The sequence below is a fragment of the Mesoplodon mirus genome (assembly GCF_964341445.2).
Source record: "Mesoplodon mirus genome assembly, chromosome: 7".
Taxonomy (NCBI): domain Eukaryota; kingdom Metazoa; phylum Chordata; class Mammalia; order Artiodactyla; family Ziphiidae; genus Mesoplodon; species Mesoplodon mirus.
Genome location: NC_138983.1, coordinates 50,526,411 through 50,670,589, shown reverse-complemented (window position 1 = coordinate 50,670,589; position 144,179 = coordinate 50,526,411). Strand labels below are relative to the sequence as shown.

Sequence of the window (144,179 nt, the reverse complement as noted above, 5' to 3'; positions counted from 1 at the left end):
GAAGTTTGACTCCAACACTATACTCTGAACTACTACCCTAAACCATAATAAACAAACTAATGAAAGAGCTGTTTCACCAAAAACGTTGTAAGTGGTTTGAGGGCACACAGAAGCATTCCTGTTTCAGGCTCTTGATTCTAGAAGGGAACCCAAAGAAAAAGAGAATGTCAAGTTCCCTCATTCTGCTAGGTACCCCTGTGCAGTTTTGGACATCAGCAGCAATACTAAGTAAAGAATAGCAATGACCGGCTAGATCAGAATTGCTAAACAGCACACGGGGGTACAGCCTAGAAATTTCCAGAAATATTTGTAAGGTTTTTGTGGGAAACGGGAGGTTCTAGGACAGCAGATTGGGACAAACACCGGTGGCACTTAAGCTACTGCATTTACGGCAACCTCACCTGTACCCCTGAGTAGATGGTCTGGCTTGCTTCAGGCTTCCTGGTTCTGTGGACACCATCTTGATTTGTTAGTGAGTCTTCCTGGGGTGAGTGCTCCAAGGGAAACAGCCGGGGTGGATCCTTTCACTTGCCCCCTCATGTCCTACTGCTTTTGGTCCTAACCAAAGGGGCTCTTCAATAATTGCATTTTAAATTAAATTATATTGAAAAACCAAAAATAAGTCCAAGTTTATAACTGAAATGTTTATAATAATTGGCCACCTGATACCATGGGGATCTTATTTGATCTTATAAAAACCAGTCATGGAATAATATACTTCGCTTCCAAAATAATTTTATGCAGTTTGGAAGCGACAAAAGCCAACTTGCAAAGTACAAGTGGTTTGAAATAATGTTCATATTTCAGCCTTTTATTAAGTTGGCTAAAAACCAATGTAATTGCAAAATTTTTTTTTTTAATACAATGCTTCTTCTCTTTAAAGCTAAGAGAAATGGTGAAATCGCTGGATCTCTTTGAAAGTGGCAAAAGCCAAGTACTGGGCCTTATAGGCTTGGAGAGAAATGAAATAACGACTCTGTTTTGGACAAGTTTGGGTCTAAATATCTTTGCTCCTGCTAAGTTCTCTCTGATTTATGACTTGGTTTTGGCTAACTAACAAAGCAGTCTGGGCAGGGAAGACCCTCCCTCTGCTAATGGGATTTGAACGCCACCTTCTAGCTATTCACCTCTTACCAGTGGGGTGATCTTGTTGGAATGAGCCATCAAGAACATCCTGTGCCCCGACTATGTGCAAACACCACATTCTAGGCACTGTGGATACGGCCATGAACACAGCTGGCCTGGTTTGGTCCCTGCCCTCCTGGAGTTCATTCTTTAGTGGACTATGGCTCACCAGTTGACCTCTCTTAAGTCTCACTCTACTTTTCAGGAAAATGAGTACAACTCTAATATTTGAGTAAGTGGAAGGAACCTAGCAGAGCACACATCACGATATATGTGAACTCCCTTTCTTTTTTTATTTTTTACCTTTTTATTTTATATTGGGGTATAGCTGATTTACAATGCTGTGTTAGTTTCAGGTGCACAGCAAAGTGGTTCAGTTATACATATACGTGTATCTATTCTTTCCCTTTCCATCTTCCTTTCCTTTCCATTCTTCCCATTCCATTCTCCCATCCATTTGGCCTTATGTCTGGGACCCTGGTCCTTCCTCTTCAGTCTCTTAGGCCCTGGTTCATCTCCACACATGATTCCCTATGCACATCTGGATCCAGATTTTTAGTCTATCCCTAGGCCTACATTTCTCCTGACCAAAGTGTCTCCCTGGAGCCAGCCTCCCTCAGTGGTCCAGTCTGCTCACAAGTTATCCTTTACTGACTCGCTTTGGGCTCCTGGCTTTTCTTCCAAGACAAATCCCAGCTTCTCTCACCCAGCTTGGGCCCACACTTTCCCTGGATCTCTCTCCCCCATGCCCCATGAAAAATCCTGACACAAGGGCTGCAACAGAAAGTTTCTTTCTAAAAGCCTAAAACGGAACAACTTCTTCTTCCTCCTTTTATCTGTGGCTGGGATGACTTGCTCCTCAGGTGTCTCACTTTTACACTTGAGTCTCAGAGGGCCCTCAATTCCTCAAGGCTCCAAAATTTTCAGACCATAAGGAGAGAAGCGCCTGTAGATAGAAGTATTTTGTGCTGAATCATGAAGGACGGGAATCCTAGGAAGGAGTTCAGTGGTTAGTTAGGAAAACCACAGAGTGGCATTGAGGCTCAATGAAACTATTTGGATCTATAAAATTGCCCAGCAAATTTCAGAGAATAAAGGATTCCAGATTAAATGTGTGGTGTTTAATGGCCTGGAGCCGGGGCAGGCTCTCAAAGTCCAAAGCACACTTCGTAGGAAAGGGGGAGAATTGGGGTCTCTGTGTTCAGTTACAAGAGTAGAAGTGACTTGTATTAATACTCTATGCTATGGTCATTCATTCATTCATTCATTCACTGTCAGCAAATATTTATTCAGTTTCTACTCTACTTGCTGTGGCCTCGATAGAACTCTGGGCAGGCAGACCTATCCCTAACCCTCATGGATCTCACATCCAAGTCAGGGAAACAGACAACACCCATGTGAACAAACATATAGGATACAGTTAGTGAGACATAATGGAATAGTGACCAGGGGGTGCTGTTTTAACCAGGATGAGCAGGAAAACATTGCTTACTTATTTCCTGCCAGGCACCTGGCATTAGGCTAGAGGAAGATTTTTCAGTCTCCACACTACTGACATTTGGGCTAGACAATTCCTTGTTGTGGGAGACTGTTCTCCGCATGGTGGAATGCTTATCAACACTCTAGATGCCAGTAGTCCCCTCCACCCACAACTGTGACAATCAAAAAGTCTCCATACATTGACAAATGTTCCCTGAGCACTGTGGATACTAACGGATTTTTGGCTAATTTCTTTCCTCACATCATTCCAAACAGGAAGCGCCAAATGCAGAAGGAGGATGTCCTTTTGGCTTAATCATCATAATGAGATTCCATCATATCTGGTCCCAGGGGAGGAGAAAAAAAGCCTAAGCTGGAAGAACTCAGGTATAAATCACACAGATAAAGGGTGCTCCCACCCTTTGATCAGAAGGAAGTCAGAACAAAATAATGGAATGACAATGGGTTTCCCATGGTGAGAGAGCAGGAACTCCACATACTACCTGTGTGACTATTGGCAGGTTACTAAGCCTTGCTGCTCCGCAATTTCCTTATTTTAATGGTCTTATATTGTCCTTCTCACAGGTCATGATTGCAGAAGCCTTTGCTGTGAGGCTTAAATGAGGTGACATCTGTAAAGGACCCAGATCTTAGTAGGTGCTCAATAAATCATAGTTTTTATGATGGTTACTGTCATCTTGTCAGTAACTTGGGGTCTATATTTAAATCTGTTCTCTAGTTTGAGCTCAGTCTGAGAGCTGTTGTGTTTCAGGATTAACAAAATGAAGTTGTTTAATTGTTTTCATTTATACATTTGACATTTTTTTCTCAACTAGCTTAAAATCTCCAGTAATACTTAGCACCCCCAGCTTTTGAGAAGAGGCCCTGATTTTCCCCTACCTCTGGGCACTGCGAATCCTAATGGCTTTTTGGAGTCTGTGGCTCGGGGAAAACCACAGGTTCAAGTCACAAGCTGAGGTGGGTGGATTCCAGTGTAGTCAACAGACCTTAGGTGAGCTGTCTGAAGTTTTGGGCTCTCAGCTTATGTAGAGCAGAGTGAAATTCAAGTTTGGCCTCGTGGAGTAGATCCTGGATTTAGTTCAGGAAGCCCTGAGCTCAAATCCTAACACTGCTGTTTACTCTCCAAGTTGCCCTGTGCAAGTTACTCTACTCCCAGGGCTCAGTGTCCTTGTCAGGAAAATGGGCATGATGATGATGACTCTCATTGTATGCTTTGGACTTGGCAAAATCCAATAACTGATACACTGGTCCCCCTAGAATACTGTGTGCCTTCATTTGCTGTTTTAGTGCCATCGAGACTTTGTAGTACAAAAGTGTTTTATAAAACAAGACGGGAGCAAAAGGAAATGTTACAAAACACCAGAAACTGTTTGTTGAATTCCGATGACCACAACTGCATTCTGAGAATTCAGCTGACTCTTAAGAAGGGGCCTCCCAGAGGAACAGTAACCCAGCTGACAGAGGGAACATCAATGCTTGATAAAATCACTCCTTACAGAGCCTTCATAAATGGTAAGAATTTCTATGTTAGAATCCTAGACAGATAAACCTCAAGTACTCTTAGACATCACCCATTCCTTTGATGTGCAAATGCTTTTAGCAGTAGAGCCTTGAACGCTCCATAAATAAAGTTGAGACTGAAGCAAAGAGGTGGAGGGTGGAGATGCCAATCAGGTGAAGAGAGTAAGACCCAGGTAGTTTACACATTAAGTCAAAGGCAAAGCACAGGATAAGACCTGCTTTAATTTTGATGGGCCAGGCTCTCTCCCATGGTCTTCAAATGGGTGATTTTGCATCTCAGCGGGGGGATTAATCCTCACTGAAAAACTCTAGCAAGTAGCAACTACCACCACCACTATTCTTGCAGAAGGATGGAGATTGGGGAGAATAGTAAGTGAATTCCTTTTGCATGCCTCACTTAACTTCAGTATATCTCACTCTGTAAATAGGAGAAAGCCTTCTCAATTTCCTTCAAGTAGCCTCTCCATGTACAAATATCCCTCCTTTTCACCAGGGCACTTGAGCTTTGAGAAAAGGGAAAAAATCTATTGAATTCAGTTTTCACACCCATCGTCTTCTTGAGCCATCTTTCCTCCCTTAAGAATTTGTCTGGGAGACCCAGAGATGTCTTTCTGAATAAAGTGCTCAGCAATGGTCCCTCAAACAAAGAGTGAGCATTTGCTAATGCCCATCACCCCACAAGTGTCTCCTCTTCTCTGAATTCTGAGTACTGCTGCAAAATGCTTGCTAAATAAGTGCGAATAAGATAATTACCTACTTCTATTTCCCAAAAGGCTTGATGGCAGGTGGAGTTAGTAAGACAGAGCTCTTGCATTTAATAATAACTTTGTAAACATAGTTTTCTCCTGTTTAGATGCAGTAACAAATAATTTCCAGTTCTCATACAAATGTTATCAAGAGGATGTTAATTGACAAGAGACCGTCTTATCATTTACAGTACTGGTAGCAAAATTTTAAAGTAACCAGTTGAAGCAAGCATTATTTCAAGAAGAAAAGAATACCACTAAGGGTGTCATTCTGAATTGGGGGTTCCCGGGAACTGAGATGTCGTCCAAATACTCACAGACAAGGTGAGACATCACCTTTGTGAAGATAACGATGCTGTCTGATCCTCATCTAGCTGCCTCCTTCTTGGAATCAAGGTGCCATCTCTATGTCACCTTGCTAACCCTGCCGCAGCAGAGACTGTCAGCTGAGCTGTAATTCAGAAATGTCCCCGGGGTGAGGGTGAAAGGAAGACCTGCTTATCCGACTGAAGAATCATGGGATTTCATTCTTTTCTTTTTTTTTTGAATTTTTGGTCTTTTGTCAAAGTAAGGGATTTAGAATAATTTTCTGAATCTTTCCCCGGAGTCTTTCTCCCCTGATCTCTGGGTCTAATCTGTATTTCAGAGCATCATAATGTCACAACCAAATCTAATTCATCTCCTCATTTTAAAGGCAGGAGAACTGAGGTCAAGCCCAGGTGAGTGTCTTGAACCTGGTCAAACTACAAGTTAATGGTTACTTAAACCTGGAATAAGAACTGGTCTCGCTGTTGTCTTTCCAATGCTCCTTTAGCAAGACTGCATTTCACCCTGTATTCTAGAATGCATGGCTTCTCTGTGATCTCTTCATTCTCTGGGGTGCTCATATATATCCACTGATAGTGTCTGGCTTAATACAGAGAAGTGAGTCTTGTGGTGGGGATAGGGTGCCGGGCCATTACCTATATACCTTAAAACAAAGGCTGATGTGAGTGAGATAGAGGAGAATCCAGCAGGCTAGTCGTAGCGATTGCTTTAGAAGATTACCCCACATTTTTAATTTTTGTTTTAATATTATGGGTTCCAGCAATAAGATACATTCATACTCTTTTATCAGCTGAATTATTTAGAAACAACCATACGTTTCTCATCTAATACACTGGATGACTCACGTGGTCCCTACGCTAAAATGATATATATTACGCAGCACTTTTGCTCTACCCCAGATCTGAAATGCAGTCAATTTTTCTACTTGTTTTGTTCTCGTTATTGGTGTTGCTGTTATTGTTGTTGTTAGCTTTCTTTATTTTGTTTTATCCATGATGTTCCTGATGGGAACATAGCAGGGCTCAGTGAATATCTGTGGAATCAATCAATCAATGGAAGACATACTTGACAATCTTTGCAATGGGCGTGAGCCTGAGATGGCAAAGTAAATAGATAAGGGGAGGAGAAGTCAATTGAAATTGTAAGTGGAAGGTGGGGAGGAGACATTTGATGATGGAAAGGCAATAGAGTTGGAAGTTGAGGGCTGTGGCTCTAGACTCCAGCTGCACTGTCTCAAATCCTTGTCTAACTCATAGCCATGTGACCCTGGACAAGTCAGTTATTACCACTGAGCTTGTTTATACAGCTCCAAAAAGCAGAGAATATAATACTAACTCCATAGAGATGTATGAGGATTTTACCAAACACTTAAACGTGCAAAACACTTATTACAGTGCCAGGCACAGAGTAAGAGGTCAAGTAAATATTATTATTTATTAATCATTAGTAATCAAAATATGCAGAAAATACCTCAATTCATTTATTTCTCCCCTTGCCAGATAAACAAAACATTAAACTAGTGACTTTGCTTAGACCAAGACCCAACTAACATAATTTTGGAAGATTTGAGTAAATTACACATAGATTAAGGACACATGAATATGTGTGTATGTATGGAAGGATAGTTAGAATGGCTGTTAATTTTAATAACTAGAGTCCAACGGGCTGATGTATATTATGCTGTTTGAGAAAAATAGAGTAGGCTATTTAAACTCCCCACTTTACAGATGAAAACACTGAGGCTCAATTTTGCATGAATCTGCAGGTATCCATGACCCTGTACTTCCCCATGGGGCCCCTCGCTCTACCATGCTGCCTCCTCTCAGACAGAATATGGGAGGAGGAGAGATGAGGACCAGGTGAGATGCAGCTTAAAGATGGAGATGAAGGACACTGAGGGGACAGGATTCAAATAGCCCCATCTCCTCAGAAGTGAGAGGAAGACATCTGCTCAGAGTAGATGCTCAAAATAAGGGATTGGCTGGTCAGGAGTGGGACAGAAGAAAGGAGTGGAATTTATAACAGAGAATATGTGAGGAAGTTAAAATGAGGGATGGCCAGTCTTATCTGGAACTTTCTTTGTGGTCTCTTCAGAGGCTGTTTTTTAAATTATTTTAAAATTTTATTTACTTACTTATTTATTTATTTATTTATTTATTTATGCTGAAATAGCACCACTTCTCATGAGAAGGGCACTTTTTTCCAGGGTTCTCCCAAGAGGAGTCACTCTAATGTGAGTAAGTGAAAGGTCCTGGCTTAGTAATGGGTGAGCTCCCTAAATTCTAAGAACCAGAGAGGCAGATACCTCGCAGGCTTGACCTCTTAGCAGGGGGAAGACTGCAAGCCTGTGGGTGGACTTCCCCAGCAGGCCTCACCCATATCCTGAACTGTCACCCTTGCCTGGTCAAAATCCTTTGCTGAAGTTATCTTTGCTCTGCATATGCATCTTTCTCTCCTTGAGTTTTGAAAGTTGGAAGAAAATCATTTTGATGTCCATCCACATATTCCTTCATTCATGTATTCAAGCATTTATTTGGTATTGATTCTTTGTTTTTTCGTAGAGATCATTTATTTATTCATTCATTTTTTCTATCATCATCATCATCTATTTATTTATTTATTTTTATTAAAGTAACATTGGCATAATATTACAGGAAATTTCATGTGCACATTATATTTCTACTTCAGTATATCCTACAGCATGCTCACCACCAAAAATTTAGTTTCTATCCATCACAATTGATCCCCTTTACCTATTTCACCCTACTCCCCATCCCTCTGGTAACCACTACTTTGTTCTCTTATATGTGTTTGTATTTGTTTGGTTTGGTTTGGTCATTTATTTTGGTCGTATTGATTCTTTACTCAATGTTTTTGATACACCATCTCTTTTTCATCTCAAACCAGTACTATAGGATGGATTTTCTTCTCTCATCTTACAGGTTAGGCAGTAGGTTCCGAGAAGTGAAGTGATGTGGTCACACAGGTGCCATGCCTGTAAAGCAATCTGACTTGTCTGCTTCTCTTCCGGGATTCTCTTCTGGGTTTGCTTGGACTTTAGGACCCAAGGGACTTAGGTGGACTGGTACTACTTGTTTTTGGAAGGCAGAGAACCACACCACAGATTCTACAGGACTGGGGGCACCAGACATATCCCCTTGCAACTTCGGCCTCCATTTCAGTTTTGCCTCAAGGCGAAGGCACTTCTGCATTCTGAGCCCTGTGGGAACCTCCAAGGCACAGACTTGAGTGGTTTCCAACCTTGAGAATTATTATGGTAATTAATTAATTACTACCCCATTAATTTGGCATGCATTTACCCCTGCATCACTTGAGCCTTGCTGTGGGGACTTTGGGTGAGCTTTAACATTAGGGTATGTGACTTCTATCCACAAGGTAGTGTTGCTTTTCTGCTGGATCAGAAATACTACATGCTTGAGAAATAAGGAGGCAAGACTGAAAAAAATACCCTCCTTTAATTCTTCTTTTCTGATTGTATTATTTTTTCCTCTACTAAGTTTACAGCTGCCTCAGAAACTCCAGCTGTCAAAGTTTTGGCTACTTCTAAAATGAGGGCCTCAGAATTACTTAATAAGAGAGAATTTAGACTGACCTTTTCAGGTCACCTGGACCCCTTTCCAGGTAAACCCTAATTATGAGGGAGGGTGTGTGTGTGTGTGTGTGTGTGTGTGTGTGTGTGTGTGTGTGTGTGTGTGTGTGTGTGTGTGTGTGTGTGTGAGAGAGAGAGAGAGAGAGAGAGAGAGAGAGAGAGAGAGAGAGGGTGGGTGGGATATGGGACAAAAAGAGGGAGGGACTAGTAAGAGAGAAAGAGAGAGATGGAGAGACTCTTCCATTTTCTACACTACTCTGTGCTCCAGAGTGATCTTCTTGAAAATAAATATGATTAGTCGTGTTCCTCTCCTACTTCACGGTTCTCCACTGCCCATTAGTAAAAGTCCAGACTCCTGGACACAGGGAAGGCTCTTCCAAATCTGACACGTCTACCTCTTACCCCTCCTGCCCACCTTTGGCACTCTCTCCCTCCCACCCTATACATCAACCAGTCTCTCTGTGAAGCCCTCCATTGATTTCTTCAGTCAGACTTTGGCCTTCTTTTTCTACAAAATCTTTACAATGTATATATATCTTCATTCTGGCCAGACCGTCATGTACCATCACACATGTCTGTTTGCCTTTCTGTTTCTCATACTAGTTGTAAACCACAGAAGGTAGGATCATGATTCTATTTATTCTGTGCCACCAAACTTAGAATAGTATCCAGAGTAAAAAGGGTATTCACGAGCTCTTCAAATATGGGTGGAAGGAAAGACAGAACGAAGGGAAGGAGGGAGGGAGGGAGAGAGAAAGGAAAGGCTGGCATATGAGTGAGAGTCAGTTTTCCACAAGCTGCCCCAGGCCTGTGTCAGGCACTGAGCAGGTGCATTAGAGATGGTACCTTCCTCAGTCCTCACAAGAGCCCTGCAATGTGTTTGCTGTTCCTCTCCATCTCAGATGAAGAAATGGATGCTTACATAGGTGGAGCACTTTGCCCATGATCACCATTGCGGATTTCAGAGCTGGGATTAAAACCCAGATTGGTCTGGATTCAAAGCATGATTTAGTCCCATTGATACACCTTCCCTTTCAGATGCATTCTCCTACAAGTTTCACTCCTCAGTCTCTATTTGATGAGAAGTTTTTTTCTTACAATCCTGAAACCAACAGAATCATTCATCTACAGCTCTGTTACCACTATAACTTGAATATTTTGGGGTGGAATTAAAAGCTTGGGAAAATCAGGCTTTACTCCCCTCCATACCCATTTAAAAGTAACTAAAAGGGCTAATATTTATTGGACACTGTGATGGCTAATTTTATTTGTCAGCTTGGCTGGGTCACAGTGTCCACTCAAATGTTATTCTGGTTGTCTCTGTGTAAGTGTTTTTTGGATGAGATTAACCTTTAAATCAGTGGACTTTGAGTCAAACCCAATCAGTTGAAGGCCATAACTGAATAAAGACTGACCTCTCCCAAGCAAGAAGGTATTCTGCCAGCAGACAATCTTTGGGCTCAAACTTCAACTCTTCTCTGGATCTCCACCTTGCTGGCCTACCCTGCAAATTTTGGGTTTGTATTTCCACAATCATGTGAGTTACTTCCTTATAATCTCTATCCCTCTCTCTCACTCTCTCTATACACATACACACACACATATACACACACACCCTGTCGTTTCTGCTTCTTTGGAGAACCCTGACTGATACAGCTCCTACCCGTTCAAGAAATTGGGCTATGTTCTTTTTAGCAGCACTTCTAGAACTCTGATATGCATGTGAATCATTGAGATCTTTTTAAAATGAAGGTTCTGATTCAGTCTGTCTAGGATGGGGCTTGAGATTCTTCATCTTCTGCAAGCTCCCCGGTGACGCTGTTACTGCTGTTCAGGGAAAGCCACTCTGTGTGGACTGGTTTAGAGCACTGGCTGTGGGATTGAGTAGCCTGAGTTCAACTCTGACACTGGTAAAGTTAACCTCTTTTTATTCAGTATCTACTTCTACCCAACCAAGACAACAAGAATACCCACCTTATCATATCTTAGCATAAGGTTGTTGTGAGGATGAAATGATAGTGTTGTATAAAGCCCTTAGAACAGCATCTGGCACACCATACATATACAGTAGGAAAAACATGTAATTATTTTATATTGTTGTTGTCTTTAAAACAACCTACTGGTTCTCAATGGTTGTCTGAGGGTAGAAGGGGACCATGATTTTGTCCCCTAGGGGATATTTTGCAATACCTGGAGTCATTTTTGGTTGCTATGAGTGGGTGGATAAGGAGTGCTGTTGGCATCCAGTGAGTGGAGGCCAGGGATACTGCTAGGTATCCTACAATGCACAGAACAGCCCTCACATAATTATCTAGACCAAAGTATCAGCAGTGCTAAGGCTGAGAAATTCTGAAATAACCCTGCAAGCTAGGGATTATCACTCCCAGTTTTCAGGTGAAGGCACAGAGATCCAGGGATATGGCTAAATGCATACATTTAGTAACAGAATTTTTTTTTATAAAACTGCAGACCTGGAGTGGATGCTTTTGGAGCTTCCTAAGTCAATATGTATGACAGCAACACACCTGTATCTTCACATGGTTGGACTCCCTTTTTAACTTCTAGGGCTATAAATGAGCTTTGAGCCAGTATTGTTCTTGAATTTCAATCAGAAGTGGTGTCCCAGAGGAGGTCATTCAGTCATGAACTATTCTTTGCAGAACCAGTGGAGTCACACACCAATTGTGCAATTCAAAGCCCCTCAGACAAAGGCAGGGTGATTATTTTTTCTTGAGAAAATAAAAATCCATATGGATTAGAGCGAGGGCTTCAATGCATGTTTCAAACCTTGCACAAATGAACAACAGGAGTTTATTATTATTTATTTTCCAATCACAGCATGGCATATGTAACACCCTCTGCAACATACTTCTCTTTTCTCTTCTGATTCTACAAATACTTCTAAACTGTTGCTGTCCCTCTAAAAAAGTCAGGTGATTAGAAAATTTGTAGAAATAAAATCCAAAACTTCTCAGACTGGTTCATTCAATTCAAACTAACCAGCTAACCGACTAAATAAATAAAACAGTAGATAAAAAGCAATCTGTAACAAAACAAAACTCTATGAATTTTTTTTATCATGATGAAAGAGGCTGGGCTTTTGTTAAGATGGGGTTGGCTTTAGCGCTAATTAATCATATGACTTTGTCTTCAGATCTGAACATTGGTTTATATAAAACATAGATGCTACAGGTCCATGGCAAACTGTGGAGGAAGGGCTCAAAAGAGAAGTAGGCATGCTAGAATGTGTTCACTGTGTAAGACTGGAAAACCTACCATCAGTTATGTTATTCATGAGAGCCCAAAGGACACTTTATTTACCAAAGTAAAAATGAATGCTCTGGTTATGGGGATACCAGTATTATTGAGAAGCTCAGCAATAGATGTTCTCTGAAGTCTTGGGTTAATGGTAATAGATGCAGTTACAGAAATGAATTTCCCAGTAAGAACTGAGATAGTAAAATCACAGAATAGCAAAAGCTAAGTGGTAGCATTTGACTTCCAGGACCAAGTGAGTGCATTCTTTTTTTTTTTTTTTTTTTTTTTTTTTTTTTTGATTTAGATTCTGTCATTTTATTCACATAGTACCCAAAAAACTCTTTCCATGATTAAGCAGTAATTCACAATACATGTATCTTTTGAGGCATTTGCTGCTTTAATAGATGGCTTGTTCCTCTCTTTGATTACAAAAAGAATGAGACACAAATAAAAAGACTCCTACATTTTTAATAAATGAAAATGTATAAAACTCAATGCTTATTCATATTTACTAGAGCTACAAAGTATAATCACTATCAGAAATTCTATAATTAAAATTTGTATTCTCCTCTCCCCTTACTAATCTAATATTTATCAATATTCTAACTAAGCAGAGCATGTAATCCCACATTTGTCTCAGGAGTTACTCCAAGCACTAGATAAGACTGGATTTTCTGATAATGAAACATTTACACTTCATGAGGAACAAAGAAGTTCACCATGAGGCCTATCTTCCCTTCTCCTTCTAAGGACTTTCATTTCTCATGGTTGCCTCCATATTGGGTAACGGTGGCACCATGGGAGACACGACAATCCATGTATTCTTGTAATACATACAGAATTTTATTAAGAATCCCTGGAAAGGGGGACATTATGTTATATATTGTCAGAATACTTTAAAAAAATACTAGTCATTTACTTTTTAAACAAGAGAATCTGATTGAATTAAATGTGGGTTAAACTCAATGGACTCTTTAAATTGAACTTTAGTGATTTTCTCATTTGTACAAGAGTATCAAAATCCAAGGTCTTAACATCATGATAAATTGTCTAGAAACTCACTTACTAAGAATGCATAAGACCCTGAAAAGGTTGTCCTGTGATGCCTGAAACATGTTCACAGCTGATTTATGCCAGAACAGAGGCCATGAAGAACTCTGAAGGATAGTCATCAGCTGTTAAGGGTTCCCATTTCCAGGTAAGTACGCTTCTCCATTATGTGCTGCACTTACCAGGTAACATCAGTCTTGTTTGGACAGTCTTTTCTTCATCTTCCTTATTTCTTTATGTTAAAGTGATCATCAACTTTATATAAACACCCACAGATAACTGTTCATTATTAGAACACTCATCATATTTAGGCCACTTCCTGAAGACATGTAGAGCAAATCTTAATGCTTTCACTGAGATATTTCCAATATAAATTGTAAAGGAGATAATTTTTTTTCCTACACAGGAAATTACTTAGTATCATCAACAGTATGTATAGATGATATTATACATCAACTATACCTCAATTTTAAAAATTGAAACAAAACAGTATGTAGGTTCTCAGGTTTTCGTAAGAGATGAGTAAAGTCCCTTTACTCACCTGCTTCCTAACAATGACCCTGGACATTTCAGCTTAGGTCTTGAGGTATATACTCTTTTGGGTCTCCTCAATCCTATTCTCATATTTTGAATCTGGTAACAGAAAATAAAACGGGAAATTTATTTTATTTTATTATTATTGTTTTTGGCCTCACCACATGACTTGGAGGATATCAGTTCCCTGATCAGGGACTGAACCCAGGCCTGCAGCAGTGAAAGCATGGAGTCCTAACCACTGGACTGCCAGAGAATTCCCAGGAAATTAAAAAAAAAAAAACTGATTTAATCTTTGGTCTAATAACTCCAATGTGCAAGTAATGAAATGGAGAATACCCACTTATATACTAACTCACACACTCCTTCTCAACAGGGAAAATGGACTTGTCTAAAAAGGAACACACTAGTTCATTATTTGTGTTAATAATGGAAACAGTAGAACATGTCTGAGAGTATCTTTTAAAGAGTTGCACTAGGGATAGAAATCCGATTTAAGCTTTAGAATCTCAATCATATGAACTGACACTGTACTGAAAAGCAGAAAAGCAAACAATGCTGACAGAAAATATTCTACATTCTCTCCTGTGGCTTTTACAACCTTTGAAAGGAAATTGGTGCCCACTGAAACTACCGATTTATACTAAAGGAGTATTGGTGCCTTGTGTCTGCTCCCCTGTTGAAAACGTTCTCAGTAAATGCTTTGACTCCCTCACATCACTGATGGGACTTTTTCTCCAACATGTTTTTTCCTATGTCTGAGAAGATTCGAGCTCTGACTAAAGGCTTTCCCACATTCATGACATTTGAAGGGTTTCTCCCCAGTGTGGGTTCTTCGATGTTGAATCAGGATTGCACTTCGGTTGAAAGCCTTTGCACACACGTCACATGTATAAGGTCTCTCTCCACTGTGGATCCTCTGATGTAGATTAAGGGCTGAGCTCTGACTAAAGACTTTCCCACATTCATCACACTTGTGTTGTTTTTTTCGAGGACGGTTTCCCTGTCTTCTTTCAAACTTTCTATCTTGTTCACAGGTTCCACTAAATGTGAGACTCTGGGAAGCATTCATTTGAAGAGTGTTAGAAACTTTGTAATGCAGCTCTTTGCCTGAAGAAGTCTTTTGCCTTGAAGCTGATTTCACATTTATAGTTCCGGTGTCTCTATCATTTTGTCTTAAGGTGTGAAGCTCCTTCGAGGCCGACTGCAGTTGCTTTTTTGTGGGCTTAAGCTGGCTACATGGTGTCTCCTGAGTGACTTCACAAGTTGGTAGCTTCTCTGCAAGCATGTCCTCATTTCGTCCAAGAAAGACCTGTTCAGCCGCCCTGTCATGCTCTTTCTCCAGCTCCTCCAGCATCACCACGGCTTCCTCTCCACTCTCTGGTCGGTTCTCTTGAAACCAGGCCTGCAGCTCCTCCGGCAACATGGCCAGGAATTGCTCCAGCACCAGCAGCTCCAGGATCTGCTCCTTGCTGTGCACCTCTGGCCTCAGCCACTGACAGCACAGCTCGCGGAGCCGGCTCAGAGCCTCCCGGGGCCCAGGTGACTCCTGGTAGTCAAACTGCCTGAACCGCTGGCGGTAGGTCTCTGAGCTGTAGTAGCTGCTCCAGTGGCGGCTGGAGGTCATATTACAGGCCTGCCCTCCCTCTTCCACCTTCATTACCAGAATGCAGTCAGTGTCCCCTGAAGTTTGTGGAAGGAGTTTTGATGTCTCTCTCAATTTTGCAGACATTTGGACTGGGAATAGCTCAGAACTGCTAGGCTTTAATCTTCAAGAAGGTGAAACTCTCCTTATGGACACTCCTCCTCTGCTGAGCCTGCTCCCGACGGTCCCGGAACACCTTCCTCCACCACACGGCGCCGCTCCCGGACTGGGACCCAACTCCGCGAGACCACACGAGGAGAATGGGCGCCGAGTGCATTCTTTTTAAGGGAAAGCAAGATCAGAAAGGCTACCAGGGGAGCCATGCATGCAGAGACCTATGGAGCTGACTAATAGAGCATGATGTTCCTAGGGGTAAGACAGATGGGCAGCCAACAAGAGTGTTGCTTAATATATACAACTAAGAGTTCAGGAATGAATGAGCAGAAAACAGGTCAGCTGAATTGATGGAAAGCCATGATGTCTTGCCAAGTTTCTAGACGTGCTCTAGTTCTTGTATCCAGATTCCATCAATGGAATGAGAGGTAGGCTCCTCATATATTTGTACCATAGCAAATATATAAAATAGTGACTTTCCAGTCTTTCCACAAAGAAACCTGTAGCTATATGTTGGGTAACTTTAAACTGAGGAATATGAATATCCAGATCTTTTGAATAATGTTGAATACAGGGTCCAAGTTGATGCTGACATCTGTGGACTCAAAGTGCTTTCATGGCCCCTATTAGAGAAGGGGCACAGTGGAATCGAGTGATAAATGGAATCCTGCTGCAGGTTTGTTTTGCAGTGTGTTCATCTATCCTGTAATCACTTTGGTTCTCTGAATGTCTACTGAAAAGGACATCCTTGGAAGCTGGCAGAATACTCATTGATATTGGACTTGTAGAGTAAAAGCAAGGGTAGTAGGAAAGAGCAAGTAAAAGCTCCTAAAATCATTATACCTACCCCCATCCTGGCCAAGATAGTAAGTAAAAAAACAATACTGTAGTTACTTTGCTTGAGCCCAAGTATCTGCAGGAACTGTTGGAAGTAGCTGCTGTCTGATCAGGAAGACTCCTCCCTACAGTTAAAAGGAGCCATGGCCTGAGGCTTAAAGGTACATCAGACCAAACTCATCATATGAATGCCCTGCCAAGTCAGGGCTAGACTTTGGTAATTTTGGAAGAGAGAATGGTCAGGTGAAACCCTACAGATAACAACCATAAAATACTGGATACAGTTTTAAAAAAGATATTGGAAAATATGTAAAAACAGACAGACTGGAGAGTTTAATTTACAATAAATGCAATTAAAAGGGGCAAGAATTGAAATTTGTGGCTCTCTGGCTCAAGGGCTGTCTAACACATGCAGCTCTAGTTGTAGAAAACCATGGTAGGGAAAACTGCAGTTCAGAAATGGAAAAGCAGTTGAAATTTTCAAGGAAATTTCTGGCAGGAAAAGAATTTCAGAAGGGGTGAGACCCAATTTCAATTAATAAATTGTCTAATTTGCTAGTTGGCAACCAAAATATGCACATGTGGAAGAAAATGCAGGTATCTCTGTGGTAAAGGAGAAAATTTCTGAAAGATATCTACTCATGGAATATAGAGGAATGCGGAACCAGGTATGTGAATTTTCTGGTTTTTTTACTAAGTGTTTTCTTCACTAAGTGTTTTCTTCAACCATGAGCATCTCAAGTGGCAGAAATCTGAAATTTGACATTGTTGAAATATCAGAATACAAAGCACAAAGATGGCAGAACATCTGAAAATTATGGGGAATCTCTAGAGGCAAGGAAACCATAGAGAGGGTAAACACTATTTTTGCCCAAATCTTTGCCTGATCTCCAAATTTCTCAAGCACAAGGAAGGTACACAGGGGGCCAGACTAAAAGATCAGCAGTGGGATGCCATAGAAACTGCTATCAGTAGCTTCATGCTTGGGGAAAAATAAGTTTGCAACTTGAATGTAAGCAAGTTAGCCACCTAATATAACCCCAATAATATTCAGGAGAATGTGAAAAAGTTCCGAGCCAATAGTGTATTGTCTATAATGTCCTGTTTTCAGTAAAAAATTACCAAACCAGCAAATAGAAAAGTATGACCCTATTTAGAAAAAAATCAAGAGGGTAGTCAATAGAAACTGAATCTGTGCAGGATAAGATGCTGACTTTAGCAGAAAGAGTCTTCAAAGAATATATTATACATACATTTAAGGAAATAAAAGACAAAAATGTTGAAGGAACTGAAAGAAAATACACTAAAATGAATGAATAGATAGGAAATCTCAACAGCAAAATGTAAACTATTTAAAATGGAAAACCTAGAGCAGGAAAATAAAATAGCTAAAATTTTCTGGATGTGTTCAACAATAGATTAGAGATAGAAGAAGAAAGAAGCAGTAAATCTTAAAGTATAACTAAAGAAATTTCCCAATTCAAAGAACAGGGGGAGGGCTTCCCTGGTGGCGCAGTGGTTGAGAGTCCGCCTGCCGATACAGGGGACACGGGTTCATGCCTTGGTCTGGGAAGATCCCACATGCTGCGGAGCGGCTAGGCCCGTGAGCCATGGTCGCTGAGCCTGCGCATCTGGAGCCTGTGCTCCACAACAGGAGAGGCCACAACAGTGAGAGGCCCACGTACCGCAAAAAAAAAAAAAAAAAAAAAAAAAGAATGGGGAAAATGTTGAAAGAAAATTAAATAGACTCTAAGAGATGTGTAAAACAACATGGAGCAGTTTGACATATATTAGTAGAAATTCCAAAATGAAATGAAGGAAAGAAAATGTCATAAAGAAAAATATATAAAACTAAATTTAAAACTAGATTCCTAAATTTGGTTGAAAATACTAATTAGTATTAATAATACTAAATAATATTAAAATATATAATTATTAAGAAATCTCAACCTAAGTGTCCATCATCGGATGAATGGATAAAGAAGATGTGGCACATATATACAATGGAATATTACTCAGCCATTAAAAGAAACGAAACTGAGCTATTTGTAATGAGGTGGATAGACCTAGAGTCTGTCATACAGAGTGAAGTAAGTCAGAAAGAGAAAGACAAATACCGTATGCTAACACATATATATGGAATTAAAAAAAAATGTCATGAAGAACCTAGGGGTAAAACAGGAATAAAGACACAGACCTACTTGAGAATGGACTTGAGGATATGGGGAGGGGGAAGGGTAAGCTGTGACAAAGCGAAAGTGAGGCATGGACATATATACACTACCAAACGTAAGGTAGATAGATAGTGGGAAGCAGCCGCAGAGCACAGGGAGATCAGCTCGGTGCTTTGTGACCGCCTGGAGGGGTGGGATGGGGAGGGTGGGAGGGAGGGAGATGCATGAGGGAAGGGATGTGGGAACAGATGTATATGTATGACTGATTCACTTTGTTATAAAGCAGAAACTAATAAAAAAAAATAAAATTAAAAAAAAAAAAAGAAATCTCAATGAATCCCAAGTAGGATAAACACAAGAAAGTCATCTTTAGAGATATCAAAGTCAAACCACTAAAAGATAACAGTAAAAAGAAAATCTTAAAAGTCACCCCTAAACAAACAAACAAACAAGCCCAAACCAACAACAACAAAAAAATGTGATAAAGAGGGAAGGATGATAAGATGGCTGACTTCTTATAAGAAATTGTGGAAACTATATGATATTGGAAGACTATTTTAAAATGCTAGGGGGAGTGGAGTTGGCCAAACTAATCACAAGACAACAAAAATAACAAAACAAAACAAAACTAAAAAAGCCCTGTTACTAAAAATTCTACATCTGGCAAATTTATCCTTCTAAATGAAAGTAAAGAAAATTTTAGATACCCAAAAGCTGACATAATTTATTGAGAGCAGATACATACTATAAGAAATACTAACACACAGACACATCACTCTTGCTTATAATTTCTTTCAAGTATACATGACTATATAAAGAAAAAATAATTGCACTAAGAAAGGAGAAGTTAAAGAGAAATACACTGATGCAGATTCTTATATTTTAACTTATGTAATTAAATATTAACTAATTATATTGGTATAAACTTAAGATTTGTATGTAATCCCTAGAGTAAACCTGAAAATTATGAAAGAGATATAGCTAGAAAGCCAAAAGAGCAACTAAAATGGAATACTAAAATATATTGAATTAATACAAAAAAGGCAGAAAGGAGAAACAGAGAACAAAAAACTAGATTAGACAAGTTAAAAAAAAAGAAAAATAGCTGGTCTACATATAACACATTAAAACCACATTTTACGTAAACAGACTAAACCCTCATTCAAAAGATAGAGATTGTCAGATGGTATAAAAAGGCAATAATCTACTATCTCATTTCTGTAAGAAACAGACTTTAAATACAAAGGCACCAGTAGACTGGAAGTAAAATAAAAATATGTATTAAGCAAATAGTAAGCATAAGATAGCCAGAATGACTATATTTGTATCAGACAAAATATACTCCAAGTCAAAGAGTTTCACTAGAGACAACCAGAAACACCTCACAATGATAGAAAAGTCAATACACCAGAAAAGTGTTAAATTATATATATAAGTGTATATAAAACAGAACTTCAAAATATATGACAGAAAAACTTATATACCTAAAGAAATGTTTGGAGTTTTTTGTTTATTATTTGTTTTTTTTACTTTTCCTCTCAGTAACTGATAGAACAATTAGACAAAATATGGAAGATCAATCCTCTTACCCAAACTGTCCATATGTTATAGAACATATGGACAACTGCAGGATATACCTTCAAGTACACACAGAATTTTCACAAATATAGACCATACTCTGGGACATAAAACAACTACCACTCAATTTTGAAAGACTGAAATCTTAGAGAGAATGTCCTGTGGTCCCAATTGAATTAAATTTAAAAAGTAAAATAAAACATCTAGAAAAGCTCCCAAATCTGGAAATTACAAGTCACTTATGCAAGAGGAGACTGTCTGTATGGGGACATGAAGAAACACCAGAATTGTGGTTAAATGGCCATATATATTTGTCAAAACTCATCAATTTGTACACTTAAAATTGGTGAATTTTACTGTATGTAAACTACAACTCAATTTAATAAAAAACAAAACAATATTGTGTATCGGGTAAATGGCAGTTGAAGGATGCAATAAAGGGTTGCTATCCCTTCTCCTTTCTCCCACTGTATTTCCCATTCAATTTAACCCATGCACACAATCCAATGGAATCCCGTAGGCTAGTAATAGACTACTACAAACTTAACTAAGATTTAGCAGCATTTTAGCTGCTATGCAAATATTTATCTTTACTAGAGAAACAAGGCCTTTGTTCATGGTATACAGCTATTGATCCTGTGAACCCATTTTCAATAGCTATCATGAAGGATGATCAGAAATAGTTCACATTCATAGAACAACAGTGTACATTCAAGATCTTGTCCTAATGCTATGCTGATTCTCTGGCTTTCTTAAACAACGTAGTTTGAAACTACCATTTAGACATTCTGAGGAATATCACATTGGTCTACCATACTTTTGATTTTTAAGTGTATCTGATGGGAAAGTACTCTGGATGCCCTGGTAAGACACATGTGCTCCAGAGGGAGGGAGATAAAACCTGCAGAGAATCATGGCCTGATACGTCAATAAAGATTTTAAGGGTCCACTTTGGTACTTTGTTCCAGAGGACAGAAGATTCCATGTTGCTCCTACCATCAAGAAAGAAGGCTGGTGCTTGGTAGGCCTCTTTGGATTTTAAAGGTTTCATATTCTGCAATTGGGAATACTGTTTTAACTCATTTGTTGGGTGACACAGCAGATGTAAGTTTGAGTGGGGCCCACAGCAACAAAGGCTGTATTTGAAGCACGTGTGTAGCATGGACCATGTGATTCAGCAAATTCTGTGGTATTACTAGAGGTAGCTATTGTGGGTAAAAATGCTGTAAGAAGCCTCTGTGAAGCCTCAACAGAAGAGTTGCAACATAGTTTCTTACAGTTCTGTTCTAAGGCCATGCCATCAGCAGCAAACAGAATTATACATCATTTGAAAACCAGCTGCTAGGATGCTATTGAACTCCCTTATAGACTGAATATCTGTCTATAGACTATCAAGAGACCATGTGACCAGAACCACTCATCATGGTCTGACTACTGTAAGACTGGTGGGTCAGGCTGGGTTGAAAAGCAATAGGACCAGGACCATCAAAAGTTTTGAGTAGATTTTGGTTTAGATGCAAGAAGAAACCCCTTTGGAGATGCTCATCAGGGCAGTGAAGAAAGCCAGGGAAAAGACTAAAGAGAGGGAGCTGGCAATTGCAGACATAGCCAAGGATGTCTACAACAAGGCAGCAGCATCTCATGTAGCAAGCCAAGCCCAGCCCTTGGTACAACCTGAACTTTCCATCCCACTGTCATAGTATGTCAGTCCAGCCTGAATTTTCCTGCCCTGTGCTGCAGTTGGATTTGATCACTAAAAATCTATTTCCAGTCTTATTTACTGCATGTGGGGTGTCTGCTCATAGGATTGCTTCTATTTGTTCAACCACAGCACACCAGGAAACTCTAAACAGGGCTTGCTGTGCCACATGAAATAATTAAGGAAAATGAGGAAGAGAGAGGCAAGGTGACTTGCCTAGCGTCACAGACAGTATGTTATGGAGCCAGGGCTGTGAGGTCTATTGCTCAAACCAATGAATATTCTGGATTAGCTAGTAGTTAAAATGGTAGTAAGCAAAAGACTATGAACTCCTCAAGGGCAGAGATTTTTGTATTTGGGGTTAATGATGTTATTCCAAGGGCCTCCAAAAGTGCTAGTCATATGGTAGGTATTCAATAAATACTCACTGATTTTGAATTTATCTTTCATAATATTGTATTAGAGCCATACATAATACTCACTGCTGCCTTTGATAGATGTCACCTAAGAAACTGGCGTGAGATCTGGTTCCATAACCTACATATTTTAGTACCCTTAAGGGTCTTTTAATAATCTATAAAAAGGAAACAATAAACTCTTTTATCCAGAGTAATGTGAAGTTAAGTTGAAGTAGATGAACGTGGTACCATGCAAATGACATGTGATGGGGCTTCCCTGGTGGTGCAGTGGTTGGGAGTCTGCCTGCCAATGAAGGGGACACGGGTTCGCGCCTTGGTCTGGGAGGATCCCACGTGCCGCGGGGCAACTGGGCCCGTGAGCCACAATTACTGAGCCTGCGCGTCTGGAGCCTGTGCTCCGCAGCGGGAGAGGGCACGATAGTGAGAGGCCCGCGCACTGCGATGAAGAGTGGCCCCCGCTTGCCGCAACTGGAGAAAGCCCTCACGCAGAAACGAAGACCCAACACAGCCATAAATAAATAAAATTAATTAATTTTAAAAAAATGACATGTGATAAAAATTACGTTCATTCTTTTCCAAACCCATTTCTAGCAGCTTCTAGTCAGGACTGTCATGTATAAGTATGAAGGTTGTACAGACATGACTCTAGGAGGTGTCGTTTATAACTTAGTCTCTGTAAATAGTGACCCTGATGTTTTGGGGAACAACTTCTATAGCTTTCCAAAGCAGTTCTGAATCTAGAACAGTAAATGGAGCATAATGAGAATTCAGTAAATAGCTTTCAAGTGAATCAACCATCATTCAATGATTAATGACATATATAGCAAGAAGATCTATTTTACCCTAAAATGCATCCACTCCAGACATTTTCAAATGTAACAAGTACTAAGAACCCCTTCAATCAATCCTCAATCAAATATATGCCCAGCCCTGTGCTAGGAATCAAAGGAAGGAAACAACAAAGTTAAAAACATGATTCCCATTCACCGCTCCATAGAAACTTCCACTGATGTCATCAGAAACTTCCACGTCACTACACCCATTAATCATGTCTCTCAACAGCATTGAACAGCCTTTCTTATTGAAGCCCATTTTTTTCCTCTTGAATTCTGTGCATTTTTTTGTCCTGTTTCAAAGACAAAGTCTGCTCCTTCTATAGTAGATTCTAAATGTTGGGAGTGGCCCAGGGCTCAGTCCATGAGTCTCTTCTATCTACACTTTCTCCCTAAGTCAGTGGTTCACAACCTTGGTTGGATATTAGAAACCTACAAGGAGCTTTCTAATAATACAGATGTTCAGGCTACACCTGAGATCGATGACATAAGAATCTCTGAGAGTTACTGAAACAACAGCATTTTTCACAAGCTCTCCGGGTGGTTCCCACATGCAGTCAAGGTTGAGGGCCGCTGGCTGGGTGATCCCATTCATTCTATAGCTTTAAACACCATCCATATGCTGTTCATTCCCAAATTTATGATTCCAGCCATGGGTCGGATTCCTAGCTCTGATTCCAACGCTGGCATCTGCTCCTGACTCATTCCCTACACTTCTGACTTGTTTTGGCTTTAGTACTTGCACAAGGTTTTCAACTCTGGATGAGAACTCCCTGGACCCCACGTATTAGTACCCAGGAGCTAATTCAGCTTCTCATTGCCACCCACTTCTCTCCAAGCATACTCCTAACCCTCACCAGGGGAGACATTCAGCCAGGCTGTTCATATTACAGTAGAGGCTTACTTTTATTACATATCTACAAGTGAAAAGTGATATGCATGGGATTTTATATATTTTATCTCATTTAATCCTTAGAACAAACCCTCTGAGGGAAGTACTATACATGATCTTATAGGAAATCAAGTCTTAAAAGATGAACACAATAAAAAAATGGTCAGAAGACCTAAAAAGACATTTCTTCAAAGAAGACATACAGATGGGCAACAAGCACATGAAAAGATGCTCAACATCACTAATTATTAGAGAAATGCAAATCAAAACTACAATGAGGTATCACCTCACACCAGTCAGAATGGTCATCATTAAAACGTCTAGAAATAACAAATGCTGGAGAGGGTGTGGAGAAAAGGGAACCCTCCTACGCTGTTGGTGGGAATGTAAAATAGTGCAGCCATTATGGAGAATAGTATGGAGTTTCCTTAAAAAATTAAAACAGAGTTACCATATGATCTTGCAATCCTACTCCTAGGCCTATATCTAGAGAAAACTCTAATTCAAAAAGATACATGCACCCCAATGTTCACAGCAGCATTATTTACAACAGCCAAGACATGGAAGCAAACTAAATGTCCATTGACAGATGAATGGATAAAGAAAATGTGGTATATATACAATGTGATACTACTCAGCCATAAAAAAGAATGAAATAATGCCATTTTCAGCAACATGGATGGACCTAGAGATTATCATACTAAGTGAAGTGAGGCAGACAGAGAAAGACAAATCTAATATGATATCACTTACATGTGGAATCTAAAAAAATAATACAAATCAACTTATGTACAAAACAAAAATAATACAAATCAACGTATGTACAAACATGTCTCACAGACATAGAAAACAAACTTATGGTTACCAAATGGGATAGCTAGGGCAGGGGGAGGTGATAAATTAGGAGTTTGGGATTAACATATACACACTACTATTGATATATATAAAATAGATAACCAAAAAGGACCTACTATATAGCACAGGGAACTACATTCAATATCTTTAATAACCTATAATGAAAAAGAAACTGAAAAAGAATATATATATATACATATATCTGAATCACTTTGCTGTACACTTGAAACTAACACACTGCCAATTAACTATACTTTAAGAAAAAAGTGAACATTTTTATCCAAAGTCACATGACCAGTAAGTGGAGGATAAAAACCCAAGCCCAGGTCAGTTTTACTACAAAGTTATGCATAACCATTAATCATCCTGTTGCCTGTCTCTTGACTTTCGGGCTAAGGAACCTGAAATACTAAGAAAGTATTTGTGCTTCCGATGTCTATGTGCCATCAAATCTTTGGAATTCTAGAAAGTTATGTTTGGGGCTTCCCTGGTGGCGCAGTGGTTGAGAGTCCGCCTGCCAATGCAGGGGACGTGGGTTCGTGCCCCGATATGGGAAGATCCCACATGCCGCGGAGCGGCTGGGCCCGTGAGCCATGGCCGCTGAGCCTGCGTGTCTGGAGCCTGTGCTCTGCAACGGGTGAGGCCACAACAGTGAGAAGCCCGCGTACCACACAAAAAAAAACAAAAACAAAGCAAGTGATGTAGAAAGTTATGTTTGGATGGGGCTGGAGAGTTCTTAGAATTCAATTCTCTCATTTTACAGATGAGGATATCAAGCTCTTGAGAAAGAAAGTTACCTTCTCAAGGTCAAACAATTAATTAGTGTCCAGGCAAGGATTTAAATTAGGTCTCCTATGAATCCAGTGCTCTCGCCAGAACATAATGTTGCCTCCTACTAACATGGAGCATGTCCAATAAGTTATTTTTCCCTTCAACATAGTCAAGGACCCTTCATAAAACAGGCTATGGGTTTTTCAGCTGTGGAAAATAATTATTGTTTCATTTGCTGCACTCTTTTTACCTTTAATTTCACTCAATTCAAATAGCCATCGCTCACCAAGCTACTTTAACCACAGAGCCCTTGTGAGGTTTATTTGTCGCTGAAGTCTTATTTTCTGAGGTAAATTAATGACATGTTATTCCCAGAGACTTTATGGTGCTTATTATTATATTAACTCACATCAAAAAAATCACAGGGAGCTATTTTTCAAGCCCTGACAAAAACAGCCTAGAGAAATCCTAGTGAACTGGGGGCTTTGGAATCTAAACACACATATGGATCACATATTTCTCATAAAGAAAATGTTTTCATTTCACATTAGGTAAAAGCTTTCTTTAAAAAGTGTCACTTAGCATAGGACAAGATTCATTCCTTCTCATCTTGGTTTTCAGGAGCAGAAGGTCCAGTAGTTCCTTTGCAAATAAGAATTATGAATTGTAGGTGGTGGTTTGGTGTGAGGTCAGAGAGACTGCAGTTTGAATTTCTGATCTTCTGATGACTAGTTTTGCATCCTTCAGTATGGGATTTGAATTCTCAGTGCCTCATCTGTAAAATGGGCATGGAACTATTACCTCAAAGTTGAGGAAATTGAGTGAAATAAGTAATTAAGTGAAGTAAAATACCCTTAGTGTCCTGAACCATCATGGAGTTGAATAAATGTCATTCCTCTTCCCTAAGAAGATGGTTTGTTCCTATCAAATTAAAGAAACTCAGTCACTTTTCCAAACTATTCTAGGTAAGTTCCACCCTTTTCCTTTTGTCATTCATTTACTCATTAAACACTCTTAAGTGTGTGCCAGCCATGCCAAACACTGTGCAAGGAGCTTAGTATCCTACCTCCTTCTAAGAGCTTGGAATCTGGTGTGGAAGCTAGACCAGGAAACAGGAGATTGTACTAGAGCTCACTAAGAACTCTGATGGGTGAGTACCAGGTACTGTGTAGCCTCAAGGGCATCCCTAACTAAGTCTTCTTATTGACAGAGATTTGCTGGAGGGAGTAGCATCTAAACTGAGAATCTAGTAACACTCCTCCAGCTCTGGAACAGACTAACCTACTCAACAGGTTCCTTCGGGGCTAGGGCTGGTGGACAGGGCATTTCATATACATTAACCATTAGAAGATACTGTTTATATAAGACAAATATGTGTGTTCAAGAAAGCTCTATCGAAGTAAGCTCCAACTAAACGTCAGCAGCCAGGAAAGCAGAGAGGAGAGTCCTGCCTCCTTATAAAGGGGTGTGGGGTAGGAGAATGGAGGCCATGGACTTTTACTTGGAACCCAAGAACTGTCAGGTAATCTGCTTGACACCATTTTCCTCTGTCTCTCTCTCTTTCTGTCTTTGTCTCTCTCTCTCTCCCTCTTGCTCCCTCTCTTTAAAATTTTATCATCATCACAAATTAAGAAGGCTCTGTTATCCTCCTTTTACATAGGAGAAGCTAGGTTCCAGAAAGTTCATGTTACCTTGCCCAAGGCCACACACTAGTAACTAGCCAAGGCAGGAATTGGGTTTCACCCTGGCTGGCTATGCAGGCTGTGGCCCCTCTGCCTGGCTATCAGGCTCTCAGCTAAGTGCGCTGGGGACAGGGGGGCAGATCAGAGCCCAGAACTGCTCTATCACATCAGGCAGGGATTTACAAACCAACAGTTTGCCCCGAGCATGCCACAAATCACGTAAGCAGCAAGGCTAAATCAGGACTTGGCCTTCTGCTCAGTGGTGGGACTGTCACAAAGGCCCAGGCAGGTCATCACTGGCTCAGGAATGGGCCAGGAGCAGGGAGGGAAAGACCCTGTCTCATGGTGGGGATGCAGAAGAGACACTGCAGGGGGCCTGGTCTGACATCCCTCGGCCCCATAGGGCAACCGTACTGAAACTGGCAGCAAGTCATTGGTGGTAGGAAGGATTAAAATGGTTCTTCCTTATTTAAAAGGGGAGGATAAAGTTGCTGACTGAGATAAGTTTTGGATAATGAGAACAGGGACTGGAATAAAGAAAAAAAATGGAGGTGGGGTGGAGAAGGTGCAAGCTGCTGAATCAGCTCTCTGGCAGAAAATGGAATTAAAGGGTTGCCTTTCTCTTTCTGACAGAATGGATGTTGAGGCCTTCTTTTCATTTCTTTTTCCTTATTCACCTAAAAGGTTCTCTTTAGGAACGAAGACTTGGAAATGCAAACCAGGAACTACTGCCAAAACTCTTGACAAGATAGAAGGTGGGGAGGGGGCACTCACTGGTACTTAGCTTGGTCCAGAAGGATGAAAAAAGTGTCCTCATCCCACTGGGCAGAAGGAGACATTTTTCATCCCCTGTGCCAACGATGAACCTAAGATGTTTAATTGCCCCCTGCACAATGGAAAGAGAGGGGAAGATGGAAAAAGCACATTAATATTATACTGAGTATTAACTATGGTCCAGCAATATACTCAGTAACATAAAATACTATGTCATTAATCCTTATAGAAGTCCTGCTGGGTGTGTCATATTGTACCCATTTTACTGAGAAGGAAAATCAGGGAAAGAGAGATTGTCCAAGGTCACCCTGCTAATAAGTGGCAGACCTGGGGTACAGACCCAAGGCGGTCCAGCTCCAAAGTCCAGATTCCCATCACTGTGCATCACGAGCAGGATGGTATCCCTTCCCTCTCTACCCTCGCGGTACATTGCAGACAGATGAGCCCTTAGGTGGTAGGTAATCCTCAAGTCTCTATCTAATCCACAGAGTCATTAATTTTAGTTTTGCTCCTTAATAAAAATTAAAAATCTGGAAGCACGAGAATAGATTTGAAATGGATTCTGAGGTTGAAGATGCCTCTATTTATGGAGTCAGAAATCTGTGTTTCTCCCTAAACCCAAACCTGAAGGTGAAGGGAAAAAATTAAAAAATAAATAAATAAATAAATAAATTTAAAAAAGGTTACTTTAAAAAAAATAAGATTTTTAGGTTCCAAGTTTATACATCTGGACAAGGATTGGAGCCGTTCTGTGAGCTAGGACCAAGAGTTAAGGAGACAGGGAAAGAGCATTTTAATCATGCCTAGGAAAACCAGAAGGGTGCTTTGCCGTAAGGATGGAGATCACATTCTGAAGTATCAATTCAGCCAATGTGGACTGTAACGATTCTCAGATCATTCTTTTGCATCCGGGTCTAATCGACCCGGGTTCAAACTCTAACACTGAATTTTTTTTTTTTTTTTTTTTTTTGCGGTACGCGGGCCTCTCACTGTTGTGGCCTCTCCCGTTGCGGAGCACAGGCTCCGGATGTGCAGGCTCAAAGGCCATGGCTCATGGGCCCAGCCGCTCCATGGCATTTGGGATCTTCCTGGACTGGGGCATGAACCTGTGTCCCCTGCATCGGCAGGCAGACTCTCAACCACTGCGCCACCAGGGAAGCCCTAACACTGAATTTTTATGTGACTATAGTGAGTTGATTATCTTTCCTGAATTAAGCTGGAAAATAAAAACAATAATTTGGATTTGCAAAGTTTTTGTGAGGACCACATAAGTGGCAGTTGAAGCATGAACCACATTGCTTGGCCTTTGTTTCATACCCGAAGTATATTTGCTATTAGAACATGATTATACTAATCTGTGTTCAGCTGTCTTCCATCTGCCAGAATACTCTCCTCACCTCTCCAAGTCCTCTTTGTGCTTAAACTTCTCTCTAGATTCACCAAATCCTTGAAGCCCTCCCAAACGATTCTAACACTCCATTGACTCTCACTTTTCTGAATGTCTGGATTTCTGTATTCTTGTCTATATTCAGTCATCATATATTTATTGAGCACCTACTATGTGCTAATTGCAAAGAAGAATAATTACAAGACACTGTTTTGTCCTACTCACAGGAGGCAAATACCACATGATCTCATATTTTCATTTAAAAATGAGTATTCATGTCACTTTCTGGGTTACAAACTGCTCTGATACACTGAATTTTATTTCCTGTTCACAAAAGCCCTGTAGAGAAGTGGGGCAAGTGTCAGCAGCGTTATGTCCCTTTTGTAGAAGAACGTCAGCTGCTTGGCCATGCTCCTCACCCCCTTGTCACCTGGTAGCAACTTCACTATAAAGCTTATCAGATTTTATTTTGTAATGTGTTTGTCTTCCTCACTTGTATGGTGGCTTTTGAGCTCAGGGACCCTAGGTTACTTGTCTCTGCATCTCAAGTGTCCAACTAAATGCCTGGCAAAGAATAGGTACTTAATAAATATTTGCTGTGTGAACTAGGGTCAGAGAGTTTGAGGGATTTACTCAAATCCACATGAAAAATCAAAATCAGACCTGGGGTTAGAATATAGTTTTCCTTCCTCCCAATTCAGTGCTCCCTCCATTATAACATGCTGTCTTCTGTTAATTGCATGTTTCTGTGACTGGTTTTATAGAGCAGATTAAAGAGGTCTCAAAGAGAAGGCAATGTGTTAGGAGCATAGTATGTGTTCATAAGAAACCTGTTAAGGAATGAAAAAGGCAGTGGGGGTCAAAGCAATAATATTTATTGACTGTCTACTGTCTACTTGAAAATATTATTTCTTTAATTTTCACAGCAACTTGATAAGGTCAGCACTGTCTCTGTTTACAGAAGAAAACAGAAGTTCACAGGGGTAAGCTTGGATCAGGTTCTACAACAGGTAAGCTGTGGAGCTGATGACAGAAGTCAAGTGGGTCTGAATTCAGTGCCTGCTCCCACTTTATTATAGCCTCGAGCAAAAAATGATTGTGTGGACAAACTGATGAACAAATGAATGGGTGAATGCTTTTTTTTTTTTTTTTTTTTTGCGGTACGCGGGCTTCTCACTGCTGTGGTCTCTCCCGTTGCGGAGCACAGGCTCCGGATGCGCAGGCTTAGCAGCCATGGCTCACGGGCCCAGCAGCTCCGCGGCATGTGGGATCTTCCTGGACTGGGGCATGAACCCGTGTCCCCTGCATCGGCAGACGGACTCTCAACCACTGCGCCACCAGGGAAGCCCGAATGCTGTATTTTTTGAACTGACTTTCAGTTGAGGGAATGGGCCTAAATATGACAGCTTTTCAAATTCAGAGGCTGAGCCTCCTAATCCTCAGACTAATTTTCACTCCCGTGGCTTTGCAGATAATGTAGTTTTGTCATTTCATAAAATGACTATGATTAGGAAGGGATTGATCATTTCCTAAGACTGTTTTGTAAGAAAGGCCCAAAGCCAGTCAGCGTCCCCTGTTGGTGCTTATTTCTCTGTGTTTCTGATAACATATAATTGTCTTATGTCTCTCAGGATTGATTAGATGGAATGTTCAAAATGAAAGCTGTCTTATTACTGACCCAGCATCCTTTAGTTAATGTTTTTTTTTCTAATTTTACTTCAAAGATGAAAGTTTCTTAATTAACCAACAGAGGTTCTCTGAATCTAAGTATATTAAAATCATATTATGACTTCCTGAGGTTCTCCTTAGATTTTTTATTAAGCAAAGCTATTAGAAATGAAGATATGAGGGTAATCGTATCTATATATAATAAAGAAAGATACACTTATGAGTTTTCTAATCAACATCATTGCCACACTGAAAAAGTCAATTATTTTGTAATATTTAAGAATGCTAATAAAAATGAATGCTATTTAGCTAAATCTTGTTAGCTCTGGAAATGAGAAACAAGAATATCAGGATAGAAGAAAAAAGATCACAGCTTAATTCTAAACACAACTTGGCAAATGTGCGTCAAAGCAACTCAATCTATTTTAATGGTTATTTATTGATCACTGTCATACGCCAATCTTTCTTGAGATGTAGAAAGATTCAGACATTGACTCAGCTCTCAGTGAACTCACAGCTTTGTAGGAGAGAGTGATTCTTTCACTGTAATACAGGAGAGAATGGACAGGTGCATTAATACAGGCATATATGCAAAGCCATGATGTGATAGGAAATTTGGCTCTTGTGGGGAAGGGGGAGGCTTGATTTGCCAACTTCCATGGTATAAATATTTCCACCACAGTTAATTTTCACAGTACCAATTAAAAAGCTCCTAATTTGAAAATCGGCTTAAAAATTCTTGAGTATTTAATAATTGGGCTTGGGAGCTTTATAAGCTGACTCCAACAAACCACCTGAAGTGTGAGGGAAGCATAAGGAAAACAGCAATGAATTCTGCCTGGACTGGAGCAGGAAGAGGATGCAGAGCAGAAGACATTTGAGCTATGCCTGGAGGATGAGCAAGATAGAAGAACAGAGAACAGGGATGAAGGATGTTCCAGGCAGAGGGAATGCCTTGTGCAGATTTAAGCAGGCTGAATATCTGTGGTGTGCCGGGGCCATGAGTGATCTGAATCGCTGAGGCTGGGGCTCTGGAAGCTGGGTGTTACATGGGGGCCAGATTGTGAAAAACCGTGAATGCCACACTAGGAGTTACAATTCTTTTCTATAGAAAATTGGAGTCTCCGGAGGGGCTCACAAAACCTATTTGAAGAAAAACCACTGAAATAGCCCAAGCACAGATGGATTCTGCCAAATGGCCCAGGTTTCTGCAAACACAGTTATTTTCAAAATGACTGATTTCTTGGCTAAATTTTATTGTTTTTTTTTAAAGAATTTGGCTTATTTAGTAGCATGGACATAGAAAGGAAGAAAGTAAAGGAAGAAAGATGGAGGTAAGAAATTGAAACGCAGCTGTTACAGAAATCTAGGAGTATCTAAAAAAAGCAATGGGTGCTAATATAGAAAATATGGGAGAGATAGGTATGAAAAAGAAGAAAATAAGAATTATCTGTTATCCTATCACCCATGGGTAGCAGTTTTTATCATTTTATATTTGTCTTTGTAGTATTTTTATTTATATACTTATAATGCACATATTTCTAAAATTGAAAATCAGTTTATATTATATAGGTTTTACTAAAATTACTCATGAACAGTTCCCCAGCTTGGCGTGTATTATTCTACACTTTCATTCTTAATAATTGCAGAGTATTCCATTGCATGATGGTAACTTAATTTGTTGATCAAATCCACTATTTATGGACATTAATGTTGTTCATAATTTTTACTATTCCAAATGGAATTCTAACAAAAACTCCTTTTTATTCTTGACACACATTTTGACAGGACACTTAAATGGATGTAGACATAAAATCTTGTTTTGTATATTTTTTAAAAGCAAATTTTAGGGAAATAATAAAATAAAACACTACTTTGCAGTTATCTCCCAATTACTTTCTTGACCTTAGCCCTTCCTTACCCATTGATAGAATTTATTGTTGAGATGTCTTCTGTATTTTACAAGTGAGAACAAGTTCTCACATGTTTCTGGATGTACATAACCCTTCTGTGATGCCCGCTAAGCAGTGTGTTCTGCTGGCTAATTCTTCCTCTACGCCATACCTGAAGCACAAGGTTTTATGACAAATATCTCTACAGTCAAATATACCCCACTGAAAATTAAACATCACACTTGGATTAGTCTTGGCTTCACGAGTGTGAGGGGTCTTAGAGCTAGCTGGATGTTTGGTGCACAGGTTGGAGGTCACTGACACAGGAAGTGGATGTATGTCAGCTGATTGCCAGTGGTTCCTTCAGGGGCATCATGGGAAATAGACTTCACAAAATACATTCTGACTGAGGGCTTGCTGTGTGCTGAACATGAGTCTTGGGACACTGAAAATTCAGTCTGGGACCAAGCTTGGATAGCCTTGAACTTTAGCCTTAGATATTTGGACTTTATCCTACAGCTTACATTAGTTATGAAAGGGTCTTCTATAGGAAAAGCAGTATGTGAATCCAAGCACAAGAGAGAAGTCATCTCTTACAAGTGACCACTGCTTGAGTATTTGGGGAGAATGCTTTCCTTTTCTCCAAGTGATATATTGCATTGCTGAAATAATGCAACAAATTTGGAAAATATATACCTGTTGTATAGCAGACACCCTGTCAGAAACAGAAGGAAGGCAAAATAAAACCACTGCCTTTCCTAAAAGAAATGCACAGTGTACTGGAGAGTAAAGTACATAAGCAAACAGTCAGACAGTAACACAGTAAGTGTCATCATAGAAAGACATAAAACAAAGAGACATGAGAGAGCAGGACTGACTGACCGATGGGGGAGGTGGCAGGGAGGGTCAAAAACCTCCACATGCAGTGGTGATGCTTGGAGTGGGCTTTAAGGTATGAACTGAAAGCACTTAGGAGGACAGATGGCATTTCAGAGACAAAAAGCAATATGTATAAAGACAGGTAGACTTCAAACAGTCTACATATTTATCATGAAAGGTGTTATACATCACCCAAAGAGTGGATTTTGGCTGTAGATTTAAACCTGGGAAGTGATATACATGGTCAGATCAGAGCTGCTGACAAAAAATTCACACAACCTGTGGAAGATTGGTTATAAGGTGACAAGACTCAAAATAGGAAAACTGGAACTCTAGCTGGAAAGAAAATGGTGGCTTGGATGAAGGTAAAGGCAATAGGGGGAAAGCAGATATGAGAGGTATTTAGGAGATACAAATGGAGAAGCCTTGGTGACTAATTAGATGAGAGGATGATGAAAGAAGATAGTATATGGCTCCCTGATTTCTGCCTGGGGTGGCTGGTAGATGATGGAAATTTTAGAGATTGAAAACAGCAGGAGAAGCAAGTTTCATTTCAGCTTTGGATATAATGCTTTTGAGATACTGTGTAGTATCTGAATGAGAACGTCTAGGTAGCAGTGGCTTATACTGCTAGATCTTGCTGAAGATTACTGGCCCACTGTGAATCACAAGACAGTACAATTTTAACATTTTTTAATGTTCCACTTTTTTTTTTTTACCAGGATCACATCTTGTGTCTTCTACCATGTACGGACCAGAGGCTAAAGGACTTTGCAGCTTCACGGTTGGACTCTATGGCTTTTTTTAAAAATCTGCAGCAGAGTCCCATAGAGCATCTGGAATAACTGCTGAGAACTCAATGTATAACATCCCCTAATTAAAGATCATTACCAAGTTAGGGATTGTTGGAAGCAGGAATGAGGTAAAGTGCATTTCTCTTTTTTTATAAATTTATTTTATTTTATTTAGTTTTGTCTGTGTTGGGTCTTCATTGCTGCGTGCGGGCTTTCTCGGGTTGCAGCGAGAGGCTACTCTTTGTTGCGGTGCGCGGGCTTTTCATTGTGGTGGCTTCTCTTGTTGCGGAGCACGGGCTCTAGGCGCGCAGGCTTCAGTAGTTATGGCACATGGGCTTAGTTGCTCTGCGGCATGTGGGATCTTCCTGGATCAGGGAACGAACCCATGTCCTCTGCACTGGCAGGCAGATTCTTACCCACTGTGCCACCAGGGAAGTCCCTAAAGTGCATTTCTTATCAAACAGAAACCCACACCAATTCTAGTAGTGATTCGGATTGAAGTGGTAGCATTTGTCATGATTGGCTTTCATTTTCTTTCAGAGAACTACATTTTGCAGGAAAACATAAGTCATTGTCTTTTTAGCTTGCATCTTCAGATGAAATAGATTTACCTGGTAAATTCATTCCTTCATTCAACCAACTTTTACTGAGTGCTCGTTATTTAAGGTTCCCTTTTTTTATTTGGAGGATCAGAGATGAGTAAGATTTCGTGCTAAATAAGACATGGCCCTGCGTCTCCAGGAACACAAAGCAGTTGTTTTTCTTCATCATTATTGTTATAGCTCTTACGATTGTCATTAATTAAAAAAGATAATGGTTGTATTCAATACTTTGTGGCTAGGATGAATAAAATCTTGGTTTCCCTCCCTCCCAGATGAGGTACATATACTGCTAGGCTAAATTATTATCCCTTTTATTCCCTTCAACCAGAAAGAAATGTGATGTAACGGAAGGGTTCCTCCCAACCATACTTAAGACCATATGTGGGGGACCTTTTTTGTTTTTGTTTTTAACGTCTTTATTGGAGTATAATTGCTTTACAATGGTGTGTTAGTTTCTGCTTTATAACCAAGTGAATCCGCTATACATATACATATACATATACCCTCATATCTCCTCCCTCTTGTGTCTCCCTCCCACCCTCCCTATCCCACCCCTCTAGGTGGTCACAAAGAACTGAGCTGATCTCCCTGTGCTATGTGGCTGCTTCCCACTAGCTATCTATTTTACGTTTGGTAGCATATATATGTCCATGCCACTCTCTCACTTCGTCCCAACTTACACTTGCCCCTCCCCGTGTCCTCAAGTCCATTCTCTACATCTGCGTCTTTATTCCTGTCCTGGGGGGGGCTTGTTTTTATGCAGATTCCCAGACTCAAGCTCTGGAAATTCTGATTCATTAGGTCTGAAGTATAAATCTGGCAATTTTTAATTTTTACAAGCACCTCCAGGAAATTCTGCAGTACATAGTTTGTTGGGTACACTTTGAGAAACCCTGGTGTATTTACTACAACAAGGACTGTGAGGTCTAGCTGACCAGAATATCAATTCCAACTTTATTAGTGGCAAGCAGTGTGACCTTGGGTAGGTTTTTATGAAAACTATTTGAGCCTCTGATTGTTCATCTCAGAAGAAATGACTATGGGACATTTTTGTAGGACTAAATGAAATTTTGTATGTAAAATGGTTAACATTTAACTGGCACTTAATTTTAGGTTTTCTTCCTCCTTTCCTTTTTCATACCCCAATTAGCACTCTGTTTTGTGCTTCTAATCTAGTATTTTACCCTTTCTTCTCTTTATGAGAATTTCTTTACGTAACCCATTTCTTTCTCACTGGACTCTGCACTCCTTGAGTACAAGGATTTGCCCTCACTTTATTTCTAGGTCCTCAAAACTTGCACACAGTAGGCATATACTAAAATCCTTTCTTAGAAAGTTATCCTTATACCCTGGTACTTACTTTCTTTTATGATCTCCTACCAAAATGACCATTAACGTGTTTGCAAGATTCACACTTCCTAAAACTCACTAATTCCTCTTTGTCTTTTTATAGCACAACATATTTAGCATGACATAGGATCACACATTCTTTAATTCCCTAATCAAGAGGAAATGCCTGATTTAAATCAAGGTGTGAGAGAATCAAATGCTTGTTTTGACAGTTCATACAGACTCATTCCTTTGTTGGCCGAAGAATGACTTGGTGACTTTGGCTTTAGCTTGTGAGCTGGTAAATTTATACTATATCTAATTACGTTTATTACTTCAGGGAATACTTCCTGAGCCCACACTGTGTGCCATATCCTGTTTGGGTGGTGGAGATACAAAATGAACGAAACAGTTCTTATTTCCATAAATCCCATGGGATAATAATGATAGCAAACCAATATACAGGTAATTGAAACATAATGTGATATAAACTCATCTAGAGGAAAGTGAGGGATGTTTGGGGACTCCTGACATACTGTAAATGGGAGAGGGAAAGTTTCCTGAAGGTGATTATATCTATGACAAAAGCTGAAGGAGTGGAGAGCAGCAAGCTGAAGGAATAGAAATGTACTTCAGGGAGAAGCAACAGCGTGTATAAAGACTAGGAGATGGTGTTCTTCATGCCCGTGCTACGCAAGTGGTTCTGTCTGGTTATGAGGGAAGAGGTTGAAGAAATATATGTGAAATCCTGTCATGGAGAGACTTATTTTGCTCAGGCTAAGGAATTAGCTTTGTCCTGAATGTGAAGGGAAGCCATTAAAAAGTTCTAAGTACAGATGTGACATAATTGTAATTCTAAGTTCATGTTTTCTGCCCACCATAAATTTTGCCTTTCACTGAGGTTTGCTTTAAAAAAAAAAAACTTTATTACATGCATTTATATATTTTCCTAAGAAATTGGAGCTAGCTTTTACAATCACCTGTGAGTTGAACATCTAATAAGAGCTGGCAACACTCAATAATGGAATATAATAAAAGTATCATCTCAAAACAGAGGGCTGCTATTTATTTGAAAATAGCATATTGTCTTTAAGATCCCATTAGAAAAGTCTAGTGTAAAATGACTTCTTGCTGGGATTACCTCGCACGGCCTCTCCTAATCTCTCAGTATCATTGGTCAGGATAGGTCAGGTTATGCTGCAGTAATAAACAATCCCCCAACTCTCAGTGGTTTTGAAGGAAAGAGAATAGTATCCATTCTACAAGTCTCCTGTGAGTGACCGTCACTGGAATGGGCTTTGCTGATTCTAGTCTCTTGGGTACTCAGGTCAGTGGAGAAGCTGCCTTCTTGAAAGTTGCCGACCAGTGAATCAGAGGGAAGGCAGAGCTCTGAAAAATCAGTGCAGTTAATGACACACTCTCCAGAGCTTTCCTCACTCAACTACAAGGAAGCCAGGAAATTCAAGTCAACTATGTACCCTGGAGAGGAGAAGACCAAAAATATTTGGCAAATGTCATTAATTACTATCACACCAATAAAATAGCCATGAAGCCTAGGAAAAAAGATAAAAGTTCACACTACCACCTGAATCCAAGAATGACCAACATCCTTTTGCTAGAATCTTGGAGAAGATTCTACTACTGTGGAAAGGCAATGTTGCCTGACATTCCAGTAAACAAAGAATGTTGCCAGCTATTCCAATTCTATAAGGATCAAGTCACCAACCACTGCAGCCACCCTGTGCCCCACCATGGTGCACCCTGAGGGAAATTTAGGATAGAGAGAAACAGGAAGCATTCTGTGCTTCAGATCATGGCCCAAGATAATTAAGATGCATATCTAAGGAATAATTTCAATGAGCCCAGACTCTTACAGCTTCCCATATGTGGAAAAGCACTAAAATCATTAACCTGAGATGCTTGCTTTTTGTGATTAGCAGTAATCTTTGATGTTCAACTATATGTTTTTTTTTTTTTTCAGAAAATGCTAAAAAAAAAATACTAAAAAAAACACTGTATATCCTGGCTCCTCTTTTAGCTCTTTGGAACAGTTCCTCAGAGCTATCTGAGAGGCTGCTGCCTGGGCTGTAATCCTCAGGAAGGCCCCAGAATAAAACTTAACCTTCAAGTTTTAGGTTATGTGTTTTTCTTCAGTCAACTCTACCTGGAAGGCCAATGATGGCTCATTGTGGGGGAAACAAAATGGGTGGCTTTTATAATCTTTGGCTCATGAAACTGAGAAGCCCACCTGTCTAAAGTCATCTGAGGTCTCTCCATCATCCCTAAGTTAACTTCCCCTTGGAAAACAGCCCCAGGTTTTATAGCAAACAAAAACCAATAACTGTCCATTCATCTCAAGGTTTCTTCTTTTTGGAGAGTCTAGAGTCCTCTTCCCTCCCACACTTCCAATTTTCTCATGTATAATCAGAGGCTGTGCTCACTATTAAAAAAAAAAAAAAAGGGGCAAAAAGTACTATGCTAAGTGAGGTACAAATCTTCATTTCTTTTGACGCCAGTCATGCTCCAATGAAACTAAATACTAGTAGCATTCACTAAACTCTCATTCTTTTGTCCTGGACAATAGGTTGCAGTCCTGGAATTTATAATATGAAAGCAAAGCAGTGGTCTTGTGATTTTTACCTGTTCCCAAAGGAATGATTTCTTCTAGCCAGCACAACTAAAGAGGCCTTTAAATAGAGTAATGAAAGGTTATGGGAACTTATAGATTTGGATTTAAATTCTTGGCTCTATCCGGTGTGGACTTGACAAAACTAACCTCTAGTGCCTCAGTTTCCCCAACTCTCAACAAAAATAATAATAGACCCACACCATGAGGTTGTTGTGATAAAACAATCTTACACGTAAAATATACAGAAAATGCCTGGCTAGGATTATGAGTGGTATTACCACACTTCACAGCAGCCAGAGAGTGTGTTTCCTGAGTTATGTATGGTCTATTCATGTGTGAACTCTGGGTAAAAAATACAATTCTTTCTGTAATACTACATTTCCTGGTCTTCTAGGGAAGCCACATGTGATATCCCTGACAACCCTGTTCAGAGATTTGAGTGTTTGTTGTCCCTTGAACTTCATTCCAGTAAAAGCCATTTCCAGCTTCTGCTGCAATGGTCAACAGCTCAAAGATATGAAACCAAAAATGGTAAAATAACAAGAATATAGAGTCATTCTTCATTTTCTGAAGTCCCAAAGATTCAGGGAGATAATTATCAATGAACATAGACTGGGTACAATGTATTATTCTAGTTTTTTTCCCCTGATGTTAGAGTGTAAATTCCAGAAATGTCCATCTTATATAGTCTGGACTTAGAAGGGGGTGTGGCATGTTATAGATGCTCAGTAAGCATTTGAACAAACACTTTATTGAGTCATCTAGCCCCATGCTGGGTACATGACTGACCTGAAATATTTGCTAACATCACATTTTTCTGAGCTTCAGACTCCTTATCTGGCAAAACAAAGGAGTAAGTCTCAAGGATTGCAAACTCAAATCCTGGTAATGTTAAAATAAATGTGTAAAGGCACCTGATATAATACAGGTAGGAGTGGTGGGAACTGTGGCTAATTAGAGAAGTGCCCCCAAGGGATTTACATAACAACTATTTTTTTAACAGTAAGCATACCAAAGAAAACCCATCCCCTGAAAAATTAATTCATTCTTCAGGCTGCTTGTTTGTGACCTTAGCAGTAATAGTTCAAGTCCTTTCCTGCACTAACATTGTGAGTGGGGTTGTGTGAGCCAAGGTTCTCTTGAAGCCTTGCTGCCTGTTCACAGCCACTGCTGCCAGCCTTGTTAATTCCTTTTTTTTTTTTTTATGAGATGCTGAAAAAGGTTTGCATGTAATTTCAGATGACTTTGTTACCTTATTTATCAAGGATGCCTGTCTTACCAGTAACTGATTTTGAATTCCAGATAACACTATTTACATCCAATCCTGGACTTGAGGTCAAATGGCTAAACTGTGGCTTACTCACTTACATCCCAGATATAAGGTATCACTAAATCCAGAAATGAATTATCCCTGGTGGGGTCTCTTTAACACATGGCTTTGGGAACTCATCATTTAGATGTCAGTCATTCCCTCCTCCTGGCTCCCATGTCTCACACATTTCCTGACAACAATTAGGGGGACTAAAATCACTCATAAGCACAATCACACCTGCCTTCCTTATTGGCTCACAGGCAATTTACTTCTCTCAGCTCCCCTGTCACATAACACACCCCGGGTGTTACTTTTCCGAACTTCAGTTATAGACATTCAATCTGACAGCTTCCCTGAAGTCATTATGTTGCCCCCTCTTTTCTGATATTGATTCCAAATATTTGGGTAAAAGTATTAAAACAATGCAGTCAGCCATCCAGATGTTTAGGAAGATCCAGATGTGTATCATATATAGACATGCCTCTAGGTGATGGTTGTGATCTTGTAAGCTTTGAAGTTATATAGAATCAGAATAGAAATTTTATACCACTTGCCTTTCTTTGCGTATCCAAAATGTACTAACATATCTGCTAACAGAAAGGCCCATCTGTACCTGAGTTATCCCTTCAACCACTTGTGAGACATGGCAGGAGGTTTAAAATTGGGGGCTTCTTTCTTCTTCCTCAACTGTTTTCTGGAAGAGGACTGGAATCACTTTGACATCTATTTTCCCACTGATATGACTCATGCTGTCAGTTCTCTTAGAAGGCAAAAACAGCTAGTGTCAGTTTTATTTGAAACAATTTTCTTTCCCTATTATGACAACAACTACTACCACCACCAATATCCTGAATATCTAGAATGTATTAGGTACTCAGCTGGTAGCTATAGATCTCTTATGATAGTTAATCTTTAAAAATTTGAGATGTTGGTCTTTGATTCCAACTGTATAGATTAAAAAACCTAACTGACATCAAAGCTCACTTTCCTAAGATGGCACATGAAGGATTCATATGAAATTCAAATGCAGTTCAGTCTAATTCTAAATAAAAATATTAACAACAGCAGTTATAGGTGTTCCTTTGCTGTAGGTCAGGCCTCAGCACAAACTATTTCATTAACCTTTGCAACACCCTGTGAGATACATATGGTTCTTCTCACTCTGTGGATGAGCTTTTATTTGCCTATTTTTATTTTAGTTCCTTCCAAGTTTGTATCTCTGTGGGGTTTTCTCACTTTTTTCTTAATTTCCCCCAACTTAAACACTGGTTTTGTTGGTGTCCGAATGTATTTTTTAATTTAATGGGGTACTTAACAAACACAACATATTGCTTGCGTTACTGAGTCCAAGCTCACTCTGCTTGACACACAACAGGGAGACGAGGTGTTGAGACAAGTAACACGACTTTACTCAGAAAGCCGGCAGAGAGAAGATGGTAGACTAATGTCTCAAAAAAACCCATCTTCTAGGGATTTGGATGCCAGTTTCTTTTATAGAACAGAGAGGGGGAGGAGATGAGGAAGTAAAGTAAAAAGGCCCTAAAATTTGCAAATGTCCCCTGGAATGGCCAGCCTTGGGGAGGGAATGTGTTAATTTCTTCTTTCTTGCAGCCATCCACAGGTGGGCGGGGTCAGGGTGTTTCCCTGAACAAAGGCACTGTGATTTAACATTCAGGCAGAGGGGCGGGGTTCTCTGAGGCAGGCCATTGTGTATAGACAGTATCCTTTTAGTGAGCAAAAGCAATGGGAAGCAAAGGTTAAAGTAAAAGGAACAAGACCCAACATGTAGTCAGATTTGGCTCTTCCCTGTTACACTTGGGTTTATACAGATATACTAAAGAGATTAAACTTCTTGGTGCCATTTATTTATTTTTCAAATCTTTCCCTATTTAGTATTTCCATAAAACTCTACTTTTTGTGTGAGAGTGTCTCCCCTGAGAAGCTTCCACTTCCCATATCTTAAAAGAAGTGTGATAGAATAAAACAGGCCATTGGGAATCTGAGTGCCAGCTCATATCCTGATTAGCTGTGTGATCTCAGAAAATTAACCTAGACTTTTGAATTTTAGCTTACTCACTTGTAACATGGATGTATGGTACTTTCACACACATACACACACCCACTGAGTATAACAGTTTGATTAGATTATAGAGTGAAAATGCCTGTCATGTAGTAGTTATTCAAAAGATGCTACTTCTGGCCCTAGAACACATCCTTGTACATTCAGTCTGGGCCCAGGGGACATCTATCCCATTGCAGAAATGTCTCTGTTCAGTCTCCATTCAAACATACAAACACTTAGTAAAGTGTCTGACACAGTATATGGAACTCAATTCATACTAGTTCCTCCTTTATTTTCTCATTTTTTCCTAATTTCTGTAACCTGCATATATGCTCGAGACAAAGAAAGCATTCTGAAAAACTTGCCTAAATAAATGAAATAAATAACCTGGGAGCTATGTCCTTTGTGTATTTAATTCTTACAACAATTGTATGAGATGCGAGCTATTATCTCCATTTCAATAATGAGGAAACTGAGGCCAATGGTTAATGAAAACCCCCAAGGCTACACAGCTAATGATTTCCAGAGGCAAGGTTTTAGCCTTGGTTTTCCTGTCTTATTCAAAGTCCCCTTATCTTCCTGACATGTAAATCTCTCTCTTTCCATTATAAACATAGCTCAACTGATTCTGTATGTAAAATTTTGATATTTTATCATAAACTTTTGTATTAAATTAAAAATATTGTATAAAATATCCTTTTTTTTTTTTTTGCCGTACGCGGGCCTCTCACTGTTGTGGCCTCTCCCATTGCGGAGCACAGGCTCCCGACGCGCAGGCTCAGCGGCCATGGCTCACGGGCCCAGCCGCTCTGCGGCACGTGGGATCTTCCCGGACCAGGGCACGAACCTGTGTCCCCTGCATTGGCAGGCGTACTCTCAACCACTGCGCCACCAGGGAAGCCCCGCATAAAATATCTTATACGTATCACGATTACTGAGAAAATTTGGCTCCTGGCTCACCTTACCCTAGTCCCGGCCCTTTACACAATTTCTCATATAAATTGTCAATTATCATGTCTTCATGTACTGTTTAATTCATTCACTCATTCATTCATTCAGAAAACTGCACACAAACCTATGTTTCTATATAGTGTTGGTCTTATAAAAAGCCCTTTTGTAATGTAGCCCGGGGCAGGTTCAGGAACCCACACTCGAATATTAATGAGTGGGAAATGGATGATTTTATGATGCCTGACCTTTCTGCTTTAATCCATTAGGAAGTATAGATTGGTTAGTAGTTAGCACAACTGGGCAAAAGCTGTCTAAGTGGAAAATTGATCCTGGTAAGTGCACGCAGAGCGGGTCCACCCGTTCATGCTTCCTATTTTAGCATTCTGACTTTTGCTCACAGTTACCTCAAGTTCATGTCCCAGCATGCCAAGCTGAATGTGGGGGAGACTTGTCATGAACTGACAGAGATGCCATTTTTTTCTCACGTTAATTAAAGGGATAAGGTAAAAGAAATGGCATACAAATCAAAAGATCAGCACCAGCCTCTAGGAAGCAGCCCTGGGTGTCTCCTCACTCAGGTCAATTGGGCTCTTCACTGAGAAAGTTTTACAGATACTTGCAAATATCAGTGTAGGGCCCATTTTCTTTGGCTCCATAGAAAAATCCCAGGCCTGGCTGCCCCTCCTTCATTGTTGAGAGCGGTTCAGGCAGAGGGAACACACTGTGGTCTGGTGGAAAGTGTTTGTGAGACCTGAGTTCTTGACGCAATTCTGTCTCATTCACTACCTTTGTCAGGGCTTTCATCTCCCTATTAGAAAAGTCAGAGGGTTGGATTGGGTGATCTTTAAGGACCCACCCTAGAACTCTATGATGCCCTTGAGTTCCCATTCTAGCTCCTATATACCTCGAGGTCTGCCTTTGCAGTAGATGAGGGTTGGAAATAGGTTTCATTTCAAGTACTAAATCCAATTAATTGGTCATGTCTGACTGGAGCTCTGTGTTGAGGGATTTCTGAAGGGGCATGTGACCCCAGAAAGACAAGTTCCACAATGTTCCACGGAGTGGGGTGAAATTGAGGATGGGGTCATATTGGTTTCCTGAATGCCTTGTAACTGCCTTCCGTGTACTAGACTGCGATTGAGATAGGAATTCTGTCCTTTCATCTTTATACTCCTGGCATCTAGCTCAGGGCCTTGAAAATAGCATATGTTCAAAATATGTTGAAGGATCCTGAAGAAATGAAGGAATGCCGCTCATGGAACTCTGAGACTCTAAGTATCTAGAGGACAGAGGGCGTTTATTTTAATGCCGACATTCCCTTTGCCCAGCATAACACTGAGCCAAGCCTGCTATAAATCTCAATAAGGTGAATTTTGGGTGAAATGATGACTCCTATAGCAAAATGAATATAAAGAAGAGGTAATGATATGGTTTCTGACGTGCTTGTATTCAAATCCAAGGCCGATTATTTGCTAAGTGTTATCCTTGGGCAGGTTCCTTCAGTTTACTAAGCCACAATTTCTTCTTCTATAAAGTGGGGATGATAACAGTACCTAAATCTTTGGTAGTTATAAAAACTGAATAATGTGGGAGTCTATATTATAGAACCTGGAATATATCAAGAACATATTCATTATCATTATTGATATAATTATTAGTTACTGCCTGACTATGAAAACGTATTACATGGTATGCTGCAGCCAAGAATATTTCATGTTATCATAGTACTTCTAAGAAAATCAAGGCTATTTTGATGAGAAAAAGCAAAAAAAAAAGAAAAAAAATCCTTCTGGGAGGGAGTGGAGTGTTGGAGAGGGAAGGTGCAAGAACAGAGAGAAATGGGAGTCAACAACTCAGAGCCTCATAATTATCTCCATGTGATTTCCCAAAGCCCTTCACCCCCTAAGCCTTACAAATATGTAAACATTCCCTCTTTGCAGACAAGTTCAAGGTGAGAGCACTGAATGATTCCATTACTGAGTCCTGGATCTAGGATGAACTGTATTCTCAAAGATACATATGTTCTTATTTAAATGATTGTTTTCTTAAATGCTTCGTACCCATCACATTTTTAAAAGACCATAATCTAGGCAAAAGAAAATCACCAGAGATGTTGGATGAGGAGCTGGTAGGATCATGGAGCCCTTTTCCATTGTATGATCACTATCTGTGCATACTAAGTGGCACATATGACATACACATGGGGTATTTGAAGGGAGCTGTACAAAAATATTTTGACTAGTGCAACAGTATGGCTAACATTAGAAGGGAAAGAAAATATCATGGCATAGGTCATAAAGCTGATTAGTTGGTCAAGTTACTGTATTTCAAGATGGCTGGCAGAAAATCTGAAATACAGTAGCTATCAGTATATAAGTATGTTATTCATTTCCTTTACCCTATATCTTATGGCCATTATTAACACTGATGATACTCTTGTTCCTTACTCTCAATTCAAGAAAATTTTTTCACAACCTTCTTTATAACCATACCACTCACTTCCTTCATTTGCTAAGTACAAACTGAATTTTCTCCCCACTTACTGACACACATGCGACACATATCTATAGAATCTCTTTTCTACATCAGGCATGTGGTAGGTACTGTGAAGGACAAAACATAGACCAGACATTGGTCCTATTTCCAAGGATTTTAGAGCCTAATTAGTCTAGTGTAGAAAGAGGGAGTAAGATCAACTTGGAGCATTATAATACACAGCAAAAGTAATCCAGGATCTGGAGATTAGGACATGAAAATATAAGTGAGAAAGAAAAGGAAGAAGAAAGGAGAAAAAATAAACTAAAATACATTTAGTAGCCACTGTATACGAGGCACATTTCTAGCCACTTAACCACATTCATGTCTGTATCTACACCTACACCTCTATATATATTCATAAAAATTATACCTGTCATCTACAGCTACATAATTAAATACAGGTGCATCAGCAAGTTTTATCATCTCTATTTTACAAATGAGGAGGGTGAGGGTCAGAGAAGCTAGGCAGTACAACTGAAATGTATTCTTAGAAAAAGAGGAAAAATGATAGTCCGTACAATTGTCTCTATGACTCACCTCTCATTTGTTTCCCTGGCCTCCATATCCTTTTCCAGAATAATAACTTACATTTATTAAATGTCAGATCTGTGCTAACCTTTTAATACATATTGTATTACTTAATGATAATAATAACCCAGTGAAAGGAATATAGTTGCCCTTCCTTATTTCATAAATGAGAAAATGGAGACTCAGGGAACCTACAATATACAGAAGTGATTTCAAAACAGAATTACAAAATGAGGCATTCTCTGTTATCTCACGCTCCCACTCCATGATCTGAAAATATATATGTTTATAATACATATGTGTAATGTATGTGTATACACACACACAGACACACACACGATGTTATTTGTATCTATCATGTATCGAGCTCTCCTTATGTGTTGGATTTTAAGCCAAGCTCTTTTCATGTATGATAAAATTTTATCCACTTGAAAACCCCATGACAAAGTCCTATCACTTTCCGCATTGTATACGTGAGAAAACAGGTCCAGAGAAGTTAAAAAAAAATAACACTGAAGGTCACATAGTAGGTGAATGGCTGTCTGACTTCAGAGCCCTCACTCTTAGGTAGCTGAGAGGAACGGCCTGGAAAAGGAATTGGGCACACTGCTGAGGTGTCTTTCTCTTCGGAAGTAGAGTCAGAGAACTGAAAACTTCTTGAAAAAATGTGGCTTGTTTCTATCATGAATCCCTCCAAGCCCTAGATAGAACTGTAATGCATGTGTTTCAGTTCACAGTTAAATACCTTGAGGGCCTGCTTTGAATCCTCTTGTCCAATTTTCTGTCTAAGGTCTACATGAGCATGAAGCTAGAAGAATGTCCATCTCCCACCAGTCCTGTTAGCCTAGCCTGACACATTAAGTTTACATTTCTGAGAGTTGCAGACACTGTCATTCTGTTTGTCTTGTGTAAGGTCTTGTCACTTTCTCTGCTTAGAGAGGCCTCCTCAACGTATTGACAACTCCAATCAGGAAAATCCACTCTGGTGTGTCCAGTGCCAGAATATTTAGACAAAACTTTCTGCCTGGAGACAAGGCCAGGACCTCACTTGGTGAGACTGTGGGGTGAGGAGTAAGGGAACTCTGGGTACTTGATCCTTCTGCCTAGAAATAGTAAGTGTGTGATTTGGAGCCAAGCAGACTGGGCTGGGATCAAATCTCTAATCCATATATTACTAATCATATAACCTTAGACAAGTTACTTAAAAGTTGTGAGCTTTAGTTTCCTGAACTATCAAATTGTGACAATATTGAACATCATTATAAGGCTTTAATGAGACAATGTATAGAAAGTGCCTAGTGTATTTCTTAGCACAGAGTAGGTGCTAAAATGTGGTCAATATAATGATTCTCATCTCTATCATATTACCATCTTCATCATCATCATCCTTATTATTAAATAACACAAGGTATTAGCCACAATTGTTACATATCCCCTCAGAATATCAGGATCTACCACTGCTGGATAATTCGGGCAAAGACTTGTTGGAGGTTGCAGAAAAGATCCTCTTTCTCAAGTTCAAATATTTGCTCATTCTGGAGGCAAAGGAGAGCTTGCTTTAGAGATTAACAGCAGATCCAATTTTAAATTTCCCATGTTGGAACTGAGGATTCTAAATAATGACCTGGAGAATTGAATATCAACATTCCCTGGAGAGGAAGTAGCCAAATGGCATTCTCTATTGCTTTTAGCAAATCCAATTAGTTGAAAGCTCAATTTACAATGAATCCTGGGAGTGACTTGTGGAAAGAACACTGGCTAGGAATAACGACAGCTATGATCTAGTCAAAATAACACTCATAATTAACATTTGCACTCCTCTATGCAGTTTAAAACATATTTCATGATATTTGATCTTTGTGACAACCCTATGAGCACATGTTATTATTTTCCCAGAATCCAGTTCCAACCCTTCCTCTCCAGAACCACAAATATGGTCCTGGATTGGGTCTATCACCTCTTACCTGGTGTATTTCAATAGCCTCCTCACTGATTTTCCTTCCTTAGTTTCACACCCTGCATTTCATTTCCTACCTTTATGACAAAAGGCTCTTTCTAAATACACATATGGTCATTTCACTACCCTGTGTAAAACATTTCAAATTCTATACCTCCCAATTACCATAATATCTTCCCTCCATCCCTTCCTCCCTCCCTCCCTCCCTTCCTTCCTTTCTTCCTTCTTTCCTTCCTTCCTTCCTTCCTGTGTTCTGTAGGCCAAATTCTTCCTCATAAGTGTCATGTGAAAGTAGCAATGAACAGGGCTGCTTCAGTGGAGGTAGAGGTGAAGAACCCAAACAGCACTTGTTTGTCACCCCCCTACTCCCCCATCCTGTGCTCTGTTTCATTCACCCCTCCCCTAATCCAAGTGGTCTATGGAACACAGCATGAAATGTCACTGGCCTATAGAATAAAGTTCAGACTTCTTAGCTGAGGGAAGAGTCAGCATTTAACCCCCACCCCACCCCTCCAGACTCTCAGTGAGGAATTAGCCCAAGTGACAATGGCAATCCAGGAGGTGGGCCTCCAAGGTGCAGAGCTAAGCTGATACATTAGGGGAGAGAGCAAAAGGTGAATGGCTAAGACACCTGTCTTTCAACCATCTTTTGCATCAAATGGAAACTTCTATATTACCTGAAGGAAATATACATGCATACACTTTAGCCCGTGCATGAGTTGCTTTTTTCAACCCAAACGCCACAAATATTATGTCCTCTGCATAATCTCTCAGACTTCCCTGCCCTTCCTGTAGGCTATCTGCTTTATCTTGTACTTACTTTTTTATACCACTTTATGCTTTACTCTATGATACAGCATATCACCTTGCACTGACACTGCAGTTTGATGTCTGTCTCTCCCCCTAGACTTTAAGAACAGGGAGCATGTCTTATTCATCTTTTGATCAATAACACGGTGGTTGGCGCACAGTAGGTGTGCCACCAATATTTGTTGAACTGAAGGTGAGAATTTATTTCACTAATAAGCAAAAGTACAGAAAGCATGCAAACACTGGCTAATGGTGTGGTTGAAACTATTACCTGTAAAAGCTGATTATTTTTTTAATAAAAGGATTTGATTGACAAGAACTGAATGAACAAACAACTCTTCTCAAAACAAAGCTATTGCATTATGAAAGGTGAGCCATTACCTCACGAATAAAAAAACAGACTGACTACATTTGAGGGTGCAAACTAATTTTGGAAACTGCATGGAGTGAAATGATGTGTATGAGGGGAAGAAGAGAATAAAGAAGAAACATATAAGCAGGATACAGGGCTTTCTGGCAACTGTATGCTCTGCCCTCAGCGATCTGAGCTCTTGACCAAGAAAATCAATGCATAGCAGCAGAGAGCTGATAGATGGGTGATCGCCATAGAAACAGCATGACTCTCAGGATAGGTCAAGACTTGACTGTATCCAAATCAGTATATTATCATATCTTAAGAAAGAATACAGAGAACCAAAGTGGAGGGGTCCCCTTACCAGGGGAAGAAGGAAGAGAAAGAAAATTGACAGAGCACTGCAGCCATCCCCAAGGGAAGAGAAACTGAATCCAGAAAGCACGAACATTCCAGTTGCAGACAGAGAAGCTTCTTCAGACTTTATCTTAGCTCCAATGAGAAATCCTTTGTGAAAGTCTTCATGTCTTCATTTTGTTTATGTTTTCTTTTTCTTCATTTATTTGACACAGGTGTATAAAAATAGTCATTAAAAGCATGTGCTTTGGAGTCAAACACATTCAGGTTCATGTCCCAATATTGTCTCTGGTGAAAAATGGAAACTTGAGTGGAACTCTTCCCATATCACTTTAGCTCTTCCGTTTTCATAGTGCACTCTACCAGCCTACAAACTGCCTGATGGCCAGAGCCTGCTCTGCCTGCAACACTCAGCAGGCCAGAAAGACTGGAGGGTCATGCCTCCAAACCCACCCACAGCAGACCTCAACCAATGACTTACGGAAGGTGGTGTATAAATACTCCCAACCCCTTGCACCTCTGATGGGATAACTCTCAGGCATGTTTTCTCCTGACTGCCTGAGTTTTCCCAGTGAGATTGAGTTTCAGTCACCCACAGTGGTCTCTGGCCAGATAATGCACCTTTTATTGCTTGCTTTCCCTTTCCTGTCTTACTTCCTCACTCACCATGGGTATTTCCTAGAATCATCTGCCAAATAAACTACTTGATCCTGAATCCTGTTTTCGGGATTTATTTCTGGGGGACTCAAGCTAAGAGAGTGACCACCTCTGTGAGCTTCATTTTTCTTTTCTGAAAATGATGATCATGGTACATAAATGCAAGCTGCAAAGAGTATATAAGATAATACATGCAAAATGCTTAGCACAGTGCCTGGCACATTTGAATCTTGTGGACACATTAACCATCATTTGTTTTGTGGTTCTTAAGAGCACAATATGTTCTGGATATGCTAGCTCCCCTGTGAGGTGCTGTACAGAGAAAGGCCAACAAGATGCTACTCATCGCTGTCCACAAGGAACTTACAGTCTCACGGAAAATATAAGTTAACTATTATTCCTCATGGTAAGGGCTATATCATAATCATAGATAAAACAACATGATAAGGAGAGAAGTGTGTGATGCTGCAGGAGCCCATAATAGAATTTAGCCCAGTAATGGCAGAACACTTTGTAGGGATTTGACATTTAAGGAATGGACAAGGGTTGGCCAAAATGTGTGTGTGTGTGCATGCACGTGCACATGAGCACAGAGAGACAGTATTATAGGTGGAGAAAATCATATATCAAAAGACCTGCATATATGAGAGAAAAATGGATGGAGGTAGAAAGGAGGCAGGGACAAGGGGAGAGAAAGAAAATCTGTCCAAAATTCTCCTGAAGGAACAGAAAAAAGTGCCCTTTAATTTGATCCCATGTGCATCAAACAACCACCACTTCAGTTCCCAAAGTTTTTTTTTTTTTTTTTTTTAAATATTGGAAAACCAGTCAGATGTCTGGTGAGCTAACACTGCCATTTAGTCACTGAAAGGACCACCGTTGCTTTTTATGTGAACACACTGAGAGGTGTTCTGGTTTAATTTGAATGTGTGTTTTGTGAGCTGGGTGACAGTCCGGCAAGTTCCTCGAGTTACACCAATTCTGGGCCACTAACAAGATGGAGTTTATGGAGCGGAAAGGCTGAGAATGCCACCCTGAGGCTGGGCCTATTCACAAGGTGACACTGCTCACAAGTGTTCCCGGTGGGCTCTCTTCTTCTGGGGATGGCTTCATCTTGACATCGTGCCCTTATTCTCTGTCAGCACCCAACATCCACCCCCGCCCCCCACAACCCCCATTCTAGATTGCAGATCTCTCTCTTCTAACGCCAGGAAATGTACACCCTCGGCATCTTTATCAGCCAAGACCATCAGTGAAAGCCTGAGTGATCTTCCTTTCTCAAGCCCTGGGCCCTGGAGAAGTTATAAATCTTCTGTGGTAGGGGTGAATTAAATATTACACAGCGCAGCTTTTTGAACTCATAGAAGGGAAAGTGCTCAATAAATGCATGTTATTATTATTGCTTCTGGCTGTAGACACTAGGGCATCTGAGACCCCTTACTTTTTAAGTGTTTTCTTTCTTTTTTTTTTTTAGTGGTTGTAATGAAACTTATCTGCTTGCAGGTATTACCCCAGTAGTCTATCTTGCCTTTAATTTTGAGTAACTCCAAGAACCAGTGACCATTGGAACCACCACAGCTCAGACATCGTCAAGAAGACATATGTTTTATTCTTAATTGGGTGGTATGGATTATTTTTCTTTTCAGTATTACTGGAAAGGGGTATGAACAGATTTTCCAGAATGGTGCAATAAAAATAAAATTTGATTGATTAATTCAATAACTATGGCTAGGAAACCTCTTGTGCGGCAGTGGAGAGGAAGGGTCCAATGCCCTACAGATGGAGACTGCATAACTCATGTCTGTTTAAGAGACAGACTCCTGAGCTAGATGCTGGCTTCTTGGAGAATAGCTCACTCTTGGAAGTAGGAGTTGGGTTGATTGACTTATTTTCCTCCTGAGTTCCATCTAGTGAGTTAATCTAGTCTAGTGATGTCTATGGAGCATCAAGGTATAGATGGTAAATCATATTTGTAAAGCTCTTTAGCAAGTCATCCTCCATTTTTGCCCTGATTCTACTGGCAGAAGCACTTAGCTCTTGCCTGTAGGTAGAATTCAGGGGAGTCCTGACCCCAAAGTGAGGCCTGCTGAAGGGATAATTGACTCATTTGCATGGTAGGGAATTTCAATCAGGCGTCACGGGACTCATGACACTGTATGCAAAATTCTTCTGTGCACATTTTTCTGAGGAAAGACAGATACTAATTTTTCCAAGTTGTCTATGAGTCCCCAAAATGTTAAGAACCGCTACAGTGGACTATATATTCATGGGCTGGTGGCACTAGAAGGTATATGATGTTTTCAAAATGTATTTGTGAGCCCAGAATGACCATTTGATCAGAAATGTCATTTTTTCCACCTGGGGATATTATCTAAAACTGACTGGATTTACAAAAGGTACTGAAGTCTGATTTAAGGGGAGGTCTGTGTGAACAGATCAGAGGTGATGTGGACTCCTACTTAGCCTTCAGGGTTCATTTTAAATGTAATTTCTTCAAATGTAATTTCATCATAACACTTTGCACACATGTAATATGCATACATTTCTTTTAAATGTCTGCTTTCTGATTAGTGTTGGAGCTCCTTGGGGGCAGAAACTCAGTCTTTTTCAAGATTACACTCTTGGACCATAATGTCAGATACCTTCTATAAATGTGTATGGATTGAATAAGCGAAAAGTCTCCCTGTGTGATGGGAACTACCTCAACAGAGACCTAGGAGGTCAGTGTGGAGTTCTGTGTTAACCATGAGATTTTAAATTGTGAATGAGAGCTACCCTGCTAGTTTAAGTCAAATTGGGAAATTTACTATTTATGAATGGTGGGAAAGGAGGGAATGGGCTGGCTTCAGGAATGACTGGACACAGAGCTCAAAACAGAGCTCCAGGCATCAAGACCTTCACATCATCTTTTTCTCTGCTTCTGTTCCTCTGTTGGCTCAGTGGGTTGCCACCACAGGGAGATGATTTCCCTGCAGTGATGAACAGTTAACGTCCTTTCTCACTGTTTACACTTATTACTCCCTTTGAATGTGCAGCAACTTTTTCAGATAAACAGACTAAATCAGCTTTCTCTCATGTACAAATGAGGAAAAAAATCAGAAGGGTCAAGTAATATGAATAATGTCATACAGCTAGAAAGCAGTGGAGCAAGAAATAAAACCTTTCAAAAAAACTTTTGTGGAAATGGGAAAGCCTGAGCTTCAACATTCCTTACACCTTTATTTAAGTATTGTGGTTCCATTGACTGAGTGGTAGTAAGCAAGTAACCATGCCTTTCTGAGCTCTGTTCTTCCTAGCTGATACACAGAGGGCAGAATAACATCAACTCCTCAGGGTTGATTGACATCTATCTATCTGACTACCTACCTATCTATCTATCTATCTCACACACTCAAATATGTCATTTCCATTTCACTTAATATACATATAATTAATATTATATATATATATATATATATATATATATATATATATATATATATATATATATAAAGTGAAATGGTGTATTTGAAAGTTCTTGGCACATAGTAGATTGCCAAATAAATACTGACAAAGTCAAGTATATAACCCATCTAGCAATGTACAAAATATGACTATGAAATGAACTTCATGGAAAACACTTCCCATTAGTTTAATTTTTATTTGCCAACATTTATTTTCTCTTCTATCTCACATTTATGTATACTTTTTTGGTGTACCGTATTATATTGTATTTAACACAGTATTCCAAATACAAACACACATCTTTAGAAAGAACTTTCTATACTTTCATTCACCCAATAATATTTATCAGATGCCTACTGTAATAGGTGCCAGACATTGGAGGACACACCAGTAAATAAGACAGATCAAGTCCCTGCCTGTGTGGAATTTACACTCTATAGGAGAAACAGATTACAAAGTAGAAAATAAATAAATGTATAATAAAATTTCAGATTGAAGAGAGATGGAGTATGAAAAAAAAAAAGAAAGCAGCGGGGGATAGAGAATGTGGGGAAGGTAAAAATTTAAGTACTGAGCTACCAGAGCTTCTAGCTGAATAAAATCTTGAAAAAAAGAAAAAACTGAATGCTAGGTTAGAAGAATATTTATGGCAGAGGACACAGCAAGAGCAAAGGGGTTAGGGCAAGAGTTTTTCTTTAAGAGCTCCAACAAAAGTAGAGTAAGTGGGGGAAGATGAGAGGAGATGAAATTGAAAAGCTGGCCAGGATACAGACTATGTGGATGCCTTTCAGGCATGGTAAAGTGTATATGCAAGCTTCTAAGTGCACTGGAAAGCCTCAGGGAGTGCCTGAGTGAAGAAGGGACTTGTACGATTTTCTGGGTGATGGACACACTGCTGGGGAAAATGGTGGGAACAGAGATACCAATTTTGGTGCTACTGCAATTGAAAGATGATGACGGTTCCAACAAGGAGTCCTGGAAACAATGAGAATTGATCTGGTTTAGAAAATGCTTTGCAGGTATTAGCTGACAGGGTTTGATAACTGAAAGGAGGATAATATAAAGTTATTTACATTTTAAAGGAAAAGAGAGGGACATTGAAAACTCTGTTTTCTAATAATAGCCAACATTTACTGAGCACTATGTGTCATGCCCTGTGCTAAGTGTTTTATATTCATTGTATCATTTAATACTAGTCCTCCATCAAAAAATGGTCTGATTTTGTTTATTTTTATTTTAAACTCTGACTCTCAGTTTATGTAGATCTTGATCTTGATGGCTTTGTCTCCCATTTCTTGCCCTGGATTCAACATTTAAAAGTAATGGCAGACACAACTTTTAAAAACCTTAATCCCCTGAGTTTCCCAGAGGAGGGCTTCCTTACACACTCACCCACTAGTCCTTCCCAGCTGTAGCCTGCCTCACTATGAGGGCCCAGACCCCTGGGATGGGAGATGAGCACCTCTATTCCTGGCAATCTTGAGCACTGTGAATGTAATTATTATTACTACTATTTTGTATACTCATTATGCATGAAAAAACAGGCAAAACAATTTGCACTGCATAAGAAAATTTAAAAACAAAAGTTATTTAATCAGGTCTCAAGTGGATGCTGTGAAAATAATGTTTCATTAAGTCTACCACTTAGAGAATCAGATTAACTCACTAACTGGTTTTCTATACCTGAAAGTTCATATAGTAAAGTGCTGTCCTTGTCATGTTTATTGACACAGGCGAGGGTTAGTATCAGAACCCACTTTTGCTTCGGCCCTGACATGGTTTTGGGGTTGGTCTACAGGATGGCAGGCACTGATCATCCAGTAGAACATGGCCATCTATAAAATCAATGAGATTGATCTTTACCTATACATAATCCAGTTCTCACTCCTTCAAGTCATTATTATTTCATGTTTTGCTACTTTTCACATAAATAATACAACAAATAAGTAACATCCTCAATTGGGTTTTGGGCAATGCTTCATAATGAATATATGCAAACTGAAGGAAGATTTATGGATCACTCATAGTGCTTGGGATTGCTATTATCTTTCCTTCTACAGCACGTGAAGTCTAAGAACTTTATTGATTTGATGACATATCCCTGGAAACTAGAGCTGAAAGGCTGGCAACCACATCCATTATGCCCCTGGACACCATGATGCTCTTGGGTAGCAACCCACACAAAGTAGAGAGAGTAATACTTGGGAGCCAGGAATTGGTGGTTGTTCTGACCTCAGTAAGGAAGGAAAATACAAGTATGATGTTCCATTGTTATGCTTATTTTAAAAAGACAATCTGTTAGCTAAGTTGAGCTTGTTTTTTTTCCTGACACTATAAGTTGTATAAATTATTTTACCAGCTGACACCTCAGTTTTCCTATTTCTAAAATTAATAGACAAGACCAGAGGATGTCTCATGTTCTTTCAGGCTGTGATTTTCTGGGAAACTAATTGTTCTTAAAAGCATAATTTCAGGGCTTCCCTGGTGGCACAGTGGTTGAGAGTCCGCCTGCCGATGCAGGGGACACGGGTTCGTGCCCCGGTCTGGGAAGATCCCACATGCTGCGGAGCAGCTGGGCCCGTGAGCCCAGGTCGCTGAGCCTGCACGTCTGAAGCCTGTGCTCCACAAAGGGAGAGGCCACAACAGTGAGAGGCCCGCGTACCGTAAAAAAAAAAAAAAAAGCATAATTTCAGAGATAGCACAGTGAAAGGTAGATTGATGAATATTTGGACCCAAATCAAATATCTTTCACAATGAAGTCCCAAGTTCAAAAAAAAATGACAATTAAAAGAGCAAATAAGGACTTCCCAGGTGGAGTGGTTAAGAATCCACCTGCCAATGCAGGGGACATGGGTTTGAGCCCTGGTCCGGGAAGGTCCCACATGCCGTGGAGCAACTAAGCCCATGTGCCACAACTACTGAGCCTGTGCTCTAGAGCCCGTGAGCCACAGCTACTGAGCCCTCGTGCCACAACTACTGAAGCCCGCACACCCAGAGTCCATGCGCGTCAACAAGAGAAGCCACCGCAATGAGAAGCCCGTGCATGGCAACAATGACTAGCCCCCGCTCACCACAACTAGAGAAAGCCTTCACACAAGGAAGACCCAATGCAGCCAAAAATAAATAAATAAATAAATAAATAAATAAATAAATAAATGGCTGTTTTATTTTAAAAAAAAAAGAGCAAATAAAAACCCTTATAAATTCTGCAATGTAAAGATGTATGCATTCACAGCTGGACAGGGTAAACACACCTCCTCCTTTAACTTCTAATCTTCCCAATCTAATAAGAGATAATCAAGTTTGGAAAGTGTGGAAAGTTTAGAAAGGAAATAGAAAATAAGAACAGACTAATAACTGAGGAAGAATCATAGAAAGCCCTTTAAAATTGTCTGCCCAAAAGACGTAAGATCCTGAGAGATTTAATGGTGATTTAATTCAAGCATTCAAAAAGTACCTATATACATTCATCATAATATATTATAGAGAGTAGAAGATGGAGAAACTATCCAATTCATTCCATAAGACAGATTTGACCCTGATCCCCAAAGGTAATAAGATATTATGCAAAAAATAAAAGGAAAACAAAACAATCTAAACCATGAATATAGATTCAAAACTGGAAATTAACTACTTAAAAATAAAGTTTAACAATCTAATATTGCTGATTCAATAATCCAATAGGAATACACCAGTTTCAATATAAGAAAATTGAATAATGCAATAGAAATTTATCAGAATAATAATAAAAAACAAAGGTAGATGGATATTTTAATATTCCCTAAAAACATTTGATGAAATTTAATAACATTTTCATTTTTCAAGTTGGAATAAAATAATTCCTTCTTAATATGATGAATATTCCCATTTTAAACTCTCAACCAAGAGATTCTTTATTAGGGGGCACAAGACACAGATCTCTAAATCAGGAATAAAACAAGTTTGTCCACTCTGTCTACACTTGTTTAACATCACTTAAATAGGTCGAGCTAGTGTAATCAAGCAAACAAGGAAATAAAAGGAATACATATTAAAAAGAAAGAAAAAAAATCATTACAGATCCATAAGCCATGCTTGCAAATCTGACATCCAAAATATTCTGAAAACTAAATGTTTCATATCACTGATTTGATGCAAAAACTGATTTGAGCTGCTGTAAGTCATTAAGTTTGACTGTTTATACTGCTGCAGAAATATTAATATGTTTGATTATAGGCTTCTTCCCAAGATTCTGCTGGGGGCATTATGTAATATACAGAATATGTACCTTACCACTATTCAAAAGTCAGAATTACAAATCATATGTTAGATAAAATGTTGTGAATCTCTATTATGTGCAGATTATACATCAAGGGCATTTTATAAATCAGATAATATTTGTTAGAATGAATAAAGTAAAATAAAATAAAAATTAATAAAAATTTTTCTATAAATGGCATTAGTAAACAAAGCCAGTGATAAGACTGTTTATTTATGTGTCTGTCTACCCACTACACTGATAAAGCGATTTGAGGGCATGGGTTACATTTTGATCATTTCTTTATCAATTGTACCCAGAATATTACTTGGTACGGAGGAAGTAAAAAGGCATTTTAGTTAAAGAAGAGATGAATGTATAAATAAGAAGATTATTATTAAGTTTTCCAATTTTTTATTTTAATGTATAAATTTTATACAATTCCAATCAATATTTTAACAAGAATTTAAATTTTGTTTTCCTTTTTTTAAATTTCAAAACCCAAGAAGAGGTTGATAAAATTTTTTATTGGGAAAAGCAAAATAGGCAGAAATAACAAAAAACATTCTTGAAAAGACAGATAACCAAAAGAGAAACCAGGCTCATGCTGGGAACTTCCACTTACTATTTGAGTGCTTTTTTTTTTAACATCTTTACTGGAGTATAACTGCTTTATAATGTGTTAGTTTCTGCTGTATAACAAAGTGAATCAGCAGTATGTATATATATATTGCCATATCCCCTCCCTCTTGCATTTCCCTCCCACCGTCCCTATCCCAACCCTCTAGGTGGTCACAAAGCATGTGTGATGAAGCTGCTTCCCACTAGCTATCTATTTTACATTTGGTAGTGTATATATGTCAATGCTACTCTCGCACTTCATCCCAGCTTACTCTTCCTCCTCCCCATGCCCTCGAGTCCATTCTCTACATTTGCGTCTTTATTCCTGTCGTGCCCCTAGGTTCTTCAGAACCTTTTTTTATTTCTTAGATTCCATATATATGTGTTAGCATATGATATTTGTTTTTCTGACTTACTTCACTCTGTATGACACACTCTAGGTCCATCCACCTCACTACAAATAACTCAATTTCATTTCTTTTTATGGCTGAGTATATTCCATTGTATATATGTGCCAAATCTTCTTTATCCATTCATCTGTCAATGGACACTTAGGTTGATTCCATGTCCTGGCTATTATAAATAGAGCTGCAGTGAATACTGTGGTACATGTCTCTGTTTGAATTATGGTTTTCTCAGGGTATATGCCCAGTAGTGGGATTGCTGGGTCATATGGTAGTTCTATATTTAGTTTTTTAAGGAACCTCCACACTATTCTGTGGCTGTATTAATTTACATTCCCACCAACAGTGCAAGAGGGTTCCCTTTTCTCCACACCCTCTCCAGCATTTACTGATTGTAGATATTTTGATAAAGGCCATTCTGACCGGTGTGAGGTGATACCTCATTGTAGTTTTGATTTGCATTTCTCTAATGATTAGTGATGTTGAGCATTCTCTCATGTGCTTTTTGGAAATCAGTATATCTTCTTTGGAGAAATGTCTATTTAGGTTTCCTACCCATTTTTGGATTGGGTTGTTTGTTTTTTGATATTGAGCTGTGTGAGCAGCTTGTATACTTAGGAGATTAATCCTTTGTCAGTTGCTTCATTTGCAAATATTTTCTCCCATTCTGAGGGCTGTCTTTTCATCTTGTTTCTGGTTTCCTTTGATGCGCAAAAGCTTTTAAGTTTCATTAGGTCCCATCTGTCTATTTTTGTTTTTATTTCCATTTCTCTAGGAGGTGGGTCAAAAAGGATTTTGCTGTGATTTATGTCATAAAGTGTTGCTTATGTTTTCCTCTAAGTGTTTTACAGTGTCTGGCCTTACATTTAGGTCTTTAATCCACTTTGAGTTTATTTTTGTGTATGGTGTTAGGAAGTGTTCTAATTTCATTCTTTGACATGTAGCTGTCCAGTTTTCCCAGCACCACTTATTGAAGAGGCTGTCTTTTCTCTATTGTATCTCCTTGCCTCCTTTATCAAAGATAAGCTGACCATATGTGCATGGGTTTATCTTTGGGCTTTCTATCCTGTTTCATTGATCTATTTTTTTGTTTTTGTGCAAGTACCATACTGTCTTGATTACTGTGGCTTTGTAGTATAGTCTGAACTCTGGGAGCCTGATTCCTCCAGCTCCGTTTTTCTTTCTCAAGATTGTTTTGTCTATTCGGGGTCTTTTGTGTTTCCATACAAATTGTGAAGTTTTTTGTTCTAGTTCTGTGAAAATGCCATTGGTAGTTTGATAGGGATTGCATTGAATCTGTAGATTGCTTTGGGTATTAGAGTCATTTTCACAATATTGATTCTTCCAATCCAAGAACATGGTATATCTCTCCATCTGTTTGTGCCATCTTTAATTTCTTTCATCAGTGTCTTATAGTTTTTTGCATACAGGTCTTTTGTCTCCTTAGGTAGGTTTATTCTTAGGTATTTTATACTTTTTGTTGCAATGGCAAATGGGAGTGTTTCCTTAATTTCTTTTTCAGATTTTTCATCATTAGTATATAGGAATGTGAGAGATTTCTGTGCATTAATTTTGTATCCTGCTACTTTACCAAATTTATTGATTACCTCTAGCAGTTTCCTGGTAGCATCTTTAGGATTCTCTATGTATAGAATCATGTCATCCAAAAAAAGTGACAGTTGTAATTCTTTTCTGATTTGGATTCCTTCTATTTCTTTTTCTTCTCTGATTGTTGTGGTTAAAACTTCCAAAACTATGCTGAATAATAGTGGTGCGAGTGGGCAACTTTCTCTTGCTCCTGATCATAGAGGAGATGGTTTCAGTTTTTCACCATTGAGAACGATGTTGGCTATGGGTTTGTCATATATGGTCTTTATTATGTTGAGGTAAGTTCCCTCTATGCCTACTTTCTGGAGAGTTTTTATCAAAAACGGTGTTGAATTTTGTAGAAAGCTTTTCCTGAATCTATTGAGACTATAATATGCTTTTGATCCTACAGTTTGTTAATATGGTGTATCACATTGATTGATTTGCATATATTGAAGAATCCTTGCATTCCTGGGATAAACCCCACTTGATCATGGTGTATGATCCTTTTAATGTGCTGTTGGATTCTGTTTGCTAGTATTTTGTTGAGGAGTTTTGCATCTATGTTCATCAGTGATATTGGCCTGTAGTTTTGTTTCTTTGTGATATCTTTGTCTGGTTTTGGTATCAGGGTGATGGTGGCCTCGTAGAATGAGTTTGGGAGTGTTCCTCCCTCTGGTGTATTTTGGAAGAGTTTGAGAAGGATAGGTGTTAGGTCTTCTCTTGTGTTTCCTGCCTAGAGAAGTTCCTTTAGCATTTGCTGTAAAGCTGGTTTGGTGGTGCTGAATTCTCTTAGCTTTTGCTTGTCTGTAAAGGGTTTAATTTCTCCATCAAATCTGAATGAGATCCTTGCTGGGTAGAGTCATCTTTGTTGTAGATTTTTCCCTTTCATTACTTTAAATATGTCCTGTCACTCCCTTCTGGCTTGCAGAGTTTCTGCTGAAAGATCAGCTGTTAACCTTATGGGGATTCCCTTGTATGTTATATGTTGCTTTTCTCTTGCTACTTTTAATATGTTTTCTTTATATTTAACTTCTGATAGTTTGATTAATATGTGTCTTGGTGTGTTTCTCCTTGGATTTATTCTGTATGGGACTCTGCACTTCCTGGACTTGTTTGACTATTTCCTTTCCCATAGTAGGGAAGTTTTCAACTATAATCTTGTCAAATATTTTCTCAGTACCTTTCTTTTTCTCTTCTTCTTCTGGGACCTCTATAATTTGAATGTTGATGCATTTAATGTTGTTGCAGAGGTCTCTGTGACTGTCCTCAGTTGTTTTCATTCTATTTTCTTTATTCTGCTCTGCAGTAGTTATTGACACTATTTTATCATTCAGGTCACTTATTCATTCTTCTGCCTCAGTTATTCTGCTATTGATTCCTTCTAGAGAATTTTTAATTTCATTTATTGTGTTGTTCATCATTGTTTGTTTGCTCTTTAGTTCTTCTAGGTCCTTGTTAAACATTTCTTTTATTCTCTCCATTCTATTTCCAAGATTTTGGATCATCTTTACTATCATTACTCTGAATTCTTTTTCAGGATGACTGCCTATTTCTTCTTCATTTTTTTGGTCTGGTGGGTTTTTACTTGCTCCTATATCTGCTGCATATTTCTCTGTCTTCTCATTTTGTTTAACTTACTGTGTCTGGGATCTCCTTTTCACAGGCTGCAGGTTTGTAGTTCCCGTTGTTTTTGGTGTTTGCCCTCAGTGGGTGAGGTTGGCTCAGTGGCTTCTGTAGGCTTCATGGTGGAGGGGACTGGTGCCTGTGTTCTGGTGGGTGGGACTGGATCTTGTCTTTCTGGTGGGTAGGGCCATGTTTGGTGGTGTGTTTTGGGGCACCTGTGAAGTTAGTATGATTTTAGGCAGGCCTTCTGCTAATGGGTTGGGTAGTGTTTCTGTCTTGCTAGTTGTTTGGCATGGGGTGTCCAGCAATGGAGTTTGCTGGTCGTTGTGTGGAGCTGGGTCTTAAGTGTTGAGATGGAGATCTCTGGGTGAGCTCTCGCCAATTGATATTACATGGGGCTGGGAGGTCTCAGGTAGACCAATGTCCTCAACTTGGCTCTCCCACCTCGGGGGCTCAGGTCTGACACCAGGCCAGAGCACCAAGACCCTGTCAGCCACATGGCTCAGAAGAAAAGGGAGAAAAAAAGAAAGGAAAAAAATAATAATAATAAATTTTAAAAATTATTAAAATAAAAAAAGAGGAGAGCAACCAAACCAATAAACAAATCCACCAATGGTAACAAGCACTGAAAGCTAAAATAAGATAAACATAAACAAATCAGTTGCAGACAGCAAACCCCAAGTCTACAGTTGCTCCCAAAGTCCACAGCCTCAATTTTTGGATGGTTTGTTGTCTATTTAGGTATTCCAGAGATTCAGGGTACATCAAGTTGATTTTGGGGATGTAATCCACTGCTCCTGAGGTTGCACTGAGATATTTCCCTTTTTCTTCTTTTTTCACATGTCTCCTGGGGTTTTGGCCCCGCCTCTGTGTGTATGTCACCCTCAGGCATCTTCTTCTGCCCAAATAGGATGGGGTTAAAGCAGTGGCTGATCAGGGGGCTCTGGCTCACTCAGGCCAGGGGTAGGGAGGGGTACGATAGTTATAATTGGAATGTGGGGTGAACCTGTGTCAGCAGAGGCCAGCGTGACATTGCAACAGCCTGAGGCATGCTGTGTGTTTTGGAGAAGTTTTCCCTGGATCACAGGACCCTGCCAGTGGTGTGCTGCACAGGCTCTCATGGGGGTATGTATAGTGGCCTGTGCTTGCACACAGGATTCTTGGTGGCTGCAGCAGCAGCATTAGCATTTCATGCCCCTCTCTGGGGTCCGAGTTGATAGCCATGGCTCACGCCCATCTCTGGAGCTCATTTAGGCAGTACTCTGCCTTCTGTGGGCAGACATGGAAGGATCCCTTCTCCTTGCACACCCCAAAACAATGGTCTCTTGCCTTTTAGGCAGGTCCAGACTTTCTCCTGTACTCTCTTCTGGCTAGCTGTGGTGCACTAGCCCCCTCAGGCTGTCTTCACACAGCCAACCCCAGTCCTCTCCCTGGGATCTGACCTCTGAAGCCTGAGCCTCAGCTCTCAGCCACCACCTGCCCCTGTGGGTGAGCAGACAAGCCTCTCAGGCTGGTGAGTGCTGGTCTGCACTTATCCCTTCTGCGAGAATCTCTCCACTTTTCCCTCTGCACCCCTGTTGCTGTGCTCTCCTCTGTGGTTTCAAAGCTTCCCCTCCGCCCACCCCCTGTCTCTGCCAGTGAAGGGAGTTCCTAGTGTGTGGAAACTTTTCCTCCTTCACATCTCCCTCCCAGAGATGCAAGTCCCATCCCTATTCTTTTGTCTCTGTTTATTCTTTTTTCTTTTGCCCTACCCAGGTAAGTGGGGATTTTCTTGCCATTTGGGAAGTTTGAGGTCTTCTGCCAGCATTCAGTAGGTGTTCTTTAGGAGCTGCCCACATGTAGATGTATTTTTGATGTATTTGTGAGGAGGAAGGTGATCTCCACGTCTTACTCTTCTGCCATCTTGAAGGTCTCCTCTGTATATTTTTCCCTTTGAGTGATTTTTGACAAGTTATTGACCTCTTCTAAGTACCAGTGTTCATGTGTATAAAATAATAATCAATAATTAGATACCACCAGAAAACAAGTAGAGTTCATCAGTCAGTTCAATAAAGTTGCAGAATACAATATTAATACACAGAAATCTGTTGCATTTCTATGTACTAATAACAAACTATCAGAAAAAGAAATTAAGGAAACAATCCCATTTATTATCACATCAAAAAGAATAAAAAACCTAGAAATAAACTTACCTAAGGAGGTACTTGGAAAATAATTAGACACTGATTAAAGAAATTGAAGATGACATAAACATATGGAAAGATATATTGTGTTCTCAGATTGGAAGAATTGATATTGTTAAAATGACCATACTACTGAAGGCAATATACAGACCCAGTGCAATCCCTATCAAAATACCAATGGCATAAAAAAAAAAAAAAATACCAATGGCATTTTTCACAGAACTAGAAAAAAAATTTTAAAGTTAGTATGGAAACATGAAAGATCCTGAATAGACAAAACAATCTTGAGAAAGAAGAACAGAGCTGGAGGAATCATGCTCCCTGACTTCAGACTATACTACAAAGCAATGGTAATCAAAACAGTATGGTTCTGGCCCAAATGGTACTGACAGCTACATGTAAAAGAATGAAATTAAAACATTTTCTAACACCATATACAAAAATAAAGTTAAAAATGTATTGGAGACTTAAATGTAAGATTGGATATCATAAAATTCCTAGAGGAAAACATAGGCAGAACACTCTTTGACATAAATCACAGCAATGTTTTTGTATGATGTACAGAGAGTCTAAGATCCCTGATTTTCATTGTTCATACGTGATAAGGCTGGGATTCACATCTAGAGTCCATTTCCCTACCTGGTTGGTATAGAAATGTTTTCCATCAATTTCTAACATGAATTGCTTAGACAAAATAGTGCTGGCAAAACACCACAGATAAAGCCTTACCTATAGAAAGCAGCTGATGCTTTTTCAACTAAGAACTCAGGAACAAAGGGACTGCAGTTGTGCATTAGGAAAACTAGCCAATGATCTCAGAGGATACAGGGATAGAGGAGACAAGTTCTGGGCTCAGAGGGTAGACTTCATACAGAAGAAGGAGAATCTCTTTTCTTTTTTTTTTAATGCAAGTTTTCCATAACTGGATGGAAGTCAAGTTTACTTCTTCCTGCTCTAAACACTAAACAGAATCTCAAGAATTCAATATTGACCTTAACTACTTACTGTATTTCCCTAAGTGAGGGTAGGATCTGGGGGAAGGAAAAGGCTGTGTTTTCACAAAGAAGCTGAGTGTTGAAAGCAGGCTAGCAGTGGTACCTAGAACCAACATTTCTGAAAATTACGAAGCATCAATCTCTTCTCTACCCTGTGATGGGTTAAACCACAAGATTTAGATTCCTCCTCACCTAGGATGGCCCAGCAAATCACACTGTGTGCATGCAGATTTACCTTGCTTAGTGCATAGCCCTCTTCTTAGAAGAGGGTCCTCCCTGATCTAGTCCCAAGACCTCTTGGTTAAAGTTCCTTCATGTTCACAGGTTGTTTCCCAGGGCAGCTGTAACCATCCCATCCTGTTTCTTCCAACCACTCTTCAGTTTCACTTAAGTAGAATTTGCTGAGTGACTGCCACAGCCCAGCACCGTGCTAAGGCCCAGGAAGACAGTGACAATTTAAAAACAAAGATCCAGCTCTCCAGGGTCTCTCAGTTACAGGGAGAAAGACATGAAACACTGGATTGTTCAATCTTCAGAAATAAGGATATACTGAGAAATATGGACTTTAAAGTAAGGGCAATCAGGAGCCACCGAGATTTTATACATAGAGATGGCTACACAGGTCTTCCTGCTTCAAGATAATTTCGAGCCTGGCATCATCCACAATCACATCCCACAAATAGCATGGACTTCCCTTTCTGACCACCACACACCTGGCTGGAAATAGACTTTGGACACTGTCTCTTTAATGGCCCAGCTTCCCTTACAAGGCCAGGCTATGCAGCAGGAAACTTTTCTCCTTGTCCTCCTGCCTGCCCCATATTGTTACCCAGTCTGGTCAGTTCTTAATACTAAAGTATGGTCCAGGGACCACCAACATCTATATCACCTGGGAGCTAGTTAAGAATGCAGAATTTCAGGCCACGCTTAAGAACTACTAAGTAACAATCTGAATTTTAACAAGATCCCCAGGGAGTCATGTACCCATTAAGGTGTGCTTCAGTGCACTGCAGTAGGTTTCACTATGGAGCTTGTTTGCACTGTGACAGAATGCCTTCTCTCATGTACCAGGCATTCACAGTGAGGAGGGCAGATGTGTGGAAGGAAACTGACATCCTTGAGGACCAGGCCCTAGGTTAGTTAATGCCTAAAGCTGGTGGGCTAGAAACACCCCATGTTATTTCATCTTCTAGCAATCTTTCTAGGGGATTAATAATATTCTCATCTTACAAATAAAGTGAAGCTCAGAGCATCTAGAGCCAAACAGCCAAGATCATTTAATCTCACTGTATGTTTTCTTCTCCAGAGCTCTTCATGAACCCCAAGAAGCATGGATCCACCCCCTCTACTGATCCAAAATATAAGACCCCAACCCAGAAAGGAAAGACACTTGCCAATCCTTCAGTAACGAACTCTCCATCCTACCAGCCTAGAAAGGCCACCTCTCCATCTCCACCAGGCTCAGCGTTCAGCTGAAATGCAAACCCTGTCTTACAGACTTAGAATTCCTCCAGGGTTACCCTGCCTCTCCCCTCCCATCTTGGTTTTTCCTCCTACACAAATAGTGCAGGTAGATTTAACATTCCATGTCTCACACCTGAGTTCCACATTCTTGGTTAGCACAGTCCTATTTCAGAGACAGAAATCAAGCAACTGAGAAGCCGACTGCTACCAGAGAGGGAGGGAAAAGCAGGCGATTCGACATAACTGCATAACAAAGTGTATTTATGAACATCATTGGAACAAATGTCTCCCCATAACCACAGCCATCATCTCCTAATGTCACATCATGGAGACACTGGGAAACAAATGGGACCTATACCCTGATTTTCTATCAGCTGGTAATGGCATCACTCACCTCCAGACTCCCTAGCTAAGCAGCATATGACTCACAGTTTCCTTCCAACTTCGAAAGCATTTGGGGACTAAAAAGAAAAGAAATAAAACAATATGGGCTTCCCTGGTGGCACAGTGGTTGAGAGTCTGCCTGCTGATGCAGGGGACACGGGTTTGTGCCCCGGTCCAGGAAGATCCCACATGCCGCGGAGCGGCCGGGCCCGTGAGCCATGGCTGCTGAGCCTGCGCGTCTGGAGCCTGTGCTCCGCAACGGGAGAGGCCACAACAGTGAGAGGCCCGCGTACTGCAAAAAAAAAAAAAAAAAAAAAAAAAAAAACCTATATGAAAAAATCCCATACATTCCATCAGTAGTTGTTTCTTAATGCATCAAGCAACTGATCATCACAGATGCCTTAAAAAGTGCTGAAATGAATTACCAGGGGCTTAAACTCCTTGGAAATTGATCTGACAGTAGGAGAAATGCAACCATTTTGATATGGATAATTCAAAGCTATTCTTATCTTAGAGCCTTGATTTTCTGACTTTCTTAGCTGTCCACTTCCTGACACTTTCCCTGAGCTCCTAGCTCAGGTATCCCCTTTCTTTGTCCCCTTCTCTCCATTTCTGCTTCCACTGCCCTTATCCAGTCCTCCTCCCCTCCTCTTCTCATTGGGAATACTGCAAACATTTCTGCTGGTCTCTCTGACTCTAAGCTCTTTTCCTTCCAATCTGTGCTCTGATCTGTATTATTATTGTTTGCATATTTGTCTCTTTACTTTTTTTTTTCATTAAGACTGTGAACTCTTTAAAATTAGGAACCAGCCATATCTGTTTCTGCCTCTAGAACTTAACATAAAACATAGCACAATGTCATGGAGTGGAATTTAAACTATCATTCAAAGAACAATTTAAAGAACATCTTATAATGGCTGTGCTTTGAGCACCAAAAATGTGTCCCAGGAAACTCAGTATAGTGCCAGTCCCTTTTGATGAAGACAGATTTTACAGACCATGATGGGAGATATCCTCCCCACTGTCCTAGCTGCCTCTTCTTCTCTTCCATTCAGGGCTCATCCTGGATAGGGGAAATCACACAGTTCTCTACAGGTGAAATTCTATTAAAATGAACATCAAGATTTAAATATGTAACAAGGAGTCATACAAACTCTGCCAGAGGGGTCTGTGAAGGTCAGAGAGGTGCCCATGCTGTCAGCCCGGTAAAGCAAAACATCTATGGGCTCATGATATGTATTTAATTCAAATATGCTTCATGGACTGTAGACATATTTATTTTAGGTGGCAAATTTCTTGAATTCTAATATTATAGAATTGCAGTAATCTCTTCCCAACTTGGAGTTCTTATTAAATACACAATTCCGGTTTATGTCAGTTTACTTCTTTATACTTCCTAGAAAACCTCAAGAACTTCTGTTTTAAGTTATGTGTTATATATTTATCAATAATAAAATCTCTTGTGATTTAATAAGAATGTGTGAGGAACTGTATTAAGTGAATACTATGGTCTAAATGTTTGTGGCTCTCTAAATACAAATGCTGAAATCATAACCACCAAATGTGATGACACTGGTGGGTGAAGCTTTGGGAGGTACATAAGTCATGATGTGGAACCTTCATGAAAAGAATTAGTGTCTTATAAAAGAGGCTCGAGAGAGAGCCCTAGCCCACTTCTACCCTGTCCGGACACTGAAAAGGTGCCAGTTATGAACCAGGAAGATGACCCTCACCCAAACGTGTTGGAACCCTGATCCTGGATTTCCCAGCATTTGAAACTCTGAGAAATAAATGTCTGTTGTTTATAAGCTACCCAGTCTGTGGTATTTTTTTATAGCAGCTCACATAGACTGAGACAGTGTATTTAATGTATAATCTCATGTAACTCTACAAAAATTTAAAGATAGATACAATACAATTCCATGACAAAAGTACCCCATGGTAACACAATTTCATATAATATGATTGGTAATTAGCTTTAATCCTCTGTCCAACCCCATCTTCAGATAGACACAGGGGTTGGCTAAAATTTTTACTTTCTGCATATGGACGTAAGATTGGGCAGTGAAATGTCAGTCAGCCTTGTCTGGGAATTAGGGAGGCTGAAGATGGGTCCCTGAATCTGCAACAGTCTCCTGGCCCAACAGGCTAAGACAAGACAGCACACATGGAAGTGCAGGAAATTCCAGGGAGCCACGTGGTATAGAATAGCCCCCATCAATATTTAAGCTGCAGGGCACGCCAGCCACCAGAGGGTGCCAGATCACAGTCAGTGAGCTCTCTACAACTCCAGAGTTATTGGGAAGTCATGGGGGGTTGGGCTAGATTAAAGAGTTAATTTCCAGGCAGAACAAGAATGATGACTTTTTCAAATAAGTGTTGTGAGAGAAAAAAGGGAATTGTGAGTAAACTACCCTCCTTGTACCTTCAGGGGGCAGCAGGAGGGTACTGGGGGATGGTGTAAAGAAGCTGACAACACATGATTTGAGCCTGCATTTTGGGGACATATGGGACCCAGGAGGCCAACATAATCAACTCTGGGCCGTAAGATCAGAAAGGCCCTGAATATCTAGATGGAGGACCAGGCACAGAAAAACTAAATTCCTCTTAGCATGCACTTGCCCACAACAAAGTAAAACAAACATGTAAGCTAAAAATTTCTCCTGAGGAAGAAATGGTGCATAGAATTGACTTGTTCAATCATCCTCTTTTAAATTAGAGATAATTAAGATGTCATTGACATTGCCATTTTCATTGATTTAATGATTTCATGGAATATAAAGTGCTTCTGAGGGCCTTTACAACCTCAGTCCTCTAAACACTACTTTTTCCTATATTGACTTAAGATCTTAAACCTTCTTGAAATAAGAAATCAAGAATGACCATAGTTATTTCTCAGGACCTAACCCTACAGTTAGGGACAGGCTGCTGCCCTTGTACCTATTTTGACTGAGAAATATGTCCTGTAGTGCTCTGAATGCTGTGCGGGTCTCCAGAACCAGCATCCCTGCTACTCCCTGTCAAGCTGCATCCATAGGATTAGGTTAGGAGTTAAGATGTTATGCAATGTGACCGATGGGATCAGAAGCAATAATACAACCTGCCAGCCAGTGCTTTCCTGACAATTCCCGTGTAAGGAGATTGCTTCCTAGAATGCTGAGAGAAGGGGCACACCTGGTGTCGCGGGGTGGGAAGGGCTATTTGGTTCCTTATTTAGTGGTGCTTGGTGGGGAGGGAGTGGTAAATCAGTCTTACTTCCCTAGTCTTATTTTAGGATTTTGACTGCAAGCTACAATACTGGAAGCCTTTTCTTATAGAACAAGAGTCACGAAAACTCACATGCAGCGTTTGAGGAGCTGGATGGTTTCCCAGGAGCCAGGCCAGAGACATTTGTGAGGCCTTCTGTTTCACAAGGGTGAGAGAGGGTCACCTCTGCCAACCCTGTACTCACACAAGACCAGGAAATGCAGTCGAAGGTCGAGGACACTTGGCGCCAGCTTGGAGGTGATTGAATCGTGGCTTCTGTTTGCCGGCAATCGGGCTACGGGGCTGGCCCCTGCTGGGCACCAAAGAATACCCTGATGTTGGCAGACAGGAAGCAGATTCAGCTCGGCTCCTGTCTGAAGCATGTAGATGCTACGCTTGAATGTGTCTGCTAGGACTGACTTACAGACACATCACTTGACAGATGCTCCAGTGGCAGAAAATGCAAATGAGGAAGGAATCTTCAGAGAGAGCATCTCATACTCAGAAGTATGATAAACTCCAAATATGCAAGGGATCATTGCCCTAGAATTCCTAGCCACTGGTTGATTTTCTGTCTGCTTCTTCTGATATCAAGCCTTCCTGACACACACTGACTGCACACACAGAACCAGAGAGGCAAACTAAAGACTTGACTTTATTTGGGTGAATCATCCTGGATTCTCTTTATTTGCTCAAGGCTAGGTTCAAACCCATTCCTTTGAAATTGCGCAGGCAATTTATAGTGTCACCATTGGTAAAATGGGTTCCGGAGCCATATTACCTGAGACCAAATCCCAAATTCACAGCTTCCTAGCTGTGTGACCTTGGGAAAGTTACTTGAACTCTCTGTGCCTCAGTCTTCTCAGTTGGAACATGAGGATGCTTGTTAGCATCATTCTCATTTAAATGAGTTAATTTGTAAATATTGATCAGTGCATGGTACTTAAATGATAAGTGTTCCATAAATGTTAGACTTTCTGTTTCTGACCCTAGGCTCTGCCTCCTCTTTCTGCTTCTAAAGGTCAGTCTTGCCCTTCAGACTTAGGGTTTTATTTGGTTTATGTGGATTAACACCTGACTATCTCTCAAGGACGCTAGCTTGGAGCTCCACAGTTTGATTATCGAGATAACATTTCCCTGTCTCTAGCCTGTCTTTGGGAAACCCAATTTCTGGCATTAGCCTTCTAGACAAGTGGGTTCCCTGAAATCAGACACAGATTTCACAATCCACATCTCTGTGGTGGAGAATTCTTACCCAAGTCCATTCATTTGGAGGCTTCTTGACATGAGTCATATCTTGGGTTCCTCCTCCCATAAACTGGCTCTTCTGATTCAAAAGATCAGCCTGGAGACTTTCCTCCTCAGCTGACTTTATCCTTAAGGCACATGGCAGGTACTCAATAAATGTTTTGACCAATTCTCCAGTTTCTTTTCTAGGCCTAGTCAACTGGTTACATAGTGCTTTCAGCCTCTGATTTGTAAGGGCAGTATCAGGTTATTCATTTGCCCTCTGGCTGGGGATAGTTTCCCCAGAAAGGGGAGTCACCTCCTGACCATCTTGGGCAACCCATCAAGTTGGCATTTCCTTGAGTTCATGTGTCTCAGTGGGCTTGGCTGTCTATAGGCTATTAAGTTGCAAGCTTCAACTCTCTGTCTGGTAAACCTAGGAAAATATAACCCTTGGCATATGAAAACTCTGAATAAAGTGCTGTAGGAAGATGTTCTGGGACATATAGTCAACAATAACAAATACTGTGTCCACATGTGGGAGTACATATGGAAACTATGACCCTGAACAGTGGTTCTCTACATTGTCCAGGTGGCAGAACACCTGGAAGTCACAGAACTCCATGATCCTTGCACAGCTCCAGTGCAAAAGACACAGTTAACCCCAGCACCTGAACCAGGCATGACTTTTATGAGCAGAAAGTATGGCTAGATTGCTGTGTATAAATGCAGCAAAAACCAGAGGAAGGTAACTCAAATCTATAAAATATACATCATGACCTAAGTATGACCACCTATTTCCGAGTCTTTCCATTAACATCATTTGCAAATTTTCATTAATTTGGTCATTGGCAGGTACACAGGAAAGGATGAATAAGAGCAGGTCCCAAAGTTTCAAGAGAAAACAGGGGGAGTAAAGTTTTGAAATGAGAAAATTGTATCCCCATTAACTTATTTTTTATGTGAAAGAAAATGTCTCAGATTATTTGGTTTTTACAGAGGAAAACTTTAGAGCAAGAGGAGAAACAATAGTATTTGCCCTTTTAGATTGCTCCCTGGTCTTAGAAGGTTGGGTAGTGCAAGTAGAGGTAGAGCAGCACAACTTTCATTAAGTTCCAACTCATTCTCTCTTGTGTTTTCCATTCAAGTTTCTCCTATCTGATCCTTTCACTCTCTGATCCTTTGGATGACTCAAGGGTCTAATTGAAGTTGCCTGTCATTGGTTACTCTCAGACTCTGGATCTATGATTTGTAAGAAAAGGGCGTCTCATTGTTCCTTCCATGCTCCCCCAAAGAACCTCAGAGTCTCTTCTTGAAGCTAGTCCCATGGAAAAGCACAGGGTCACCTACCTAACACTCCCTAGACCTTTCTCTTCTCAAGCATCTCCTTTAAGTTCCTTCACAAGTAGCCCTCGTTTTCCTTAATCTGTCCCCTATATTGCTCCTTATGGCATAAAGTTGTAGCTTGCCTTTTATTCTTTATGCCGAAGATTGTGTTTTCCTATTCAATGGAAGACTTTCTATTGGACTAGTATGCATAGGTTTCAGTCAGATCCTCACACACGAACCAAGGGAATTCTGCCAATGTGGTATTCCTAAAGGACATTGCAATGCATGGGGAATTGTCAATCCATAGTCTGATCAGACCAGAAACCCAACATCCCAAAGGATGGGATTTCTTCTACAAATGCCTGGCATTCTCACAGCCCCTTCCTGGGAATGAGGCCAAAGGCTGTGTTTTCTGCAGCCATGTAGACTTGCTTCCCTGACCACAACTCATTGGGCCATGTATTTGCACAACAGTTGTCGACAAACAGCTATGTGCTAGACTTAAGGGAGCCCAGGGACCTAGAGAATGTTTCACAAAGGGACTCTTCCCACTAGGATGTCCTATAATGGATAGTGACAAACTGACTTAATCTGATCCGTCTATGTTGGGAACATGGATACATGGTGCACTTCAGCATGGCACAGAAGCTACAAGACAGACAGCAGTAGAGGCAGCTATAGTAGTGGGAGTGGAGGGTGAGACCATCTCCATAGCAAGTATGGAGAACTTGTTACAGTGAGAGGTCGTTCTCAGCAGTTATAAAGGTTTGGCAAGATGAATTGCTCTGGCTATACCTCTGGGTCACAATTATATGCTGAATGTTGTTCTCGTTCTTCATGAAGTCTGACTATGTTATTGCTCAGATTGTTTCCTCTGTTTCCTTACTTTTCAAGATGCTTTTAAAATAGTTCCCCATCAGCTGATGTAACTTAAGTATTTCTCTCTTCTTTGTAACCTGAAAGACTGTCACCATCAAAGGGACATACCACAAAGTCTCCTTTGGAATTCTCTCTCTTAGACATGAGCTGTGGTCTAAATCAAAAGCTGAAATATGAAAAATCAGAGAACACCCAATAATCCTCATGAGGTCCTGTTAAAACATGATATTGTATTTTCACATATGCCATACTAAATTCTGATCATCCTAAGCCAAAAAGATAACAGACTATAAAATGTTAACAGAAAAAAAGACTGATGCAGGAATATCTTCTGATAGCTCATAAGGGGACCCACTAGGAACACTAGAGTTGATACAAAGATTATTTTAAGCTGAAGAGATTTGAGATTCAACAGATGCAGAAAGAAACCTTCTTAGAGCTTCCGTTGTCTGACAGAATAAGGGAAGAATCAGAATAAAGCAAAAGGTCTGAAAATGAGGACTACCATAAATTCCCTTTTCAGGGTGGGTCTGCTCCCAGGAGAGAGACCAAGAATAAAGCTACCATAAATCTCCTCTCCTGGGGAGTTTTATGACCCTAAAGAAGATGGAAAAACCACTCCTATCTGTATAGACAAACATTATCACAAACTTTCTTATCTCCCATTTGTTCTCCTAAAAAACACATTTGTCTTTCCTATAGAAACCTATTTGGTCTTCCCATAGGAACTTTCCCTATGAAGTTGGGTATAGAACCCTAAAATATAAACACTTCTTTGAATTACTCATCACTGAGCACTTCCATATGTATGCTCATTGCATGCGTAAATAAACTTTATCTCATGTTAATCTGTTTTTTTTTCAGTCAGTTTAATTTGCAGACCCCAGGTGATAAACCTAAGAGGGTAGAAGAAAAGTTTTACCTCCCATATACCAAACAATTTACTTCAGTTCACTTAAATATAGCCCATCCTATGTTCAATTATAATCTATTTCAGTTAACTTAGATAGAGGGTATCTAATTTATAAGAATTTTCTAAGTGTCAGAACTTCACTATGCATTGCAAATAAAGGCCTCTCCTTTGGCCTTCTCCAGAGATTAAAAACAACGCTTCACAGGAAAGAAAACCAACGCATTCAAGCCAAAGAGATCTGCACATTTAATGAGTCACCTGTACCAACTGTGATGGACCCTACTGACAAAAGTCTGTTGAGAATGCCATTTCTAAACTACAAGATTTTGCTCAAGACAAAACAGAACAGAAAAATAACACAACAGTATTGCTCTCCACCTTCATTGGTCCACCAACATGTTCCTGCTAACCATAAACACTTGAGCATAGAATAAATATAAGAAAACTTAACCATATATATATATATATATATATATATATATATGATTTTTTTACCTTTATTAGACATTCCCATCAATGTCCAAGAACATCATGATTCAAGTTTTCTTGTGAGCAGCAATAATGTTTATCCTAAGATGAAAAAACACAGAAAAATATGTAAACTCAGAGGCTGCCTACTTTTAAATCTAGTAATTAACAGTTTATAGAAGGAGATAAAATAATGGAAAATGCAGGAGAGTTCTTCATGGCAACGGTCAAAGACAGCTAACAGTGATAGTTTGCCTAAAAGCCAAGAAAACCAGTAGTAGATGGTTTTCTTGGATCTTCCTTCTAAAGATTTTTTGGAATATAGGCTGGCTCTTTTGGAAACAGACTTGTATTCCATGCAGTCCTGGCAGGCAGTCACTATATCTTGGAAAAGAGAGGAAAGAATTTTTTCGTGTGTCAGAAACGTGGCCAAATGATTTAATGACTCAGAGTTTCATTTTCCTCATCTAAAATGAGGCTGATAATACCTGCCCCATAGTCCTGTGATGAGGATTAAGTAGATGATGTGCAAAGCTGGTCCCACATTGCCTTGCACACAGCAGACACTGCATATACACTAGTGCTCCTTTCCTCTACGATCCTCTCCCCCACTGCCCTTTGCTTCTCTTGTGATTACTTCCAATACCTTATCACAGGGTGTGTTCCATGATATTTAAAAAAAAAAAAAAAAGAAAAACATATCTCTATGACTTCAAAATAAAAGTGGGAAGAAAAGAGATGACATCACCTTCACATTTAATAATAGGAACAGCTCAATGGATTGAATGCTCCCTATGTGCTAGGCCCTGTACTAATAATTGTATATCAGTGATTTCTTTAGCCCTCACAACAACCGTACAGAGAAGGTGCTATTAGAAAACTGAGTCATGGAAAAGTTAATTCCCTCCATTCAGACTGCACAGCTCCAAGGTGGTAGAGCTGGGACTTGAGTCCATGGGGTCTCACCTCAGCCTCGTCACCTTCACCACCCCTTCACACTGGCTTCATCATACTCTGCACCACGGGACTGTCATGTGCTCCAAGTTATGTCACACCCTCCATTTTTCTCTCTCTTCCCTTTCCCTTCCCCTTCTTTCCTTTTCTTTTCCTTTCCTTCAACCTTCATTTTTCATCTGAATTCACTCTTTTGCTTATTTTGTTCCCCTGTTTTGCTTTGACCAACAGGGACAGAATATTAATCACTATAGGAAAACTGAGTTATCTGTCTGGGGTCAGCCTTTTACTAGCTGTGTCACTCAGATGAGTCATTAAACTTCCATGAACCTTGAGGGTTTTTTTCTCTGTAAAATGAATGCATTAGACAAGATGATACCGGAAGTCCCTTTCCAGTTTACTGGTCCTTTCACTGGCTCCTTTGGAAGCAGTCTTAGATCATGCTGATGTCAAGATCTTCATGGATATATAACAGTTGTGGACTCTAACATACTCACAAGTTTGCTTGCTTTAGCTGAGGCTAAAATTCAGGGAAGAGATGTTTACATTTCACCTACACTCTTTGCAGAGCTTACAGATGAAGATACTGAAGTTCAAAGAGGATAGTGACTCAAAGCCACACAGAAGTGAAAGAGCTAAAATTTGAAACCAAGTTTATCTGTCTAAAGCCCATGTTCTTTGCAATATTCAAAAAAGTACCAACCAGACAAATTAACTGACTCAAACTGGCCTCATTTCTGAGATGTGAGTCAAAGTTTAGGATGGTAATAATAACTATAGCCAGTATACATTGTGAGCTTGTTATGTGCCAACAGTGATGTGGGAACTTTACATATATTATCTCACTTCATCTTTTCCATCAAACCAAATGCCAGGTATGATCATCATCTTCTTTAGATAAATGAGAAAATTGAGGCACTAGGACTAACATTCCTCACCCAAGACACAGAGCTAATAAGTAGGGGATCTCGGACTTGAACAAAGAGCAACTAAAAAGCTGGCTGAGGTTATGATTTATGATGCTCACTGACACGTGGCATTTAGGTTTCATTGTCAAGTTCATAAGCTGCAGTTGTGAATACCAGAAGAGAAAGGTGGAGAAGGTTAGTGTGAGGGTGACCATAAATACAGCCTTGTCGTTCAGGAATTCACAGACTCCAGGAAAGGAGAAGAGAAGGATTTGTTTTAGAAAGATTTGCCAGAGACTGCTGAGACCTTGCCTCCTGCACTGTTTGCCCATTAAAATTGCCAGCTATTGTATTTCTGTCTGACAATGAGAAAAGAAGTGACAAAGTACATTTCGGGGATGATGCTTGTCAGTGAGGTGTGCAGCATAACCTTCACGCTTAGGGAGTCACACCTGTGTGCGTGCGGTCTATCCTTGGCTGGAGGGAAACGGAGCTCCAAGAAGAAAGCACATAAAGGAAACAGTCAATGAGTGAAAGAAGTCTTCTTTATGCAGCTAGATCCAGATTCACCAAGAAAAAATGCTTTCCAGATGCATTCAGAACACGAAGACATGATTAGGATGGAGAAGGCATTCAAGTCTGTTTGGCTTCTGCGGAGGATTTGTTTGTATATTCTAATTGCATCATCGTTTAGCTTTATTTCATCTGAAACCTGGCTGCCAAATGAGCATATTGATTACCTGTCATGGATGCATATTTCTCAATTACAAGCCATCAAGGCTTGTAAAATCTCAACCACATCAGGACCCAGGAGTGGATTTTAGATTGACTGTAAGTACCAGCTACAAGGCTGGCACCTACCAACTACACATGCTGCCTTACTTAAATGTCATAACCCCCTGCAAGGTAGACATAATTGCCTTTCTATCCCTTCAATGAGGAAACAGAGGCTCAGGACAATTAACAACCTTGCCCAAGGCCACACAATTAGTAAGTAGTAGAGCAGGGATTTGAACTCATGTGTAACTTCAAATTCCATGGGGCTTTCCACCACATACAGTCAGTGAATGCACTGGTTCAGAGTGTGGACTTTGATGTCATGCTGCTTGGCTTGAAGTCCCAGCTCTGTCTCTTCCTAGCTCTGAGATCTTGAGTAAGTTTCCTTTTTTAAAAAAATTTTATTGAAATATAGTTGACTTACAAAGTTGTGTTAGTTTCAGGTGCACAGCAAAGTGCATATGTATGTGTGTGCGTGTGTGTGTATGTGTAAATATATATATAATTTTTAGATTCTTTTCTATTACAGGTTATTACAAGATATTGAATATAGTTCCCTGTGTTATACAGTAGGTCCCTGTTGGTTATCTATTTTACATGTAGTAGTGTATATATTTTAATCCCAAACTCCTAATTTATCCCTCTCTCTCCCTTTCCCCATAAGTTTGTTTTCTATGGCTGTGAGTCTATTTCTGCTTTGTAAATAAGTTCATTTGTATCATTTATTTAGACTCCACATATAAGTGATACAATATTTGCCTTTCTCTGCCTAACTTACTTTGCTTAATATGATAATACTTAGGTCCATCCATGTTGCTGCAAATGACATTATTTCATTTTTTATGGCTGAGTAATATTTCATGGTACATATATACCACATCCTCTTTATCCATTCATCTGTCAATGGACATTTAGTTTGCTTCCATGTCTTGGCTATTGTAAATAGTGCTGCTATGAACATTGGGGTGCAGGCATCTTTTCAAATTACTGTTTTCTTTTTTTTTCTGGATATATGCCCAGGAGTAGGTTTGCTGGATCATATGGTAACTCTATTTTTAGTATTTTAAGGAACCTCCATAATGTTCTCCATAGTGGCTGCACCAATTTACATTCCCACCAACCAAATAGGAGGGTTCCTTTCTCTCTACACCCACTCTAGCATTTATTATTTGTAGACTTTTTCATGATGGCCATTCTGACCAGTGTGAGGTGATACCTCATTGTAGTTTCCAAACCATGCGACCAACAAGGGATTAATTTCCAAAATGTACAAGCAGCTCATACAGCTCAGTATCAAAAAACAAACAACCCAATAAAAATGGGTAGAAAATCTACATAGATATTTCTCCAAACACAACATACAGATTGTCAACAGGCACATGAAAAGATACTCAACGTTGCTAATTATTAGAGAAATGCAAATCACAACTACAGTGAGTAAGCTTTTTAACATCTCTGTCTCAGTTTCTTCTTCTGTAGAGCCAGGGAAGTAATATTTCACAGAGTTCCCAGGATTAAATGAGCTACTATATGTACAGCATTTAGACTAGTGCCTGAGATGAGGAGTGACCATTTTTTCTACATCCTCTGAATGCTGTGAAAAAGAAACTATAAATCTTTGACCTTCAAAAACTTGCTGTAGGCACTCTGTATTTCCAAAGACTTTGCAACAATTCAATTTTCCTCACAGCAACCTAGCCCTTCAGGTCATACCACTATCTCTCACTCTTAGACTGAGATGTGAGGACCCACTGTGTTGAAATATTTTCAGTTCATACAATTTATGATCCTCCTTATTACATCTGAAGACACATAATAATGCTATTTTTTTGTATTTATCCACATGCTTTGGATACCTTGGGTCTACTCCTCACCGTAACCTCACACTTAGGTGCTATTACCTCCATTCCACAGATGAAGATGATACGGGCCATGCAGTTGTGAAGATTTGCCTAAGTTCACATAGCGGGTGTATAGAAAGACTGAGATTTGAACCGTAATCTGAATGTGTCCTAAATTTATATGCTTGCCTCCAAATGGTGATACTTAACCACTGATGATTTCTCCTTGTCCCCGATGTGAACTTTTTTTTTTTTTTAATTTTTTTTGGAGTATAGTTGATTTACAATGTTGTGTTAGTTTCAGGTGTACAGCAAAGTGAATCAGTTATACATATACATATATCCACTCTGTTTCAGATTCTTTTCCCATATAGGCCATTACAGAATACTGAGTAGAGTTCCCTGTGCGATACAGTAGGTCCTTATTAGTAATCTATTTTATATACAGTAGTGTGTATGTGTCAATCCCGATCTTCCAATTTATCCCTCCTCCCACACCCCCTGGTAACCATGTTTGTCTTGTACATCTGTAACTCTATTCCTGTTTTGTAGATAAGTTCATTTGTACCTTTTTTTAGATTCCACATATAAGCAATATCATACAGACAAATATCATATGATACTGAGGTGAACTTTTAAACATTGGGTGAGTTTCAACCCACCCATCTATCATCTTACCTGATTTTTATCTATTGAACACATGTTTTACAGAACGCTTTCTACATTCCACTTTACTGGGTGTTGCATGGACAGAGATGAACACAGGCACCGTCTCTGCATCAAGCTCACAGCCTAGAGGAGTGATCTACAATTACACACTTGAAATGTCCTAAGAAGGAAATGATGAAAATGCAAGGATGGAGAAAATTGAGGGCAACAGGCCAGTGGATGGCACAGGGTCTCTCTGAGAAAATGTCATTGAAGCTGAGATGACAGTGTGAAGGAGGCAACATGTAATGAGTGGGGGAGGGGTTCCTGGCAGAGGAGGACCGTGTGCACAGATCCTGAGACTAACAGGAGCATGGGAACTGGAAGAAAGCATGTGGAGTGGGGGAGAACAAGAAAGAGGAGGGTGGAGACAGGGGTAGGGATTTGCGCAAGAGGCTGGAGGAATGGGCTGAGGCCACATCATTCAGGGTCCAGTGGGCCACAGTGAGGCATCAGGTTCTGAGTCCTACAGAGCCTTATATAGCCTTTGTTGGTAGAAGGTCATCCTCACATCTCATTGTCATCACATCCTTACTGATCTGTTTCTCTGGCAGACCACAAGCTTCTTAGGAGCCTAGGACAGTGTTCAGGACAAAGCTCACATTTAACAAACTGAATGAAAGAACAAATAGCATCTGATGACACTGCAGTTCTATATGATTCTTATTGTAAGACAGATATAATAAGACTGGAGTAAAATAAGAAATGAGTGTTTTTGTTCCTGGCTAAGAATCAAATCAATCAGTGTATTTACATATATATATATATATATGTAGAAATAGGTAGGTATTATGTATTAATAATTATGGCTGCCATTAATATTGAATAGTTTGGCACTGGGCTCAGTGTTATACATGCAAACTATTTAATTTTCATGACAAGAAACACGAAGTAGTTACTGCTAACCCCCATTTGACAGAAAACAACAATAGCAAAACAACAAAAAGCCAGGGCAGTTTAAATAAATCACCCCGGGGAACAAAGGTAGTATTTAACAATGCTATAACTTGAACCTGGTCTACGTACTTCGCAACTTTATGAGATTTATCCTTCAAGGTAGTTATCCTTGGAATGTTTTAAAGTTTAAAAATTGTAAAGCAATTATACTCCAATAAATATGTTAAAAATATTTTAAAACGTAATCTATGAAAGTAATTGTCATTGAAAGGAAATGAGTAATAGTAAACACCAAAATTAGAAACATGGAATTTTTAACAATAATTAATGCTTAATAAAAATAGAAAATTTGATAGAGTCATTAATAATGCTTAGAAAAGAATACGGAAAAAAAAAAAGAAAGCACTCAGTGCATTAGAATGGTATTCTACAGATATATTTGTTTTAATTTTCTTTATTTTGATCATGTTGCTTTATATTACACAAAAATTAGTAGGAAAAGGGAAGCAATGGGAGGTAATTTTCTAAAAATGGCTGACCAACAAGCTGGCTGAACAAGCCAATATTTGTATTCTTCATTCTTCTTCTATTACTAGTCCTAGTTGACCTTAAATAGAAGGCCTCCTTTCTCCCCCTGCTTTCTGAATAACTCCTATTCATTCTTCAACACCCAGATCAAATTCCTCTCAGCCTGGGAAGCCCTTCTTGGCCTTCTAGGGTCCTACTATATACCACATCCTTTTCTTTCCTACAGTTTACAAAATATTGAGGTATAATTTTTTTGTTTTATTCAATGCACAAACCTAAGCACTATGCTTAGTAGGTTGTTTATAAATAGCTGTTGAGTAAATGAATAAGTTAATTATACAATCAATCATTCTCTTTTAATGCAAAGGCTGCCAGGTGGTAAACAAAGGGAACAGAAACATATACTTATTCAGATGTGTCAGAAACCACTCTGGACACTTTGTTCAAATGACTACATTTAGTATTTATAACAACATTTTTGAGTATGTACCTCTATTTCCATTTAATAGATGGGGAAACAGGCTCAAATAAGATAAACTGTTCAAATTAGCAGGAATTAATTTAGCTTTCCTGAGGGAGACAGGACAAGTCATGGGAAAAGAGTATTGCAGATTTGAAGAGAGATTTAAAAAAATAAGATGAAAAAATGCTGAGCAGCAATTGCAGTGAGAGTCTGAGATGAAATCTCTGCTCCCCTGGCCCTGGTTTCTCTATGGGGCAGGTGAGCATAGAGGTTAAGAGCATGAGAGCTGGGGCCAGCCCACCTTGGTTTGAATCCTAGCTCTACCACTCTCTACATATGTGACCTTGGGCAATTGAGTAACCTTTTTGAGATTCAGTTTACCCATCTGTAAAATGGGGATGATAATAATAGCATTTACCTCACAGGGATATTATGAGGATGGAATGAGGTAATATGAGCTTAAATCATCCTTGGCACTTAGAAAGCTTAAGCATGTGAACTATTATTATTCAATGCTTTCATCAGGAACAAAGAAACAGACAAAGTTACACATTAAATAATAAGTATTGCCTTGTGGGACACAGACAAATTGTGGCCTGACCAGAGGAGGGTAAGCAGAAAAGAGGAAGAGTGTCCATATATTGAAGGGGTCCTTGAAAACGTTATTAATTGTGGAAGCAGAATATTCAGGAAGGACATGGCAGCTGCTAATTAGGCAACGCTTACTCTCTACAAGGGAGTGTGCCAAGCTCTCAGCACCATCACCTTGTTAACCCTCATAAGACCACCATGAGAGAAGGCCTCTTTTGAACCTTTTCTTAAATTTTATACTATTCATTTTACGCTGAGGAAAATTAGGGTCAGATCACTGATATGACTTGATCATGGTTACAAAGTAAGTAGGCACAAGAGCTGGGATTCAAACTCAGATTTATCTTGTGCCAAAACTCATGTCCACAGCATCATGCTATGTCGCCACCCCACCGGTCCCCTTCTTCCTCCTGAGGGTTTGTCAGGAACCAAAGTCAGGGGAAGAGGAAATTAATTTATTCTGTGTCATTCCAGAGGGCAGAATGAACATAGCACATAAGGAAGGAAGTTTGGTTCAACACTAGAAAAGATCTTTAGCTGTAATGAGGCACCTGTGGCATCAGGGAACTACCTAAAGGAGTCAGGCAGGCATTGAATTTTACTTCCATTTCCTACCAGCGAGGACTATATATGTACTAACATTCTCTAACGCTCAGTTTTCTCATCTGTAACGTTAATACAAGAATCCTTAATTCACTTGGTTGTTTGGAGAATAAGATTATGTACGCAAATTGCTGATCGCCAACATGTGTTTGCTCCTTCCATCTACCCCATTGTTTAAGCAATTAGAGCTGTTCGATAATGCAGTGGGTGGTATTGATTTGTATTTCTATTACCCATCCCTGGAAGTGTGTAAGCAAAGGGTGATGGCAAAGTGATCAGGCTCTGCAGTGCCAACTCCAACCTCAATGGATAGAAGAAATTCAGAGAACGTCCAGCCCTAAGATTCTATGAAATTAGAAAGAACAGATAATAAAAGGTGACGAGAAAAGAACAGACGATTAAAAAAAGGATTCACAATGATCTTACTCATTTGATCAGGGTGTTAACATTAAGACTACAAAATTGAACAGGGGTAAACATAAAAAAAAGATTTTCATTTAAATGTGAAAACAACAACAACAAGAGCAATAACAGAAACACAATCTTACTTGTAGACAATGGGGAGGTAGGGTTTGGTCCCAATGTAAGTGAAAACGTGCTGGGGTGTTCTGTCTATCACCAGCTTAATGTGCAACGCGATTTCTAGAACAGAGCGACAAAGAGTAACTTAATTATCTAGGTTGCATTGGAGTTTTAGAGATTCAGGATCTATTAGTAGAACTGTTGGTACAGGAAGGAGTGGACTGCTTTGAGAAGCCTTCAGAAAGCAAAATGAGACAAGGAGGGAAAGTTATAGTTAAAAATGTAATGATTTGTCCAAATTCCTATTGAGAACCAGGAATAGATACCATCAAGAGAACCTGATTTTGAATCTTGACCACATATCTTAATTTCAGCCTGAGACTTTAAACAAAGGAATTCACCATTAGAGCCAGTTTTCTCATCTCTAGCCTGGAGATTTTTTAAGACCTGTCTGATAGGAACGTTGGAACGATTAAGACCATGTACACTAGAAAGACTGACACGATGACTTTCGCAGAGCAGGTGAAGAGTTAGTTCCCTCTAACCCTTTCTTAATTCCTCATGCCCTCGGCTTTCTCCACAGTGCCATGTCTCCCCATCCTGCGTCTGAAAGGAACAAGTGAATTTCCACCAAACTGCTCCAAACATTTCATCAAAGTTTCGCCTGACTTAATATACCACTCCGGGAAGATAAACACTGGGTTCTGTCAACAGAGGCAGGCTATGCATCCAGAGAAGACAGTTCATAGCAATTTTGTCAGCAAAATTGTAACAATAAAGGCTCAAACAACACTTTGTCTCCCTGTCAGTTGTCTTGAAAGGGCAGATTACTTTTTCCTCAATCTTGGCACATCCATTTAAGGTAGACTTACAAGCCAGGCAGGTGTAAAGTGCAAGCCAGCACTTGTTCACATTAGCAATTATCAATGGAAAACTACACAAATGCAAAGGCTTGGCATTATGGTTACACTGGCAACCATCAGTCTGCAGAGGCCCAGCGGAGGCAGACATGAAAGCTTGACACCATTGCCCTGAAAAAAAATGGCTTCTCTTTCTCTATTTTCCCTGGTTACTTTTTGTGTTTGTCATTGCAAGCCCCAAAAGAAAATACTTCTTATCATCTACATGGCATTTGGGAATCTATCTAAGACTTAAATTGACAATTGCATGTTTTTGATGAATAGGTATTGAGCACCTACTATGTGCTAGGCACTGTACAAGATAAGCCACTTTCAAGCTAGAAAAATAAATTTATTTTTGCTGCCTTCCTTCTTTTTTTGCTTCCTCCTTTTTTCCTTTCCTTCCTTCATCCATTCACTCAACAACATTACTCAGGGAATCATGTGGGCCAGGCACTGTGCTTGATACAGCTGATGCAGAGATGCATAAGAACTAGTTCTTACCCTCAGGAAGTTCTCCATGTAGTTATATTGATAAGCCATAAGAACACAAGACCCATAGGTGAAGGCAAATGCAACTATAAGAAAGGCAAAAACAATCTCACCTGAGGATGTTACGAGACTAACCAAAGAAAATGCTTCAGAGATTTGAAAAGGTAGAAGTAGAAAGCAAAGTATTATTCATTCTTTAATCTATTCACTCATTTCTTTACTTACAGATTTGTGGATGATCTAGTTGGTAAAAGAAGCCCAATGAAGAATAATAAGTTTGGAAAAGAGAGACGTTAAGAAATAGAGAAAAGATGGCTAAGGATAGGCTGGGAAAGGACTCAACATTTACTAAGCTCCAGCTACAAACCAGATACCATATCTGATCTAATTTGACATCCAAAAACTTAGTAAGACTGTTGTATGCTTTTTTTTCTTCTTTCTCTTTTTCTTCTTCTCCTCCTTATTATTATTATTATTGTTAATCCCATTTTATAGATGATCAGACGAGGAAATTGCTCTCTCAGAGAGGCTAACTCACTTGGAATCAACAATGCTTACATTCAACCAAGTGTCTGATTCAAAGCCTGTGCTCTTGTTGCTATGTCATGAGGGAGTGAGAAAATGCAAATTCATGAAATGGAGACAGAAAGAAATGCACCAGAAACATGGCACTTGAGGAAGAGATGATAATAATCGGTGGCACTCATGGGTATTGATTTCCTCTGGAAGGCCTTGACTTCGGAATATTTAACCTTTAATTTAGCAGAGACTCTGACAACCAAAAAATACCAATTGCCTCTTGACATTGTTTCTAAGTTCCATGACAACCCCCACAGAATGAGCTTTCAAAGAGGCTTAAAAATAAAAGGAGAGGTAACATTAGTGAAAAGAAAATAATTATTTTAAGAATTGAGCTGCGTAGCACCATTAGACACGTGGTCCACTGAAGCCGCACACCCGGACAGTGTGGGGAAAGCAAGGCAGGAAATGGCCCGGTGCTTACTTTATGGATGAGAAAACTGGGCTCAGGGAAGCTAGTGACTCCTCTAAGCTCACATGTCTCTTACTTGATTAAAACCACTAGGCACTTCTTTTTTCATATCTATTAGCAGAGAGGAATTTGCCAGTAAATTTTAACTTAAGAAAATGTGGTCGTGTATCATTGGCAACCAACAGTTTAGGCCCAGAATTAGTATCGTAGGATCTTACTATTCAAAGTGTGGTCCAGGGACTGGCAGCGTTACCTGGAAGCTTGTTGGAAATGCAGACGCCCTGAATCTGCATTTCAATGAGATCCCCAGGTGATGTGAGTACACATTACAGTTTGAGGAGCCCTGAGGAGAAATGGCATATGCTATGGAAAGAAGATGGGCTTTGGGGCTAAATTCACCTGGGTTTAAATCTCAACACAAATATCTGAGTCATGAGCATGATTGGATAGTTAGGAAAGAAAGGGAAAAGCATTCAGGGAGAAAGAGCAGCTTGGGTGAAAGTACAGAGGTGTGACTGTTCAAGGGACAGCAAGTGGCTTAACACACGGTCTGATGTTCTTCCCCACTTGTGAAGATAAGCTAGAAATAGGACTTAGGAGCCAGAATGAATATTCAACTGTTATTCTCTGGTGAATGAGAAATAATTAATGCCTAATACTACAACGACAACAAAAACAATTCTTTGTATATATTATTATAGAGTTTAACTGTATCTGACACATAGGTACTCAATAAATATTTGCTGACCGACTGAATCAACATAAAATATTTTTACATCCGTTTTCTCATGGGGTATTTCCAACACCTCAGAGATAAAAGGAGCGGGAATTATTTTCTGCATTCTTATTACTATCTTCCTCCATTTTCTAGAAAACCAAAGTTTGGGTGGAGAAAATATTCTGCATGAAATGATACTTTAGTAAATTAGTTCTCAAATTAAAGTCTTAGGACTCAAAAACACACCCTCTTTTTAGCCAACTAGGCCTCAATTCTTTGGCTTCATACTTTTGTCAGTTCACATCTGAGACCTCATCCTGAGAACTAAGTACACACAGAGAATGAGGGAGTCAAAAGTTGTCCCAGTGTGTCACGGTTACCAGCCCTCTTCTTTGCAGACGTCTACCACATGGCTTTCTGTGCTACCAATCCATGTGTCTCCCAAAGGTGGAAGAGCAGCCTCTGCTAATTGAAGCTAACAAGCTTCTGTGCACATCTTGCTCTGTCATCATGGTGGGCACTGTGTCTCCAGATAACCCAAAAACCAGTCTCCCTTCCCCAGTTTTGGTTGATAGTTCCTGGGTTGTTTTTCCACTCAGAGATAATTACATTCTTGGGACTTAAAGTAATTCAACCTTCGGAAAGACTTACCAAGAGAGGCAAAAATTAGCAAAGCAAACAACTTAGTGACTCACAATTTAGTACACTTACTATGAGGCCACATGTCAGCTTTCTAAAGCCTATTTCAGATGACTGATGACTAAAGGTGCCTCTCTCAAGTAAATAACTAGTGTCTGGAAAGAACAAATTCCCAGGGTGAGAAAAGGTGGTTCTAGAAGACTCTGTGGTATAATGAAAGACCTGGACTTGGGAATCAAACTGAAACAAATGGCCAGTTCTGATATTAATACCACCACCACTCCCCACTAACTAACTAAATAACATTTACCAAACATGTACGCTGTGTAAGGAAGAGTGTTAACTGCTTCCCCAGGCATTATTTTATTTAATCTTCACAACGATCTAATTATTATCCCTGTTCTGCAGCTGAAAATGTAAGGTCTTGTGCTCAAGAGGCTTCAGAACCTGTTCCAGTCAAACAGTTGTAAAGAGGTGTAGTTTCAAATCCAGTCCCATCCATCTCTAGAACTCACTCACTGGACTATTACATTGTGTGCCTCCTATATAATTTTGATGACCTAGAACCATTTATTTAGCCTCTCAAGGATATGGTTTTCCCAATTTAAAAACAGGAAGAGAATGCACACAAATATCAATAGCTAATGTATATGAAAGTGCTAGAAGAGAGGATGGCACACAGTAGGTACTCAATAAATATTAATATTTTCCTTCTTTCCCTCTTGAGAAGTCCTAGAAGGAAAAACAAACAAACAAACAAAAAACAACCTGTTATCTAAACATCGGCTCTGTAATGCTTGCAATGGTTTTGATTACAAATAACTTCATTTTCCCTGAAGCTAGTCAACAGGATTTTGAGTTCTCAGACTAGCTTTGTAGGCAGTTCTGACGGGAGCATGAGATCTGTTACAGAACATAGGAGCTCTGTTTTTTCTCCCCCAAGTGGGAGTTAATAGCAGTTTAGTGCTTAAAGATTCTGTGGTGCCACACACTTGCTAAGTCCCACCAAAATGCTATTGACAGGCTTGGCAAAGCAACCTCAATTTGGAGTGCCTCTGATGTTTACTCTTAGCTTTAGATTGGAGTAACCTGTAGCAAAGTCTTCAGCATCTTCTTGACTCTTTTCCCTTCAATTTACTTCACTTTGGGAGAGAGAAGTAACACAAAGGAACCACTGCCAGAGATTTTTCATATGCAGCAGTAAAATGCAAGGAACACTATCTAGTTTCCAACTTTGCTGTGAGAAGCAAATGAGATAAATGCTGTTGCATGCCTAACTCGTTGTGAGTGGTAACTAGTCCTTAGTTCCTGCTTTCCAAGGTCTTAAGAAGTCACAAAGCGGTGGTGAACGAGCTCTTCCATTGCTTCTAGAAAGGTTTAGCAAATGATCATTCCAAATAAAATGTGTTATGTAAAGGATTTTCCTAGGAATGCCTATTCTGCTGTGCAAATGAGGAGTCCAAAGATAGCTTTTCCATTTGAAGATAAGAGCTGATAAATGAGATGATGGCCAGCTCATTTTCAGAAAGTTCATGAAAAAGCTTCATAAAGACCAGTTAATAAATAGAATTCAAGGAGAGGTTCTAGTAGCAAGAAGCATTAAGTCTAGAGAAGCGGTACCAGGGATTTGTTTGCTATCATTAAATACATGGGCAGTTATTCTAAGAAGAAAGCCAAATTTGGAAGGCACTTCTTTACAATAGACAGAAGTAAAGACAACTGAGTCATTGAAACATAGCTATAGGGTGTGAGACAAGGTGAAAGAAGGCTTTCTGAGTAATGTGAGTGATTACACCCTAATGTAATTTAATAGGTAGGCCAAAACCACGTACCCCTGAAATGTACCTGTAACCTACTAAGAAAGAGCCCTCATCAGGGAATTTTTAAGATTTTTGCTTGATCCCCAACTCTGCCCTTTCAATACTCTATGACCTTTGAAGCGTCTTGAACCTCAGGTTATTTCTCACTTAATAAATGAGGATAATGATTAAATGAGGATAATGCAGAATGTGACCCTTTATTTGGTGCTTATTATGGTGAATTTTCAGGTATTTTTTAGATGTGATATCACTGAAGTCTCTATAACAAATGTCTGAGGTAGCCCTCCCTATTTCTGGATTTTATATGAGAAAACTGAGGTTCAGATACTCAAATAACTCGCAAAGCCCCAGTTAGCAGATGGCAGAGCCTAGATGTGTGGCCCAGATTGTCTGATTCTAAAACTTGTGTTCATTTCACAATGTGACACTACTCTTCTCAGAGAACTGCATAAGATAATGAACACAGAAGCAAGTGATGTATCTGGCACATCACAGGCACTCAATAAATGTCTGTTGAATCTGAGGCCAAAATGATAAAGTACCACCCATATTGTATTATGCACCACATATAATTATCTTTAAAGTGACATAAATGGCTTGGCAAACACACTATGAGTGGAAAAGTAGTTACCACGGGAGACTAGACACTCTTTCTAAGATCCACCCTTGTGCAAGGTATTTCTAAACTCTTCCTGGTGAACTATAATTGGAATTTGAAACACCAACCATAATTTACTTGGCTTGGGCTTGTGTATCAGAAAGATCTGAAGGCAAATCCCATCTCCACTCCACGCTGAGCTGTACGAGCTTATTTCCCCTCTGTGTCAATTACTGTCAAGAGCAATAACAATTTCTTGCTTGTTGTATTTTTGTGGCTGTTAAATGAAGTGATGGATAGGAAAGCATCCTTAACACAGTGCCTACATGGTAACGATTCAAACACTATCTGTGCCCTGAATTTCTTCTCATGTTCTCTGATTCTTACTTGTGAAAACTATGGCTCTGAGGTTCTGACAGATGTCCTGACCTTTCCAACAGTCTGCTTCTTTTTGTGATATGATTCACTCGTCATTTTGGAACGTAATTTAATTTTAAAAGTAAGATGTTGTGTGTACCTGAGATCCAGTTGAAGTCATTCAATCAGAAAAAGGTCATGTTAACATATAAATATTGAAAGGAATGATAATTAGGCAGGGAAAACAGCAAAACAAATTTAAAAGGCATGGAACAATTTTTAAGTGTTAACATCCCAAATTGTGATGATTACACTACATTTAATAGTTTTATTTCAAGCCAGACTTCTGGTGTAAAAAAGAAGGAAAGGATTTACTTTGAAGCAATTCCAGAAGTATACATACTCACACTATCATACATGTACATGGACACAAATGAGTGACTCTGTTATTTGGGGATGTGGCCATCATTAATGATTCTCACAGAACCATTTACACAAAAAGCTTCTAACAAGTCCAAAAAAAAAATGCAGCACTAGAAAGAAAATAGGACACCATAATGGGACGTATTTCATTCAGCAGTTGGCAAATCTCAGAGGTTCAGCAATCTGGTCTAGATGTTTATATGAAGCCCTTCAGTCTGAGAAAGAAATCTTTGGAAAACAAAGCACAGGCTTTGTGATCTACAGATCAAGCTTAGAATCTATCATTCATTAGCTGTGCAAGTGGTATAACCCCTCTGAGCCTCTGTTTTCTCATCTGTAAAATGGGGATAAAATTAGCATGTGTATTATAGTGTTGCCCAAATAAAGCCACAGGTATAGCATGTGGCACATAGTGATTAATTGTAAATGTTATTCCTCTGCTCCTTTCTCCTTTTCTGAGATGCCAGAAGATACTTATTTTATCATGCACATTGACTAATCCTTTTAAATATCTGTGCTTAATGAGTAATATTCATGTTTAATGTTACATGATTTTTATGTAACACATTATTTAGCGTGCAAAACACTTCCACATCATTATCTAAATTGGTCTTCATCAAGACCCTGTGAATGAATTAAATGAAGATACTAATACCAATTGGGCAAATGAACAAACAAGGGCACAGGATACAGGTTGGAGGAGATCCATGACTAGACCCTAAGTCTCCCAGTTCTTAGAAACATGGTATTTCTTCTGCTTCTAGCCATGACAGACTAACTGGTACTACACCTGTCTTTCTACTGAAAAATAAAACCTATAAAACTGGACAGATTATATAAGGGCACTGTTTTCAGACACTGAACAATAGGCAATGCAAGACTGTGGTCCTTGAGAGATGAAGCAAGCCACAAATATTTGCTGTAGATGCATTTTCACCTAGAAAATGCCTAGCTGCATATTCTGCACTGAGCCCAGCAAAGTGGAACCCAAAAGAGAGCGTGGCTAAGAAGAGGCAATGACCAGATTTGGGACTGCTGATTATTCAAACAGGTATTTGAGAGGTTCATAGTAATTGAGAGGCTGAATTTGTACAAGGGGTGAACCACAGAAGTATGAGTGAGAGTTCCTTATCATATGTTAGGCTGTGCATGATCAGAACAAGCATATAAGCCTAGAAGAGTAGCTGCTGTAGAGCTGAGAACTAAATAGAAGTCATCGTGGTTGCACAGGGCAGAGGATGTTAAAGTTTTGTCCCATCCAGTGTGTGGACATTGCTTAGCATCCAATTGAGAACAAAAATATGTAGAAGAAAGAAAAAATAAAGAGCAGAAATCAATGAAATTTAAAAAATAACAGAGAAACTAAACTAAAATTCAGTTCCTTGCAAACATTAATAAAATTAATAAACCCCTAGCAAGACTGACAAAAAAAAGTTTTTAAAAAAGAAGTAAATGAGACAGTTTTTACTCCCTACTCTTTTCACTACACTATCTGTGTCATTAATGGAGATGGAGATCCAGAGGCAGGACCTTCATTAACAATTTATGACTTCCCAAGATCTTTTCCCATGGACTAAAAGTGCCAAAATTAGAAAACAAAATTCTAATAAGGCCATGAACTTCTATGGCATCATACATCTGGAGCACTCTTCTACATCATCCGTTGGGGACCTCATAGCTCCCCTGCAAAGAAGGAAGAGCAGATTTCCATCTAACAAAGAAGCTAGTGGAGGCTCACAAATGCCAAGTCTCATGGCCAAGTTCAAACACCTAAAAAGGCACTGAGGCAGACAAGGACCACATTTTAACTTTTATTTTTATGTTTTAAAAAAGTCAGAAAAGTAGTTAGTACTGAGGACTTTTCCCCACCATCTATTAGTGATCATACTTGGCCAAGAATGATTGTTTCTTTGAAGATAATTTGTTTATTATAATATTAAGGGAAGAACATTTCCATTACTTTAAGCAGTCAACATGCACCAACAAACAGGGCCCTTTGTCTCAGCCAGACTACAAGTTCTTCTCTTTGTCTTTTTAGTTTCAAATTAAATGGAAAATAAAAGTAAACTTTAGGGGTTGCTTAACAACTAAAATGAAATGTAAACATATATGAAACTAAAGAAAATTAAAACTCAATCTAAATTTCTTTCTTTATTTCAATGAGCTCATTAGGCAATAGAAATGAATGAAACTGTAACAAGGTAACATGAGTCGCCAATGAAATAACATATCAATAATTTTTAATTAGCATATTTTTTGTAATCTAAAATAATTTCATTCCTGTTTCAAAGGATTCCTTTGAGTCAGCTGCTTTTTAATTTTTGTTTTGAATTCAAGTGATAAGGATCCTAATTACAGTTTGTTTTTCAGTTAGGGTTTTTTTTTTCCCCCTGTTTTAAGAGTAAAGGAAAGGAGAAAGGGAGGGTCATACTTCTGACCCAAGATAGACCCTCAGTAGAAAGCAGGTTAGAACTTTTGGCTCTGGTTCTGAGGTATTCATTCCTGGAAGTCTTTAGTGTATCTAGAAGATACTAATCCCTTGTCATCTCTAATTCCCCCTTAATCTAGTTTTTATTTCAAATCACATGCTGGAGCCAGATTGTTTGGGTTCAAATCATCACCAGCTGTGTGACCTTGAGCAAATCACTTGACCTGTGTGGGCTTTAGTTTTCACCTGTATAGACAGGCTGCTGTGAAGACTGAATATGTTAATATATGTAAAGTGCTTAGAAGAGTATATGGCTCCTTAAGTATTTGCTATTGGTATTATTGTTATTACTCAGTTTCTTCCCAACATGCTTTTCCCAATTGCCTGATACCACCTTAATTCATGGAGGCCACTGGTTAAATCATTAAGATCTTGGGTTTGGCACCAGAAAATTTAGGTTTGAATTCTAGCCACACTACTCATCCACTGTGTGATCTTACTCTACCTTTCTGAACTTGAATTTCATTACCTTCAAATTGAAGATAGATTTTGTTTCTGTCTTGGAGGTATGTTTTTCCACTTTGTTCATGCTATCCTATCCCCTGACTCCATCTACCCTTATTCTGTTCACTCATTCAGGCAGCCTTGACTCAAAAGCTGACTCAAAAGCTAACTCCAGTGTACAACTGTCTCAATTTCTCCCTTTTTGGAGTACTCATAGCTCTATCTTTGTCTATTTCTCCTATTTTTATCTTGGCTTACAGCTGTTTATGAAGTTAACATACTTCTTTTCTGCTAGTCTACAAGCTGCTTGAGGGAACAACTCAAGTGATATTATCCTCAATCAAGTCACTATGGCTGATCAAATTGTTTGGTTCCATAAGACATAGGCTGCATGGAAAAGACCATGGGTGCTGCAATAGAAATTAAGTGACCTCAAGCAACCCTTAAAATGAAGAGATATGCCATAGCACCTTGTGTCAGGGTCACATACATCACTTCCCAACTTCTTTGTTCTGATCTAAACCGTATCCTATGGCAAGAACAACCTTCTTCAAGTGTTTCATCTAATCACTGACTTTCAAGATCCTTTCCTATTTTAGTTTCTTTGTTTTTCACCTCCTATCCCCTCCTTCATGTTCAAATCCAGTGGAAGAGGTTTGCTAATTTCTTTCTTGGACCCTCTCATTCATCCATTCATCCATCCAATAACCAATTATCACTCACCTACAATGCAAAAGACACTATACAGGATGCTAAGAATATAAAAATAATAGCTCAACTTCCTAGCCCTCAAAGAGGTATTGAGGCAATTTGGTGTAGAAAAATTCAATCCAATTAATTTAAAATTGATTGAGCATGTCTGGTTCTGGGGAGTGTGAATATGAGTAAAATATTGGTCTTGAGCTTACAAGCCTAGTGAGGGAAATCAACCTTTAGAGAAGTCTTGTGTGTCCGTTGAAATGCAAATATTGGGCAGATACAGAATAAAATGTGTGCTCTGTCACATGAGGACTAGGTAACCTGGATAAGTTTCTCAGCTGCTCTAACTAATATTCATCTAATATTCAATATTTCTTACTTGTAAAATGGGGTGTATGAGTATTGCACAATGTCGCTTTGAGCACCAAGCAAGAGCATGTGGATAAAGTACTTACTTCTTATATGGCAACTATTTTTAGAATTCTTATGGTAATATTGTTCTTGCAGAGTCACTGTGAAAAGTAAATGGGATAATGGATGAAAGCATCCAGCACATAGTAGGTGTTTAATACTTGTTAGGTTCCCTCTTTTCTTTTCCAGTAACTCATTTGGTCAGTGTAGGTTCCATATTATAGCCTCTAAAGGTAATCTTTTAGGAGTTCTTGACCTCCTTATGATTTTCTCTCTCCCCAGGTTTCTGTGTGCAGCAGTTCATTGCTGTTGTCATCTCACTCCTACACTATCGTTAAACACTTGATGGACTAGTCCTTATCACAGAGTGAGACAAGACCATCATTCCAACTCCAGGCAAGTCAAGTACCACAAAGTAATCCACTGTGGCCCCCATCTACTGGACCCCATGCATGCATTGCTGCCCTGACAGGTAGATTAAGATCTGATCAGAGATAGCACATTGTATATGTGCTTTCAAAAGAAAAGTTACAGAAAGAAGCAGAAACTCACCCTTGGAATGGAAATTGGGAAGTATGTATCTCTAAATTTCTTTTAAACCAAACAAAACCTGCCTCTTCAAGTGTATCTTCTTCATTCTTTTGTTCATCAAACATTTACTGAGGATGTACTATGGGCTTAGACTTGCACTTAGTGATGAAGAATCAGAGATGGACAAGGCATTATCTCAGCTCTCAAGGACCTCAAAATCTAGTAGCAAAGACCAACTAAGAAATATTAAAATTCACTTAAGCAATATATGAGAAGCATATACAAGTTGCTGTCTGCAGCTCTATCTGGCCACATGAGGAAAAGTTTCATAGAAGAGGTAACATTTATCTCTTGCTTTAAGAGAGTGAGTAGGAATTGAACCTGTTTTATTTAACACATATCTATTGAGCAATTGCTATATACTGGAAATATGCTAAGTTTTGAGCTACAAGTAGTAATATGACACTGTTTGGACTATGAAAGGAGCTCACAGCCTAGCGGCTCATCATGCAGTAATTTCCAGAGGGAGAGAAAAGGAGAGTAGTTGGAAACGAGATTGGTACCTTCTTCAAAGAGATCTGTAAGCCATGCTAAGGTGCTTAGCAGAGAATGTGGATGTTAGCTTTTTAGAAAATAGACAACCATAAACGTGTGTCAAAGTGGGAGTGAAATGAGTATATGTTGCTATCTCCATCCCCAAATGAGAGAAAAGTGGTCTAGAGCAACTCCTTTAAGTGGACTTCATAAACCAGCAGTGCAGCATTATGTGGAGCTGCTTAGCAATGCAGAATCCCAGGCTCTGCTCAGAGCTACTGAATCCGGGTTTGCATATGAACAAGATCCCCAGTGAGCACACGATTCATCAGAACGTTAAAGTCTGAGAAGCATTTCCCTTGGAGTTCAAGCAACATATTCCTGGCCACACAGCTGATTGGTCATCAGACACAGATCTACTGACCTTCCATCCCAATGCTCTTTTCACTTCAATGCCCATTCCAAGTATTTCTATAAGTATTTAGCTGTGGTGGGGTGGGGCAGGACATGCTAGTTTCCAGTCACTCCACCCTTGAAGAGAGAGATCATGTTCCTCTGTCAAGGACAAATCTAATGAGGAATCCTCCTGGCCAAAAGAGTTTTTGGCAAAAATATTTAGGGTAGTCAGACTCCACCACATCAGTGGTTGTTACGATTTTAATTCATGCATTGTCCCAACAGATATTTTGTACTAAAAATAGTCTATCTTTAAAACAAATAATAATAATTTTTAGTTTTGATGGAATTTAAATTATACTGATGAGCAGACATTTCTTTCAAGAAGAACAAGTCCAAGGTGCTACATGCGGCAGAGGAGACGATGACCATGACAGTACATGTGGGGTGGCATGTGGCAGTGAGAGGGGAGTGACAGAAGGACCAAGATAGGGGACAGGATGGCACCGATGAGAGAGAGCATGTTTTTGGCAGAGGAAGGTGAGGCTCTCTCATGAGTCTTGGGGTGCTTAAGAGTGGCTGGGGACACAGAATTTAAAATAAAAAGGTTGCCATGAACTATGTTTTCTTATGATCCCTCTAAATGTTTAAGAGTTAGGTAAATCTTGGAATGTCTGTTCAGGATAAATTTCTTTACATATGTAAATACTCCGGCACTGAGCCTGGTGTTTTGTTTTACACAAGATTAAAAACAAAACAAGACTTCCGGGTAAGATGGCAGAAGAGTAAGACGCGGAGATCACCGTCCTCCCCACGGATACACCAGAAATACAGCTACACGTCGAACAACCCCTACAGAACACCTACTGAACGCTGGCAGAAGACCCCAGACCTCCCAAAAGGTAAGAAACTCCCCACATACCTGGGTGGGGCAAAGCGGAGAGATTCCCGCACAGAGGATCGGTGCCGAGCGGCACTCACCAGCCCGAGGGGCTTGTCTGCTCGCCCGCCGGGGCGGGCTGCGCTGGAAGCTGAGGCTCAGGCTTCGGTCAGAGCGCAGGGAGAGGACTGGGGCTGGCGGCGAGAACTCAGCCGGAAGGGGGCTAATGAGCCACAGCTAGCCGGCAGGGAGTCCGGGAAAACTCTGGAGCTGCCGAAGAGGCAAGAGACTTTTTCTTCCCTCTTGGTTTCCTGGTGCGCGAGGAGAGGGGATTAAGAGCGCTGCTTAAAGGGGCTCCACAGACGGGCGCGAGTCGCGACTGAAAGCGCGGAGCCCAGTGATGGGCGTGGGACGCTGGGGCTGCTGCTGCCGCCGCCAGGAAGCCTGTGTGCAAGCGCAGGTCACTGTGCACACCGCCCTTCCGGGAGCCTGTGCAGCCCGCCACTGCCGGGGTCCCGGGATCCAGGAGCGGCTTCCCTGGGAGAACACATGGCGCGCCACGGGCTGGTGCAACGTCACGCCGACTTCTGCCGCTGCAGGCTCGCCCCGCACTCCGTGCCCCTCCCTCCCGCCCGGCCTGAGTGAGCCAGAGTCCCCGAAGAGGCTGCTTCTTTAACCCTGTCCTGTCTGAGCGAAGAACAGACGCCCTCCGGCGACCTACACGCAGAGGCGGGGCCAAATCCAAAGCTGAGACCCAGGAGCTGTGAGAACAAAGAAGAGAAAGGGAAACCTCTCCCAGCAGCCTCAGAAGCAGCGGATTAAAGCTCCACAATCAACTTGATGTACCCTGCATCTGTGGAATACATGAATGGACAACAAATCATCCCAAATTGAGGAGCCAGGAGTCAGTGCTGTGCCTCTGAGGTGGGAGAGCCAACTTCAGGACACTGGTCCACAAGAGACCTCCCAGCTCCACATAATATCAAACGGCGAAAATCTTCCAGAGATCTCCATCTCAACACCAGCACCCAGCTTCACTCAACGACCAGCAAGCTACAGTGCTGGTCACCCTATGCCAAGCAACTAGCAAGGCAGGAACACAACGCCACCCATTAGCAGGGAGGCTGCCTAAAATCATAAAAAGTCCGCAGACACCCCAAAACACACCACCAGACGTGGACCTGCCCACCAGAAAGACAAGATCCAGCCTCACCCACCGGAACACAGGCACTAGTCCCCTCCACCAGGAAGCCTACACAACCCACTAAACCAACCTTAGCCACTGGGGACAGACACCAAAAACAACGGGAACTACGAACCTGCAGCCTGCAAAAAGGAGACCCCAAACACAGTAACATAAGCAAAATGAGAAGACAGAAAAACACACAGCAGGAGAAGGAGCAAGATAAAAACCCACCAGACCTAACAAATGAAGAGGTAATAGGCAGTCTACCTGAAAAATAATTCAGAATAATGATGGTAAAGATGATCCAAGATTCTATTTCCCAGATCCAAAATCTTGGAAATAGAATAGACAAAATGCAAGAAACAGTTAACAAGGACCTAGAAGAACTAAAGATGAATCAAGCATCGATTAAAAACACAATAAATGGGGCTTCCCTGGTGGCGCAGTGGTTGGGAGTCCGCCTGCCGATGCAGGGGACACGGGTTCGTGCCCCTATCCCGGAAGATCCCACGTGCCGCGGAGCGGCTGGGCCCGCGAGCCATGGCCGCGGAGCCTGTGTGTCCGGAGCCTGTGCTCCGCAACGGGAGAGGCCACAGCAGTGAGAGGCCCGCGTACCGCAAAAAAAAAAAAAAAAAACACAATAAATGAAATAAAAAATACTCTAGATGGGATAAATAGCAGAATAACTGAGGCAGAAGAACGGATAAGTGAGGTGGAAGATAAAATGGAAATAACTGATGCAGAGCAAAATAAAGAAAAAAGAATGAAAAGAACAGAGGACAGTCTCAGAGACTTCTGGGACAACATTAAACGCACCAACATTCAAATTATAGGGGTTCCAGAAGAAGAAGAGAAAAAGAAAGGGACTGAGAAAATATTTGAAGAGATTATAGTTGAAAACTTCCCTAATATGGGAAAGGAAATAGTTAATCAAGTCCAGGAGGCACAGAGAGTCCCATACAGAATAAATCCAAGGAGAAATACGCCAAGACACATACTAATCAAACTGTCAAAAATTAAACACAAAGAAATCATATTAAAAGCAGCAAGGCAAAAACAACAAATAACACACAAGAGAATCCCCATCAGGATAACAGCTGATCTCTCAGCAGAAACTCTACAAGCCAGAAGGGAGTGGCAGGACATAATTAAAGTGATGAAGGAGAGAAACCTGCAACCAAGATTACTCTACCCAGCAAGGATCTCATTCAGTTTTGATGGAGAAATTAAAACGTTTACAGACAAGCAAAAGCTGAGAGAGTTCAGCACCACCAAACCAGCTTTACAACAAATGCTAAAGGAACTTCTCTAGGCAAGAAACACAACAGAAGGAAAAGACCTACAATAACGAACCCAAAACAATTAAGAAAATGGGAATAGGGACATACATATCGATAATTACCTTAAATGTAAATGGACTAAATGCTCCCACCAAAAGACACAGATTGACTGAATGGATACAAAAACAAGACCCATATATATGCTGTCTACAAGAGACCCACTTCAGACCTAAAGACACATACAGACTGAAAGTAAGGGGATGGAAAAAGATGCAAATGGAAACCAAAAGAAAGCTGGAGTAGCAATTCTCATATCAGACAAAATAGACTTTAAAATAAAGACTACTAGAAGAGACAAAGAAGGACACTACATAATGATCAAGGGATCGATCCAAGAAGAAGATATAACAATTGTAAATATTTATGCACCCAACATAGGAGCACCTCAATACATAAGGCAAATACTAACAGCCATAAAAGGAGAAATCGACAGTAACACACTCATAGTAGGGGACTTTAACACCCCACTTTCACCAATGGACAGATCATCCAAAATGAAAATAAATAAGGAAACACAAGCTTTAAATGATACATTAAACAAGATGGACTTAATTGATATTTATAGGACATTCCATCCAAAAACAACAGAATACATGTTTTTCTCAAGTGCTCATGGAACATTCTCCAGGATAGATCATATCTTGGGTCACAAATCAAGCCTTGGTAAATTTAAGAAAATTGAAATTGTATCAAGTATCTTTTCCGACCACAATGCTATGAGACTAGATATCAATTACAGGAAAAGAGCTGTAAAAAATACAAACACATGGAGGCTAAACAATACACTACTTAATAACAAAGTGATCACTGAAGAAATCAAAGGGGAAATTAAAAAATACCTAGAAACAAATGACAATGGAGACACGACGACCCAAAACCTATGGGATGCAGCAAAAGCAGTTCTAAGAGGGAAGTTTATAGCAATACAATCCCACCTTAAGAAACAGGAAACATCTCGAATAAACAACATAACCTTGCACCTAAAGCAATTAGAGAAAGAAGCACAAAAACATCCCAAAGTTAGCAGAAGGAAAGAAATCATAAAAATCAGATCAGAAATAAATGAAAAAGAAATGAAGGAAACGATAGCAAAGATCAATAAAACTAAAAGCTGGTTCTTTGAGAACATAAAATAAATTGATAAACCATTAGCCAGACTCATCAAGAAAAAAAGGGAGAAGACTCAAATCAATAGAATTAGAAATGAAAAAGGAGAAGTAACAACTGACACTGCAGAAATACAAAAGATCAGGAGAGATTACTACAAGCAACTCTATGCCAATAAAATGGACAACCTGGAAGAAATGGACAAATTCTTAGAAATGCACAACCTGCCAAGACTGAATCAGGAAGAAATAGAAAATATGAACAGACCAATCACAAGCACTGAAGTTGAAACTGTGATTAAAAATCTTCCAACACACAAAAGCCCAGGACCAGATGGCTTCACAGGTGAATTCTATCTAGCATTTAGAGAAGAGCTAACACACATCCTTCTCAAACTCTTCCAAAATATAGCAGAGGGAGGAACACTACCAAACTCATTCTACGAGGCCACCATCACCTTGATACCAAAACCAGACAAGGATGTCACAAAGAAAGAAAACTACAGGCCAATATCACTGATGAACATAGATGCAAAAATCCTCAACAAAATAATAGCAAACAGAATCCAACAGCACATTAAAAGGATCATACACCATGATCAAGTGGGGTTTATTCCAGGAATGCAAGGATTCTTCAATATATGCAAATCAATCAATGTGATACACCATATTAACAAATTGAAGGAGAAAACCATATGATCATCTCAATAGATGCAGAGAAAGCTTTCGACAAAATTCAACACCCATTTATGATAAAAACCCTGCAGAAAGTAGGCATAGAGGGAACTTTCCTCAACATGATAAAGGCCATATATGACAAACCCACAGCCAGCATCGTCCTCAATGGTGAAAAACTGAAACCATTTCCACTAAGATCAGGAACAAGACAAGGTTGCCCACTCTCACCACTCTTATTCAACCTAGTTTTGGAAGTTTTAGCCACAGCAATCAGAGAAGAAAAGGAAATAAAAGGAATCCAAATCGGAAAAGAAGAAGTAAAGCTGTCACTGTTTGCAGATGACATGATACTATACATAGAGAATCCTAAAGATGCTACCAGAAAACTGCCAGAGCTAAGCAATGAATTTGGTAAAGTTTCAGGATACAAAATTAATGCACAGAAATCTCTGGCATTCCTATACACTAATGATGAAAAATCTGAAAGTGAAATCAAGAAAACACTCCCATTTACCATTGCAACAAAAAGAATAAAATATCTAGGAATAAACCTACCTAAGGAGACAAAAGACCTGTATGCAGAAAATTATAAGACACTGATGAAAGAAATTAAAGATGATACAAATAGATGGAGAGATGTACCATGTTCTTGGATTGGAAGAATCAACATTGTGAAAATGACTCTACTACCCAAAGCAATCTACAGATTCAATGCAATCCCTATCAAACTACCACTGGCATTTTTCACAGAACTAGAGCAAAAAATTTCACAATTTGTATGGAGACACAAAAGACCCCGAATAGCCAAAGCAATCTTGAGAACGAAAAATGGAGCTGGAGGAATCAGGCTCCCTGACTTCAGACTATACTACAAAGCTACAGTAATCAAGACAGTATGGTACTGGCACAAAAACAGAAATATAGATCAATGGAACAGGATAGAAAGCCCAGAGATAAACCCACGGATATATGGTCACCTTATCTTTGATAAAGGAGGCAGGAATGTACAGTGGAGAAAGGACAGTCTCTTCAATAAGTGGTGCTGGGAAAACTGGATAGGGACATGTAAAAGTATGAGATTAGATCACTCCCTAACACCATACACAAAAATAAGCTCAAAATGGATTAAAGACCTAAATGTAAGGCCAGAAACTATCAAACTCTTAGAGGAAAACATAGGTAGAACACTCTATGACATAAATCACAGCAAGATCCTTTTTGACCCACCTCCTAGAGAAATGGAAATAAAGACAAAAATAAACACATGGGACCTAATGAAACTTAAAAGCTTTTGCACAGCAAAGGAAACCATAAACAAGACCAAAAGACAACCCTCAGAATGGGAGAAAATATTTGTAAATGAAGCAACTGACAAAGGATTAATCTCCAAAATTTATAAGCAGCTCATGCAGCTCAATAACAAAAAAAAAGCAACCCAATCCAAAAATGGGCAGACGACCTAAATAGACATTTCTCCACAGAAGATATACAGACTGCCAACAAACACATGAAAGGATGCTCAACATCTTTAATCATTAGAGAAATGCAAATCAAAACTACAATGAGATATCATCTCACACCAGTCAGAATGGCCATCATCAAAAAATCTAGAAACAATAAATGCTGGAGAGGGTGTGGAAAAAAAGGAACACCCTTGCACTGCTGGTGGGAATGTGAATTGGTACAGCCACTATTGAGAACGGTATGGAGGTTCCTTAAAAAACTACAAATAGAACTACCATATGACCCAGCAATCCCACTACTGGGCATATACCCTGAGAAAACCATAATTCAAAAAGAGACATGTACCAAAATGTTCATAGCAGCCCTATTTACAATAGCCCGGAGATGGAAACAACCTAAGTGTCCATCATCGGATGAATGGGTAAAGAAGATGTGGCACATATATACAATGGAATATTACTCAGCCATAAAAAGAAATGAAATTGAGCTATTTGTAATGAGGTGGATGGACCTAGAGTCTGTCATACAGAGTGAAGTAAGTCAGAAAGAGAAAGACAAATACTGTATGCTGACACATATATATGGAATTTAAGAAAAAAAAATGTCATGAAGAACATAGGGGTAAGACAGGAATAAAGACACAGACCTACTAGAGAATGGACTTGAGGATATGGGGAGGGGGAAGGGTAAGCTGTGACAAAGTGAAAGAGCGGCATGGACATATATACACTACCAAACGTAAGGTAGATAGCTAGTGGGAAGCAGCCGCATAGCACAGGGAGATCAGCTCGGTGCTTTGTGACCGCCTGGAGGGGTGGGATAGGGAGGGTGGGATAGGGAGGGTGGGAGGGAGACGCAAAAGGGAGGGGATATGGGAACATATGTATATGTATAACTGATTAAATTTGTTATAAGGCAAAAAAAAAAATCCTCAGTGATAAATAAGACACAAAGGATATGTTTTAAAATTGCATTTCCAATGAAAGAATTACATTAAAATATCATTTAATGTTTAAAAACAAAACAAAACAAAACAAAACAAAACAGTTCTCTTAAGGCTCTTATTTAAATTTGGAGCTAGTCTGTAAGGATGCCCCTCTCCTCAATGAACCATGCCTCCCAGACTCATATCTTTGTATAGCGTGATCTCTTTAGATCTAGCCTGGCCCCTTGACTTGTTCTCCACCAGTAGGATCCAGGAGGAGTGATGTTCTGTGATTCAAAGACTAGAATTTAAGAAGCCTTGCAGCTTCTGCTTGTTTCTTCTTATGAAACTTTATACAATTCCATTTAATCTTTTCACGTTCCTATAAAACAGACAATGTCCTAAAACCATGTATTACAATGAGGAACAAAACAAATAAGATGGTTGCTCTCAGAGAGCTCATGATTTATTCCCTCTGTACCATCTCTCCCAGGCATCCTTTTCAACTTCCCCGTGGTATTGCCTCATGAAGGTTAGACAGGACCTTAAAACTCCATACCTCACCTTGTGCACAGCCAGCTAGAATTCTCCCTAACCCAGGATTCTTCACCTTCTAGTACCCTTAGCATTTTGCTACTCATGACCAAATAAATCACCCTATAATACCATTTAATATTGTCTCCTGTCAAGAAACCAAAGTGATACATCAGATGTGTCTATAGACTTCATCAGGAATAGGTGAAGTTAGAAGGGGTTGACTGACTAAGAACCACTGGAATTCACTGAGGTTGTCAGTGAGGTTAGGATAGTAGGCGTCATTCAGCATAAGAGCTAAAAAGTTGGGAGACAGAGTGTACGGTCTGGATTTGATACAACAGAATAGAGACGTCCCCGTGATGAGCAGGTCCAGGTCCAGAGGATACCCAAGAAGAATGTGGATGAAGTCAAGTGGGACCAATGCCATTGAAATTTGGAAAGTTTAGGAGGTGATAACAGGATGCTGTGTGTGCCATCCACTAATAAATATGTCTTTGTAAAAAACACCCTATATGATGACAAGACTTGGGGTATGGAGTAAAATTATGAGTCAAGTAAAAGGTATCTCTGTTGAGTATGGGGAAATGACCAGGAAGACAGTAGATAACCCTGGAAGATATCCGAGATGGTAAAGTAAAATTAGCTTTGAAGGAGGGTGGAGAAGTAATGAGTTAGGAGAAGCTCTGTGAAACTAGAAGGATTTGAGCTCTTTACCCTCAGGCCTGGGATGTTTGATCACTAGATGCAAAGAACTAGATTGGGATATAGCACTAAAAAGTAGCCTTCAATGAGTCATGTCCTTGGGAGGGAACTTCCTGAGGGGATACAACATTTCCCCAGAATCGGAGCCTACAAAGCAGTGCTAATGGCACATAGATGATTTTTTCCTCCACACAAAACAGATTTTCACTGTCACTTTCTTGATCACACTTATGGAAATTCAGTTTCACAATCACCGTTTACATGAAAAAAAAAAAAAACCCAAAAAACAAAACAAGAATCTTTGAGGGAAAACAAAGTAATTGTTATTATTGCCAAGCCATTGATTCTTGGTATTTTTAGTCACTAGTTATTACTAAGGTGGCTACCTTGTGATTTTGCTCATTGTCCTGCCTCCTGTCAATTGTGCTGACATTTCTGTCTTTGATATATCCATCATTAGAAGGCAAAAAATAGAAAGAGTGAAGCAACAACATTACTATATGTTGTCTACTTCTTGATATATTCCTTTTAGATCTTTGGTCTAATTTGTTTCTTGTAATAAGCCTGAAACCTTACAAGCACAAGTCACTGGGTGAGATTTTTTTGAAACAGACTACTCCAGCCTCAGAGATGATGCTGCAGTAGGTCTGGGGTAAAGCCAAAGAATTTGCATTTCTAACAACTTTCCAGGTTATGTTAATGTTGCCAGTCCAGGAACCCCACTTTGAGAACCACTGCTGAATAGATTTCAGGGACTATGTGAACAAATCTAATTACGTAGCCTTAGGCAAGGTATTTAAACTCTTTGACTCAGTTTCTTTATCAGCAATAGAGGAATATAAAAAATAACTTCCTCTGGACATGGTTACAATGATTAAAGGAATTAATGCATGTGAAATCTCTTTGTTAAGCAAAGGCCATAAAATATTAATCTAAACTACCTCTATTTTAAAGTGGGAAATTCAAGAGGAAAATTCGATTAATTTTTAAAATGTGAATTATGTGTTAATTGAGAAGGGTAGGAAAAGGGCACTGAAATTAGATCCCAATTTTCAGACTCTAAGTTCAATGATTTCTTTCCATAATCCCTAAACAAACACATAGGCTTAATGTAAGTAGCTCATATAAAAATATTTGATTCTGCTATTGCTCTATCATTTATTTATTTACTGTTGTTACTTCACCAAATGACTGAAGACTTCCACATTTTCAATCACTAGCCTATTCTCCTTATGGAGACTATGGATTTATATGGTCAACTGCCCTACTTGATTCAACTGGCTACTCTTAACTATTTCACACACCCCTTAAAACAATTTAAAAAATTCAAATTCTTGATATTCTTCCCCACTTCCATACGTAGACTCTCCCACCTCTTCTTAACTGCTCAAGCCAATTTCCTTACCCTCATATCTCTCATTTATTAGTCAGCAAGTACCTGCCACCATCATATCTCCCCTGAAATACTACAATAGTCTCTCAAATGGTGTCCATATTTCTGCTTGTTGTCACTGAAGCAGTCACAGTTATCTTTTAAATAGGTGGTTAGGTGATGTTTCTCTCTCTTTTTTTTTTTAACAATATTCAAAAGCTTCCCACTGAAGTCAGAACACAATCCACACTCTTTCCCATGGTCATCAGGTCCTGCCTGCCTACTCACCAACTCCTTGTTGGACCACTCTGCCCTCTTGCTCACCACCTTCTCATCATTTTGCATTTCTTTCTCTGTTTATCCTAAAGCATTATTTTTTACTGTTTTTTAAAGTAATAATAATATTTGATAAGTACAAAAGAATATAAATGACAAGTATATAAGTTATTAAGTAAGAAACACAAATGAACCCACGACACTATTTAAGAAATAGACCCTTTGCTCTTTCTTTACATTTCTCCTTATCCAAATTGCTCATCCCCACACCATCACCACTCTCAGAATTTTTCTAAATTTTTGTTTATAATGTCATTGCTAAAAAAGTTTTTACCATATCTAGATCTACATTTATATCTGTATCTATATCTATATCTATACCTATATCGATATTTATGTTGTTTGCTTGATTTAAAGCTTTATAAAAATGGTGTTGCATGGTAAGTAATCTTCAGCAATTTGCTGTTTACCTTACACTTTTTATTTCTAAAGTATATCCATTTTGTTGCAGTCACTAGCAATCTCTCATTTCCACTGCAGATAATATTCCATTGTGTGAGTATTCTACAACTTATTATACAGCAACTCATTTCGTTGTTGATGGACATTTGGATTGTTTCTAATTTGTATGAACAATGCTGCTATAAACTTCTCTTTTTTGTATATTTCTCTGGTGCATATAGGTAAAGATCTATGCCTAGAATTGTAATTGCTGCATTATGAAGAAAGCAAAAGTTCTTTACACAGTGGTACCAAATTGTTTTCCAAATGGTTCTGTCAATGTGCACTCCCATAGCAATATATGAGTTCCCTTTAACTCCCAGATATTTCAACCCTTGGTATATTAGAATTCTTAATTTTTGCCAGTTTAGTAGGTACAAATTAGTATCACAGTTTAGTCAAAAATTATGTTTCCCTTTAATGATAAGATAAGGTTGGGCATATTTTGTGTGTGTGTGTGTGTGTGTGTGTGTGTGTGTGGTAAAAAATGCATGCCATGAGATTCATTCTCTTAACAAAATTTTGTGTGCAATACGTAATTGTTATACAGTAGATCGCTAGAATTTTTCATCTTTCATGAATGAAACCCTATACCCATTGAACAGCAACTTGCCATTTTCCTCTCCATCCAGCCCTGGCACCAACCATTCTGCTATCTGCTTCTATAAATTTGACTATTTTCGATAGTTCATATAAGTGGAATCATGCAGTGTCTGTCCTTCTGTGACATTTCATTTAGTACAATGTCTTAAAGGTTCATCCATGTTGTCACATATTTCAGGATTACCTTCATTTTTAAAGCCAAAAAACAGTCCATTGAATACATAAATCACATTTTCTCTAACAATTTATCCACTGATGGACATCTTGGAAATCTTGGCTATTATAAATAGTGCTGCAATGAACAAAAGACTGCTAATATCTCTTTAAGATTCTGATATAAAATCTTGTTTTTTTAAAAATCTTTATTGGAGTATAATAGTTTTACAATGGTTTGTTAGTTTCTGCTTTATAACAAAGTGAATCAGTTATACATATACATATGTCCCCATATCTCTTTCCTTTTGCATCTCCCTCCCTCCCACCCTCCCTATCCCACCCCTCTCGGTGGTCACAAAGCACTGAGCTGATCTCCCTGTGCTGTGCGGCTGCTTCCCACTAGCTATCTATTTTACATTTGGTAGTGTATATATGTCCATGCCACTCTCTCACTTTGTCACAGCTTACCCTTCCCCCTTCCTGTGTGCTCAAGTCCATTATCTAGTAGGTCAGCATCTTTATTCCCATCTTGCCCCTAGGTTCTTCATGCCCAATGTCTTTTTTAGATTCCATATATATGTGTTAGCATACGGTATTTGTTTTTCTCTTTCTGACTTACTTCACTCTGTATGACAGACTCTAGGTCCATCCACCACACAACAAATAACTCAATTTCATTTCATTTTATGGCTGAGTAATATTCCACTGTATATATGTGCCACGTCTTCTTTATCCATTCATCTGTTGATGGACACTTAGGTTGCTTCCATGTCTTGGCTATTGTAAATAGAACTGCAATGAACATTGTGATACATGACTCTTTTTGAATTATGGTTTTCTCAGGGTATATGCCCAGTAGTGGGATTGCTGGGTTGTATGGTAGTTCTATTTGTAGTTTTTTAAGGAACCTCCATACTGTTCTCCATCGTGGCTGTATCAATTTACATCCCCACCAACAGTGCAGGAGGGTTCCCTTTTCTCCACACCCTCTCCAGCATTTATTGTTTCTAGATTTTTTGATGATGGCCATTCTGACTAGTGTGAGATGATATCTCATTGTAGTTTTGATTTGTATTTCTCTAATGATTAATGATGTTGAGCATTCTTTCATGTGTTTGTTAGTAATCGGTATATCTTCTTTGGAGAAATGTGTATTTAGGTCTTCTGTCCATTTTTGGATTGGGTTGTTTGCTCTTTTGATATTGAGCTGCAAGAGCTGCTTGTAAATTTTGGAGATTAATCCTTCATCAGTTGCTTCATTTGCAAATATTTTCTCACATTCTGAGGGTTGTCTTTTGGTCTTGTTTATGGTTTCCTTTGCTGTGCAAAAGCTTTGAAGTTTCATTAGGTCCCATTTGTTTATTTTTGTTTTTATTTCCATTTCCTTAGGAGGTGGGTCAAACAGGATCTTGCTGTGATTTATGTCATGAGTGTTCTGCCTATTTTTTCCTCTAAGAGTTTGATAGTTTCTGGCCTTACATTTAGGTCTTTAATCCATTTTGAGTTTATTTTTGTGTATGGTGTCAGGGAGTGTAATAATTTCATTCTTTTACATGTCCCTGTCCAGTTTTCCCAGCACCACTTATTGAAAAGGCTGTCTATTCTCCACTGTATATTCTTGCCTCCTTTATCAAAGATAAGGTGACCATATGTGCGTGGGTTTATCTCTGGGCTTTCTATTCTGTTCCATTGATCTATATGTGTGTTTTTGTGTCAGTACCATACTGTCTTGATTACTTTAGCTTTGTAGTATAGTCTGAAGGCAGGGAGTCTGATTCCTCCAGCTCTGTTTTTCTTTCTCAAGATTGCTTTGGCTATTTGGGGTCTTTTGTGTTTCCATACAAATTGTGAAAGTTTTTGTTCTAGTTCTGTGAAATATGCCAGTGGTAGTTTGATAGGGATTGCATTGAATCTGTAGATTGCTTTGGATAGTAGAGTCATTTTCACAATGTTGATTCTTCCAATCTAAGAACATGGTATATCTCTCCATCTATTTGTATCATCCTTAATTTCTTTCATCAGTGTCTTATAATTTTCTGCATACAGCTCTTTTGTCTCCTTAGGTAGGTTTATTCCTAGATATTTTATTCTTTTTGTTGCAATGGTAAATGGGAGTGTTTTCTTGATTTCACTTTCAGATTTTTCATCATTAGTGTATAGGAATGCCAGAGATTTCTGTGCATTAATTTTGTATCCTGCTACATTACCAAATTCATTGATTAGCTCTAGTAGTTTTCTGGTAGCATCTTTAGGATTCTCTATGTAGAGTATCATGTCATCTGCAAACAGTGACAGCTTTACTTCTTCTTTTCTGATTTGGATTCCTTTTATTTCCTTTTCTTCTCTGATTGCTGTGGCTAAAACTTCCAAAACTATGTTGAATAAGAGTGGTGAGAGTGGGCAACCTTGTCTTCTTCCTGATCTTAGTGGAAATGCTTTCAGTTTTTCACCATTGAGGATGATGTTGGCTGTGGGTTTGTCATATATAGCCTTTATTATCTTGAGGAAAGTTCCCTCTATGCCTACTTTCTGGACGGTTTTTATCATAAATGGGTGTTGAATTTTGTCAAAAGCTTTCTCTGCATCTATTGAGATGATCATATGGTTTTTCTCCTTCAATTTGTTAATATGGTGTATCACATTGATTGATTTGCATATATTGAAGAATCCTTGCATTCCTGGAATAAACCCCACTCGATCGTGGTGTATGATCCTTTTAATGTGCAGTTGGATTCTGTCTGCTAGTATTTTGTTGAGGATTTTTGCATCTATGTTCATCAGTGATATTGAACTGTAGTTTTCTTTCTTTGTGACATCCTTGTCTGGTTTTGGTATCAGGGTGATGGTGGCCTCGCAGAATAAGATTGGGAGTGTTCCTCCCTCTGCTATATTTTGGAAGAGTTTGAGAAGGATAGGTGTTAGCTCTTCTCTAAATGTTTGATAGAATTCGCCTGTGAAGCCACCTGGTCCTGGGCTTTTGTGTGTTGGAAGATTTTTAATCACAGTTTCAATTTCAGTGCTTGTGATTGGTCTGCTCCTGTTTTCTATTTCTTCCTGATTCAGTCTTGGCACATTGTGCATTTCTAAGAATGTGTCCATTTCTTCCAGGTTGTCCATTTTATTGGCATAGAGTTGCTTATAGTAATCTCTCATGATCTTTTGTATTTCTGCAGTGTCAGTTGTTACTTCTCCTTTTTCCTTTCTAATTCTATTGATTTGAGTCTTTTCCCTTTTTTTCTTGATGAGTCTGGCTAATGTTTTATCAATTTTGTTTATCTTCTCAAAGAACCAGCTTTTAGTTTTATTGATCTTTGCTATTGTTTCCTTCATTTCTTTTTAATTTATTTCTGATCTGATCTTTATGATTTCTTTCCTTCTGCTAACTTTGAGGTTTTATTTTTCTTCTTTCTCTAATTGCTTTAGGTGTAAGGTTAGGTTGTTTATTTGAGATGTTTCTTGTTTCTCAAGGTAGGATTGTATTGCTATAAACTTCCCTCTCTGATGTCAATTCTTTTAAATAAGTTCCTAAAAATGTTGGATCATATGGTAGTTCTATTTCCAGTTTTGGGGTGGGTGGAAAACTCCATACAGTTTTCCATAGCAGATTTACCAGTTTGCCTTTCCATGAGCAGTATATAAGTGTTCCAGTTTCTCCACATCCTTGCCAATGTTTGTAGTAGTTTCTTTTTTTTTTTTATAATAGTCATCCTGAAATGTGTATTTTGATATCTTATTGTGGTTCTGATTTCCATTTCCTTGATTATTAGTGACACTGAGCATCTTTTTATATACCTGCTGGCCATTTGTATGTCTTCTTTGAAGAAATTCAAGTCCTTGGCCAATTTTTAAACTGGGTTATTAGTAATTTTGCTATTGAGTTACAGGGGTTCCTTATGTATTGTGGAAATTAACACCTTATCAGATATATGATTTGTATATATTTTCTTACATTCCGTAGGTTGCCTTTTCCCTCTGTTAGTTAGATATCCAGTTTTCTTGGCACCATTTGTTGAAGATACTATCCTTTCCTCATCGTGCAGTTTGGTACTCTTGTTGAAGATCATTTGACCTGTATATATATGAGTTTATTTCTGGGTTCTCTGTTCTGTTCCACTGATCTATATACCTGTGTTTATACTAGTACCATACTGTTTTAATTACTGTAGGGTTGTAATATGCTTTGAAGTCAGGAACTGTGAGGCCTCCAACTTTATTCTTCTTTCTCAAGACTGTTGTGGCTATTTGGGGTCTTTTGTGATACCATATGAATTTTAGGATTTTAAAAAAATTTCTAGACAAAATGCCAATGGTATTTTGATAAATATTGCATTGTATCTACAAATTACATTGTGTAGTGTGGATATTTTTAGCAAGATTAAGTCTCCAATCCATGAACACAGGGTGTTCATGGATTTATTTGTATTACCTTTATTTATTTATATTACCTTAATTTTGTATTACCTTTAATTACTTTCAGCAATGTTTTTTAGCTTTCAGTGTAGAAGCCTTTATTTATTTATATTACCTTTATTTTGTATTACCTTTAATTACTTTCAGCAATGCTTTTTAGCTTTCAGTGTACAATTCTTCCACTTGTTTATTCCTAAGTATTTTATCATTTTTGATTCTATTGTAAATGGGATTGTTTTCTTAATTTCCTTTTGGGATTGCTCACTGTTAGCATATAGAGTAAAATTGACTTTTGTATGTTGATTTTGTAGCCTGCAACCTTGCTTTCACCTATTTTAAAAATTCATTTATTGGTTTTAATAGTTATTTTGCTGACTCTTTAGAGCTTGCTACATATAAAATGATGTCATCTGCAACAAAATAATTTTACTCCTTTCTGATTTGGATGCTTTTTATTTCTTTTTCTTACCTAATTACTCTGGTAAGAACCTCCAGTACTATGTCAAATAGAAGTGGTAAGAGTGGGCATACTTGCCTTATTCCTGATTTTAGAGGAAAAGCTTTCAGTTTTTCAACATTGGGTATGATGTTAGCTGTAGGTTTTTCATATATGGACTTTATTATATTGTTATTTCTGTTCTAATCTGTATTATTTTATTCCTTCTGCTAAATTTCGGCTTAGTTTTTTCTTCTTTTCTAGTTCCTTGAGGTGTAAAGTTAGGTTATCTGAGATCTTTCTTCTTTTTTTAATGTTGATGTTTACTACTATAAGCTTCTTCTTAGTATTGTTTTAGCTGCATCCCATAAATTTGGGTATGTTGTATTTGCATTTCATTTGTATCAAAATAATTTCTCTTTTCTTTTGCTTTCTTTTTTGATCCATTGGTTGTTTGAGAGTATTTGCACATATTCATGAGTTTTCCAGTTTTCCTATTGCTACTGATTCATACTCTCATTTCACTGTGGTCAGAAGAGATACTTGGTATGATTTCAGTGTTCAGAAAGGCTTTGTAAAGATTTGTTTTCTGACTTAACATGTGATCTCTACTGGAGAATGTTCTCTGTGTGCTTGAGATGAATGTATATTTTGATGCTGTTGGATGAATATACTGCATATGCCTGTTAGGTCCATTTTTGCCTATAGTGTTGTTGAAGTCCTCTGTTCCCTTACTAATCTTCTGTCTCAATGCTGTACCTATTACTGAAAGTTGGGTATTGAAATGTCTTATTATTACTGTGTTGCTGTAAATTCTCCCTTCAGTTCTGTCAGTGTTCACTTCATATATTTGAATGCTCTGATGTTGGGTGCATATATATTTATAATTCTTATATCTTCCTGGTGAATTAACACTTTCATTCATTGTATAGTAATGTCCTTCTTTATCTCCTGTGACTACTTTGATTTAAAATCTATTTTGTCTGCTATCATTATGGCCATTCCTGCTCTCTTATGATTACCATTATTACCATTTATATGGAATATCTTTTTACACCCTTTCACTTTTAGCCTATGTGTGTTTGGTAATATAAAGTGAGTCTCTTGTAGATAGCTAGATAACATAGAGTTGGATTTTGATTGGACAGTTTAATTAATTTACATTTCAAGAAATAACTGATAGGGAAGAACTTACTATTGCCCTTTTGTTAATTTCTATCTGTCTTGTAGCTTTTTTGTTCCTCTTTTCCTTTATTGCTGTCTTATGTGTTTTGTTGATTTTTTTGTAGTGACATGCTTTTATTCTTTTCTCATTTTCTTTTCTGTATTTTCCATAGTTATTTTCTTTGTGGTTTTTTTGGGGACTTACATACAACATTTTATAACAATCTATTTTAAGTTGATAACAAATTATGTACAAAAACTCTGCTTTTTTATTGCTCCTTTCCCTACACTTTATGTTATTGATATCACAAACTTCATCTTTTTATATGTTGCATCCATTAACTTTTTAATAGTTATTGTTATTGTTTATATGTTTGTGTTTTAACTTCTATGCCTGAATTAGAAGTGATTTATGCACTGATATTACAGTATTATAATATTACAGTATTCTTTGTCTGTATATTCACCTTTCTCAGCAAGCTTTATACATTCAAATGCTTTTGTGTTGCTGAGTAGTTTCTTTCTTTTCCTTTCAACTGGAGGGACTCCTGTTAGCATTTCTTGTAAGGTGGGTCTAGTGTTGATGAACTCTTTAAGCTTTTGTTTTTCTGGAAAAAGACTTTATCTCTCCTTCATTTGTGAAGGAAATTTTACCAGGTTTAGGATTCTTGGTTGGCAGGGGTTTTTAACTCTTTTTCTTCTTTCAGTACTTTGAATATATCATCTTACTTCCTTCTGACCTGCAAGGTTTCTGCTGAGAAATCTGCTGTCTTATTGAGATTCCACTTTATATAATGAATTGCTTCTTTGCTTTTGTTTAAAAATCTATCTTTGTTTTCACTTTTGACAATTTGATTATAGTGCGTCTCAATGTGGACTTTAGTTCATCTCAGTTGAAGTCCTCTGGGCCCCTTGAATTGGGATGTCTATTTCCCTCCCCAGATTTGGGAAGTTTTTAGCCATAATTTTTTCAAATAAGTTTTGTTGCCCCTTCTCTCTCTCCTCTCCTTCTGACTCTCATAATGCCTATACTGATTCATTTTATGATATTCCATAAGTCTTTTAGGCTTTCTTCACTCTTATTCTTTTTTTTAATCCTCTCACTGGGTAATTTCAAATGAACTATCTTTGGAGTAGCAGATCCCTTCTTCTACTTGATCAAGTCTGTGGTTAAACACTTTAATGAATTTATAAATTCTGTTATTACTTTCTTCAGTTCCAAAATTTCTGTTTGGTTCTTTTATATATTTTCTAACTCTGTGTTGATGTTATCACTTTGTTTGCATATCACTTTTCTTGAACTCACTGAGCATCTTTATGGTGATTATTTTGAACTTTTTGTCAGGTAATTCATATACTTCTGCTTCTTTAGAGTTGGTTTCTAGAGATTTATTTTTCTTTCCCTTGATTGGGCCACATTTCCCTGTTTCTTAATGTGCCTCACACTTTATTTTGCTATTCTTGCACTTGAAAAAAACCCTGCCTCTCCAATCTTTATAGAGTGGCTTCTTAGAGAGAAAAACCTTTACCAATCAGCTCAGGTAGATATTCTGGGGGACATTCAAATATTTTCTTTGGATGCATCTTTTCTGGACTTGTGCTAAATTCCCAGTTAGAGGGATTTGCCAGTTTCCTCGTACTTGCTCTCTCTGGTGTCTGTTTTTGCAGTACTGCAGGTCCTCTGGAGCTGCCCCAACCCACCCAGCTCTGATTTTCAGAGGCCCCCAGGCTTCTAGAGTATGCTGGGCTCAGTCTCCACTCTGAGTCTGGTGATACAGAAACCAGACATCCCTCTGAAAACCCAGAACATTGAATACATATTCCATTCTTCTCTTCCCCCCCGAGGGAGAAGCCATCAAGCTACATCAGCTTCCGTCCACTGTACTGCAGGCCCTCTGGAGCAACAGCAAGTCCCCAAGTTCTCTTTTGTTCTCATGGAACTCCAGGCATCTAGAGTATGCTAGGTCCCATCAGTGCTCCAAGGAAAGTGAGAAAGAAATTGGTCCTAGAGCCAGTTCCCAGAAAATCTGAAACATTGGACAAATGCTTCAACATTTTCCCTTCTCAGGGAGATGTTTGGAGTTGGGAGTTTTCTTCCACTTGTTCCTTGCTGAATTTAGGGGAAGGACTATGGCAAGTGAACGCCATAAATTTTCCTACAGACTTGATCCAGCTGGTTCTATGCTTGCCTGGGGTGCAGATGTCTCAACTGTTTTCTGGACTTCTCACAAATGGAACTGGTCTAGGTATTGTTGAATTGGTGTCTCTTTTGGAGGAAAGAGGGCTTAGGACTTTCTATTCTGCCATCACTGATGTCCAGGGTTAAGTCTCTTTTAGTATGTTTATTCAGCTTTAGTGTTCCTACTTTAGCAAAATGCTTGTGTATTTCTTTTTCCAATTTATTTAATATATTCAAACCTCCATTTCCTCATCTATTAAATGCAGAAAAAGCTTTTTATTTTCCTCACAAGTATTTTATATAACTGATATTTACTTTAAAACAATGGTTCCTGAACATTAATCTTTGGACAAGTGCCTAGTTAGCAGAGTCAGAATTGGATGAAGACGGAAGCAAGAAAGTGGTAAGGTTCACTCTTAACCCAAATGTCCAGCCAACAGGTCTGGGGTGAAAGTGAGGACTAATGTGACAAGAATTTATATATATTTAAATTTCCGTATGTGATTTTCTTATAGCTAGCAAAATTTAAGCCTCACAGCTCTATATGAATGCAAAGTGTATTTAGGTTGATGTTACTATCGATACTATTCAGAATGTAGAATTAACTGCAGTGCTTGCAGAAATCAGAGTGGAGAGGTTATTGAAGATGTATTCTAAGGACCCTATATATTTCTGCACAGGTGACTTTAAAAATTCAAATCAATGAGAGATAGTTTTTATGAATTTGTAGGATCAATGAATATATACTTCCTATCTGTAGATTTTTTATGGCCATGAAATAATTAGCACCTAGCACAATTCCTGGCATGTAGTAAGTCCTCCAGAAATGTTAGCTGAATTAATGTGCATGCTATTAAAATGTGGGAGCAGCTGTCTGAGATTAGCTGTCTAGGTAATAACACGGAAATTTAGCAAACTATCCATTTTCCAATCAACAGACATGTCCTGTATGCCTTACATCTGCAAAGTATTTTGCTGGACTCTTGTTGGAAAGCAAATCCTGAAGGCATGAATCCAGCAGTTAATTAAGGAAGATAAGATGTGTGCCAAACAAAGCCTGTACAAAGTAGAAATAAGTGTCATGAGAGAGGTTGGATAAAGAGCTGTGGGAGTCTACAGGGAGATAAGATTGCATCTGACTGGTGGATCAGGGAAAGCTTCCTATAGAAGATGGCCTTGGAGGATAAATTTGAAGATGAGAAATTTCGACAGAGATGGAGGCTCAGAGGGCATTTCAGGATGAGGAGTAAGAATTAGCAAAAAATGTGTAGGTGACATATAGGGAAATAAAAAGACAGATCTGCCCACAGACACACTTGATTCAAGATGAACAGAATTAATACCATTATAAAGGTACCTGCAAAGTGAGTGAGAATGTGGCTGGAGGGACAGTGTTAGTGTACCAATACAAAATAGATGTCTCCTCAAATTGGGAAATGTGAGGAGAGTTTAATGAAGACACAGTTTCAAAGGTATGGCCAGGGGATATGGCGGCACCCCAGGGTTCATAATACCTGGGAGTACTCTCCACCACTCCCATCTCCACTCCATGGACCTGAAAGGGCCTGAGGAGAGAGTGGTTCTCCAGAGTGAAAGGGAGAATATTAGAGACAGAGAGAGAAAGAGAGAGTATGAGGTGTCTTTGTAGGAACCACGGTAGGGAAATAAACGACCCAGCCTCAGTCCCTTTCCTCCGCCAAGTCTCTTGCTGGTCCCTTTCTTTGGCTGAAGCCCGAGGATATGTGCACATACTGAGGCCATCCATCCTTAGGGGCAGATAGGCATGTGTTGATGAAAATGACTGCAGTGCAAGAAGATGCCCCTAATTCTTACCATCGCATTATAAATCTATTCCTATTTCCTCTAGGATATCTCACAAAAATCCCCTCACTATGGATCATACATTTTTGTCTTTTGCTCTTTAAATTACTTTTCAATCATAATTACTGTTATTACCAAAAATGAACACGCTTAAAATTAACTTGTGCCTTACTGGATGCTTTGTGTGTACTTGTGGCCTAGTTTTCCAGTTGTTTGAAACCTCATAGCACTTCTTAATGACAACAAAGGGGAGGTAATTAGAACCCACCGTCCATCACAAGCAGGAAGAATTTTAGATTATAGGATCATTATATGCATATAACAATGAACAGAATGTCCTCTGTACAGATGAGATAAACCACAAAACATCTCCTGGGAATCATCAAGAAGATGGAATAATTCAAGGTCCCATTCATATGTCATACTAACTAGGATGCTAATGATTTCTGATACAGTAGGTAGGAGAATGTAGTATCCACTGAGATATTTATGAACTGCTTTTCTTAGGGCAAGTCATTTACTTTGAACAGGACTTTTGGCTATGGTCTTAGGGAGCCCAACTCCGTTTTCTCTACCTCCTCTCAGTGACACAGTTTGTTAACCTGGCCACAGAAATGGGTGCATAACCTAGGCTGAGCCAATCATAGAATGTCCCATCTCACAGCCATAGTGACCTTTGGCCTGGGCTTTTTCTATGTAAGAGCAGGCAAAGAGAAGTCTGTCTATTACACTGCTTGGCTGAAAGGCTGGAAGAATATGACTGCAGCTGACAGCTCCCATGTCATGTGTCCCTTGTGGACAGAGGAAGAACCATGAGAGGACAGAGCCAATGTCCAGATAGGAGAGGAGAGAGGACGCATGCCAAGGAAGCTGGGCCTGCCTCTTCCCTGGAGCTTCCCAAGATAGAGTTCACTGCTTTCCTGCATCTCACCCTCAGATTCTATGAACCACCCACATCTCCCTCCTGTAAATCTCTTTTGCTTAATCTGTGTGGAGTTGACTTTCTGATACTTTCAATTTAAAGAGTCCTGCCTAATATTGAATGGATCCTGCTAGCCTTTGGCATTTGCCCTTGCTCTTCCTCTTCCTTGGAATGTTCTCTCCAGAACCTTCATGGCTCCCTCCCTCTCCTCCTTCAGGTTGGATTCAAAGTGAGGCCTCCTTCGGGCCACCTTCTCACTGAGGTGTTCCCTGGTCATTCTCTCTGAACTACGCTCAGCACTTTACCATGCTTCCCTTATAAATATCGACTGTACTATGCACTTTACTGAATGACCTTTTTGATAATCTCTCTCCTGAACTAGAATGTAGGCAGGGATGTTTGACTGTTTTGTCCTCTGCATAAGCCCAGTGCCTAAAAAGGCACAGACATAGATATCATAGATTAATATGTTTGTTAAGTGAAAAAAATGAATATTAAATACCTATTGTGTGCCAGACACTGTACCCAGAGCTTGACATGTGGAATTTTATGTAACTCATTTACTCTTTGCATTTTTTTGGTAAAGATGATATCACAGAAGTGACATATCATATTGACATCATCTAATCATGAAGATTTTCACCTCCTTGAGGGGAGGGGCCATGTCTGCCTTTTCAGCACTGATCCCCACTGCCTATTATAGTGCCTGGAATCTGGAACATATGTAGGTATACCTAATATCCTAAATATACGAATATGAAATGTATCTTATATTCTAACTTAGCTGTGCTTCCCTTGAGCCATAGGTCTATTACAACCTCATAAACATGGCAAAAAATATAGCTGCCAGGGTTTCCCTTTTGGGGTTGGCTACTGGACGGCTTAGGGCAAAATGGGGCCCTTGCTCTTAGCCATGGAATTGGACTGACTCCCCATCTGCCTATCTTGTTCTTGTTTCTTTTCTCCCCCATTCTTAAGTCATATTACTGTGTCCTTGTAAGCTACCTTGGATCCTTTCTGATACAAGGCGGAGAATAAATTAATTAATTCACAGATTCATTTAATTCTCAGAGCAACCCAGTGAGGTAGGTATTAGCTCCCTCATTACATGGGAGAGGAAACTGAGGCTCAGAGATATTAAGCAATTTATCCAAGGTCGCACAACAGGTAAGCGTCAGCATCAGGATGCAGCTCCAAGACCATCTATCTCCATAGCAGATGCTCTCCCACATTCCTTAAGATCTATGTCTCAGGGTGGCTTTGAGCTGAGGACTAGTGGAAATGATATTGGACGAGGAGATGGGAGCCTGGGTGTCCATTCCAGGCTTTTCTGTTTTCAGGTCAGTTGGGGTGTTACCTATTTTCTAAATCTGTTTCCCAGTTATTCACTGGAAATGGTAATGCATCTCTCCTCCTCACGGTCAGAGTTCCATCTGAGCATCTCCCCTGAAGAAGGAGCCTGATCTGAGAGACAGTGGTCAGAGTTCCAGAACAGGGACCCCAATTAAGAACTGGCAAGTCATGTCCACAGGACAGCACTCTTATACCCACTATCATTTGATACGCACAACAAAGAAAGCTGGATAGTGATCACAAGCCTTGTCTTACATGATTTTAATATTCTTCTGTGCCAGGGGCATAAAATACAGTGTCTCATAAAGTTGGGAGGCTTTGGGCATAATGGACAGAGAAGAGGCTCTGGACTTAAACATATCTGGGTAAAGCCCCAATCTGTCTGCTATGCTCTGTGATTTTAACCTACTGAATTCACCTTTCTGAATTTTACATCTTCCATAAATCAAGATGTACAGGAAAACCAGTCACAGTATTTATTATCCATACATTCACATTTTGAATGCATTTAAAAATGAACGCCATTTTCAGTCATAAGCTTTTTTGGTCATAAGCTTTTTCTTCTCAAATTTCTTTTGCAAATGTCATATTATTCTCAGGACCCCTTAGGAGTTGGTCATATTCTTGCAGAAAGAATGATGCTTCAAGATGTTTAATATGTGAAAGGTGTTATAGATATTCTTCCCCCAAACATATACGTCTCTGAGGGAGCTTCTGTGGGACTGAGACCAACACTCGCACCCCCTTCTTTCAAATATTCATTCATTCATTCATTCCACAAACTTGCTGAGTGTCTGCTTTGTGCCAGTCACCATGCTTGACATGAAAAAAATAAATAAAGCTCTAGAAAGGCTGACATTCTAATGGGGGACAAGGCAGGCCTATAAGAAGCAGTGTTACTGGTGACATCATGAGGGGATAGAGAGGGTCTTTCAGGGCACAGAGAAGACCCAGTTGAAGGTGTGTACTACAAGGCACCCTTTGGCACCACAGTGCTTTCCTATATGGGCCTGCTTCTGGCTTCAGACTCCAGAGAGCATTGGGTGTCTATGTGTGGGGTCTCTTGATCTTCCAGAAGGCTCTGCCAAAGGGTTTTCTCATCCCCTTGTTACTACCCTCAGAATGAAGCCATGTAATTTATCTGGTCTTGGGACTTGAAAAATTTTAATCATCCTAATTGTCTTGTTATCTACTTCTTTGCAATAGTAAAGCCTTTTAATATTTTATTTTCTCCTTGGGGAGGAAAAACTATGTCTTCATAGAATCCTTACTGTCTCTGTCTTTTGTATTAAAGGGAAAAGGAGGTAGAGACATTTCCCCATGCCAAGGATGCCCCCAGATACTCCTACTGTATATTGTGCACCAGCTCCGTGACTAGAGTGCTAGAATCCTAGGACAGCTCTAGGCCAGCCCCTCAGTTTCAACACATGGAGCCTGAGATCTAGAGAGAGGGAATGACTCATTTGGGGTCTTCTGACTTCTGCTTCCTACCACACCAGGCCACTTTCTCTGAATCTCCAGGGCTCAACACAAGGGCTCTCTCCAAGCACTGTTATAATCTGTGGTCCTCATCTTGCCCAATTCACTCTTTTCTTGTTACTGCTTAGTGAGCATGTAGGGGACACGAGGCATTATTATAACTGCTTTATGTAGTTTTCTTTAGATCACAAAGTACGTCTGAGACTTGCTGGAATAATGCCATTGCAATGGAAAATTTTAAAGAAACCACATGGAAGAGCTCAGTGAAATCTCCTTGGACTAATGAATAAGTTCAATCCCTCAAAAGAAGGCAGCACATCATTTGCAGAACAGAGACACCATGAGCCTTAGCTTCCTTAGCACCACTCCTATCCAGCCTGTCTGCTGAGCCTTAGCTTCACAAGCTCAGGTGCCAACTAAGCAATCTCACCTTCCCTCTCTCTATTAAAAGTAGCACTATCTGCCCACTTGACCAAACTAGAAGCACTATAGATATTTGACTTACTCCAGTACTGAATTTGTTTTCAAGTGTGGGTAATATAATCTTTAATCACCTCTATTCTAATTGATAGGTATCCCTATTTAGAAAAGGTCTGTGGTATGCTCAAGTTTACACAGAACTAAGAAGAATGAAGATTCACCCCAAGTGTTAGCCTCTTTTCTCTCCCTATGTCATGCAGGAAAAAAAAAAAAAAAAAGAGGATTTAGCAGAATGGCAGCATCCTTCTTTTAGTCACTCATTCAGTTTCTCTGGTTTAATTTCTCTGAGCCTCAGGCTTTTTTCTATTTAAAAAAAAAAAGAAGGATAATATCTTCCCTGCTTACTTTACACTAAAAGTCAGACGAAATGGAAATCATGCTTTGTGCATTTTAAAAATAACTTTTTTTCTAGTAGTTCTAAGCAAACATCCATTAATTTTTTTTACTAGAAGAGAAAGATAGGATCTAATATTTTAAATCAAACATTGAGTCTCAAAATGCTGACAGCTGGCAGTTTGGGAACAAACTGGAGCCCAGAATCAAAGATAACTGGAAAGCATTTACAAGCTACGTGATCTGGAAAATGGGAAGAGAGTCAGTTATTAAAAGGAAGGAGAGAAACAATTGACTGAATAATTAGAAAACAGAAATGACATGTTACCAAACACACCACAGAGAACAGGATGAATGATGGATTCATTGGAGGATATTTTTTTCTCTTAACGCAGCCTCAGTGGACAGAGGTAAAGGGAAAGGGGCGGACTGTTAAGAAAGGTAGCAGAGGCACTGAATAGGAAAAACACAAACAAAAACAAAATCACATTATTTTGCATTGCAAATTCAAAGTCAAACAGGATTCCTAACGTAGGATCACAGAGATGGTGGCAGAATGGACTTGCTGGGAAGAGGAAAAACTACTGCTTCAGTCACGACTGACACATCAAATCCAAGAGGAAATTCAGGGGTCCCTTCCCTTTGGGCATGCTGCAGTCCTCAGTTCCCATTCAAACTCCTTCATGGCTTTCTCTATGACTGTTTTTCCTGAGTGGCCTTTTCTGATTTAGCTAGCCTGGAGTCAGGAGACCTGATTTTAATTCCAGCTCTTCAACTAGCAATCTGTGTGACTGTAGGCAAATCATATACCACTCTGAGACTTTGTGTTCATTTGTGAAGTGGTCATGCTAGCACCTTCCTACTGATCTCTCAGGACTGTTTTGAGAGTCAAGAGGGAAGCAATAAGTGTAATGGTTAAAAGCATGGATTCTATAGCAAGCCTGCCTAGGTTTGAAACTCTGCTTCACCAACTGTGTAGCCTTGAGCAAGTGACATAAATTCTCTGGCCTCAATTTCTTCATCTGTAAATTGGGGATAACAATAGCACCTATATTATTGAGTTGTTATAGGGATTGACTGAGTACAAGGAAATTGCTCAGAACAGTGCCTGACATTTAACATAAGTGTGTTAATTATTATTGTCCACATGGGAAAGAAATTTAAAGCTCTTAAAATCTCTGTCAAACATGAGATAGTGAGGAGAAAAAAATATTCTTCAGATCAGTAATCTTTGATACATGTCAGTATCACTGAAGAAGCCACACTGAGCTCTTGGGCATCGTCAGCTGATCAAAAGAATGAAGTCCAGTGGGAGGAAGAGAGGAGAAAAACAGAAAGGTGAAGAATATGTGAGAAAAAAGAAAAAGTTACTTGGAAGTTGTTCCATAAGAATTGGCACCTGGCAGATGATTAGTTTTCTTCTAAAACCCAGCACAGGGGCTTCCCTGGTGGTGCAGTGGTTGAGAGTCCGCCTGCCGATGCAGGGGACGCGGGTTCGCGCCCCGGTCCAGGAAGATCCCACATGCCGCGGAGCCGCTGGGCCCGTGAGCCATGGCCGTTGAGCCTGCGCGTCCGGAGCCTGTGCTCCGCAACGGGAGAGGCCACAACAGTGAGAGGCCCGCGTAACGCAAAAAAAAAAAAAAAAAAAAAAAAAAAGGTTTTAAAACCCAGCACAGTCTTCACTTTCTGAAGGTAGCATTGTAAGGGGGTGGGGGGGAGAAAGAAAGAAATAAAAGAAAAAAGATGCATTAGGCTGTGACATCAGACTGCCTGGGATTATATCCTCAGCTATGCCATTTACAGGCTGTAGGCAAGTGATTCAACCTAACTCTGAGACTATTTACTCTTCCATAAAATGGGGATGATAACAAATATTTAGCTCATAGGTTTTCACAAGGAGGAATGAAATCACTACTTAAGGCATTTAGAACACTGTTGAGCACTTTTTACACAGCAACTGTCAGTAGATAGTATTCCTGACCCCTGAAATATGCCTAGTGGCGTTCATAGTGCTGTACAGGTACACTATTAAAAGTCTCAGTACAACCAGCTGCATACAGTGGAGCTCAAGGGTATTAAGTGCTTTGCTCATGAGAAGTGGAGCTGGGATTCTAATCCAGCCCTTTCTGCTTCCCAAGACCCATGCTCCACTGCCTTCCAAATGAATCTCCAAGTGTAAATCACATTCATTCCACTGCAAAGCACATCACTTAACACCCTAAAATAGAACTTTTGCATGCATTAAAGAAATGGCAGCGTTTTACATAAGCCCACGTTGTTATTTTAAAGCCAAATTTGAACAGCTAATAAAAATTAGAGTAACTATGGTTTATTAAATGCTGGGCATTTGACATACGTCACATCATCAGCATCACTGTCTTCAATGTCATTATTTATCTTACTGACTACCTGTTAGGCGTCTGGGGCTGTGCTTCATGTTTGCTATCTGTGCTTCTCAAACTTTACACTGAATAAGAATCACCTGGAGATCTTGTTAAAATGCAGATTCTGATTCAGTAAGTCTGGGGATAGCCTGAGAGTCTACGTTTAAAATAAGCTCCCAAGTAATATCATTGCTGCTCTTTTGTAAATCTTATTGAGAGGAACAAGCTTTTATAGCATTTTTTAATTCATTCCTCACATTAATACTGTTACAAGAATTTTAGAGAAACTATTGTGCTCATTTTACTGAAGAAGAGACTGCAGCTCAAATAGTCTATGTTCCCTGCCTCATGATATACTGACAAGGAGACAGAGCCAGAATTCAATCTACCATCTTTCTCAGTCCAATGTCCCTTCAGACCTTCCCTCAAATACACTGTAGAGTATATACAATCTGCTTCATGACTCAGCACTTTCAGGTTTTCACATTTATTTTAGAAAGAGAATGCTTTGCATTAGCCAAGTGTTCATATGCATTCAAAAAAAAACTTAATAGGATATCAAAAGATGATAAATATCCACCCTTGCTCTCTATAAAACCAGTCTAGTAGGAAGGCAGAGAAATAAACAAGCACTTAAAATATAATATGAAGATAATCAGGGCTGGCAGGGCATGGGAAATCAAGGACTTCAATACAGCCTCATGACAGTTTCAACTGGTACAGCCTTTCTGGCGGGCAATGTGACTATACATCAAAATTCAAAATATATGTGCAGATTTACACAGCAATTTCATTTCTAGGCATTTGTCATAGAAAAATAGACAAGCAAAGAAAGATGTATATATAAGGATGTTCATTGCAGCATTATTTAAGAATAGTGAAAAATTGAATACAGTTAAATAACTGAATTTAGTATCCACTGAAATGAAATTAAGTAAGTTATTTTGCACTCGCACTATGGGAAACTGTAGATCTATTTAGATGAATAAACTAAATTTATATAAATTGACTTGGATAATTATCCATACCATATTTTTGTGCAGGAAAAAAAGCCTGTTATTGAACAGTATGTTTGGTAAGACTGCTTGGGTAATGAATGCTTTTATAACTGATAAAACCAAGATATGTAAAGTGTGCTTTATATACATGGTGCTTATCAGGGGATGAGGTAAATGTAAAGGTTTTCCCTTTCTCCTTTATGTATTTGTATTCAAGATTTTACCAAGTGGACATACTGTTTATGCAATTGGCGATAACTACAAGGATATTGCCATGGTAAGGCGAAACATCAACTCTCAGAAAGATTATAGCAGAGGGTGATCAGAGGGTTACTGTGAGTAAGAAGCAAGAACTCCTTGCTCTGTCTAATGAGGTTCAGGAAACTCAGCAGAGAGGTGAACTCCCATGCACAGCTAGAAGTCTGAGTAGGATTTCCTTAGAAGGTGAAAAGAGTAAAAAGCAACCGAGATTAGAGGGACAATTTAGGTGAGTCATTTTGACTTGGTGACACCAGAATGAATAGATCCTGGTTCTATCTGCCCTCAAGGAGCTCCCAACAAATGTGAGAAGACAGTGCATACATGAGACAGTTCACTACGCAAAGAAAGACAATGTAGGCATTGGAAGGGGCGATAATGGTTTCCACAAGGACTTTTCTGAGCAAAAGGATTTAGTTATTTCTACAGTGGTTCTAAATTTTTCCCCAACCCCAACACATTAGAATAATAGGACACTTTTCATCATAATGGTGACACAGAAGGGTAAGAATTCATGAGGAAATTGGAGGCTGGGCATGTCAGTTTCCCCTTGATAACTCCTGGCCAGAAAGGCATTTTGGAACGGAATGCTTGAGGGACACTGAGTAAACAAGGTTGGCTGAAAAGCTACTTAGTTTGTGGAATTTTGATGACCTATGCTGAGTGCATACAACATCCCCAAATTGTCTACCGATTGTATTCTAGTATGCAAATGTTATAACACAAAATAATCTAAAACTAGGAATGTTAAAAAAATCACTCATCTTCTACCAATTTAACTCCATACACTTTGTACTGATTATTAAGTTTTTGTCCATAAGCATACATCTTATTTAATAGTAATAATGCATGTATACTCTGTTCATTGATTTTTGTTGCTTAACATTATAGGTGCACATTTTCCCATGTAAATACACAGTCCATAATTGAAATTTTAATGACTGCATTATATTCCATTGAATTGATGTACCATAATTTATTTACCTGGTTGTCAGACAGTTAAGCTGTAATGAGTAACATGATTTATATCTCCTTTTTATATTCCCCTAATTTTTTTCTTTATAATACATTAGCCAGAAATAGATTATTGAGTCCAGAATTATAAATCATTTTTTTGGTCTCTCTAAAATGCCAAATTTCCATGACTCCTCAGCACATGAGTGCACATAGTTTTATCACAATGTCACTACTACTTGGTACTGTTTTTTTGTGTTTTTTTTTAATTCCCTAATATTAAAGAATGTAAAATGAAGACTTTCTAGGGTGTGATTTTTAAGGTCTTCAATTACAAGTGTGAGTGAGTTTTTTATTCTGTGTTAGTGTAGAGACTATGAGAATTTACTGGGTTACAGGCTTCTGTGTGCTTGTGTGCTTGGACAAGATGTTTATTTATACTTCTGCTTCTTATCCACACAATTGGGATAATAATAGCATTTATCTGGTTGGATCATTGTGAGGATTAAATGAGTTAATACCCATAAAGCACCTAGAAGGGTGCCTAGTACATGATAATCGCTCATCTTATGTTACATATTATCATTGCTGCTGTTATCGGTAGGACAAGTAGTGGTTTTATACTGATAGAAGCAAAGGAGTAGAATTTCTATTTCCTATTATAAGAATTGATAGTGCTGATTGTTTGGGCTATAAATATTTTCTCTAATTTACTTACATATATGCCTTTTGCATATATACTCTTTCTATATTTACATATTACTGTGTTAATTATTATTAAGACCACATAGCTAGCTACCTATTGATGGATAGTTTCAAGGAGGTACTTTGTCTCTTTTTGTCTCCATTTCTTCAAGCAACAAATACAAGAATGGACATATGTTACAAGACTTTTGTGAGGATTTGGAATAATATACAAAATTAAACAGAGAAAATTTAATCCTCTTAGAGGCTAATGTCGGAATTACCTTAGAAACAGGGCCTCCTTTTTTCAGAAATTGCCATGATAAGCCCACTTGAGGTGGGCTTCAAGGCTTTAATAAAAGAAAGGAAATCATTTTTCATGAGATAAGGAAGAAAATTGTTCCTGAGAAGGAGAGAGAAGAGGAGAGTATGGGGGAAGGAGGAAGAAAAAATTGGCAAAGGCTTTGTGGTAACATCCTGTGTTGTTGCCCTGTGACATTCCACAAACTCCCTAAAGATCCTATACTCACAAAATATATGGAGTAAGTTCATTTTAGGGGGAAGAACCGAGCTTGACATGGGACAGTAGAGAGCCCCTAGAACTTAGTTAAGGTGGCAGGTGAAGAGGGATGACACATGATTAATGGGATTTCTCCCATTAAGGCTGTAGTCATCCCAAAGTCTTAGGGAGATATTAAGGTGCAGGGAGGCCCCAGTTAGCATCAGGATTATATGAATATAAGTGCTTGGTGCATAAGAATTGCTCGGTAAATTGTAGTATAATTTGTAACAACATAACATTTTTATTATGTTTTACAGTTGAGTAATCATTTTCACACACACCATCTCATTTAATCTTCACAACAATTTCCTTTGGCAGATTTGGGGAAATATTTTTCTCTATCTGCTGTTTACCTTTTCATTTTAGTAGTTATAATATTTTTATTGTGCATACATTTTAAAATTAGATGCAATTGAATATGTCAGTCTTTTCTTTGTGATTTCCTTTCTTGCTTCAAACGTTAGAAAGCCATCTGTCCTCTAAGAAACTGTATGTACTCAATTGTAACTTCCACTAATCATTTGATGATTTTTTAAATCTTTTTTGAAAACTCTGCACTGTGCATTCATGAAAGCAAATAAATGTGAAAGATCAAGAGATTAACACTTAGTGAACTTCTACGAAATTTTACAAAAGCTAGGTGATTTACATGTCATAGATATGTGATCACCACAGAGACCTTGCAAAGTAGGTTTTATTGTACCCATTTTACAGAAAATAATGCTGACATTTACTGAGCCCTCAATTCCCACAAGGCTCTCTTTTAAAAAGTACTTTGCTCTTCATATTTACAACAGCCCTGTCACAGAAGTATAGCCATTATCCTCATTTCATATATAAGGAAACTAAGGCAAAGAGCAGTGAAGTCACTGAGCTGAGGTCACAACGCAACAGAGGACAGAGTGGAGCTCTATACCCTGGCAGTCTGATGCTGGAGCTACATGCTTAGCCACCAGCTATACAGAAGACCCTGAAGCTCAGAGAATTTGAGTCAGTCACACAGTTTTTAGGTGGGTTTCCTAATGGTCCAGGCCAAGTTTTTTTTAACAACTATACTCTCTACATCAGTCCCTCTCAGATTGAACAGTGAAGATGGCAGTGTTGTTAGCACACAGACATCCTGCTAATTGCACTCAACTTTTTTTTTTTTTTTTTTTTTTGCGGTACGCGGGCCTCTCACTGTCGTGGCCTCTCCCATTGCGGAGCACAGGCTCCGGACACGCAGGCTCAGCGGCCGTGGCTCACGGGCCCACCGCTCCGCAGCATGTGGGATCTTCCTGGACCAGGGCACGAACCCGTGTCCCCTGCATCGGCAGGTGGACTCTCAACGACTGCGCCACCAGGGAAGCCCCTGCACTCAACTTTTTGAGATCTTATATAAACCAATCTATAATACAAGAGTGAGCAATATGCTCAGAAAAGCAGGAGCTTCAGTGAGTGCAAATATGCTTCTCAGTGCTATTTCTACCAAAAGCTTTATGTGACTGGTAAAAATTAAATGGCTGTGGGATAAATTGACCATGAGATAAAGCAATTTTCAAGGGAATAGTGAGAGGAGGAACAAAAATGATTAAGAAAATGGGACTAACTGGGTGAGACAAGATTAAGGGAGTTAACTGTGTATAGCTGAGCTTGGTGAAGGCAGAAGGAGAAATGAAACACCAACAAATACCCATGCTCAGGAAGGTCGATGGTAATCCCAAGGGGTGGGAGGGCAAGAATTGTTTTGTATAGTTTAGGCATCACCTAAGCTGAAGAACAAATTAAGAGAAAAAGAAGCAAAATCACCAAAATAAAAATCACAAAATCATTAAATAGCATTCACATTATAAGCAGGTCATATAAAAAATAAGAACAGCTAAGGAAAAATGGGGAAAATGGGAGCTGCTGGGAAAATGGGAGTTTGCTGTGCTCTCCCTTTAACAGTAAGCTCAGTTCTATCAAAAGGCAGACACAGCTTCCAAAAAGCCTCCACTCTCTCATACATGGGTCCAATGGCCTCTCTTCCCACTCTTCCACCATTTGCCCCGTTTGTTCTTCATTCAGCTTCTTGACCAAGCCTAGCATATGCCTCCCTTAGGGCTTTTCTAACTGCTCTTCCCTCTTCCTAGAATAATACTCATCATTGTCATCATCATCATCATCATCATCACCAGTCTGGTCCTCTTCTAACTCCTTTATCTCATTTATTTCCCATGACTCTATGTAATAGGTTTCATTGCTGCTCCCTTTTTACAGATATGGAAACTATAGTACAGAAAGTTTAATAGCTTACTCCATCCCAGACAACTTGATTGCTTTTTCTTTACTTTCTCTTCATTGCTTCAACTCTTATTCATTCCTTCAGTCTCAGCTTTAAGATCATTTCCTGATGGAAGACAGACCTGATCACCACATCCCAACTCTTTCATACTCTCCAAGTAGCCTTCACATAAGTGTCACTACACACATATTTCTGTTTGTTTAGTATCTTTCCTTCAGTTTGCAAGCTCTATGGGAGGACACACACTTATCTATTAGGTGAAATGCCTGGTACACCATAGTTGCTTAACAAACATTTACTGAATGAACGGATGTGAATGACTGAATAATATAAAATGATAATAAAGGGGATAGCCTTGCTCTCTTGTGGTCAGATATGACTTCTATACTTAATATATATATATATATATCTACACATATTAAGTATTTTATATAAATATACATATATATATACACACATATATATGTATTCAAAGGAGATTAATGGGTATCTAGGGATTGCTGTGACGGTGACAGCTCAAAGCTGTGTCACATAATTCAGAGTTGATGAACAAAGGCTTCTTACCCTGGGGAAAATTGTTGATGGAGATATTTCTAATTATTTCAGATACTAAAGGACTCTGTGTTAGATAACATGATCATCTGCCCTGGTGCATTAAATAAGCTTACCAATACGCAATGCTCTCCCATCCATCTCCCCTTACGTAAATAACTAAAAAGAAAAAAATTCCATAAATAAATAATTCACTTTTCTGAACCAAGTCTATGGAAGCTTACAAGGAAAACAAAAAGCTCAGAGATAACTGGGAACGTGAATTTTGCCGTGACTTTGAGGGACACAACCTGCTACAACACAAATCCATATCGCATAAAAACAGGAATGTTTTGGAATGTTCAGTATGTAACTAAATTGGATTTCATCAAATGGTAAATTGAGAACAGTTTCCAGGAGTTTTACTGTAAATGTCTTCTACATACTGATCATATTAGATTACCTGGTCTTTCAGTTATTAATGTAGGTAGGTGCTCTATCTAGAGAGCCATTGTGAGGAACGACTCACTTTAGCCTGCATTTTACTCAACAGTTACATTTATAAAAAGGGTAGTAATTCCTTAGCCTTGCATTCAAGTATTCAGATTCTTTTTGTCAATTCTCAGACTATACAACAAACCATTAACTGAAACTACATTAATTTGACTGTTCCCTAGGTATCAAGTAGGTTTTCACCTCTCTTCCCACTTTTTTACCCTATGCTTATTCAAACACTCCCTGATTCTTAGAACATACTTAAGCCATGAAACCTTTCCAGATCTCTCCAGCCCAGGGATCTCTCTGAATCTTTTGTGATATCCTCAGCTCACTTCAGCACTACGTTAGATAATGCCATGCAAAGCAATTTAACAGCATATGGTATATTTTGTCTCTCTGACACATTAATTTCTAATTAAAGCCTGTTTATTTCCTTTGTTTTCAATACCTGGAAGGTATTGAGCAAAAAGCAAATAATTATTAAATGAATCTATGTGACTTTTACTGGGTTGACAAATCAAAGCATTATAAGATACATTTTAAACACATTATCATATTTTATTTATCAATACTGTAACTCATTCCAGAAAGACTTTGAGATAGACCATTTAAAAAGTCAAACATATATTAAGGTTTCTGGAAAAGAAACAGACCTCAAGTTGTGAAAAAGAGGAAGCATCAGGATATGCTAGCCAGGAAGGTTAATATTGGGATGAACATTAAAACTGGTTCTGAGTCTCTCGGTAGTGAAGGAGATAAATAGATGATATGTTACATAATCTCTTACTGTCTGATAAAATAGAGTAGACCCATTCTTTATCATTTCCCTTATGCTAAATTCCAATGGAAACTTATCTCTTGAGATGTTATACAAAGGGTCACTAGGTAAGACAATGAATAATGCTTTCAATATATTTTACAACAAATGCATATTGATTTTTCTTGTGATGTTTGCTAAAGACCAAAGTGTACTTAGAATTGAGACTGCTTAAAGATACAGACACACAATGCAGTACTTAGGTAAGCTTCCTTCAGTATCTTTTTTTTTTTCTCAATTGGGCTTTGAAGATAGACAATTTAGGGTGTTTTCCAGTATCGCCATTCTTTGTCTATCTTATCACTTATGAAGCTTAATTATTGGGATCATTATCAGTTTCACTCTCCATTCTTATACCTTTATATTCATTTAACTTATACTTATTGGTAATAATTAGACAAATTAATACCTATTTAGTGCTTTAGAGTCCACAGAATACCTTACTCTCCATACAAAATACGCTACTATCCATTATTGAACAGATAGTAACCCTAACCCTCACAAGAACACCAAGTGTTATCACTACCTTCATATTTTATGTGTGAAAACTGACAGGATAAGAAATGAAGAACAGATGCCTGAGTTCAATCTACATGCCTAATGTATACATTAACATGGTGGGGGGCGGTGGTTGAGGGGACTGAAGATCAGATGATGCCTCCATTCTTTTCCAAGATAATCCATTTTGAAATAGCAGTGCCATCTAGCGGTTATTTTAGACACAAACACATGAGGATGTTTCAAGATGGCCCCTGGAGAGTCCAATAAACATTTTATGCTATCCTGACATGTGTTATTTGAGCTGAGAGCATTTCCTGCTAGTTGACAGATTCTGACCTTTCAATATGGAAAGTGTACCACATCTACCCAGAGTCAGTCAAAACTATTGATCCTGATAAATGATTTGACCTCAGTCAGTGGTTCTCCTCCAGTTATTTAATGCTTAAGAAAGCCAGCAATGTAATCTGAGGAGGTCAAGTGTGCTTGGGCAGGACTGTTGACACAGTATAGCAAAGATGCGGACTGGGAGGTGTGTGTGTCAGAGAGAAACAAGATGTGTTCTTCTGTATGTTTCCCAAGAAAAAGGACACTGAAACATTGTCCCACAAATAAGATGGGGTTTGTGGATAACAATTATAACTAATACCTAATGTGGTGCCTCTCATTTTAAAGGTTACGCCTTTAAAAGGCCATCTGACGTACATTATCTCGCGGCTTTCCTACAAATGTTCACAGGCAGCGTATGTTTTTCTGTGTTGGTTCATATCATTAGATTTGGAATGCGCTCTCCTCTCCATCTGCACACTGAAAACCTACCCAGTGTGCTACCGTCTCCCTTACGTTTTTACTGACCCCATTTAGCTTATCACCTTAGACTGCTAGTTTTCTCTTTATCCAGGTCTCATTGCACCTCAATGTCACTTCAAACCCTTATCTTTTCCAGTCTTGCTTGTATCATTTTTGCCTGTTCTATCTCCTCGACTAGATCAAAAAGACTTTGGGTATCTTAAGTTTTATTGATTATTCTGAAAGGTATGCCCTATAACTGGCTTAGCCCTTATTATCATGACCCCCAGAGGCTCATGGGTGGCTGACCCTCAATCCAATTCTCTGGGTCAAAGTTTAGGAATGCCCATAGACCAGTGTGACTAGCCTGAGAAGGCTGAGGGTGATAAATGAGAACTATGTTCAAGGCTGTACTATATTCTGTTAGTCATGCTGTAGATTTCATAACCCCAAATTTGATAAAGGTTTCTTGGCTGATAGAAGGTGACCCCAGCAGAGAACTGCACTAGTCTTATATACATAAGGCTGAACTTGGGGTGTGAGTGGGGCATAACTGAACTTTCTATAGCTTTGATCTGACGTTCACTTGTTCAGACATTATCATTTGCAACGGTGCATCTTCCAAGTGAAGATGTTGAAGTTGTAAAACCTGCACCTCTTCCTGTCCTGTGTAATGCTGCTGACTCCTCTGACAGCTTTACTGCACCAACTTTCCCTTTTATATGTTAGATAATCCAGGCTCGACTGACCTACCCAAGTGAGATGCCTGGAACTGTCATCACATCAACGTAAAGCTACTACTGTTAGCATTAGCTTTGCCCTTAGAATAATATTTGGTCTAGGGTATGAATTTCATATATGCTTGTTGAATAAAGGCACAAATAAGTGGATGAATAAACACATGAATTACCAACTGAATAGAGGAAGGAACGAATTCAAGAAGTGCATGAGATGATATAGTATTTTATTTTCATTTATTCTGTAGACATTTACGAGGTACTTCTGAAATGCCACCTTTTCTGTAAGGTGTTGCAGGGGGTGGTGTGTTTGGACACATGAGTCAAGTTTAACTAAATTGGTATAAAAATAGCTGACTAGGGTGCTGTGCTTTTCCTCCTACTTAACAGGACACAGCTCAGCTACTCAGTGAGTCTGACGTCTATCCACATCTATATCAGGTACTTGGAAGTTGGCCTAGAGTAACAAAGAACTGTGAAATCAAAAGCACAGAAAGGGCTTCCCTGGTGGTGCAGTGGTTGAGAGTCCGCCTGCCGATGCAGGGGACACGGGTTCGTGTCCCGGTCTGGGAAGATCCCACATGCCACGGAGCGGCTGGGCCTGTGAGCCATGGCCGCTGAGCCTGTGCGTCCGGAGCCTGTGCTCTGCGACGGGAGAGGCCACAACAGTGAGAGGCCCGCGTACCGCTTAAAAGGAAAAAAAAAAAAAAAAAAGCACAGAAAAACACAAAGAAACACCAAGCAACCACCAAGCAACATGGTCGCACCACCAAGCTAAACACCATTGACATTTTAGTACATACAATTCCAAGAATATTAATAAAGCAGAAGCACATACATAATAATGTTAATGGAATTCTTAATATGTGTTGGGCATTGGGTGTGATTTTTCTTTGCAAATATCATTTTATTTAACTACTGTCATAGATGTGCTGTATCTTCCAGAGCAACCCTTCAGAAGCGAAGGACAGATTTTCCTACTGCTGGCAAGGTTGGCTGGCAGACAGTGCTCAGCTGTAAAGAACTGCCTCCCAGGGAGTTCCCTGGTGGTCCAGTGGTTAGGACTCAGAGCTTTCACTGCTGGGGCCTGGCTTCTAAGATCCTGAAAGCCAAGCAGTGCAGCCAAAAAAAAAAGAACTGTTTCCCAAAGTCTCACCACCTTCCAGAGTCAGTCTGCGTCCAATACTGACCAACACAGGGGGGATAAAGTACCTTTGCCCCAACTTGGACCACTCTGGATGGAAGGTTGAGAGCTCCTTTTGGGGGTAATTTTGTGGTAACTTCTCCCTCTGCTCAAGCCAGCTGCCATCTTTCCTTCAAAGGTGCTGATCCTGAGAAGACTCCTCAGTAAAATTTTATAAGCTAACCTCTTTTTCAGTTGGCTTCTCGGGAGGAACGCCCAACCTGGGATGGCTACTTGAGGGTAGGTAATATTATTAGGTTGTATTTTAAATTCCCACTGTATAGATAATGAAACTGAAGCGGAAAGATATAAGCAAGTTTCTTTTGGTCCTGCTGAAATGAAAGGGCTGAGCAGGATTCCAAGGTCGTGTGACTGTTGAGATCCAGGACTTCAACATGCCAATTAAATAGTTAAGAAAATAACTGATGGGCTTCCCTGGTGGCACAGTGGTTGAGAGTCCGCCTGCCGATGCAGGGGACACGGGTTCGTGCCCCGGTCCGGGAAGATCCCACATGCCGTGGAGCGGCTGGGCCCGTGAGCCATGGCTACTGAGCCTGTGCGTCTGGAGCCTGTGCTCCGCAATGGGAGAGGCCACAGAAGAAAAGGCAGAATTGTGGCTGTTGGGATATGAACTTCTCCCTTCCACCTTCTCTCACTTTCTCTCATCCCACAACCCCTAAAAAATAGGGATTTTGCTTTGTAGCTTTAGGATTTCAGACTCAGCGAGCAAGACAGCCTTAGGTTGTTTCAAACCTAGGGCATAGAGGCTAGCACTTGGAATTGAGAGCTTGCAAGAGGTCCCAACCTTGGAGAGTGAGATGCCATGAGGCTGAGGAGGAGACTTGAAACCCTTAAGGTCAAGGATTTGCATATTGTTCCCATAGAGCTCCTGAGAGCCCAGGCATGACCTCTCAGGCAGAGGTGTATAGATACAGGAGGCGGTTCACACTAAGAGCCATGGTTTTAGGAGCTGCAGCAAAATATCCTCATGTTTAACGTACAGAGCCACGTTTCACATTACTTTTGAAAAAAGAAAAGAGCTTGGGTTGTGAGCCTCTCTAAAATGGTATGGGGAACCAATACCTCCCCTGTATTACAACAGCACATAAACCTAAGGTGCCCGTAGCATCCCATGGGTGCCACCCACTAATGTCTGAGAACGGATTTAGCACCAGTCATGTAGTTTGGTATTGTAACAGGGTTAATTTTATATAGAAAAACACAGAACTGTAAAATGTCCTACTCTTAAATGTTGTGGAATAAAATATAATTGCTTTAAAATAGGTATACTCAGCTAAAATAAATATCATACTTTTAAATTAATTAGTTATCCTTTTACAATGTATTTCTCAATGTCGCATATACATCCATTATATGGGTTTTTAAAAAATTAATCTAACAATTAGTATGATTAACTAACCTAACCTCAACTCTTAACCATTTAAATTAATTAAAATTTTTCTTTTTTATAAGCAATATTGCAATAAACATCCTTGGACAGTGTTTTTGTTCACATCCATTATTATTTCTTTGCGATCATCTCTTAAAAATGAAATTGCTGAGTTTTATAGAAAAAACACATTGTGAGGGCTTTGATATATATTCCCTATTTGCTCTACTGAAAATTTGATCTAAATTAAACATGTAACAGCCCATGTTCCCATACTCTCATAAACAAGGATTTTTTTTTCTTTAGTCATTGCAAATTTTATGTGCAAAATGGTTTTGACTGTTTTTAGGTGTCAACATTCATGGCTTTGATTTTTATAAGATGACCAGTATAGACTCTCAAGGTAGTTATATTTAAAGAGGCCACATTTGCAGAGATCCAGTGCTTTCTGTAAATTCTTTATTTCCCCTGCCAACTATGAATGTCTTGTCTAGCTTTCCTCAGAAAGAACAGACAAGTTGGATGAAAATAATATATACAACGAGGTTAGATAATAGAACTCAGCCTCTCTCTCTTTCCAAATCAAAGCTGTCTTTCCTTGCGTGATATCCTCAAAATAAAAGGCAACAAAAGACAACATCACGGGCATTGATGTTGGAGTGTGGACAGTTCAGAACAGCACAGAAAGCATACATCAAACCCCTTACCCTCCAGGGATAGACTTGACGTTTACAATAATTACAATCTTTCTCCTTGAGGTCAGCGTCTCTGTTTTTTGCAATAATTGTGACTGATGCAATGGAAACATTTTTTTAAACTCATTTGTTCATTTATTTATTTAATCAAGATGTTTATACTGAGCGCTTACTTTGTGTTAGACTCTATGTTAGGTTCTTCATTTTCATAGTTATCTCTTTTAAACTTTATTTAAAAAAATCAAATCAAGCCTATGAATGTAATATTAATAACGGTATTATTTCATAGGGGCTGATATAACAAAGTACCACAACCTGAGTGGTTTAAACTGCAGAAACTTACTGTCTCACAGTTCCGGAGGTTAGAAGTCCGAGGTCAAGGTATCAGCAGGATTTGTTCCTTCTGAGGGCTATGAGGGAAAATCTGTGCCAGGTCTCTCCCCTAGTTTCTGAGAGTTGGCTGGGAATCTTTGGCATTCCTTGGCTTGTAGATGCATTTCCCTGATATCTGCCTTCATCTTCAAAGGATGTTCTCCCTGTGCTTTTGTCTGCATGCAAATTTCCCCCTTTTATAAGGACACAAGTCATTTTGGATTTGGGGTCCATCCTGCTCCATTACGACCTCATCTTAACTGGTTACATTACAATGACCCTACCTATTTCCAAAAAAGGTTGCATTCTGAGGTGCTGGGGATTAGGACTTCAACATATGAATCTTGGGGGCACACAATTCAACCCAAAACAGTATCCTGTTTACAGGCATGAAAGCTGAGACTCAGAAGAAATGGTATGTGTGAGGCACCCAAATTGAGTATTAGCTGTACAAAGGCCACTCTTATGGTCCATGAGACAACCAGTGTATGAAGTCATCACATTTTCCAACATACCAGTAGATCCTGCAATTTCAAAATCATAGACACCTGATAGACCTGTGCCCGACACTAAAAATGTAGGTAAGCGTTAAAATGTCAGGGGGTTTGAAAGCCAGATCGAGTTGTTTGTTATTAATTCTGGAAGGCATCATGAAAGATTTATGAGCAAGCGAGTGAAATAATCAGATGTATGTAACTGATGGTTACATATTGAATAAGGCCTATATTTCCCAGAAAAAATATAGTTTTATAGTCAGTGCCTTATCTCCCTAATCCTCTTTATCATTATGTTTTAGCTTATATTAGGGTATAACTCCCTTGCTGACAGGTGTCACAGCTGAGGTTAGTGGTAAAGCCAGGGACAGAACCTAAGACTTCTGACTCCTAGGATGTTTACCTTTCTCCTATACTTTATTGCAACTCTCTGATTCTCTGCCACCAAGAGGATGTCCAACAATTCAGTCCTATTCTGACACTACCAGGGGCTAGCATCAGACTCCTCACACTTAAGGGCTCCATTCTATAAGACTTCACATGCCAGTCACAAGTTCTGGGTCCCCAGGCTACCCACACTTCTGTCTAACTTGACTACAAATCTGGGGTTCTCACAACTTTCACTCTGATTAAATAATTGCTAAAATGACTCACAGAACTCAAGAAAACATTTTAGTTATGTTCACTGGTCTATTATAAAGGAAACAACTCAGGACCAGTTAAATGGAAGAGATGCATAGGCAAGGAATGGGCAGAGGTGGGCAGGGATTTGGTGTCCATGGAGCTTTGATGCCTTTTGTGCTCATACCTCCCTTCCAGCACCTCAGTGTACTCACCAACCTAGAAGCTCACTGAACTTCATTGCTCATGAGTTTTTGTAACCTAATCTCCAACCCTTTCCCAACCTTAGAGGTCTGAGTGGGGAAGGAAGCTGAGAGTTCTCATTCTATAATCCTGTGTTTGGTCTTTCTGATGACCAGCCAACATCCTGAAGCTCTCTGGGGGCCTTGCCCTGACACCCTGAGTCATCTCATTAGCACTGATTTAGGTATGTTCCAAAGGGGCTCTTTATGAGTAACAAAAAACACTCCTAACACTCAAGAAATTCCAAGGGTTTTAAGATCTCTGTACTGGGAAAGAGAGACAGAGCAAATATATATCTTTATTATATGACAGCAGTTCTAGAATGATTAAATATATATTATTATTACTTAAATCAAAAGCATTTTTACCTCACATTGATTCTTTGGCTCATCCTGGGCATATCCATGTCTCCAAATTAAGAGGAAAAAAAGACTGTGAGGTCTTTAAAAAGATGCTTTTAAAAATATTGCTTATTAAATAGCTATTATGTGCCAGAAAATATACAAAGTGTTGGGAATAACAAGTAACGTGTTCTGATAATGGCAATTAATAATTCCAGGTTGTTTGGTTTCCCAGATACATTTCCTGAGTCTTCGGTCTCAGGGAAAAAAAAAAAAAGCAAACAAACAAAAACAGTCATTTCAGATTTGTCCATCACTTTACAGTTTACTTGTCATAACCTTTATCCCATTTGAACTTCTACCCTGGCTGATCTCCCTCCTGGGGTGTAGACCATTATCTCTTTGAGTTTATAGAACCTATTTGCCTTAGTCGACTTCGTGGAATGTAGACTTGCATTCTTAGTGGTCTCAACATTAAAAAAAAAAAGCAAATAAAGAAAAACAAACAAAACAAAAGCATCTTTTTTTGTTTTCCAAGATGTAGGTGGCTCCCATGGATCTCCCTCTGCATGATTTCACCTGCCTTACTGAATCTTCCAGTCGTTATCTTCCTTCTCACCCACCTCCAAAATCTAGGCATGCTCCCAGCTCTGCTTTGTTGTGGACAGCTACAGTAGTATTGTGTCACAGTAGTAACAAAGAGTGAACAAAGTCCTGCAATTGTATTTATTATTATTAGAATCAATAAAATCATCCTTGTTCATATGACCTGCAGCCCATGGCCAAAGGCAGCCCAGAGGAGCAAACTAACAACAGCTCCATAGGACAAATGTATGGTGTAATTAAATGAACCACAGTGTTCCTTGGCATAAACCACATCAATTCTGATGGGTTATCACCTGGCTCCTAGTGAGGCACATAACAACACTGAGATGTCAGAACACTTCATGATGATGGGAAATTTGATCTTCAGGACCAGCTGGAATACATTCAGAGGGGATAAACTAGGTCTTAAAGGAACCCCAAACCATGTCACATACAGAATGCTTAGCTTATAGGAAAGACATGGGGGGGGGATCAGATCTCTATTTTATCAGAAGGGCTATATAGGTAGTAGGTAGAGATGAGAGAAAGAGACAGATAATTTTCTGTTGTTCAGAGATGCCCAGAGATGATCCTGGGTGCACTGTTGGGTGATATCCCTGTCCTGGATACATTCAGTGACAGAATGGAAGAACTTCCGAAAGGAATGTGGTTGAGGAGATCTAAAACAAGATGGGCTTTTGGCCTGCGCAAACTTGAATCTCTCTTTGTTTCCTGAGATTCTGCATTTCCAATGTTCCCTCATCTACCTCTAATCCCAGCTGTATATACACACACAAAACTGTAAAAAAAAAAAAAAAAAAAGAAAAAGTCACATGGAGAACATTATGTCTCTAAATTCCATGTGACATAGATAGGCTCACCCTTTTGACCCTGCTGTCTCCCTCTGGTCTCACTAAGCCCTGAGTCTCCAGGACAGTAGGTCCCAAAGAATGTTGAGTGTGGCTTGCTTGGAACATGCCAGGCATCAGGCAGCTCTGATGCAACTGAGGTACAAGACTCTTGCTTCCTTGCTCCATCAATCACCAGCTTCTCTATTATGGGGAGAAGTATATTAGAGAAATGAATATGGAAGTACATAGTGAAAACAGAGAGGAGAACAAATTGCTCAACCATCTGACTGGTGGCTTGTAACATTCCAGCCTCTCTGGAAGACCAGAAAAAAAAGCTGGCAGAGAGGACTCTTCTGGGAAGGGCAGTAGTTACTTCATAAGCTGAATTTAGGAAAGCAGATTACTATTTCTGAGAGACTGTGATAATCACACAAATCATTCTTGCAAAAAAAAAAATATCCACGCTATAAAATTCTCCAAAGTCAGTGGTCATCCATCTGGGATAATTCCAGGTTTTCTCTGACACATGAAAACCCTGTAGATAAAGAGATGACAAACCCAACATTCCCATGTGACTAATGCCCTGAAATATGGCTGGCTATTCCCACAGGTCTTGGTATCACTCAGTGTCTCAATCAAAGACAATGTACTGACCGCTTTAGTCTCTGTTGCTTCAATTACAGTTCTGTCTACCCAAGGAAAGCATGAGACAGGCTAGCATTTCACCCCCTCTTCACTTCTAGTCTGAGTTATCATAGAATTATTTGATGAACTTAAAGTTCAGTAGAATTCGTAAATGACCAAGTGCTAACTCTACACTCTGTGTTAGGGCTATAGGATTACAGAGATGAAACTGGACAAAATGATTTCCTTCCAGAAGGCCAATGCAGTCCAAGAGAAAGATGTAGAGAGAGAATATTCTAATATAAGGTCACACATACTAAGCCTGGGCAGGGTGATGTGGAAGTGTGGGGAAGATCACTGACTCCAGTCTGGAGCTTGAAAAAATATTTCCTACTGAAGGATGCAATGGATAGGTAGAGATAACTCATAGATATTCTTGTTCATGGAAACTGACAGTTACTTCCACTACCTGTCTGTTGACAGCAACTTTCCATGTCCACCACTTCTCTAATGTCAGCATAACTTATGTGAATGTGTATGTGTGTTTGTGTGTGTGTGTGTGTGTGTGTTGTCCTTACAGATCTGACAGATAAAGAAACTAAAACTCAGTGACTTTCAAAGACTTGCCCATAACAACACTGGGTACAGGACTTGAGTCTAGAACATCTGAAAATAAATTTAGGAGTCTACATCAAAACCATCTATGGGCTATGCACTGGTTTTTGTTCCATTTTCTTCTCATGAATGATTGTTCTATCCTCTGCAGTCTGAAAGTCAGTCTTGTGAACTACAAAAAAAGCAGCAGCTCTTCTGTAGAAATATCCCAGGAAATGTGTTCTTCTGATTCCAGGACACTTGCATGGTATGCCAATTAACGACCCACCAGTCAGCTCTTCTGTTTCTCCATGTGTGAAATGAAAATTATCTATCTGACCCATTTCTCACCACTGCTCAGCAACAGAGACCTCCAGTCCCTCAGAGTTGCTGCATGTCCTTCATTCCACCTGGTTACCTTAGTCATCATTCATGTTTCTTTCTTCTCCTCCTTTGGAAGGAATCAGCCATTATTCCAGAGCCCCAGTCCCTTTCCTGTCAGCCCTTATTATATTTTTCTATATCTTCCACTAGCAGGGACTACATTCTCCATTTTCACACTGTATCCCTGGTGGATAGCCCTGTGCCTGACATGTAGGTATGCATAGTTTATTGAGTAGTCCTGTCTTGAGAAGAAACTGTTATCTATGTTAAGGTAAAATTGCAGCACAAATGCAACTTTTACATTTCTAATTCATCTAATATTAACACATTTTATCTGGGCGGGCACTCTGCACGTTAGCATTAAAAATCTCTTCACTCTTTTGCCTGGAACCGACATGCTATTTCCTCTGGCCTCTACCCTGGCTTGTCTTTTCTATCACTTCTGCTTTTATTCTCAGAGCACTCTCTTTCCTATTACCTCTTCTGAGCCTGAGATGTACCATTTCCATTAAATTCTGCCAGTGACAAATAGTTATTCTAGGACTTTCAGAGCATGACAGGTGTTTTGGATGGAGATATCACATGTGCTCAGATAACAAAAGCCAGTTTTTCTTTCTCTCTCAAACCACAGCTCTGAAT

The 144,179-nt window shown here is 39.4% G+C and overlaps 1 protein-coding gene across 1 annotated transcript; it reads right to left on the bottom strand.

Annotated features, from left to right (window-relative positions):
* Positions 1-12,382: 12,382 nt before the first annotated feature.
* Positions 12,383-15,568, bottom strand: LOC309808448 (zinc finger protein 396-like). Its single transcript, XM_082628755.1, has one exon. The coding sequence runs from the start codon at positions 15,401-15,403 to the stop codon at positions 14,384-14,386; it is 1,020 nt and encodes a 339-aa protein (XP_082484881.1). The 5' UTR covers positions 15,404-15,568; the 3' UTR covers positions 12,383-14,383.
* Positions 15,569-144,179: the final 128,611 nt, after the last annotated feature.

What these genes read in the sequence shown, in the direction of transcription:
- LOC309808448 (XM_082628755.1), bottom strand. Translation starts at nt 15,403, where the DNA reads ATGTCTGCAAAATTGAGAGAGACATCAAAACTCCTTCCACAAACTTCA.